The 126,476-nt window shown below is 38.8% G+C and overlaps 5 protein-coding genes and 2 long non-coding RNA genes across 22 annotated transcripts; 5 read left to right on the plus strand and 2 right to left on the minus strand.

Annotated features, from left to right (window-relative positions):
• The first annotated feature begins 404 nt into the window (after window positions 1–404).
• pth1b (parathyroid hormone 1b) lies at window positions 405–809 on the plus strand. The gene is made up of 2 exons (XM_034680304.1): window positions 405–490; window positions 644–809. Exons 1-2 carry the CDS (start codon window positions 405–407, stop codon window positions 807–809), a joined length of 252 nt encoding a protein of 83 aa, XP_034536195.1.
• Window positions 810–2,728: 1,919 nt separating this feature from the next.
• btbd10b (BTB (POZ) domain containing 10b) lies at window positions 2,729–10,761 on the plus strand. 7 transcript variants are annotated; one of them, XM_034680103.1, is made up of 10 exons: window positions 2,729–2,840; window positions 3,248–3,399; window positions 5,451–5,495; window positions 5,889–6,082; window positions 7,094–7,409; window positions 7,548–7,650; window positions 8,388–8,508; window positions 8,745–8,942; window positions 9,027–9,137; window positions 9,704–10,761. In XM_034680103.1, exons 2-10 carry the CDS (start codon window positions 3,299–3,301, stop codon window positions 10,033–10,035), a joined length of 1,521 nt encoding a protein of 506 aa, XP_034535994.1. In that variant the 5' UTR covers window positions 2,729–2,840; window positions 3,248–3,298; the 3' UTR covers window positions 10,036–10,761. The 7 variants fall into 7 exon arrangements, with proteins under 7 accessions (XP_034535994.1, XP_034535995.1, XP_034535996.1 ...); XM_034680104.1 differs by having other exon boundaries at window positions 5,456–5,495; XM_034680105.1 differs by lacking the exon at window positions 5,451–5,495 and having other exon boundaries at window positions 5,886–6,082.
• A 9,540-nt stretch (window positions 10,762–20,301) lies between these two features.
• Window positions 20,302–54,073, plus strand: LOC117810209. Its single transcript, XR_004630736.1, has 4 exons — window positions 20,302–20,608; window positions 49,059–49,252; window positions 53,682–53,808; window positions 53,894–54,073. It is a non-coding gene; the product is annotated as an uncharacterized LOC117810209 (long non-coding RNA).
• rassf10b (Ras association domain family member 10b) lies at window positions 35,971–38,480 on the minus strand. The gene has a single exon (XM_034679906.1). It carries the CDS (start codon window positions 38,248–38,250, stop codon window positions 36,907–36,909), a length of 1,344 nt encoding a protein of 447 aa, XP_034535797.1. The 5' UTR covers window positions 38,251–38,480; the 3' UTR covers window positions 35,971–36,906.
• Window positions 44,198–98,730, minus strand: tead1b (TEA domain family member 1b). Of its 10 annotated transcripts, XM_034679897.1 has the most exons (15): window positions 98,443–98,707; window positions 97,870–97,988; window positions 80,566–80,818; window positions 62,088–62,152; window positions 59,563–59,625; window positions 59,410–59,472; window positions 56,842–56,853; window positions 55,887–56,018; window positions 55,548–55,594; window positions 55,379–55,440; window positions 53,867–53,991; window positions 52,342–52,515; window positions 49,518–49,658; window positions 49,261–49,413; window positions 44,198–47,340 (listed from the first exon to the last, which is right to left on the minus strand). In XM_034679897.1, the coding sequence occupies exons 3-15, from the start codon at window positions 80,720–80,722 to the stop codon at window positions 47,227–47,229; spliced, it is 1,308 nt and encodes a 435-aa protein (XP_034535788.1). In that variant the 5' UTR covers window positions 80,723–80,818; window positions 97,870–97,988; window positions 98,443–98,707; the 3' UTR covers window positions 44,198–47,226. The 10 variants fall into 10 exon arrangements, with proteins under 10 accessions (XP_034535788.1, XP_034535786.1, XP_034535787.1 ...); XM_034679895.1 differs by having other exon boundaries at window positions 59,410–59,625; window positions 98,443–98,708; XM_034679896.1 differs by having other exon boundaries at window positions 59,410–59,625; window positions 98,340–98,708.
• Window positions 98,731–99,347: 617 nt separating this feature from the next.
• On the plus strand, window positions 99,348–105,594 carry LOC117810210. Its single transcript, XR_004630737.1, has 3 exons — window positions 99,348–99,385; window positions 102,153–102,235; window positions 105,444–105,594. It is a non-coding gene; the product is annotated as an uncharacterized LOC117810210 (long non-coding RNA).
• A 4,536-nt stretch (window positions 105,595–110,130) lies between these two features.
• LOC117810208 lies at window positions 110,131–118,482 on the plus strand. The gene is made up of 6 exons (XM_034679907.1): window positions 110,131–110,199; window positions 111,339–111,403; window positions 115,210–116,223; window positions 116,489–116,644; window positions 116,857–116,949; window positions 117,339–118,482. The coding sequence occupies exons 2-6, from the start codon at window positions 111,401–111,403 to the stop codon at window positions 117,651–117,653; spliced, it is 1,581 nt and encodes a 526-aa protein (XP_034535798.1). The 5' UTR covers window positions 110,131–110,199; window positions 111,339–111,400; the 3' UTR covers window positions 117,654–118,482.
• The last annotated feature ends 7,994 nt before the right edge of the window (window positions 118,483–126,476 follow it).

A 126,476-nucleotide genomic window follows, 5' to 3' on the forward strand; every position in this document is an offset into this window, starting at 1 on the left:
AGGTGTTGACAGAAGAGTTAGCAGTGAGTGGTGGTGGAGGTGGTGTCATGCAGATGCCTGGGCCCATCGATGCATTGAAAAGTGACATCAGCATCAACAGTGAAAAAGGCTCATCAATGACCAGGGGAGGGCTACGCCGTATATAAAGGAGAGGACCTTCCTCACACCAAAGACTGATCAACAAGTTTGACTTCTTTACCGGCTGTCACAGAACGTCCTTAACCTATTCTCCGAGACCTTTTCTTTGGATTTAAGGACAGACATAACCTGGTAAGGAGGGCATGGTCATGGGTTAGAATCGTAATGTATCATTGTACAATTTGATATGATTTAATAATTTAAATTATAGTTTGAAAAACAATGAGATCAATGTTGTCACCCCATTTTTCTTCCAGTTATCAAACATGTCTTCATTGAGGCACGTGGAAACACTGGTTCTGATACTATTACTTTTCCTCACCAATTTATACACTGAAGCTAAACCAATCAGGTAAATTGTGTTATTTTGAGTCTTGATGTTATAAAATGACATGCCTGGTGTGAAAATGAATAATTTATGATCAATTGAAGAACATTATCAGTCAGTGATTGTATCTTGTACCAGCTGTGGATCTGTCACAAACATTATCTTATAATTTGACAGAAAAAGAACCATCAGCGAGGTTCAGCTCATGCACAACGTCCGGGAACACAAACAAGTGGGAGACAGACAGGACTGGCTGCAGGGAAAGTTGAAGGACATCATTGTTGCCAGCGTCAAACCACAACAAGGACAATCAGGGAATTTTAAGACTCTATTTCCTATATAACGTTCTTGGATCAGAAGAAGAGAAGTTTAATACACTAATATGCTGTCCTTTATGTGACCAGAACTGAAGCCTCATTTGTAGCTGTTTTCATTTTTTTTTTACGTTTGTCATTTTTATAGTTTATTTGTTTATTTATTTATGTTTTTATAATTTTGTTTTCTCTTTAATGTTCTTTTTCATTGAAGTTATTTCTTTCTTATTGATTGAATATTTAAATAAATGTCATTAATTTATTCATTTTGCTGTATTGGGCGACATAATAAGGATTAACAGAAAATATATCCAACTATTGTATGGAGGGAGAGTAGACCTACATACGCAAGGTCTTAAAAAAATACATTATCACTTTTTACTTTATTCTGACTACAGGTATCAAAACTCTGTTTCAAGCTAATATTGTTTACTTTTATTTGATGAGAAAATAAGGACCAACCAAGCAGCTAGTCTTATACTGTATGTTTTGTTTTCTGTGGCATTCTTCTGAAGAATAATTAATAAGAACAGAGCTTTGTTTTGTATTCTAGTTTTGTTTTGCATGATCTTTACCGGGGCATGAGTCAGACTGCCGTCTTTTCCTCTGCTCGTGATCATTCTACAAAACTTCTTCTAAATAAATGTATGTTTTAAGACACTTACCTCTCTAAGTGTTGATTAACATGTCAAAGATTCACAGTTTTTGTGAACATTTTGTCTTTGTAAGGTTTTTTTTATTTGTGCTCATAAAGAGCTGGAACCTATGAAAACTTCTCAGCCATTTTTGACTGTAAACTCGATTACTTAAAATGGTTTCTTGGATTACATTTAAATTACTCTATCATTATAAGAAAAGTTAAGTATTCTCCTTTATCTCCTTTGTTTATCATATAGGTATATACTGTTTTTAGATTTCACTTGGTGTGACCTAACACAAAGCAATGGATAGGCCAAGTGGGGGGGGAGATGATACTGAGTATACTGAACCCCAATACTAAAACCCCAGAGCTAGAGGGACCCAAAATTATAAATAAAAAATTATCCTCAATGCAGGTAGGGACCTTTATGGCGCCCATATTTTTGTGCAATGCCCCATACCTGTCCCACTTTGCAATACTAAATAATATCTGTGTTACCTTATGGGCTATACAGAATTCATAATTTTCTTAGATTGCAGTCCTACAAGCTACATGAACTTCAGATAAGTCTTCTGAGAATAGAAAAAAATATTATCACAACCCCTCATAGATTATCTTCCCACTCATCTGGTTGGCTTACTGCAGAAAGGGTGCCCACACTATCTTCAAAAATACGTCATAGTCTTGTTTTTTCCATTTGACATGTAATTTAGATGGATAAGATGGTATCTGATATGATCTTTGTTATTATGACCCATGTATGTTATCATTGTTTTTATATGTTTATTTGTATTTCTTCAGTAATTTGACTATGTCTGTACTGTCTTGTTCTGTGTTTATGTGAAAAATTAATAAAGTATATATACAAAAAAAATTATCACTTTATTCGTGCATGACACTGTAAAGAGGTTATTTAAGTATGTAATGTATCATTCATATGTTTTCAGCATAGACTGTAAATAGCATATATACTATTCATCATTATCATTATCATTATCATTATTATTATTATTATAATTGTATGTTAATATATATTTATATACACTATGGTTTTCAGACGACGGTGGCTTTGAGAGGCTTTTGTGTGTGGCGTTTTACCGTTTAAAGTCAGCAAACAAAAGAGAAATTAAACTAAATTGCCATGTTTGGAATTACGATATCTTATTAAAATCGTCTTTGCTTCAATAGTTCATACTTTTGGAAAATACACTCATCAAATTAAAAAAACGTTTTTCAATGCAAGTCATTTTCATACGAGACAACATTTAAACTGGAACGTCAAACTGCGTGTTTACGTCAGCACGTCAACAATTAACGGTCGTTACGTGGTACGTCAGCTCAGTGAGTGTTTTGAAAGGAGATGGCTGGTTAGCCTGTGAGCGTCTGGGATTACACTACGGCTGAAAACGTTACTAACTGGGTAGCTATGTTATTTATGATACAATACATGCCTAGAATATGATAACCTTTATGTCAGTAGTGCTGTGAAGACTTTACCAGCCGGAGAGTTTTCTGGAAATATGAGGTTATAATAGGGTTGGATCTTCGTTAGCAGGGTCAGCTATTGGTAGCTAGCTTGGTAAGCTAGTACATTAAACCAGCATCGTAGGTTTGACTCAGTGTAGCCGCAACGGTGACCAGGATTTGTTACGAGGTGTGATTTGCTCTCAAAGCTATTTATTGCTGAAAACAACCGCGTTATATCACAACTGATATCACACGTGAATAACAGCGGCCATACATTGTGATAGCTCACAGCAGCGGCTAGCCCGTGGTTTGCTACAGGCTGTTAAGGGGATTGAACTGACTTGTTGATTTCGCCATTAGCCAGATTATGAACGGTGAAAGATCCAGACCGGACTCCCCCCTGTTCGGGTGATGGCAGATCGTCTGCAGTCATATGACAGTAACTCCAGTGACACCGAAAACTGGGATCGAGCAGCAACAAGCCGACCTCGCAAACTCTGCAAACATTCGAGGTGAGCCTCTGAACAGTCTGTCAGACGTGCTGAGACCAGACCACCAGCTTAGTGTCATTCAGTCACACATGTGGCTTTTTAAATGTGAAATGAGACTAAAAGGTATTAGGCAGATAGTTGTTATAGCTAATGTTCAGCTCTGACATACAGTATCTGTTAATATCAGATTATTTATGTCTGTGTTAGAGTACATCTGTGCTGTGCATGGCTCCTGTCTTGCATTAGGTGATACATACCTGTTAACCCTCCTGTTATGTTGCGGGTCAAAATGACCCATTTTAAAGTTCAAAAATCTAAAGAAATTGTTAAAAGTATTGTTTCGCATGTCACTGGATGAAAGGCTTGTGGCATTCAGAGATTCCTTCCATCTTAGGTAATATTTGCCCTCCAAACCAGCTAAATGCAGTATAAAAATCTGGGCAGCATGTGACAGAAGAGGTGTCCCATGTTAATTTATCACCATTACATGCGGAAAAAAAAAGTAAAATAAAAAAACAAAAATCTGTCATGTTAAACTATCATATTTAGAGCTTTTCAATCTACATTAAAAAAGTTTTAACGTGAATTTTCATTAAAAAAAAGGGCGAGTTATCCTCATTAAACTATGATCTGTGAGAATTAAAGAACACCATTGCACTAAATATTGATTTAAATGGTTAGTAATAGAGTTAATAATGAGATTTAAAAAATGTTTATTGGGATTTTTTGGGGTTCTGTCACTTTTGGATCAATAAATATGCCCTGGTCAAATTGACCCAGGAACATTATTGCTGTCCCTAAGAAACAAACATAACAGGAGGGTTAAGATGATACTGATCATAATCAGATTGAAGCAAAATATAAGAGATGGTTATGAATCTGTCAATAGTGAAACAGTTTACAAACAGGTTGATGCCAAGGCCATGTCAAAGCTGTTTATCTGCAAAATGTGATATTATTTATATTTGTTAATCCTTGGCAAGGTAATTGTTAACCTGAATTAACCAAATCTTGTTCATATTTTGTCATTTTATCATTTATGGTCAGTTTGACCCCAGGCTGTTTTAGCTGTATATAACATAAGAAATATCAACATTTTACTAACATTTGTTTGGGCTGTTTTGGATGATATTGAGGTCAGTATAACAAAGGAGCTGGGATCGAGCCGCCAACCTTTAGATTGAGATATGATATTTCCAGCCACCATGTCTCTAAAGACATTCAATGATGTGTTTTGATAACATAGAAACAAGGCAGGGCAGATGAGAGCATGACGAACTCACAGCAGTTTGATGTTCTGTTTTACAAAGAAAGTCCTTCTAAATGCTAGGTAGTCAACAAAGAAATGTAGTGTACCTGACACAAACCTGAGTAACAATCAGTTTCTGGAGGTTTAAAATGCTGGGGTCAAATTGACCCAAAGGATAAAAGATGTTAGTAAATTTGAGGGTAACAGGAGGATTAACAACATGTCATAGCATCTGTTGATGAAGGAAATGTTCTCCGGAAACAATTTGTAAAATTCCTCCAGGTGACCTAATTTGCTCTAGGTTATGTAAAGTATTACTCCCGACTGCTATTATCTGATTATGCTAGTGTAATTATGTATTACGCTTGTGGGATTTGTTCTCGTAGCCCTCCCTGTTGAGTATCCTTTCATGTTTTAGTAACAGTGACAGAAAGGATGGTAGAACAGAGCAGGCAGGGGGAGCTGAGACTGAGTGTTCAGCTTCAGGGCAAGGGTCTGTGATGTTTGACTGGTGGGTGGGCGGGTGGGTTTGTACTGACAACACCTTACCCTGCAGACATCACCTCTTAACTATTCTCTGTTGACTAAGTAAAAAAAAGAGATGTAGATTTTTCTTTTCTCTTAATCAAGTTTGACCTTTCTGATATAAATATTAAACAAGGAGCTGCTTAGCGTACAACTTAATGTCTTCTTGTTTTCAGTCTTTTGTACTCCACCTGACATGTATTATTATTATTGTTATTTACTGTTCTTAGGTTGTTTGATTATGTCACTTTAAAAGAACGTCAAAGCTCAGGCTTCTCTGATTTTGTTTGTGTGTTAGATCAGACATCACAGGTGACGACAACAAGACTTGGCTGCATTCTACGTATGTGTGTCATCCTTTTATAACATACTCACAGAATGCTGTAGGGCTGGTGGTTACATATTTTCTCAAGCCTCTAAAGGTTGTTGGATATGTAAATAAGTAATGATGTTTTACACTTTTAATGTCTTAGAGTAGTTAAAGGTTCACTACATGATAAAAACATTGTTCGAGTTGAAGGTGTTCTGTCTCTTTTAGACGGTTTTATTTAATGCCTGGATTTTGTTACACAATTACTTTGCTCAACTTCTGTAATGCGCTCAAGTCCACCCAGTAAGAACCAGTGAACCTGTGTGTCTGATACTGCAACCTTCAAACTATGATAAAAAAAAAGGAAATCCTGTGGTTTGGAGAAAGAGGGAGGAATGTTAAGTATGCTTTTGTTTTGAAAAGCAGCAGTCAGGCCCGAACATCTCGAGTGGAGGAAGAAGAGAGGAAGATGAGCCTGCATGGTGCCAGTGGAGGCTGCGACCGCTCACGTGACCGCCGCCGCTCCAGCGACCGCTCTAGGGACTCTTCACATGAGAGAGAGGGCCAGCTCACTCCCTGCATTCGCAACGTCACCTCACCCACCCGCCAACACAACAGTGGTGAGTGAGCACGGAGAGAATAGAGGGCTTATATGGAAGTTGTGTTAGAGGTCTGCAGCTCTTGGCAGCTGCTGCAGAGAACAGCTGACTGCCTTTATGAACTTTCCGCTCAGGCATGGTTTATATCTGTATTGGGTTTTTTTTTTCTATGAAAGAATAACGTGAGCACTCATACAATGGTTTGTCCAAACTTTAAGTTGGAGGCATTAAACACATGCCCTTTACATTGTGCTTTTGTTTTGGATCATATACTTCTGCTTAAGACCATTACTCAAATAGATGTCTTAGATGGCACCAGATCTGGTACCACATGTGTCTCATATTTACAAAAACCTCCAAATAACGACCAAATTCCACCAGATCCATGTCCGGTCCGTCTCCGATCCGTCAGGGCACCAGGTCTGATAGGTTTCTATTCTAGTCAATGTGTTAACTTCCACTGGATCCGCTCCGTTGCATTCCGGCTGCGTCTCTGATCCATTAGGTCGGAGCCCTCCGGATCAGATACACTTCTATTTCTGTTGGATGCCGGAGCACGATGCATCAATCTCAACAGAGCACATGGAGCGGGACAGGAAGTCAGGCACCAAAACAAAATGAAAACATCTGGTTAATTTTCAGAATAAAAGACTCTCTGTTATCACCAGATTGTATTTTGTTAACTACAACAACAAATCGTCATGATGAGCAGAGGCAGGCCTGGAGTCAACAGGTCAGAGGTTTTCAGAGGACCATAAAGACGACATGGATGAGGAGAGGAGGAGGAGAATCCTTGATTCAGTAATTACCTCGGTCACATGACTCCAGCTGTCCGGTGGTCCTGCTCCATGCTGCATTCTGAAAACGCAACTGTTGGGTGTTGAGAGACGAGAGGGCTCGGAGCCGGACTGCAGCAGATCGGAGACAGACTAGACATGGATCTGGTGGAAGTCCTGTGTAAAGCTCCAAACATATAAACAAGCTTTTACTAGGTAATAATGAGGTGTTATTATTCCTTCTGCCTGCGTGTAGACCGTGAACGAGATGGTGGCTCATCATCAAGGCCCAGCAGTCCTCGGCCTCAGAGGGTCTCTCCCAGCGGCTCCAGCAGCAGCGGGGTGATGAGCAGTCGCAATAGCAGCCTGTCCAGTACTGAAGGCACCTTCAAGAGTCTGGGAGTCGGAGAAATGGTTTTCGTCTACGAGAATCCAAAGGAAGGAGGGGCCGGTGCCACTGTGGGAAACCGGAACATTCGGACCTCAGAAAGAGTCACTCTGATTGTTGACAACACACGCTTTGTAGTAGATCCTTCCATCTTCACTGCACAACCCAATACCATGTTGGGCAGGTACAGTGTACTTTTTGCTTTTTCCTCATTTGTTTAAGGTTTTTTTAATAATCATTTAAGTTAAAGTTGTGTGCATGAATGTGAAAGTGCTCTTGAAATTTTGAGTTTCCAAAGCTAACCTTATCTTCTCCATTTCAGAATGTTTGGATCCGGAAGGGAACATAATTTCACACGGCCCAATGAGAAGGGGGAGTACGAGGTGGCCGAGGGCATCAGTTCAACAGTTTTCCGGGCGATTCTGGTCAGTGTTCCTCTATCATCCTCTGTATTTATATCAACAAAAGTAGACTGAAATAGAAATGCCTCACACACACTACACTCCAAAAGCTCCAGAGACCACAGCCTCAAACATGGTTGAAGCTGAAGCACCCCTCTGAGAAATCATGAACACAAACTGAACTGGATCACCTAAGTGAAGTGTGATTTGTGGAGCAGTTGTTTATTAACTAGTTGCATCCATGTAACAGATGACTGATGATGTAGATTTCAGGGATACAATGGGACTTAAACAGAGATAAATTTGTAAAATGTCAAAAAGCCAATTCACCAATGAAGCTGCTCTTTGTACTTCTTTGGATATTTAAAAGTATATGGTTTAATACTTCATCACCAGTAAAAGGATCTCAATAACAGACATAATATTCCAGATACTGACCTGCACTCCTTTTTAAAATTTTTACCTTGTGTTCATTCATGCAACACATCATCATCTTATAAAAGCAAACGGCCCCATGTCCTGTCTATCTGTGTGTTACCGTTGACCTAATTACAGCCCATCTTGTAAAAGTTTAACAGATTAAGTGATGAACCAGTAAAGTCCAACCTGTTGAACTGCCGTGTCAGACACCGTGACTGACCTACTCTTTATGTGAAATCTCTTGTGTGTTTGCCAAGTACATCCATTGACTTTCTTTATATATATATTTTATGAGTTAATGGATTAAGACAGTGTTTGATATGATATTCCTCTAATTGAAGGATTACTACAAATCTGGGATAATCCGCTGTCCTGATGGAATCTCCATCCCTGAGCTGCGGGAGGCGTGTGACTATCTATGCATCTCCTTCGACTACAGCACCATTAAATGCAGAGACCTCAGTGAGTATTTCCTCTGGACACTGAAGCTGTTTTTGCTCCACATTTAAAAACAGTTTTTCTCTCTTTCACCATCCACGGTTTTACACATGACAGAACTTTTAAACAGCATCATGACCTTTTCATTCTTTTGTTGGTAGAATTTAAAAAAATAAAGTGTAACAAAGACCTCTTAGTGAGCAGTCCTTAGACCCGCTGTGAACTGATTCTCTGATAATCTCTGTCTCCTTTGTGATCAGGTGCCCTGATGCATGAGCTGTCCAACGATGGAGCTCGGCGACAGTTTGAGTTTTACCTGGAGGAAATGGTTCTACCTTTGATGGTGGCCAGCGCCCAGAGCGGAGAGAGGGAGTGTCACATTGTTGTCCTTACTGATGACGATGTGGTGGACTGGGATGAAGAATACCCTCCACAAATGGGAGAAGAGTACTCGCAGAGTGAGTATCATAAAGAATGAAGACATGGAGGTATGTGTGCATACAAAGGACAAATGTTTGATATGTTGATTCTTCTTTTTGCAGTCATCTACAGCACAAAACTGTACAGATTTTTCAAGTACATTGAGAACAGAGATGTTGCCAAATCGGTCTTAAAGGAGAGAGGGTTAAAGAAAATCAGACTGGGCATTGAAGGTAAGTTCAACTCTGATAATAAGTAGTAGTAAAGTGTCTTTTCAGCAGAGCAGACAATGAAAATGTCTGTTCATATAAGGAAATTAGGTTGATGGTTTCATAAAAAGAAGATTTTAAAGGGTTTCTTTTAGAGGGGGGGCAATTTCATGCCTTAATTGAGAAATAGGATAGCGGAAAGAGTCAGAACAGTGAAGAGTGAGTAGAGACAGACATGAGACAGAGGGTGAGAGTCAAATCCAAGGCCACTTCTTTAAGGACTGTAACCTCTGTGCATGAGCTGTGTTATTAAATCACTGAGCTAAACAGGCACCATGTTGGATTTAGACAGAAAACCAACCAGCAGAGAAAATGTCTTTTTACTGAGAACAATGTCCAGTAGGTCACAAAACTTTAGAGAATGTTGTCCTACTAAATAATGGTGAGATAAAACTGATGGATGTACTGAAGGCATATAGTTTAAATATACTTTCATTGGTCTCGAGAAAATAGAATAATAGTTAGAGAAAGGGAAAATACTCTCAGTTAACACAACCAGAGCTAATGATTAAACACACTTCCTTCTTCAGGCTATCCAACATATAAGGAGAAAGTGAAAAAGAGACCAGGAGGTCGTCCAGAGGTCATTTACAACTACGTCCAGAGGCCCTTCATCCGCATGTCCTGGGAGAAGGAAGAGGGCAAAAGCCGTCATGTGGACTTCCAGTGTGTGAAGTCAAAGTCCATCACTAACCTGGCTGCAGCGGCAGCAGATATCCCCCAGGACCAGCTGGTGGTGATGCACCCTGGCCCCCAGGTGGATGAACTGGACATCCTACCCAATCACCCACCCAGTGGGAATCACTACAGCAACAACTACAGCAACGAGCCTGACCCTGATGCACCTTCACCTGCTGTCTGAGGACACGCCTGGTCCTCTCTCAATGCCTCTGCCCCTCTCCTCCTCCTCTAGTCCTCCTCCCAGCATGCTGCAGCATGGAGCGCCAGGGGCACCATAACCATATTGCCTTGACACCTCCTTTGCAGCCTTAGAGCCTCAAGAACCTGGGTGACTGTGGAGAAAGAATCATGAAGGACATGAGACTGGTTAAAGAAAGAGATCACTGTTATTTTCATTTTGTTCTTTACTTGACCAAAGGAATTTATTTTTCTGTTTGGGGGGGGAAAAAAATCAGTAAAACACTTATTGTTAACAATATTATTTACAATGTTATGTACTTTAATTTGATGGGTTTGGCTGAGCACTTTTCTGGAGTCACTGTTTTCTCACAGTTTTTTTTTCAAAGATAAATGATTTTAATCGTCTTCGGTGGCCTAACTACTAAATGTGCTTTGGGGGAAAAATACAAAAGTTGTTACAGAGAAAATGTGACTTTCTGCTCATGGACGAAATCAGCTATCACCACTTAGTGTCATGATCTCCAGTTGAACTCCTCCGATGTCTTTGAATCTTGTAATTGGATATGTATTCATTGGCTGGATCTGATATGTGATGTTATGCTCCTCCTACAGCCGAGATATTAAGCAGAGCACAGGCTGTTGTGGTCCGAATCTTTTTGTGCAAAGCTTGAAATTGTTGTTAAAAAATAAAAAATGAAAATCATCAAATAAAGACATCAAAACAAGATTTTCACACATTTGATTATTAATCCTAAATCATGACAGAACCAATTGTTGTGATCCCACTGACATGATTATAGAGGAAACAGTGATGAACTGTCAAGAAGGACATCTTATATCACTTCCATAATTCTTCTAATTCTCCTCATTTAACTATAAATAATTAATAATATAAATGTCTTATATCAAAGTTTTACAGGGCTACAAACCATTCTGACTTGATACCCTCAGCTTGACCTGAATTCTGAGGTTCAGAGCTCAGTGTTAATCTCTTGTGCTGTTTCCGGTTCTTCTAAAACCTCCCCTTCAGCCTGACCTGGGGCTTCCTCCTGTGATGTTAGAGGTCTTCATCACTTCTGACTGCAGACATCGCAGATTTAAAAGAAGGTGCTCAAACCAATCATGCTCATTTAACATGAGACTCTGAAGGCAGGGGGGGATTAAATCAAAGTTTCTATGTTGCCTTTAACCCTGAAGTCTCTCTCTTCAGGTAGCTACTACAGTGTTTAATCAGTGCTGTTTGACATCACATGACTTGTAAGTAGACCATGTGATTTGACCCCAATACAGTGCTGATCAAAATTTTAAGACCAGTTGAAAAATTGCTCAAATTTACATTTTGCACTGTTGGATCTTAAGAAGGTTCTAAGCAGAGCTTCAAAATGGAAAAAGAAGAAATGGGAGGGAGACAAAAAAATATTTTGTGTGAGCAATTTATTGAAAACAACAATTAAGCTGAAATAGGCTGTTCATCAGCAGATTGAAAGTTTACAACCAAAGCTCAAATAAACCAAAAATCCCCCAAAATAAAGATAAAAGTTAAAAAAAAAAAGGACTCAGTAATGAGTAGCTACACTGTTCTTGTTGATCACTTCAAAGATTCGTTTCGGCATGCTTGATGCGAGTGCTTCCAGGAGGCTAGTGGGAAGGTTGCTCCAAGTGGGGAAGATGGCTTCGCGGAGGGCACCCACTGTCTGGAACTGATGTCCATTTTTGTAAACTTCCGTTCCCTTGCAGATTTTGGCTTTTAAAGGCTTTGGTCATAAACTTTTGATCTGATGAGGAACAGCCTATTTCAGTTTAATTGTTGTTTTCAATAAATTGCTTACTAATTTTTTTTGTCTTCCTCCCATTTCTTCTTTTTGCATTTTGAAGCTCTACCTAGAACCTTCTTAAGATCCAACAGTGCAAAAATGTAAATTTGTGCAATTTTTCAACTGGTCTTAACATTTTGATCAGCACAGTATATCACCAGATATCAGATTTACAAAGAGTCCTAACCTTTAAAGGCCTCTCTCAATATAACTCCTGCTTTATTATGCTATATAATGGTAACTTTAAGTGAGTTTATAGTTTATCTCTGCATTTTTAACGACTTCTAGAGACACAGAAATACAGAAAATATTATATAAGGTTCAACTTGCTTAATAAATACAGTATTGATAGAGATGATGTACTCTTTGGTCCAAGGGTTCATGAAACTGAACCAGCAGCTTCTTATCGTGATGAATGAGTCGTCTCTGATTTTTGACTTGTTGCTGCTGGTATTGATCTTCTCTCTCATCTGAAGCACTTACAGCAGACAGCACAGAGGGTGCAGTGACACAGAATGGATTAACTGTCCACAGGTAGAATGAACCGCAACACTGTTGTCGCTGTTACCAGCAGAGCAGACCAAGACTGACACACACAAGCCAGTGTAATCACAGTACATGGATTGTAGTGTCATGTTACTCATGCAACAGATGTCTGCATTAAAAATTAATTGAGGGCTGAGTTGTCTTCTGTGTGAGATGCGTACTCTGCCTGTGACATCCTGCTGAATGATCGATATCATCTGCATGGAAGCATTCCCAAACGGAAGTTCCCTGGAGCTACTGAGATAAAAACAAATTTAAAAAATATAATTTCTTTATTTTTATAATTTGCTTTATCAAGTGGATCAGGCTTGAGTCATTCTGCAGGAAATTAAGACAAAATTCAAAAGATATGAGGATGCAAGATACAGCTAATAATAGGCAAAACAAATTTGCCAATACTGATATGCTTTTCAGTTTAAAATGCACACCTGTAACGTTGAATTAACTGCACCCTGAAGTAAAATTTAGAGCTCTCTCAATACATGATTTAACATTATAGATGTACTATACCAGACTATCGTTTAGAATCTTGTCTGCTGATGGGGGAAAGACTGTATTTTCCTGTATGAGAAAATGGACGTAGAGCCATCAGCTGTATGAGAACAGAGGCTAGACAGTGAGCTGCAAATGACCAAATCTAAACACCAAGCAGCGAGAACTACTAAGACACTGTTTGATCAAATTCATTCTCAAGCTTCTTATTGATGTCAGTGTTTTAGCACCAGCTGGGTAAGAAGAGTAGGTCAGAAACATTTCCTCTCAAACTTCCTATTCATTCTCTTAAAACAATTGCCTGGCCAGGAAATGTGATCCTTCCTGCATTTCCTCCCTCTGTTTATTACAGTCAGTCAGGCTTTGAACATTTCAAGTGTTCACAGATATCAGCGAAACAAAATGAACAGCTATGAATCGTGACAGAGAGATTTTGAGATTGTGCTTTAAAGCTCAACTCTCTTTTTACCTTTTCAGATTGTCATAAGCAGGATTACTCCTTACAGCAGCTTGAAGTCTCCTGATCCTTGTTTCCTTGCGAATGACTAAACCCAAATACTTTAAACAAGCATTAATGGATTTTTGGCAATTTGTGAGCAGTGCAAGAAACTGTTCACATATAGCAGCTGAAACTAGTTAGCATTAAATCTGAGTCCTGTTTGTTATGACCACCTGATGAATCTTAGTCCTTTATTCTCTCTCTGTTTAACTCTTCACCAGCTCCTAGAAGTCTCATCTCCTTTGTTGCCAAATTATCCTCTATGTCACTCAGCAACACTTGTGAGTTGTTTATTGTGCATCAGCAGATACCAACAGCTTGACTAAATTATCCATATGAAAGCTTGAGAGTGCACAAAAACTAAAGGTCTGATGAATCAAAACAGACTCAGAAAGATCCAGAGCTGTGGGGCAACGTAGAGTCAGGTGATAATCCTCAGCAGGTTCATCATGAGCAACACCTGTCACTCACACTACATTAATCCTGTACATATTGCATATTACATCAATGTGTTAAATGTTTAAAGTTTAAACTGTGATCTGTAATACAATGTAAAATATGACTATCTTTAATTTGTAATATTACCGTAAGGCTCCAAATGCTGTGTTAAGAATTGGCAACATTTGAACCTCAGATAATGAAGCATCTGTGAGGTTGTCATTCACATATCATGTGTGCATGTTCATGGCAGAGTAACACTTGAGACAAAATCTGCCACGCTTGCAGATTGCTACGGAAACTAATGTGAACAGTTTCTACAAATAAAACAATGAGCAGGAATCCTTCCAGAAGCTTGGCGAACAATGGAGGATTTATTTTCCAATCTTTTAAAATACAAATGAAAGAAACTTGTTTCAAATTATCCACTGACCTGTATTGGGTAAAGCTCTCACAGTTGGCAGTGATGTGGGTGTTCCCTTCTGCAGAGAGGTTTCTAAAGGTTTTAAATAACACAACTTTATTTGTATATATTTATGAATGTTATTAAAATTTCCTCTTTTAAAAGATATACACATTATGTTTTGACAATCTTCAGTAAAAGACCTTATGGATCAGCTGTGTATCAGCACCTTATCTGATAAAACACCGCTTTGTGGTCGACCTCTGAGTAAAAGTTTGCAGCAGCGCGTGCCTACGATGATAATCAGTGTAAATAAATAAATATCAATTCTCTTTGGTCTTTACTTTAGAAAAAAACAATCCTCTTTCACCTTGTAATGTCTTCATGAGTTGTACTGCCACACAACTGACTGACAGTTTGCCTAGAGTACACAGATTAATTTTTACATGATGTAGTTTTGCAGACTTGGCTTATCTGACTGTCTCCCCCTGTAACAAAACAATTCAGAGATCATTTTTGTTTTGTTGCATTTTTGGGCATGTTTTCTGAAGAGAGACAGGAAATATGGGGAGCAGAGATAGGAGAGGACAGGTAGCAAAATGTCAAGGCCAGGAGTCAAACTAGCAACCACTGTGACAAGGTCTAAAGCCTCTGTACATGGGGTGCTTAAACCACTAGACCAATGGTGCCCCTAGAGATCATTTAAATGTGTGCTTTTGTACAAATATGGTTCATGTGGAAAGAATCACTGCTCGTATAGCGTTCTTATTGCAGCCTTGCTCTCACTAGAGTCTCAGCAGAAATAAGATGGATTTATGAAGCATGCAGAAGTAGCATTTAGCTACTAAAGCACCATTTAAATCCTCCAGCCACACAAAACAAAGCAAAAAAACACAATCACCCAACACCATACAGGGCTGACATGAAAGCACACACACCCTTTACAGTCATTTATTAAACCAGTTACATGGTAAACAATGACATTGCAATACAGAGAATATGACCCATGTGTATCAAAAATATGTTAATTTAAAAGCTACTCCAACTCTGCTATCCTGCCTTTTGATGAGGCAGAGTTTATCAAAATCATATTGATCAAAGAAAAACTAATAACCCCGAGGAATGAGTCAGCTCCCTCATTCCACTTTCATCTGAGGCCAGGAAATTGCTTCATAAATGGTCTCTGGGGAAAAAAAATCAATCTCCCTATAAAGCAGCTGCCTATAAAACTTTGATAAAAGCAGTTATGCTGCAGTTTAATAGACCAACATGACAATGGGACTGACTGATTATTAGTGTTGCTACAGTAATAGCAACAGTTGTGGTTGTTGCAGTTCTGCTGCTCGTACTTGGTTGAGGGAAGAAGATGTAGACAAATATCCAGCACTCCTTTTTTTACTGTTTAAAAAGAAGTGAAAAAAATTAAATCGCATTTCTTGTCTGTCAGATTCATGAACCTTTGCAGTATGTCATCAGGAATGTATGGTTAATTTAAGCAGAGACTTTTGGAGCATTACCTCTTCTCACCACATGATGGCAGCAGAGTGCAACAAACAGATGAAAAGCCTCCTGATTTAGGTATAATAAAACTGATCAGGTGTAACATGAACCAGATCAACCATGTGGTCATTTTAAGCCAGATCTGGTGCAATATTTAACTCCCCAAAAAGGTCAGGTGCAGTATTTCACAAAGTAGCAGTATAAGCCAGTCATTTACATTGATACTGACTTGAAGGTAACATTACTGATGTGACTGGCAGGTATTTTTCTTCGTGTCCTCCTTGTTGTGCTTCTTGTTTTGTGTGTAATAGTCTGATGGATGTATGACCTGTCATTGCAGCCTTGGGTGGTGTGGTCCAAAACGAATGTTCCCCAGGGGACAATAAAGTTTTTCCTTATCCTCATGTCTGCTTTGGCATCTATCAATATCCCAGGTGACAGTCTTATTTTAGGTGTATACTTCATGATATATATAAAATGTTTGGTGTGTTCAGACCGACACCAACGTAAAGGGACAACTGAATATGCATAGAATCTTATCTACATAGGAAACATGTCAACAGATCCACCATGTTGTACAAAGAAGTGGGAATGGTCTGGATTGGAAAATCTGTCAAGTGATGGTAGTTTCAACTGAACAGTTCTTTGACAGCAAAGGTTTTTTTTATACTGTACACAGAAAAAGTAGTGATGAGTCAGACTCAATTTCACTGTATTTCAATCCTCTGATCCTGCATGCATCCTCCAAAGACACATCCCTGTCCTCCTCTTCATAGTGGTCACATCAAGAATGTTTTCTTTTTACTTTTAGCAGTGAGAGGCTAAATCATTTAACTTAAGATATTACACAAAAGTGTTAAAAGAGTGAAATATTGACGATTTGAACACTTGGTAGCCCTGATACCGATATCTGATCGACTACATTAATTATTTTAACGAGATAAAATGTTATGGCAAAAATTAAAGACTTAAATGTGACTTAAACTAAACTAAACTAAAATATTTGGATTTTTCGTCGACTAAAACTAGACTAAAACTATAAAGGGCTGAAGTAAATAAAATGTGTCTAAAACTAACAGGCATTTTTGTCTAAAGACTAAGAAATTGGGTTGAAATTATGTTTACATTCATTTAAAATTTGAAGTTATTTAACTTTTCTTGAGATTTTTATTTATTTATTTCAACAATCCAGCTGGTAAGGGACATTTTTGTTTCAAGAAGCAGAACATTTTTAAGGGGCCATTAAGATGTTCTTCTAAAGTGATCAAGAAACTGTATAGCCATGCAACTGAGTTGGTTAATTGTTAATATAGCAGCTGTGGCCAGGTGGATTTTTTTCAATAAAACTATGTTGTTTGAATTGAAACAATGCTTTTTTCCCCCCAGTGTCTGTGTAAACTACTCACTGTCTGGGGTCTATGTTAGCAGCAAATCCAAAGCAGAAATACATTAACATCATATACTTAAGTATTTGTTTATTTATTGAAAGTCATATCGTTTTCGCAATATTAAACAACGTTATCGCATATCGCATGTTTTCCTAATATCGTGCAGCCATAACTTTAACTTCTCCTTTGTTGTAATTTCTCACACTGTCCACTGGAGGTCTCTGATATGCTGATTGTTGTACCACAGTCACTCCATAACTTCAGATAAAAGAAGCTCTTGCTTGGCTCGAATGCTCAATGATAAAATCCTTAGACTGATTTAAAGTTTTAGAGACAGACTTAAGATGCACTAATGGCCCCCAGTTTTCACACAAAGGTCATCAAGTTCTGAGCAGGCAGGTTCATTTTTTTGAAATTTTCTTTCCCCAGTTCATTAAACCCTCTGAACTAGCCTTCATTCAGTATTTTTTTAAATAATTTTTGCAGTTTATACATAACATTTATTTGGATTTTTTTGTGCAATGTCACAATAGCTGCAAGCAGTCTCTAATATTAAAACCCTCACTTCATATCTGTTTCCCCAAACCCTCCCTCCTGTTCAGCCTCATAAGACACCTACAGTATGACCGCAGTGTTGAAGACAAAAAACATTAGAGCAAGCTTCTTTACATTAACTAAGTCAAGCATTATACAGCTCCTGAGTGAGTGTTTGAGTTAAGGGTGTGCAAAGAAACTATCATCTCCCTTTTCAGTAGTTTTTGTCTTCTCTGACAGCTGGGTGAGGACAGACTGTGGTATTTCCTAATCCAATTAAAATTCAGGCAGAGAGAAATTAACATGCTACATAACACCTTATCTAACTCAGACCTGATCCAGCCATCTGCTCTCTTTGTAGGATAGAGTGTCAGTGTATTACACATTGACATGTGGAAGATAAATGTAAAATGTGCAGTCTGGGTTGATGCAGCATTTCCAGAATCCTAAATTAAAGACTTCTCTGTAAATAATCTGAATCATGATGTTATTTTTAGTGTTTCCCACGTTAATAATAACCATTTCATAGTTTTTATTTCAAGATCAAAATGATAATTAGACCTGTACTTATATAGAACTTTTCTGACCACTCAAAGCACTTTTACACATAAACATAATATCCCTCTGCTTTATTTATCTGGATATGATATGATTAAAAAACAAACAATTTGTGAGTAGAGAGAATTTAGACTCAGAACAACACATTGCCTTGAAAGCACTCACTGTTAACCATATCTAAATCTACTAAATGAGATAGTAATCAATAATGAAAATCCAGGCACTGACTACTTGTGACACATGTGTGGGTTCAGCTTTTTGCTTGAGGCAACACATCCAATCACAATGACCCTCAAGCCTGTTAGAAAACAAAGAAATAACTATATTAAAGCTGTTTCGACCTTAAGTTCTTTTTATCGTTCCTGCTATCTAGTTTCCTGAAACTGAATACTTTAAGACATACTATGACCTCTTTGGATGAGCATCTTTGCACTTAAATCCAGCCCTATCAGATTGTGTTTTATCTTGTGTATCCCAAGGTCCAAATCAGGGGTCTTGTGACATATAAAGCTTTTGTTCAGTGTATTCAGATTTCCTGTCAGTCAGCTTTAACCAAAAAATGTCTAGAAGCAATTTGTACGCTTCCTAAAAAACAAAGGATGAAAGAAAACATCACAGCTCAGCATGGAACTAGAGATGCAGAAACAACACAAAGGTCAAATGTCTGAGTGAGACAAATGTAATCTGAGACTGAAATGTGCTAATGGGCTGGTACTTCACTGTGGAGGATAATCATGTTAGTGTGATTGTAATGGTGGGTTTTAACAGCATTGGGTGCATAATGTGTGTCTGATCGTTTTCTCTTCAGTCTCAGACAACATGGTGAGGATTTAGATAATGTTTTCACTTGATGATAAACAAAGCTAAGTATGTTGATGTGATTATGCACCAAGCAACAACAAAAAGTGAAGAAGGAAAAGCATAATGTGGTAGTTCTGTGTTTAGATTTGAGGTGTTTTGGCTAAGGTAAATCATGAACTCTGGTCTGAACTTCCACACCTGCTTTTTAGTATAATCCACTGCTGAACACCAGTGTAACCACATCATGTGTCAGGAGTGAGTCACAAGGCAATAAAGCGCACACTAAAGCTTTTGGCAATGTTTGGGTTTTGGGGGAAATTCTGCATTTGTGATCTGATGATGACTGAACTCTATTTCTGTGTGCTGTTGAAAAGAGTGTGGCTGTAAAATAAAAGAGAATGAATCACAAGGTTGATCTGATCAAACACCAGACAAAACTAAATTGTATGACTAATGTTTTTGTTGAGGGCTGAATGTCTTCTCACTCTTCTTTTAAAGTGTCTTACTTGACAAATTCAAGCATTCATTCTGAGTTTGACTGATTGAGTGTGAAGAATAATGTATTTAATGGATGAATATATAGCTTTAAGATACACTGAATTTCTACCATGTGCTCTCAGGATCTTTTTCTGTCACTCAGTAGACTGTTGTAGCTAGAAACAGCTGACACTAGACTGTAACCCCCAGTACTATCACCTGCACCCTATTAAATCACCTTTCACACCAGGAAAGTCCCTGCATCTTTCATCTAGCTGTTAGAAAGTCTGCCCATCATTTCTTATAAATCATTGTTTGTAATATACATGGATTTCACTGCTTCTAGCATATTTTGAGTGCACAGTTGAGCCCAAGAGGCCAACTAAGGACAAGCAAAGTCCCTATTAAAATGCAGGCATGCTACTTCTAGTCCACTTTGGATGCTGCAATATTTTTCTGCTATTATGCAATTTTTTTTTTTTATGTTTCAATTTATTTTGAATGATTTTTATAAAGGTCTACATGCTAAAGTAGAAAATAAAATGGAGATAAATAAATAGCAGAATACAAATTGAAAGTGTTGTTCTATTAATAATAGTTTATGATAAAATAGGGCTACATGATTTTCAGAGACAAACTTGAATTTTTAATTGAGTTTTTTTAGTGGTGTAGTTATTACTTAAGGAAATAATTTAAAAGTTTAAAAATATTTTAAAAGGCTACTTCTACTTATTTTCCCCCATTGACAATAGTATAATTTCCGGTTTACTACGTCATGCAGGTGAAGGTGAAAGGTGAAAGGTGAAAGTGATTAATCATTAGGCTTATTATCAAACAGGTGTCTGGCTGTGTTCATATCAAATTGGGAACTAGGAGGACTCTCAAGACTGTCAGATGAACCGTCGCAACGTCAATAAACTATTTATTATCATTATTAGTCATAATAATAATCATCATCATATTTAGCTACTGAAACAAACTAGCTTTTACCCACCGGTCCAATGCTAATGCTAATGCTATTCCCTTTGTTTTTGACTTGTGAGCCAAGAAAGATGGAGGGAGAACAACAGGTAACCTCTCAGGACTCTCTAGGAGGGAAGCGGCCTTTACAACAAATAAGCTCGGTGAGTTTGTTCTTGGTAATAATATGTGATATATATTCTCTTTTGCTCCATGTTTGTCCCCATATTTGGTCTCTGAATCCAGTGTATCATGGCTGTCAGCAGTAAAAGAGATGAGCTATGAAAAATATTGCATATATTTTAGTGGCTGGTGTGAAACAGGTGTGCTGTTTACTTGTGTGGATTTAGTATTATTCCAGCTCTTGTGTATGAGCTTTGATAGTTAACTATGATAGTGTAACTTTGAGGATATTATGTTAATGGTTTAATTCTTAGTTTCTAAAATGATTCCACTAGTAACTGGTTTCAGCTGATTTAGAGCTCTGAGGGTGTTGTTTTGTGATGATTCTTTATCATACATTTCTTAGGATAAATTAGTCACATGTGGAACAAACAAATGTATAAAAATATCTACTTCAATTTTATGTTGTTTGTTACCACTTTCAGGATCTTTATTGGTAAAGTGACACATTATCTTACAGCATTGTTTCTTTAGATCAGTTGTTCTCAAAGTGGGGTCCTGGGACTCCTGGGGGTCCACAAACCATAGCGTGGGGGTCCATGAAATAATTTGAATACATTTCTAATAAATTATAAAATTGTGCTGTGTCATTAAAAACAGCATATATACCATTGTTATGATACCATTTGGTGGCTCGAAGGGATATGTGAGTTTTGCTGCTGTTAATTTTCTGAAAGCGTTTAAGATCAATTACTTGAAAAGTATAAATGCTGTCATGTTGAGTAGACAAGGAATGAAATGACCCTCTGTTTTAAAGTATACAAGTGGTATTTACTTGATCCAAATTGAAGTGTTATCTGTTTATCACTATGGTACAGGGCTGAAGTATTTACATTGATACGTTTTACAATACAAATAGTTCCACGGGCAACTAGGAGTGCAAATGGTAGTAAGCATGTGCTTTAGTGATGGGAAGTTCGGCTCTTTTCAGAGAGCCGGCTCTTTTAATTCGGCTCCCAAAGAAGAGCCGTCTCTTTCGATTCCCAAACGGCTCATAATTTAGGATCTTTTGTTGCCGTATATTTTACCTTAACTTTACAAAAACTAATGGTTTGTGTGTTAAAAACCCTTTTAGTTTTTATGTGAAGCCTTACAATTGCCCAATTTTGTGCATTTATTCTGTTAAACAACCACAAGTATTTTAATCAAACTTTTTTATTGTACAATTTAACAAAAAACTGCAAACATATCCACAGAACAGAACCAGTAGTTGTGGTTAGGATTAGGGTTAGGGTTATGATTACAGTTAGGGTTGGGGAAAGGATTAGGGTTAGGGTTAGGATTAGGGTTAGGGTTAGGGTTAGGGTTAGGATTAGGGTTAGGGTTAGGGTTAGGATTAGGATTAGGGTTAGGGTTAGGCAAGCAAACAGAACCAGAACTAAACTTCAGCAACAGAACCAGAACCAAACTCAAGCTAACAGAACCAGAACCAAGCTCAAGCAAACAGAACCAGAACCATACTCAAGCAAAAAAATAGAACCGAACCAGAACCAAACAGAACCAAACAGAATCAGAACCTAACCAGAACCAAATAGTACCAGAACCAAACTCGAGCCAACCGAACCAGAACCGAACCAGAACCAAACCAGAACCAAACTCAAGCAAACAGAACCAGAACCGACCCTGATCCAAACTCAAGCAAAAGAACCAGAACCAAACCAGAACCAATCTCAAGCAAACAGAACCAGAACCAAACTCAAGCAACCAGAATCAGAACCAACTCAAGCGAACAGAACCAGAACCAGAACCAAACTCAAGCAAACAGAACCAGAACCAAACTAAAGCTAATAGAACCAGAACCAAGTCAAGCAACCAGAACCAGAACCAAACTCAAGCAACCAGAACCAGAACCAAGTCAAGCAAACAGAACCAGAACCAAACTCAAGCAAACAGAACCAGAACCAGAACCAAACTCAGGCAAACAGAACCTGAACCAAGCTCAAGTAAACAGAAACAAGAACCAAACTCAAGCAAACAGAACCAGATCCAAACTCGAGCAAACAGAACCAGAACCAAACTCAAGCAAAGATGAATTAATCTGAGTTCCAATTATGAGGGGGTCCTTGGACATTTTTCTCACCTGTAAGGGGTCCCTCCCTGGCTCCAAAAAGTTTGAGAACCCCTGCTTTAGATTACCTATTTGATTTCGTGATCTGAAGTCTATCTGATCAAAAGTCTTGCAGTGATTGTTGCTTGGACTCAAACTGAAATGAGGATAGACTGCATAACCCTATCTGAAGAAGACACCAAAAGCAGAGTTCAATATTTCTTCTAGTTGAGTTTCTCCTTTTGCTCTGGTTTAATTGTTTCCCACGGATGTCCAGATGGCTGGTTTCCACAACAACAATCCTTTTCACCTCACAGTACGCAGCACCTTTCATTGTATCAGGGAGGTTGGCACTTGAGTGTTAAGAGTGCTCTCCGGCCGGTTCATTTTCATCTGACAGAAATTCCTTATTTGGATCCTGAGAAGACTTTTTTTTGTAAGCGATGGAAATCTTCCAGCATTTCTTCAGATGATGTCCTTGAAAGAACAATCCTAGATGAAGCCTTGTTTTAGGTTGCATTGTTACTCTCTTTTTATCTTTTGGACAGTAGAGGAGCCGTCTTTATTTCTGTCTTCAAACTAAAAAGCTGACCACAGGAAAAGAGATAAACTGAGGGACGTGCAGCTGATCTATATTTACGGCACTATAGCAGGAGAGTCTTCATGGCAGAGTCAGGACATCTGATCTTTGATTGAGCCTCTTTGATCAGCTCTGCAGTTATTTGTTGAGTGTGTGACCTTAGTGACTGCAGCCACCTGGTACATATTTATACTTCTGTAGCTGGGAATGAGAGTGTGTGTGTGAGAGTTGAAGCTAGAGTAGTGCGGTCCATTTTCCCAAAAGGAAAATGGCTTTGAAAGGAATGAAAGAAAATTGCACTTTGAAGTGTAAGGCTCCGTCTCGTCTCTTCCAAATCCGGATGAACTTAAAGTTGTTGTGTAAGATTTTGGCTCTCAATGCCGCTGACAAAGAGTTGACTTTATTTTTCAGCTTTGATCTTTATTTACTGATATCATGTGATAGCTTTTCACTTATGGTGGTTTTCTGCCTTTTAAAAAGGGTCAGCAGGAGTTTGAGAGCATCACATGTAGGTCCAAAACACAAGTTAGTGGCACTTTAACCAAAAACAGCTCTGCATTTAAAAAAAAAATCAAGATGCTGAGAAGGGGTGACGTTCAAGAGAGAAACAGTGAATTGTGATACATAAAGTCCAGTTTGAATCAAGATTCCCTTGAGAATGACAAACAATGCTTCATGGTGTATTATCCTATTATACAAAATTACAAAAAAGCAGTCATGTTATATGAGAAATACAGCATTTATGTTTCAAAGTACTCTTTAGAGTGCAAATTGGGTTACATTAGGGCTGGGCGATATGGCCTAAAAATAAAATCAACAATTTTTCACAACAGTTTCGATTTATCATTTTAAAGACTCAAATGTGTGTTGTATTGTTGCTTTTATTACTGCACAAAGTACATTTTTGTGTTATTTTTATTACTTGAGTAATGTTACATATTAAGGTATAGAGTGCGCTATGGTGGATTTGGTATAACTCAGCAGCAAAATTGCACTGTAATACTTTGTAGGTATAGAAATAAGTAGAAAATCATTATTATTCACAATGATTATTTCACTTTTATTCACAGCACTTTAAGTATTATTTATTTTTGTATGTGTAGCATTTAAGTTGCTATTTTACACCCCCTTGTCTTGTTGTTAACATTGGTTCCTACCTGACAAGACTGCGGCATTGTGCCTCTTTTAGGAATAAACTCTTCATTAACACTGACAGCCATGTGGTGTGTGTGTCTCTTAGTAGGTAGTAAATGAGAGGGAGGGTGTCCAAGAGAAGTGGTGGACAAAGCTAAAGAGAAAATCTAGATTTTTATTTTTTAAAGTCATCCTTAAGCACAAATCCCATTTATCCATTTATCGCCCAGTCCTAGGTGACATTGTGTTCTAGCTAAACAGTTAAAACAAAACAAAGTGCAATATTCAGTCACTTCATCCAAGAGAATACGATCAAAAGGTTTATGACGAGACGTTGAGAATAGGCACAGTGAGTTAATTATTCTAAGACATAAGGAACAGGCCTACATCCTCCCATACATGCTCTACACTTTTAACATTTCACCCCAAATAACTCCCAGTTGTCTTCAAAAGGAGAGTGTTTGTGTGTGACTGAACTCTGTTGTAGGCTCCTGTCAGCTGTTTCTAAATGCTAACCAGCAGGACTTTTATTCAGGCTAACACCATCTGTATAGCACCACAAATTGCAGAATAATAATTATTGCTCCTTCTATGACTTTGCTGAGGTTGTGAGCAAAATAGAGGATTAAAATAGCTGAAGAAAAAGCTCAAGTTCATTACCATACAAGATAGAGGAGTAATTACCCTCTTTCACCATCTGTGTGAGAGCTCCTAGCCTCTCAGCAGGGTTTTAATTATGTAGACTGACATGTAGTCACGCTATTATTCAAAGTTAAGGTTTTAGTCATCCTGATCATTAATCTTATGTTTTAAATTTAACCTTGATCTTTTAAAAAAATGTATCACTTGTATGTGTGTATTCTGGTTTCACAACCAAGTGAATAAGCTTCATCCTCTTTGAGGTGTTAGAGTGTCCATAGTCGTAAACATACCTGTGCTCTGACCTGAGTGTAATCAATCAATCTTTATTTATATAGCACCAAATCACAACAAATGTTACCTCAAGACTCTTTACAAACAGAGCAGGTCTAGACCGTACTCTATGTTCTATTATTAACAAAGACCCAACACCAAGTCAGGATAAGATCCAGTCCCATCTTACAGACAGGACTCAGTCTGATCTCGTCTTAATCCACCATGAGCAGAGCACTTTGCAGGATTTAGCAGGTTACAGCAGCAAGGACAAACTTCCTTTAACAGGCAGAAACCTCCAGCAGGACCAGACTCATGTTAGACACACATCTGCCTCTAGCAGTGATAAAGCTAACAGTGACCAACCTCCACTGAAAAGGTTTTTATTGAGGTGTCTGATCATGTGATTGGTTTGTGTCGTGTTGTTTTTGCAACCCAACACAACCAATGAAAAAGCAGCATGTTGCAGTTTCTGTTGTCCTTTTACATCACTTTTAGAAGACAGGGTTGCTTCAGAAATGAAAACTTCCACAGCATATCTTTACTTTTTTGCTTATGTTTGGAGCAGTTGTACATTTTAACCATCTCCTGCTGTTATGGTGGTTGCTTATGGGAGTATTTTGTAAGGGCACCATACAATAAATGAGGATTGAGAATGTGAAATGAAACTATTTTTGGTCTGACTGTCACAGTCCTGTGATGACAAAGGACAACTTGAGTGCTCTGTGGTTCTTGCTCCTGGTCAGTAAGATGCAGAGCAACCAAAACATCACTTTGTTTTTGCATTAGAACAATGCAGACTGAGAACACTATAAATATGAACTGTTATGTTTACATTTGAGAAAACAAGAACAGTCAGCCTAACTGCTGTACATTTCAGACGTTATCAGTTTGGCACATGCTTTTCCTGTTAAGACGAAACAAAGTGCTTGTTTTGAAAAAGTAAGTGTAACAGGCGTTTTATGGATTATGTGCAGCGAGTTTTACAATGATTGCATTCGCAGCTTCAGGACTTTGTATTTATGTGTTTTTCATCAAAATATATATATTTTTACATATTTCCAAATCTTTTCTTAAATCCTTTGGTAACCCAAATCAACAGAAACTGTCAAGCTATGATATTTCCAGACATGTATGTACTCACTTTTATATAAAAAAAAAATATTAGAACTGTACTTGAATCCATTTTTGAAATATTATCAGTTAAGTTTTTAATAATGTTCAAACACTAGGTGAAAGTGGGCAGGGTTTACTTGGATTCCTGCACTTCAGCATCCGCTGCCCCGGGCATCACACGTTCCTGATGCCCCTGATGTGGCGACTACTTAGTAATAAAAGTAATAAATTACAAGTATGTTTTATCTCAGCACTCAGAGACCTTTTGAAATGAATAATTTTCAGTTGCTGGAGTTTTTCTGTCTTCAGATTCTGAGGCAGGCGGCTCAAACATGTAGGCTTCTCTGTGCTGCACCATGTTGAGCTGTGACTGTTGCCATGGTTTAGTTTGATTGACATATCAATCAAAAAGTTAGCCACGCCCACACAGTCCTGAGAAACGGTCTTAAGTGGAAATGAAGCTGTTTTTGAAGTGTTTTTTCATAGTTATGGATGTTCCACTCAGATTTTTGTTGATGCTTAATGACACATTACATTTTGGTATTATATTTAAATTTTAAATATTTTCTAAGTCACATTCCCAGAGGCTTTAAGATATTCTAAGGTCTTTATGGGAACTGAATCATCTTCTTTTCCAACCTTGTGCATAAACGAGTACACGTCATTTATAAAAATCCACCTCAGATGTTTACATCAACAGCTGCTCCTGTCATAACGTTAAATACTCTTTATACTGAACAGGTGCAACACAAACTAAAGGAGCCTTCCTAAGCTGTTTTGACTGTTTCAGTCTTCACTTCACACAGTCTGTACGTTTTGTAAGGAGAAATGGCGTGACCTACACAAATACTGCAACACAATCCATCCCTATTGTACGAGAAGCCAAACTCTCCCATAAAGTGATAAAGAGGAGGGTTACAGTGATTGTTCTGGAGAAAAGATCTCGTGATAAGTGCCTGAAGCAGAAACCATTCACTTTCTATGAAAAGGAAGATAATTCAGTGGATTTCAGAAACACCCAGACGTCTTAGTGAGATTCTCTGTAACTGATACATCCAGCACACCCATGAAGTCCTCTGTTCTGCATGGTAAGAGTATGTCTGAGTGTTGTTTAGGGAGATAACTGAGCCAACATGCTTCACTTCATACAGCCCTCTTTACTTTTATGGGTGTGGCACATTTTGAAACACTTCACCTGAATCTGAACACTTGTGAGATGTAGTTTAGCATTTTGCTCTTAACATCAGAACACTAAAATAAAGACTGAACATAGAGTCCAGAGAGAGGCTTTGAGTCGACTGTGAAGAGTTTCACTGAGGGACAGTGCAATGAGAGTATCTGCCGCCAACTGAATGCTGTTTAGCCGGACATCTCTGCATCTCCATGTTCTTAATATTTAAAGCTGCTTTATATTCGCCATGCTATCTCAGTTACTTTAGCCATACCATACTGGTTGGTTATTTGTTGGGGTGGTGCATCAGTTTACCCCCTGACTAAATACCCCTAATTGAGTGTATTCCAGTTTCTTAAGCCCTAAACTGGACAAATGAAGCCATTATCAAACAGTGAGCAGATTTTGGCAGAGGTATGTTTTTCCACCGTTTTGTTTTTTGAACACCTTCCTTGAGTCAAAAGAGCTCCAAATCAAAGAAATGTTTCTTTACCTCATTGTCCAATGATGTGAAGATAACTGCAGTATCATGACTTAACATATAGCAGCTGGTTTAGTGGTGAACCATAACAACTCAAAAGGTGCAAGTTAGGGGTTGACCAATATTGTTTTTTCTTTTTTTGAGCTGTTTATTTTGATTTTTCACAGCTTGACACATTTCCAAATTACTTACCAGCATATAATGAAGAGAAAAAAATATATAAATTATTAATCATTTGTATTAAAAATGAATAAATAAATAAAGTAGTATATATATAAAAAATAAATGAATAAAGTAATATATATATATATTAAAAAATAAATAAAACACAACCTAATGACAGGCATTTTCAACATTGTTCTTTCAGGGGACTATAGACTGTGAACAAATACTTGATATGCATTTACAGTAAAAATGAAAACAATTCTGTCATCTTAGAATATGGACCTACCATTAAAAAATACTAGGCTACTTCATTACTAACACTAAAGATGAATATGTACAACAGCTATGCAGCTGAGATTTTATGTATGAATAATGTTCATCTTTTACAGTTCATATAAAAAGTAGTTTATTTAATAGTTCATTAGGACGAGCGATCAGATTTCTCAGTTAAGTAAAAGAAGCAGTAATTAAGGTCAGCAGGACTTAAGGTGAGACAGAGTAGTGAGTGAAAACAGACCTAGAGGGAAAGGCATACCTGTAGCGGGGTCAAAGTAGCATTAGTAAATAAAACGCAGATATAGATAATGGTCCAAATGCCAAATATTGGCCACCAATAATCGTCCAGGCTGATAATCGGTTCACCCCTAGTGCAAGTTTCCATGAAAAAAAACAGGTTGATGTCTCACAAATTTTACAACCTTCAAAGGCACTCTGATTTATTCAGCACCTTTATTCACAGCATTTAACACCACTGTACACTAACAATCCTGCAGTGCAGTTCTCCATGTATAGAGGAGAGAGTACAGATGTGAATGACTCTAAATCTTGTAGTGTTGATACAACTGGTGTCAGTTTATTGCCCCCTAGTAGAAACTGTGAGGTTATTCTTGTCATATTGGAAATATTGGACAATGAAGTGATTTAAGACACAGCTAACATATCAGAAACACACATGGTGCAGTTTTGTAAAGTTTGATACGAGTAGCAAAAAGCCAGTTTGTCACTCCACTGGTTGTGGATTGAGCTTCTCTTAAGAAGGTTATTGGAGGGTAAAGACCCCATTGGTGACAGATCTGGGCTACGTCTGCTCCTACAGAAGGTGACAGGTCTTGAAACCCTCAGAGAGAGGTTGTACAGTATCCCACAGGCGAGGTCCTGGGGGTCAGCACCCGGCCTGACAGGATTAACACACCTGCCAGTGGCACAATAAGGTCTAATGAGTGCACACTGGCTGGCCCGGTCTGTTAGCAGCAGGCCAAGTGCTTTCTGAGCGGCTCACACCTCTGCGCTGGTATTGAAGTCCTGGCTCTCGAGTCAATACCTTCATTAGTGACTTCATGGCGGATCACTCTCTGAGGCCGAACAAAAGGCTCCCAGGAGCACGGAGTGACACATTCCAGGGATTAGTGAAGTCTGGCAGGTCATGCCATTAAGAGAGGGTCCGGTTTTATTTCTTGTGAGGAATTTGCTTTGACAACAGGAGAAATGACAGATTTCTGTTAGATTAATTGGACATGGTGAGTTTTTTTCCCCTCAACAGTTTGATGAAGTTTGAAGTCGTGTTGACATATTTCACAAGATCAGGGACGGTTTTGTGCCAACATCATTTGCGGCAGTCTCAGAAGTTGACTGGTCACATAAGACTGGCAGACGATCACCTTGAAGAGTTCAAATGTGACGATACACTCAACGCAGGATAAGACAGGATTCATGAAGCTGGTTTCCCAATACAATCGTTTATTTAGGGTGTAAGTAATCCAATTTATGTTCGAAAGTGATTTATTTTATGTTCCTTACTGCCAAGAGGACTTTTTTTGTTGTTTTGATAACTAAATGTGCTTTTGTTTAGAAAGGATGCTACAGGTAATCCCACTAGATTGCAAAGTTATGCCCATCCCTACAAAAGGCATACGCCCTCACGAACCTATTATTGACATTAGAGACATTTATTTGTGGTACGCCTGTTGATGTACATATAGAGAGATATTGTCCATTAGGTTATTGATAGATGGCAGTCTTACTTAGATTAAAAAACAGAAATGCAAAAATGGTCAGTAAACACACTAAAGCTGCCAACAGGTAATGTCTGTGTGTGGGAAAAACTGTCTGGACATCCCCAACTTCAAAATCTTCATCAGGTGTCATCACGTCTGTCTGCCTCTACTCTTTCCCAAACAGGACCTTGTGCTTAAGCTTGTCGTAGCTCAACTAACTGTGCAGTCCTTCACTTCCTCCCAGTCTTCCCAGTCCTCCCTGCAAGGTGAAACTCAAGCCAGTGGACTACCTTTCATGGTTGTCTTGCCCTTGCCACAAAGAATCCCTCCCTTTCAGTGCTGAATAGGCCCCTGAGCTCGCTGCTGTTCCCATACAGCTCAAAGCTGCACAAAGCTGCTGACCTTGAGCCGGAAGCCTTCCATTATGGGGACTTCATAAATACGGGGCCACAGGACTCTTTGGAGGATCAGGCCTTCCAGGATGGCGCTGATGGCCTTGATAGAGTGTGTGTCTTCCAAGCTGCAGTTGAATGCACTCACAAGATTTTTCAGTTGTTTCTCTGTGAGGAATGGGTTCTGATCTTCTCCAACTGGTACAAAACTAATGACTGACTTTCTAAATGTGAATCTCATGCATGCCTTTTGTAGGATCCACCTGGCTCGTAACAGTACTGTGTTACTCTATGAGATTGTCTGGAGAGGCCCTGATAGGCGTTGTATTCCTCCAGACTTACTGAGCATCATACTTTTTTTGCTAACTTGATCATTATGTTCATTACAAGCACAAAGAAGGTCACCATGATGGAGCAGATGCTGATTATCCAATCTTCCAGCTGCTGCTACCCAGGCCAGGCCAGACAAGACCCTCAGGCTGAACCAGCACTGCCTTAAATATCTTGTGGAGTAGCTTGTGAGCCATAGAAATAGCACTGCCACGTCCTTCTGTCTCCACTCTTGATGAACTGGATCAAAATAGGTATAGGAACCATTCTGAGCCCTGTTCTTATATTTTGTTCAACTGACATCCAAGACAATTCTGAGGGCCCTGATCACATGAGGACAATAGAACAGGCTTGTGTCAACACATTTAAACAGGACCTGTGACAAAACCTATTCAACGAGTTGAGCCTCAAACAGAGTGCTAAATCAATCATACATTAATGTTTAATAGTGTTTTTCTTTCGAATGAGTTTTAAAGAACATTAGTGTCTTTATTTGCGTTAGACCTGATTAGACAAAGACTTTTGTCTTGTAATACAACTCTTATGAAAAGTTTTATAAAACTGTTATCTTTAATTAAATCTATCATTCTCCCATTAAATAACTTTAATTATTGCTGATGTATTCTTCTAGTATTCTACGCTCTACCACTGTTAGAAAAAACATATTTGATTGTCGTCCTTATCAGGTTGAATTATCATAATTTGAATAAACACACCACCCTCTGATGAAAGAAAGCTCTCTCTGGAGAGAACACTCTTCAGGATGTCGTCTCACAGAAATAGTCTCACGCTCTTCATGAAGTTAAATCTGTGACATGATGATTTAGTGGCAGTGCAGAGACCTCTGGTCCCTCTAATACCCATACATCACTTAATAAAACCTGCAGCTCAATCTATGCAGAGACAGAGTTTGGGAGTCCTGCTGCTTAAAGCGTGCTTCCTCTATCGGCCTCTGCTCCCCTCCTGCTCACCTTTGTGACCCCCTCGGCAGAGAGAGTCAGATGGCTGCGATGCTTGAGTAACTTTAACCTCTGATAACGTGACCTGTGAACCCTGCCATGACCCCCAAACAAAGACTGTGAGATCTTCTTTGTTATGTTCTGGCATGTTTTGTTTGCATGCATGGGGATGTGAGTTGTGCATGTTTCTGTAAGTACCAAGAAGTTGTAATAAGAGACGGATTCTTTAATATAAGCTCCGTGATAACAACAAAGGCTGCAAGAAGCCTACCGCCTCTTGTTCAGAAAGAGAAATGCTCAAACTATGACTGACATTCCTCCAAACCTTTACTCTCTCTAACAAAACCAGTTCAAGGAACAGCTTTAGAGAAGAGACTCTTCAGATTCCTGAGTTTCCTCACGAGTGGCTCCAGAGCTCTGAGGATACTCCAAATAATACAAACTTGACATTTATGCAACCCAATTCAGGGGTGTGGGAAAGCCCTCCACACAGACTCCACCTCTGAAACAAAAGATGAGGAATGTGCTCGTGTTTTCCTCTGAGAATAATGTACATGGTTTTACATTTGCACTTGTGGCATGTGGGATAAAGGGTTTATTATGTCGGGTAAGGCTAATTTATGTTCCTCTGTGGCACAAAGTGGTAAATGAAAGGAGCGCCACATGAGAGAGGGTGTTAGGGGGCAGGAAGGCTGCCATTCACAGGGAGTGTAATACAGTACTTTTCCCTTGTTTGATAATGATGCTGCCCTCAATTCAAAGAACAAAGGCGCATAAGGTGGCCTCAAGGTGTGAGGATATTTCTGGACCAGATCAAATTCAGAACTTGGTGACATTTACAGGAATGTATCATCATGTGCATTGAATTACATTTAGAATATATGATTAAACTGCCTCAATTTCACATAAAATTGATGAAAACATGCGCATTTAATTTTTCCATATTTTTCCATTTTTTAAAGATAAGCTTTTTTGGGGAATTTTCACCATTATCGGATAGGACAGCTGAAGAGAGACAGGAAATGTGGAGAGCGGAGAGTGGGGGAGGACATGCAGTGAATGGTTGTGGCTGGAATCGAATCTACGACCTCTGCGACGAGGGCTGTAGCCTCTGTCTATGAGGCGTGCGTTTAGACCGTTTAGATCTGCTTGATGGGGCTCTGGTGGCCTAGCGGTCTAAGCGCCCCACATACAGAGGCTACAGTCCTCGTTGCAGGGGTTGCCGGTTCAATTCCCGGCTGGTCGACCATTTCCTGCATGTCTTCCCCCACTCTCTACTCCCCACATTTCCTGTCACTCTTCAGCTGTACGCTATAATAAAGTCAAAAAGGCCAAAAATATAACTAAAAAAAAAAAAAAAAGATCTGCTTGACAATTCAGTTCTGTCCAGCAAAAAAGAATCAGAGTGAAGTATATTTACATCTAAAAAACCACATCCCTCAATCTCTTCCCTGTAGGAGACGTCTTGTGTGCACTCAGCTAGAATTCCTCTTTCTCTAAAAGCTACAAGTCGACACAAAAACAGCTCACAGCACCGGGGCCAGCAGACTGGGTAGAAAGAGTGGTACTTGAGTATGGGGAGCCCTGATGTGAAAGGAGGGGGCCACAAAGGTAAAAAAAAAAAAGAAAAAAAAGAATGGCTGTCAATGTTGGTGGGGGTTCATAGAGGATGCCTTTGTACAGTGCCCACAACTTTGTGCAACACCCTTCCACAGTGCACAGACTCCCATAGCATTTGTTCTTTGTTTCACCACACACTAAGGATGTGAGTGTCATCTTACTTCTAATTTTTGATAAACTTGCACTACACTGTCCAGTCATCATTGAACAAGGAGGAGGAGACAACGCTCTTGGCTGCTCTTTAAAGATTGGGCGCTCAGTTTTTTCTCTCACCCATAACTTCTGAGAAGATTGTAAACTATTGGTGCAGCTGTTGTTTCTGTCTGACTGATTTATCTGTGACTCAGTCATTTCAGCACGTTTGCAACATGCCTGAACATCAAACATTGTAGACCAGAGAGATTTGAAAGCTAAAAGCATCTGGAAGAGGCACTTGTCTAAGGACTTGTATCATATTAAGCCTAATATTAAATATGATGTTAATCTAAGTTTGGGATTCGTTATGAATCTCTTTACATTTTCAATTTCAATAGTTTTAGCAGCATTATTTTAATGACTGCTTGTTGTGCTTAGATTCAGACCTTACTTTGCCCAAGTCACAAATTGTGTTCCTAGCTGTGTTTCCTTGTTCAAACTCTGAAACTGTGGAAGGATTGTGTTTTTTTTATGTCTATAACTTAAAAGAGGAACCTTAAACACATGTCTGAATAACTGCACATCTGGGAAATGACACCAGTTATTCCCATAGCATAGAGAAAATGTTATCGTGATATGAAACAATAGCAAACCCAATTCCCTGTAACGCAGTATACTTGAAACACTTGATGCTCTGACATTCACACCTATATCTGAGAGTTATGTATCGTATTCTTAGCCGTGGTGTCACTCCATCACTTTATCTGCAGAGAAAACACTTTCCTCTTCGTGTAGTCTTCCTGTGGTTGGAGATAATTCAATACAGCTATTAGTTGGAATCTAACTCCTGGGACTGGGCTTGTGTACACTATAGTGTTGTCTCGTGTGTCATCGTGTATTCAGTTATAAAGCAGCGAATGGGCAAGGCTGTTAAGCAGGGAAATTTAATACTGTGTCCCATGATTTTAATTATGATATTCAGAACCCGGCAATTTTGAAGATATTAAGATCACAAGTTTTCCATTACGAGAGACACAGCTTACTTAAAGGAACTGACTTGGAACACTGTAGCTGTTGGCAAGGAGGCTCAAAGCCCGCCACTTTACGTCACATTCGCTCGACAGCAGTTATGTTGAATTCAGCATTTCCAATATGGCTCCCACTGACGATTGGCTTCAAAACAGTGCTTCAGAAACAGATGGGTGACGTCACAGATACTACGTCTATTATTTATAGTCTATGATGAGGATGCATTGCATGTGCTGCATCAGCCTCCAGCTTAATCTGCTACAAGTTTCTGTACAAATAAAGACAAATAATGATTTGATTATGATGAGGCTAATACATACCCAGTACTTAAAACAATCAGGATATGAAGGTTCCAGCAGTGATTTGCTTTGACTACCAATCCACTTTTCCCTTTCCAATACATTGATTAAGTGTTCCTGCTAATATAATTATTAAACTCATAATCATTCTTTCCACATTTGAAGTCTTAGCTCAGCTGTGTAGGAATCGAGAATCATTTTCAGACAGTCATACAAGGTCAGAGATGACTGTGAAACTTCACATAGAGGTGGACTGTGACTGAATCAATGTAGGTGATAGTGGACAAAGTCAGACAAAGAATTAAAGCAGATCAGGCTCATTATCGCAGGTTGATGACCAGTATCAGCACTAGAGATGTTCTGCAGAGACTAATTTCCTAGTTAATGGGAATCTAAGTCCTGGCCGATGCACTTGTCGAAAAGTGTTGCTGAATGGGGCTAAAGATAGCAGAAGTAGCACCACCAGCCTTCAGCCCTCTTTGCAGGTAAACGTCCACATGCCTGTGCTTGTTACACATTACTCCAGTTGAGCGGCTATACCAATTTAATTTGACACAGCCCACATTCAGCTCTATCTCATTTTCTAGACCAAAATACTGCCAAACGCTGCAAGATGCTATCAGTTATCAGTGCTTGTTTACATCTGGGTAGTAGATCATCAAGGCATTATGGCGGGTGGCTGCACTGATAAGCTTAGACACAACATATGAGAAGCATTTCAGGCTTACAGTAAGGCGTGTGCATGGTGACAATGTTTAATCATTTAAACATGCACATCCATAACGAGCATCCTCACCAATCATCATACTGTCGTACTGAATCAGAGCACCCTTGGTTGGAAGGCCTGTGTTTCCTTCTGGGCTGTTAAACAGAATCAGTAATCCTGCTGAAAATGGTTGATAGTTGCACATCAGGGGATTGGCCAACTGAGGTGGACTAACAATAACTTAAAACACCATACATGTTTTGTTACAGAGTTTATTGCATTAAGGGGAATTTGAGAATTAAGGAAAATTAGATAAGTTCTTCCTGATCAAGCATAACTGCTTAGATTACATAAACATGTGTCTTAACAGAATAATTTTTCATGATATTCCCTTAATTTTCATTTTTAAAGCAGCTGGCCTTAAGAAGCTTACCTTAAACTTTTGAAGGACTCATATTTATACCCTGACCAGGTTCAGCACTTAGATGTCTGCACTAATCATTTGGGACATAAAGGACTCATTGTGTCTCTCTGATAAACCGTCACTATCATCTGTGACTGATTGTTTCTGTGCAGAATCACAGAGCTTCAGTTTGTCTCTGTTTTGACTTCTCGTCTTGTTTTGTCTGCAGAGGTTTTCTTCATCTCTCAGTGTCTGGGTCACAGTGAAAGCTGAGATGACGTTCTCCCTGATTCAGAGTATTATCTCACACACGTTACATCTTTGTGTTTTGTGTGCTGGAGCCGTGTGTTTAAGTGTAGCAGGGATTGTTGAGATTATCTGCTTTTTTACCACACAGTCATATTGCTGATGTGTTGATCTCACCTCATCTCTTAACCCTGCTCTCCTGACCTAAACATGGACGTTTATATCACTTCACAGTTTCTGGGTCAGTGTAAAGACAACGGGGAGCAAGTGAACTTAATCTTTGGAAGCAGTTTTATTTTTATGTCAAACTGCAACTTTCTTGGAGAGATTAACACTTATCACCCTACCAAAAAAGAACTGAAGCTCTAAAACCAGATTAAGAAGGATATAAAAAAAATATAGGAACATGTGGGGATTAACATGATGCCATACAAAGAAAATATCCCTTTGAATTCACCACTTGGGATTATAAAAGTGAATTTCATTGACTTTAGAGCATTATGATCCCTGAGGCTGAAGTTCATTTGCTAGTTAGAAAATGATAAATTGAATGTGAAAGTCTAAACCAAAGACTCCCACACTGGCTGGCTGTCTGAGTCTTGACTGTGCAGAGAACTTAAGCCAGTGTCTGAGTCGTCATCGTTCACGCTGTGAGCTTTTGACAGACCCCTGGCCTGCTCCACCCACTCACTCTTCTCCTCCAAAGTGCTCATCCTCCCCGTTTCATCATCTGTCCCGTGCTGACATCGCCCCTCTCTGTCTGTCCCATCCTCTATGTCCAAAGTGTTCACTTTCTCCAGTAAATCCCTCATTTCCTTCTCCCTCGCTGCGCAAATCTCCTCCGTCAGCACTAAATCGCTCCTAATAGCTTCCAAATCCGTGCTGAGGCGCAGACCGATGTATAAACTCGCATCTAACTGCGTCCTGACCCTCTCCTCTTTCAACAGGAGCTCGTTTTCTGACTCCGTGCCCGCCTCTGTGCAGATTAGGGACGCTGCGCGCTCTGCGTCTTGTCTCTTCAGCTCCTCTGTCCTCCGTTGCATCCAGCGCTGGTTCAGCTCCTCCTGCATCTGCAGCGTGATGATTTCTATAAGAGCCTCCTGCTCCCACAGCTCCTCTTGGAGTCGGAACACCTCATCACACTGCCGGACATACACCTCATACTTTTCAAGAGTCTCAGCTGAGCACAGCATGTCCCCGTCCTGTCTCGAGACTGAGGCAGCATCCTCTAAATACGTGTCCTGCACATAATTTACCCCATGTCTCTTCATTCTGTCAAAATGCACGTTTGCCTCACGCCTCTCGATCTCTGAATCCAGCTCAGTGATCCTTTGAACTTGCTGGCGGATTGTGTGATCCTGAGAAACCACGAGATGAACCAGAGTCTCCATCCTCTCCGCCGAGGACGCGTCCTTGTGTTCCTCACGCGTCCTCTTTTTGTTCATCTTCTCCAACTTCCTGAAAGCTTTCCTCACAATCCGACGCTGTTTCTCTGGGGAAATGCCAGCCATGGGAGAACGTGCAGTCCCCTTGATGGCACAGGGGCCGTGTTTGCTTGGCACAACGCGCGCCTCTGCGCTCCGAGCCCCGTGTTTCGCCAAAGACGCTTCGCTCTTTACCAACACAAACTTCACGTTCGCCTGCTCCTCTCCCCACGCGACCCATAGCCGTAAGATCTTTGTTTTGTTTGGTAAAATCCTCTCGAAGCCTCTCCATTTCTCCACGATGCAGTAAGCCGGTGCTCCCCCGGAGAGCGAGGCTGCAGAGAGGCCGTTCTGGGAGTCCTGGTCCTGCAGAAGCACTTTGACAACATCCGCGCAGGTTGTGCGCCTCGACAGTCCGAAGACGAGCTTCTCCTCCCGGCAGACCCACACTGAGATCTTACTCTCCTCCGGCTCCAACATCGCTGATGTCTGCTGAACTGTTCCTCACATTAAAGGGAAAGAGAAGAAGCTGTGTGTGGAGTAAAGCGCCGCTGAGTCCAAACTTCTTTCTCCTGCTCCTTGTGTGCGCGCGCTGCCCTGCAGACCAATCTGTGAAGTTACTCCAGCTTTGGCGGTCCATGTGTCCCTCTGTGCACCCTCTTGTAGACAGGAGAACCCTTCTGTGCGTCAATGCTGCGCCCTCACGTGACCAGAACTGGCATGTGTCACTATAAGACTTCATGAGGTGTGACTTTTGGTTAAAGGGGATGTTTTCTGCACAGCTTTTATCAGCTGCTGCTGCTGCTGCTTTATGAGGCATGATGGAGGGTTTTTGCGTCATGATAGTCACTAATCAGAAATTAAGTGAAACAGTTCTGTGTTTTTTGTGTTTTTAATAGCCACCCTGCTCATACCCAGACTTCACTATGAAGAAATATTTTTGATCCGTTTTATTTTTTTAAATTAACCAGAATAAGATGATCAATGAGGCTTTAGACTCTTGAAGGCTTTTCTCTCCACTGTTGGATCCTGGATTTCTCAGCCTGTAGTTAAAGATGGAAATCCAAATGAAGAGTGTTGACACTTTGGCTCAGTTTATATCAATAATAATCAAAGTAATCTAACAATCTACTTATTTCCTTGTTAACTCAATATCTTACGTCTCTGGAACTGACTTTAAGAACCATGTTGCTGCTACCTGGGTCATAAATCTTTATTTTGTTGGGGATATTATTGAAGAACCCACATCATTAGTGTCCTCCGCAAACAAAGATATGATGCTGGGCTTGAATCATCAAAGACTCCACGTATCAGACTCCATGTAGTTTGCTTGATCACTCTCTAAGCCGTCTGCAAAGCTGGAGATCAACAGATCCAGGTCCCCTCCTTGATCAGTCTCATGTAATTCTTTCATGATGCATCAGATGAGCTCTGTGGGTTGTGACCTCTGCCACCACCAGAAGCCTGCAGGTCCTGGATAAACTAAAGAAAAGGGATGTGACTTTTGGTTACAGGGGATGTTTTCTGTGCAGCTTTCATCAGCTGCTGATGCTTTATGAGGCATGATGGAGGGAGTTTGCATCATGATGGTCACTAATCAGAAATTAAGTGAAACAGTTATGTGTTTTTTTGTGTTTTTAATAGCCACCCTGCTCATACCCAGACTTCACTATGAAGAAATATTTTTGATCCCTTTTTTTTTTTTTTTTTAATTAACCAGAATGAGATGATCACTAAAGTCAGTACTATTTTGTCAGTAACCATTCCAGTAGACTCCAAGATGATCTTGTTACACATATAGCTGAGTGGTCTTAATTTGCGAACCAAGCAATGCAAGTTTATTGATTTTGCTGTACTGCAAGCAAAACGAACATTGGCCTTTAACTGGAAGAAAACTGAAGCACCTACAATCGGTGCTTGGAGTAGAAATATGGCACAATGTATGTCAATGGAGAGAATAACATATACCTTGAAGAACAAATTAACAGTTTATGAGGGAATCTGGAAACCATTAAATGATTAGATTAAGAGTGGAGATATAGGAGGGCTTTTACAGGCTGAAAACCAAGACTGAGATATTTATATGGACTTGTGGTAGATCCCAGAAAAAAAAGAAGACACTGAGAACCTGTGTAACTTACATTTTTGTATATGTGAATGTATTTTTTACTTTATTCAAGGTACCTTTAAATGTAATAGAGATTCTGTCTTGTGTGTTTAACAGACTTTGAGAGAGAGATGAATGTGGGTGGGACGGGGTGTTTTGTTTGTTTGGGAGAAAATAACAAAAAATGACTTTTGCATTGTACAAAATGTTAAAGTAGTATTTATGTCTGTATAATGCACATTGTACATGGAAAAGTCAATAAAGATATTGTTAAAAAAAATTAACCAGAATGGCAGAGCACGATTACAAATTCAAAAATAAATACAATAATAAGAATATAGCTCTTTACAACATGAAATAACAGTGACATTCTTTGAAATAATATCAGAACTTGTTTATTTAGACAGAGGAGTGGAAGCAGTTTATTTAAGGGAAGACAGAGACATTGATCCACTCTCCCTGTGGTAATGAAAGCTGAGTGGCAAAGATGTAAAGACAGTTAAAATCCAGCAGCTCATTAGCAGGTGAAAAGAGATGACCTCTAACTCTGTTGAATTACAACAGAGTATGAAATTAATTATGTAAAGAGTAGATTGCGCTTATTTTGATCACTTTGTTCTTGGTACTCATAATCAGATTTCATCTTTTGTAAATCTTGAAGTCATTAGCTTTGATGGACTCCATGTGCACTGGAGCTGCTGCCTGTGATTTTGATGTCCAGCACACTACCACAATCAGGCTCCAGTTTCTTTCCTGAGAAGTTGGCTGCACATCTAACAGACCTCTTAATGGCGGACCATGTAACCACGACAGCCCAGGAACCTTCACATCCCCTTCAACGTGGCATGAGATCGGCCCTCAGACAGCTGGTTCTTCAGTGGTTTTTAACACTTTTATAAACCATCGTTTTGATGCTCATCTGCAAGCTGGCCATCTTCATCAGATCACTGACCTGACTGCATTTGACCTTGTGGTCAAAGACTTAGTGGACTAAAAGCTGATCTTTGATGGCTTTAGACTCTTGAAGACTTTTCTCTCCACTGTTGGATCCTGGATTTCTCAGACAGTAGTGAAACATGACAATCAACATGAAGAGTGTTGACACTTTGGCTCAGTATATCAATAAATAATCAAAGTAATCTAACAATCTACTTATTTTCTTGTTTACTCAATATCTTATGTCTCTGGAACTGACTTTAAGAACCATATTTTACCAGGAACTAGCCGCTACCTGGGTCATAGATCTTTTTTTTTTGGTGGGGATATTATTGAAGAACCCACATCATTAGTGTCCTCCGCAAACAAAGATATGATGCTGGGCTTGAATCATCAAAGACTCCACGTATCAGACTCCTTGTAGTTTGCTTGATCACTCTCTAAGCCGTCTGCAAAGCTGGAGATCAACAGATCCAGGTCCCCTCCTCGCTCAGTCTCATGTAATTCTTTCATGATGAATCAACTGAGCTCTTTGGGTCGTGACCTCTGCCACCTCCAGAAGCTTGCAGGTCCTGGATAAACTAAAGAAAAGGGATGGATGGACTCTGTAAGCTCTCTCTCATTAAGTCTGTCAAGGGTAGGATGAAGCTTGGTGACAGTTCAATCAGTAAGACTGACTGTCTTGATGCTCATTCATTATTTACAGTCTGTGAGTGTTTCAACCTCACACGTTGTAAAGATCTTATCCCTGTCAGAGTTTAAAACAGTCTCTCTCTGCTGCTGTCATCTTTGTAGTGACATGTTGGGATCTTCCTCCACAGGGTTTACCTTCAGTTTCAATCATACTCAGGATAGTTTCACCATGCTCATCTGAAGTCCTGCTCCACATCACATCCATCTAATAACAGAGGCTGCCAACAACTCAATACAACCTGTTCTTGTTAAACATTATGTCAATGTTACATTGATATGAAATGTTTTCTATCTTCTCCACGATATTCCTCCTAGTAAACACAGACACAGAAATATTCATATCCCCCATCTGTCATAGCTTTGTACAGTTAGAAATATAAATTAAAGTATCAAGTTGTTCAGACTCATTACCATCCAGTTGTGGCCAATTAAACTAATCAGCTCTATTATAATGCATTATATTATCAGCTATTATCTTGTTACAATGACACCTTTCAATGGAAGGGTGGCAGCAAAAGTAGATGTGTTGGAAGCAGAAAAGATAGGTGGGTGTAAGGAGAGGAGCATCTTTCTGTGGTGGCTGCCATCAGCCAATCTGTATGCCCCTGCTGTCCTTTAAGACCATCTGGTGGCCTTGAGGAACACAACAAGTTCAAAGCGTTGACTTGGCCTCCAAATTCCCCAAATCATAATCCAATCCAGCATATGTGGGATGTGCTGAACAACCAAGTCCAGTCCATTGAAGCCTCACCTTGCATTTTTCAGGACTTGAAGGATCTGCTGCTTGCGTCTTGGTGCCAGATCATAGACTGTATAAATAAAGGACGTAGTATCCGTGACGTCACCCATCTGTTTCTGAAGCGCTGTTTTGAAGCCAATCGTCGGCGGGAGCCATATTGGAAATGTACAACTCAACATAACTGCTGTCGAGCAAGTGTGATGTACAGATGCGGGCTTTGAGCCTCCTCGCTAACAACTACAGTGTTCACGTCTGTCAATCAAGTCAGCTGTGCCTCTCGTAATGGAAAACTTGTAATCTTAATATCATCAAAATTGCAGCGTTCTGACAAAATTCACCCCCCTCACAGTGTTTGCTGTTCGAGAAATGAGCTATCCAGACTACACTTGTTTTTTGTACCAGGCTGTAGACATGTTTATTTCTGCGGTAAAGATCGGCTTTTTTGAATTGGTGTGTATGTGGTTTCTGGTTCTTCCGGAGCCAGCCTTTAGCGGATCCTTGATGAACTGCAGTTTTTAACACTTCCGCACTGGCCTCAGTTCTCGCCGGAGGTTGTCATTTGAAGTCAGTTGGAGTCCATGTCTCATCAGGTCAGGACCTAAACAGCCCTTACCCAACAAGAAGTAGGGCCTTACACAACACAGGTGGTCATAATGTTTATGGCTGATCAGTGTAAATGAAATATGTTAGGTTTAAGCCAACTCTTGATAAACACCTTAAAAATGTATCTGATTGGGGCACTGTTGGCCTAGAAGTTTAAACACATGCTCCATATACAGAGGCTATAGTCCTCATTGCATTGATCACCGGTTCAATTTCTGGCCTTGACCATTTGCTGCATGTCTTGTCCCACTCTCAGCTCCCCACATTTCTTGTCTCTCTTCAGCTGTCCTATCAAATAAAGGCAAAAATAGAACTTCAACAAAAAACTGTGACCATTCAGTCGAGCACGCATGCACCAAGCGGCAACGTCTGGTCTCAAAATATGAAGCCCATGCGGAAGTGTTATAAACTGCAATTCATCGAGAATCCGCTTGGGGCTGGCTGCAGAAACACCGGAAACCACATAGACACCACTTCAAAAAAGACGATCTTTGCAGCAGAAATAAACATGTTTACAGCCTTACACCCAAATAAGGACATGACTGACTTGACTGACAGGCTGGAACACATAGCTGTTGGCTAGGAAGCTCAAACCCCACCTCTTTACGTCACACTCTTTTGGATGAGTTCAGCATTTCCAATATTGCTCCCGCCGACAATTGGCTTCAAAACAGCGCTCAGGAACAGATAGGTGATGTCACGGATACTACGTCCATTATTTATACGGTCTATGGTCTGCACATGACAGATGGATTGTTCCACAGAATCCAGGATCAGCTGACCTTTAACAGACCTCATTTGTCCAAGCAGTTTGGTTTAAGAGGCATGTTCAAGTAATCTCTGTTATGAGTAATTAATGTTGCCTGAACTCATGTTGACAACTTTTACTGCCTCTAAATGAAAACATCAAAATTTCACCACCAAAATGAAAACCACAGCAAAATCTGCTTTCAGTAACAATTAATTTAAAAAAGTAATAATTTCTAATATTGTACAAGACTGCATTGAAATAAGGGGGATTATATTGGTGAACTGATGCCTCAATTTTAGGTTTTAAAACAGTTATTTGGTTTGATTTTAATTATGCAATGTCTCCCCCTGGTGTTGTATTCTGTCGCTGCAGTTGTGTAAAACTACCCTTCACCATCCAGTCTATGCCCCCCTTACATGTGAAACAGAGCTGGTCACTCTAAATCATGTGACAGGCTCCACCTACTGTTGGTCTCAGGATGTTACAATCAGAGAATCACAAGCATGCGTCCCTGTGAGGTGAGTTACAACACACTGTGCTGATTGTTTCTGCACAAAAATGATTCTGCATGTTTAAATGAAGCAACAAGAAAAAGAGGCAATATTTTCAGATTTATTTAACTTCAATATTGCATACATACAAAGTGTCTAGAAAGCTACAAAATATCTACTATTATCAAGAAGGCATCATAATGTTACGGAGCAAAGACAAGACCATATGCAGAACACAGAAACATTGCAGAGCTTCTTTACTCTCCTGACGCTCCAACTCTTTACTTTATCATGGATACGAAAAGATATCACACATCTGTACCAAGAAAAGCTAGGATATAATTTTGTACAAAGCACCTTTTTACAAAAAACGAGTCTGCACACAAAACTCAAATGTGTGTGTGTTTGATAACTATATGTGAGCCGTGTGAAAAATCACTTTAAAGCCGCCATCTGAGAAAGGGTCATAAAACAAAACAAGGTACCAGTACCTACTCTTAAACAGAATAACAACAAACAAGAGCTAAACTGCTGATCTGTTTGCAGCATGATTCCTCACCCTGGATGAGTCATTGATTTTTTTTTTTTTTGTAAAACATGTCCACTGTCTCTTCAAACAGTCCACCAGACATTCATGTCATTAAACGCATCAGTCCTGCTGTTTTAGTGTTTTCACCATATGTCCAAATGTACCAGCAGTGCAGCAGAAACACCTTCCCCATCTCAGTGGGCTTTAACAAACAGACAACCTCATCACAAAACCAAGTACGATTGTATACAAGTACAATAAGAAAACAGGAACAACACTAAGTAATCATTAAATGTGAACAGATACACAGCGTAAACAAAAAAAGTCTATAACTCTCCACGGTGTCCACAGGACTGTGGCGAAATACTGAATGATGGAACTTTTTCTGCATCCAGAGACATTGTCCGCAACTATTAAGAGCTTTTTCCATTAAAATACTCCAGATGATTATATTTTTCTAAGAAACAGGAGAAGTTTGAGTAGTAATAGTGTTTACAGTGGAAATATTAACCTTGACGGCCTCGTCCACGCTAGGAAATATGAGGAATTTCAGATTGGAGCGCATTAAAACAGTCCAAGAGAATCCAGGTCTGAACCTGTTTTTAAAGGTCACTAATAAATAAACTTCTCTGACAGACGGATAATACAAGCTTGTCACTCCCTGCTTTGTTAACACACAGTCTGCATCATCAAAAGGTATTGTGGCGTTATAGTGAAGTTTCACATCGTGTGGTTTGTGGAGTATAGAAATCATAATGTTCCTAAAGTCAGTGACACTTGAACCTGCAAGTGTGCACGAAGCAGAGGCTGCAGTGTTTTCTAAGCGAGTCAGCGGCTGTGTCCTGTATCAGCAGGTCTCTCACTCTTTGACCTCAAAAGCAAAGAAATTCATCAACTACATCATTTGTGAAAGCACTTTACAAATTTTGAATATATCTGTCATCTAGCAGGAAATCACTCTCCCTTTCCGTCATAATAATCCTTCAAGAAAAAGGCAATGTGGTGATTGGTTTCGCTTTTGTCTCTTTTTTTTTGGTCTTGCAATGTTTGATTTTTAATTTCTGTCAGATTTTTTTTGTTTGAGCTGGAAATTTGTAACCAAAGGCACTTCCTTGCTACCATGCAGGACTTGACAAAAGAGTGGTGTTATCTGTTTTTGGTCTTCTACAACTGGAAAGGCAGTCAGTCTGTGTTTGTGGTACAAAAAGGCTGATGTTTCAGGAGCGTGTGAGTGTCACAGAAAAATAGAACCTGTGTTTTCCTATTTCTGAACATGTTCAAACTTAAAAAGTGTGCTGCCTCTGAGCAACAACACAAACTGTGTTTCTAGGAGTGTACCAGGTAAAAGAAACAAGATGTCTCAGATGCAAGGGTGTTCCAGGTAATAAACGGTACAGTGTTTTCCGTGTTTTGACCACAAACTTAATTTCAAACCAAAGCAAAGGGATCATGTTAGAGCGTATTTTAAGGCACTGTACATCTACACTTTGGCAGATAGTATTGTGAATTTCTTACACAACAAATAGAGTCTTCCCCGCGTAGAGATCACAGCTTTAGTGGCATCTTTTGGAGTTCACACAGCTTTAACATGTTTTAAGGCTGGGCGTCGGCGTAGGCCACAGAAACATGTGAACATGAAGGCAGCAACACTCTGACTTAGAGTCATTACACAACAACTCCAGAGGGGGGCGATATTCTCAGAGTCTTTAAAGGGGCCACAGCAAACTGAACAAACCTTCTTTTTATAAGGGATTTGTGATTATTCATACTGTTGATTAAAAGCACAGATCTAACAGGGGGGAGAAAAACTCAGTCCAGGACCAGGAGAAGGGACAAAGTGCTTTTAGAGTGATTTTTAGGCCTGACTATAACCTAAACATTCCCCTATCAGCGGCCACAGAGATATTTGCAGTAAAGGAAAGAGTAGCAGGTGGTTTTTATGGAGCAGAAGCAGTCGTAATGATTGTTTCACAGTGCATTCATTCGATTAACGTCTAAGACTTGGAGTGCTTTAACAGGAATAAATAAAGCAATGACGGCTAGAGTCTTTAAGAAAACTAGTTGTGCACCTACTGCCTCTGAAGTAATGTCAGTTTTGTTCTTTGGAAACTCAATCGGCTGTGGGTGCTTGTCTGTATATCCACAGTATGTATGCTCACAATATTATGAATGAACAAAAAAACACTCAAACATATTACACAGACCACATCAGGCCGCTGATAGAAAAGGCCAACATCCTTTTTTTCTTACTCTACAGAACAAAGCAGAAGAAGACGACACACATTTCCATTGACCAAATGAATCGAGTAAATTCTTTAAAGAACGGCCACACGTATACCCAACAGAGAACAACTCAACATATTTAAAGGAGAATTCCCATATTCAAACATAAAACAACTGTACCGCAATTCACAGCTGCAGTCGAATAACAAACTCATTATATTAACACAAATTTAAAACAACTGACTTCACCCGATACCATGACCAGAAAGCATTGTGGGTGTGACTTTCAGGTAGAGGCACTGCCACTTTTCTTGAGTTTGGTAAGTCTATGAAAAGAGGGGGGGGGGGTTGAAGGCTTGGGTGTGGGTAGGTGTGGGTCCTCTCTCATTCCTTTACCAGTCTGTAGATATGATGCTGGGCACCGTGCTCGCTGTTTGAAACCTCAAACACACACGCCATACATAGCAGCGTCTCCTGCGTGTCCCTGTTTGTCACCACCTGAAAGACAACACACACTTTTCACTCTCCAGCAGGGGAACACTTTGTGTTACTGACATGTATGGAAAGAGATTCTGCAAAGTAGAAACATCAGGAAGAAGGTAAAGAGACTGTGGGGCTGTTTTTTAATCAGAAATATTAGAAGTCGAGCGTTTTAGAGTGTTTGTTTTCATGGTTATTCCTCCTCTCCTCGGTAAAGAAGAGAGCACAGAATACACAATTATGCATCTAAACTAAATTAATCTCCACAAGGTCATCCTGTGCATTAACATACCCGAAAGTATTCGGTTGTAAAGGATGAGATTGAGTTCTTGATAATCTTCATATTATAATATAGCTTAAAGCTCCTGGGAGGAACATTGAGTTGATTTTGGTGCCCCCTGTTGACAAAGTGTTACCTCCTTTGAGTTTGCTGATCCTGTTCTGGACATGCTAAGTAGTGATATCTGACAACAAATGTCAACATGCCCTTTTTAAACAGTCTAATGTATAAATATTCAACAGGAATATTTGTGGCGGAAAGAGGGGAGGGGGGAAGTCTTCTTTATTGTGCTGTAAATCGCCTCCTCTGACATCGCCCCCTTGTGGCACTTACCAGCATTAAAAACTCTGATTAAGACAATGGCTGTTTTCGAAACGGCCTGCTACATACTACCTACAAATGTAGTAGAAGGTAATATGTAGTATGACTGTTCTTTTCGATCTGTTATGCAGCATGCTGAGTCAGACATCACTGGATTTCTGGTTTCAGAAAGCGGAAGTAAACAACTGCCAAGCTGATAGAGAAACTGTTTCTTAAGCATCACTTATGATTTAAAAAGTTAAGAAGTGGTTTATATGTAACTGAATAGTTTTCATAGCACTTAAAAACGTAGCTGTCCCCGTCAAAAAAAGAAAAAGCAGAACGAGCGCTGTGTAAACAGCCATTGTCAGTCTTTTTGCTAACTGTCTTCTTTCCTTTGTAAATTTTGTCTCTTTCATAACCAGTTACACGCCCCTCACAGGAGCTTTAAGTCAACGACAGTTAAGTGATTTATCAGCTGATTAGGACATCACTCTTACTTACACTTACAGCCTATTGTCAAGCACTGATGTTATAAATTCATGCACATGCCTGTCATCATTCCTGTGTTAGAGCTCCAAGAGCAAAAAAGCGAACACTAGTTTTAAAGTAGAAGTTATGAAAGTGTCAGAAAAGAGGCATTGATTAATATTTCTGGGAATTTGTCAAACATATATTAAAAGTAACACAGGAAGACTCTCAGCTTTGAAACTCTCACAATTATTGTTTAGTTCTAAATATCTTTATCATTTCTAATTGCAACAAATGAACAAGTTTTAAGATTTCCCGTTTGATTTTATTTTCCTTTCTTCTATTTAAACCCTTTCCTTCCAACATTGCTCAGCAGAGGGCATCAGCAGTCATGATTAAAGCTCATGTATTATCTTTTTGTTCTCAGAGTTCAGAGCTTCTTAAAACTCCTCTACAAAGAAATTAAAATAGCATCTTCAAGCGTGAGTCTTATTGGAAAAATAACTTACGGGCTCTAAAAGGTTAGAAAGATGGGTTTCATGATGATCTTAGTCTAAACTTCTTTAATGCCTGTCTCTTTACTTGTTTTCTGCTTCCTCATGAGTGCTGACTGACACTTTAAGACCCCATGTGATGCTAATAACAGGGGCTCCTGCCCCCTCTTATCCTCCCTTTCCCCCTGCAGATAATGAGGCTCCTCACACTGTGTTTCATCCCCTGAGGAATGACAGAAATGTGGGACCAGCCAGAGAACTCATCTGAAGGCCCAGTCAACCTCCCACTCCTGTGTTTCTTTATAAAGCCACCAACACACGCCGACAGCAGAGAGAAGAAGAATGAGAGTCCTGGAGAGGGAGGTTACCCACTCAGGTCACTGAGGTGATTACCAATAAGATCGTGAAATTCTCCAGAACACTGTTCATCATGTATTTCTCTGGCAGGTGTTTTAGCTTATGGATGAAGTTGATCATGTATTCACACATGGGAGATCGGCTTATCCGGTAGACAAAGCGTCCATTCTCAAAGCGTGCGTATTCAGTCTGAGTGAGAGAGAAAACAACAATAAGGAAACAAGACTTAGAGTAATCATTTCAGCTTCAAGACTTTCTTCCTGTTCACCGTACACAAAGATTTGAGTTCATACCTCAACTTTCTCCACCACCTGCTTGCCAAAGGAGCAGACTTTTGTTGAACATGTGATGGTCATGTTCTCCGAGCTCTCGTACTGACTTGTGACTCCGTAGAAAGATCCAGAATCATCCTGAACATTGCAGTTTAAGTCAGCCTGTGAGAAACAAGAGGACAAACAGGTATTGAACAGGGGGCTGGGTGTAGAGGAATAAAAGACACAAACAACATTCTTTACATTTCATTCAACAGAAGGAGGCTGAAGGAAATGCATGACTCTGAAATGTTTTGATGTAGTTAGCTTTGTTAGCACCTGTTGTTCAAAATACTCTCTAAGGTCCTATTATAAAGAAGGATGAAATGTTATTCTCTGACAAAGTAATTGATTTTTTTGTGATCAATTTTTGTATTGTTATCAAAGATATGCAACATATAAAGACAGCGGCTGTATGGAATAGGCCAAGGCATTTCATAAAGTAAAACAAAGCAAAAGAAAGATGGCGACAAAGTAATTGATGATCACAGAGAGGAGGATCATAGAAAGAGAAAACAACTGGAAGAAGGACAAGGTGACGAACAAGATGTGAACATTTTATTATGCTGAGTTAGCATTTATTTTGTATCTTTAATTTTCCTCAAGTAATTCTTCAAACTCTGGGAACATCTTTACTCCTGCATGCCTGCAGACTACGGTACAATGCTATCTTTTTGTTCTTTTTGAACAAATCTTTTTCTTGTTTTTTTTCACAGAGCGCTGCACAGATATTGTGAGATACTGAACACAAACTCAGCATCACCTCCCTGTAGTGGAATAGTGTCATTTAATTGTCGATGACACTTAAGATTTTTTCATACAAGTTAGAAAAAAAAAAATCATTCATCAACATTATGTAACAGTTAAGTGCTTGTGAACACTACACTCATGTTTTGGAATGCACAGAGGACGCTGGAATAGAGCGGCTGAAAAGAGAGGAAAGTAATAATGAACGCTTGTGAGAAAAAATCCGGTCACAATCAGTTCAACCTGCAGCAAGAGAAATGATTATAACAAACAGGTGATTAAATTCACATCCGTCTGTTACAGAGTGACATCACTATTAAACTGTTGCCTTGTTTTGGCCTCTTAATAAATACAACAGTGATGAGTACTCTCCTTAAGCTCTGCTATTAGCCTTGGTCGACTCATGAGATAAATAACCGACTCTGTAACGTGGATGGGTATTAGATAAGCTGAAGTGTATGAAGCTGAAGAGAGCAGCAGTGTGGGTCTGTCACTTTGACATCACATATTATTTTTATCTGACACCAGATAATAATAATAATAATAATAATAATAATAATAATAATAATAATAATAATAATAATAAACTTTATTTATATAGCACTTTTCTAAACAAGGCTACAAAGTGCTTCCCAACAAAAAAAGCTGAGAAATTACAAAGCATAAAAAAACGGTGCAAACGGGGGAGAAAAAAGACAGAAGCAAAACAAGACATCTGAATGCAGAGCAAATTCAAGAATTAGGGGTGGAGAAATGCCTTCTTATATAAAAATGTTTTTAGTGAGGATTTAAAAGCAGTTAAGGTTGTGGACTGTCTAATTGTCAGTGGCAGGGAGTTCCACAAACGTGGAGCTCTGATTGAAAAGGCCCGGTCACCTTTTGTTTTAAGGCGGGATCTTGGCACAACCAGCAGAGATGCATCCACAGACCTGAGGGGCCGCTCAGGCACATAGGGGGTTAAAAGATTGCTTAAATAGTTTGGGGCCTGTCCATTTAAAATTTTAAAAGTAATCAATAAGATCTTAAAATCGACACATCTGAGATGATCTCATAACATCAAAAATTAATTCAGTACCTTTTTAAATTTCAAATACTGATTAGAATTGTTTTGTAGCCATCATTATGATGTGTCTTTTCCAGTGAGTATAAAACATTTAATCGTGTTGATTATAGCAGAAACTGTTTACATTATAAAACTGAGACAATAATAATTATAAAATCTAAAATTAGAATTCGATTAAAATATATTTTAACTGTTCCATTAAGCCCAGCATTTAAACATCTATGTTAATAATATCTGATAGGGAGGTTTAAATCTGTTCATCGAATATCAAACTGGAAAAATCTTGGCCACATCTGAATAAGCATGTTAATGTGTCCACATTGGAAACTGGATTCTAAAGAGGATGAAATGAAGTTGCGTTAAAAGACTGATTTACAAGGTTGAGCGGGGTCCGCTCCTGGAGGGCAGCCTTTCTATGCCCTGAACATCCTGTTCATTATGGATACAAAAAGACGAGACATCCTCCTACAGCATTCTCCTCCTTCATTAAGCAAAGCAGTTATACTTTCATTATTGTGCAGATTCTGTCTTTCATTTGAAATTTAGATTGGCCAGTCACTTCAAAAGGAATTTGAGGGGACTTGGTCCAAGTGCATACGGACCTACTTTGTTGCCTGCCGCTAGTTAGCATTTTGCATCAGGGAGGAAATACATGCAATGTTTAAACAGCCATTAGGATTGCAACCAGGTCACTCCATTGTTTGGAGATATTACATTGAATTAGTGAGTGCTTTGATCAAAAGCTCTCCTGCTATGCAAGTCCAAATACAGCCGAGTGCATTCTGCAAACATTAAGAGAGCAATCTTCTCTGTGTAGAATAATTACAGCCAATCACCAAAGAACAACCTGAACAGACAGGACGGGATCCTGCTTCCATGTTCACAAGGTTACAATCATCTTTAGACGCGTGTGTTTTAAACATAATCAAGCTGTAACAGGGACGTTTCGCTCCATGCTCATCAATCTTATCAATGCCACTGACGAATGACACTCACCCAGAATTTAATGAGGAAAAATGAGTTCTGGGGACCTTTTCCATACAGCTCCTTCAGTCCTCCCTTCTTTTCTGGGAATTTGTCGTAAATCTGACGGATGTCCACCGACTCCAGCAGGGCGTCACTGTAGGAATGATTTGTCTGTCCGATGTGTACAAAGAGGTGCTTGTTGTACTGAAAGAGTAAAGAAACAGAATCAGATGAATGAATACGGTGCTGCTCCATTTTGATTTTTGAAGTGAAACCAAAGTCTATCCAGTCTGAATTTCAATATAATTACCTCACAGAGAACAAAGAAATGATCTAAAGCAGTATTAGATATCATTATGTAGAGAGAGGGAGGTTCACTGAGACAAACAAGGCAATTCTGACAAATAAGCACAACAGATGCATGTGGAAGCTGGATTACACTGACAGAAATACCCTCTGATGATGAGGAATTACCCTCTGCAACGTTGCTTTTTATTTGGCTGTCTGCACGGTTTTAGGTATCTGATTTTTATTGTATGATGTACAAATTAGATAATATTATTCTCCTTCACTGAAACCACAGACCAGCTGATCCCCTGATTTGTATTAAATCAGGCTGAAATCCTAGACTGCTTCACCGAACTTCTAAAGCAAGTCTGAACAAATGTTATTCATCATCAAATTTCCTCAGTAAAGGATGCTATGCAACAAAAAAATTATCAACATACTTCTATTTTAAGCATCATATTTTAAAAACCTCCAGTACATACTGTTTTTGTGCATGTGACAGAAATACCTCTGCTTCAAAATGAATGCATCAGTCTAAACTCCCTAAAAGGAATGAAATGTGTTTTGCTAAAAAAAAAAAAAAAAAAAGGTTAGTTTGCTGCATTTTTTCTACTTTAACTAAGAAAGCTTCAACTTGCATTTAAAACCTGTGAACAAATCATTTTTTAAATCTAAAGTCCATGATGCATAGCAAAAAGCAGAGAACACTGGATTCTCAGAGTTTGGTGTTCCTTGTTGAGACGGTTTGAAACCCTGTCATGTGGTGTTGCACACTGTAAGTCTACAAGCTCAAAGATTGGCCTCTCCAGCACGTAGCCTTAAGGGCAAATACAACAATTTCAACCATTAAACTGAATGTAAGACTAATGGCTGTTGTCACAAAGTATTTATACCGAAGGGAAGTGCAAAGGAAATGTGGACAAACATGTAAGAATAGCTAAAGCAAACAAGACGTGTGGGACTTGATTGAACTCCCATTCACTGAGTCTGTGGATTGTATTAGCCGCAGTCTGAAGCATAAATCTACTTTGGCATGCATTTTAAGAAAGTGATAAATAAATAGTCCTTCATTATTTCTGCAGGTTTTCATGCTGTGTCTCTACAGGCCAGTCCTCTCTCTCTCAGCTTGTTTTGGCCTCCTCTCAGCTGACTCTCTGCCTGGGAAAATGTCCCAGTGTGTTCACACAGGAAAGGACCAGATGATAAGAGGTGGGAATGAACACATGAGATAGTAATTTTTCATGCTTTGGTTAAATGCTCTGCTCACTGAGTCGGGGTCTCTCTGTTGCTCTAGGAAGGCGGAGAACTCCACCAGTCGGAGTTTGGATGTACCGATGGAGCGGCCCTGCCATGCTGGTGCTGTGGGAGCTGCAGCTGCTGTGGGCTCGTAACCTGCAGGGAAACGCATACATTTTACCATACAGCATAAATATGTTTCAGGACATCATAACAAATAAATCCTGATGTCATTCAAGAACATTTAAAGGTTTCATTTAAGGTTTTTGAATGACATATTTCTGTGCAGATAGCCCCCCAAAATACATTTTTAAGTCATAGCACTGCAGCAGGTTGGACACCATCCAGAAAACGTGTGTGCACAGATGTTCCCTTAGCTTGAGCACTTGTGGGAATACTTTTTGAGTAAATTGAACAGTCTTCAATAGCATTAGTGTTCTAGAATAATACAGAAATAATCAGATGGCAACATCATTCAACGTGGCATCACATGACGTGACAAATGTGTCATCTCAGTCATGTCTGTATGAACGGCATGAAGATGTTTGAGTTTCTCTTTCAGGTATTTTCAGGTATTTTACTTCCTCCATTTACTCCATCAGTGTATTTGTTCTAGAGGGAGATAATCTGCTTTCACCAACAGTTTAATACTATGATTGTTCAATTGAAATTTAAGGAGGTTTTGGATTGCTTTTAGGGATGTCAACAATTAATCGAGTATTGTTAAGAACTTACTCAAACATATTTTTTTGTTTTGATTTTCTATCACATGGAACAAACATCATGTGGTCTCATATTTCGTTCAGCTATCAAGGAGGTGTTTTAAGTTTAAAGCATGTTTCGATGTGAATCAGCTGATTGAGGGGGCTGCAGCTGAGTGACAGGTCTCCACGAGTGCTTTTTTTTCTCCCCCGCGGACTGATTATGACCCAGTTGCGCTCCCGGTTGACACCTGACCACGTACAGATGCAAATTTTTCTCAATAAGAACAAGTCGACTAAAAACTGGACACTGTGAGTCTGAAATATGTTTCTGTTCAGTTCTCATGTTGAAGTCTGAGCCGTCACTTTTATGACTGTGTCCACGGAGATTATGAGCCTGCTCCACATGTTAATATTCAGAGTGTTCAATGTTTTGTACACCTCAATACGATCCGTAGCTATTGAATACTGTCAGTTATATACATTGTGTTGTGAAGGAAACTTTGATTCAGGGGAAAAAACATAGTTGGCAGTGTTTCTGACATGGAAAACGTTTTTTTTTTTTTTTATTATTTAATTGATAATTGATCATTAACATTTCCAAATATCGATCACAGAAAATACTTTTTTTTACATCCCTAACTGCTTTACATGAGGAAGGGAACCACGTGTGGAGATGGATAAGGCCTAAATAGTAGGCACATTTATATTGTTGTGCACATTATTGGATGTTGGGGTGGAGATCTTACAAATAAGCTGCATTATAGCTTCTTTGGATTCATCAAACTGCCGTAGAAAGCAGTGTACATCTCCATACAGTTTTTAATTGGGTAAAGACTCACTTGAAATGGCCGTTGTGACTGCTGGCTGGATGGGATAGGCTTGCTGGGTGAAAGGCTTAATACTGGAACAGAGAATCAAAGAACCATCAGTTAACACCTCCTCAGCACAGTGTGGTGAATGTTCTGAGTTAAAGTGTTGTTTTTTTTATAACATCAGTGTGGTACCTACTCTTGTGAAGATCCTGGCTGACCAGCTGATATCATACCCTGCCATAACTGCGGAGAATTAGATGTATAAGAAGACAACAAAGAAACAAACGACAAACAGCATCCAACTGTGAGCAGCTGTTAGCAACAAGATCAAACTGGCTCTTAGCTCCATGTTCGGTGCATGTAGTTATCTTGACTACCACTCCTTTTGATTGTGTGCTTATCTGATAGGGACAGTTGTGCAAAGCTGTGGTGTGTAATGTGATTTGGCCCGGGTGCCGGCGTTGTTGGCCCCGTGGGTGCCCTGGGTGAAGCTGGACAGGAGGGATCAATAGCGGGGTGTCGACGAGGGTCTTACCCCTGCTCCAGGGAAGGCTGGGCGCGGGATGCCTGGCAGTCCCAGCTTGTTGTGAATAGCCGTGGCAGAGACGATCTGAGCCGAGGACATGGAGGCCATGCTCTGGAGGGCTTTGTCCTTCACTGCCTGGTCCTTTAACAACAGTCACAAAAGGCTTAGCGCTCACACAGAAGGGGGAGGTGGGCTATGTTGCAGAGGCAGCAACAAGCACACTCCAAACAACATGCTGAAAGCAACCACTGACCTCTCTCACAACAGTAAACAGCAAGCAGGTTAAAAGAAGATGCATCTCTACTTTGCTTCTTAAGTGTGGGCTTTTTTTAAAGGAATGTGCCAAACAATCACAACTGGATTCCAACATACAGCGCTTAGCAGAGGTATGCACTTAGGAAAGTTTGTGTGTTGACTTCTACCACTAACGTACTTTTTAGAAAACTAATTCAGCAACACTTTTACCAAGGCTGCATTTCTCTGCATGTCAAAACACATCTAAACATTGTAAAGAATTTCTCAAGAAAATCTAAAGGACACTAAAAACCACTCGCTTAAGTGTTCTTTGCAGCTCGAGATGCTTTCTTTTAACGATTGGGAAGATGTTTGGTGAAAGGGGAAGCTTAATTATTGGAATTTTCATAGGAAATCGGAGCAGCACCGCACACTGTATGCTGGTTTGGACATTTTTCTTTAAGTACTGTGACAGAGTGCACACTAGCAAACCCATGCAGACTGACTGGTGGCAGAGTCTAAATGTAAGCATGCTGGCAGCAGATGCCGGTGAAGCAGAGTGAAGCTACAGTATGATAACGGTGTGATGGTACAAAGAGACATGGTTAGACTGTGAAAACAGGACAGCAGCTATTGTGTTAGTATGGCAGGAGGACATATGCACAACTAGCAGCTGAAGGACAGGCAGCCAAGAAAACAAACAAACAAGCAGAAACACAAAACAACTTACCATACTTGTGACCTAAATGCAAACAAACATGGTTTTATTGTAAATGTGTACATTTTTTGAGTGTTAGTTAGAACAGTAAAGGTCTGAGCTATACATCACAGAAGTCATTTTGTTACAGCTCAAAATGTCAATAAGAAACTTTCATGGTTTATCCTTATTCAGCCCCTAACACAGTACAACACAGGAGTAATGAGGGTTCAATAAACAGGATTATGAATGTTTTTTCTTTCAAGTTGTCTTTGCTCTCTCTGGGGATGTCTTGCTCTCTATAATTTTCACAATCTGATCAAAAGTCATTACTACAGAACGGTGCTGTAATGACTGTTATTTCACTAAAATGCCACAGACAAGACCAGTAACAGCAGGTTTTCATTGATACCCCTTTAGATGAAGGGCACACTCGTATTTCTCTTTGCCAATGAACTCTAATTTGCTTAAAATGAGAAAAGACAGGGATTCATACAAAAGCTGTCTGTTTTTCTTCAGGCAGCTGCCTTATCCTTTGAAAAAAACAGGCATTCATGTGGCTGGCTGCTTGTTTGACTTTCAGTTTCTCAGCACACACTCACACATAGAATAATGAGGGGTCATTAATTTACATTGAACACTGGGAGTGGAGCAAAATGTGAATGTCAAAATGTATAGTGGACTCTCCAAGAAAAGAGGGAAATGGTACATGAATGGTGAGCTCTTTCTTTGACATACAGATATTACATCAGAAAATACCTTCAATTACAGGTCAACATTATTCAAGATAACTTCTTTCCCAGTCTCCCGTTTTAATCTGCCGTTCTGAAAAGCTTTCTGTGATTTTAACAGATTTCAGTGTTGCTGAAATAACCGACAGGAACGCTCTGAAATGATGATATCTGACCTGGGAGGGAAGAAGGAAAGCGGCTGACAGTTACAGCTTTGAGAGAGTCTGGAGTTATCAACAGGTTGAGGGGAAACGGAGGGACTTCTAGAAAACAGCCAGCCAACATCGCACTGATATCCTCGGACCTTCAGCTTTCAGCCGCTCACACCAACAGCCAATGCCAACATGCTTCCCCACATCTGCACACTTTGGTTTGCTCTCACTGAATTAGTCAATGTTTTCATAATAGTGCATTTTATATTTGGTTTAAGCTCCTGTGAGGAACTTCATGTCCTGTGGAAGAAGTGGTACATCTTGGTCTGATTGGCTTTTGGAGGCATCAATATTAGTTTTCCACCAGCTAAAAACTCCATATAGGAGCATTAATGTAAACATGTGAGCATGCTGATGTAAGCACGTAGCTTGAAAAAAAATAAATAAATAAATAAATAATAATAATAATAATACTGATGATGATTATATTAATAATACGAATAATAATATTATTATTATTAATAATAATAATAATAGTAGTAGTAATCATAATTATAATAAAAATAATAATAATAGCAATAATTATAATAATAATAATAGTAATAATAACAATAATAATAATACAGATATTTATAATATTAATAATAATAGTAGTAATTATAATTATAATAATTCTAAAAAAATAATAATAATAGCAATAATTATAATAATAATAATGATAATAATAATAGTAATAATAATAATAATAATACAGATATTTATAATATTAATAATAATAGTAGTAATTAGAATTATAATAATTCTAAAAAAATAACAATAATAGCAATAATTATAATATAACAATAATTATAATAATAATAGTAATAATTACAGTAATAGTAATGATACTGAGAATAATAATAATAATAATAATAATAATTATAAAAAAATAATAATTGTAATAATTATAGTAATAAAATAATATTAACTTCATTCATAAAGTGCCTTTAAAAAGAAATTACAAAGCACTTTACAAACAACTTTTAAAAAGCAGTAGGCAGTAATTAGGAAGATATTATCCAACAGAAGTATTAAAACAATCATCAAAGCAATAAACTATAAAATCAATAAACAGCAATTCTAAAATAGTGATTTTTTAAAAATACGACATAGCAATAGCCTCACATAGCTGCTAGCATTGTTATAAATTTAGGGAATGTACCTTGGACGCAACTGGGCAATAAAAAATAATTTAATGGATGCTTGTAACAGCATTAAAGGTCTGTTGTGTTTTTTCTTAGGCCAGGATATGGTGAGTAGGTTTAACCCAAAGTGTCAGCCTGAAAACTCCAGTATTAATGAACACAGACTATCATTATCATTTGCCTTCATGTTTTTAGTAAGAAATTATCGTACTATTTTTGTCGGTGTAAATAAAAATGTCCTCACTAACTCTAATATTTGCTGTAACCAGCTGTTTTAAAAGCAAAGGCTGTTAGTACGTGATGAAAAGAAGAAGAAACAAAGTCTACAGGACAGGGTCAGTATGTCAGGGGACGGAGGAGAGATGAACGGAGATGATGGAGGGGGAGGTTAGAGAACAGGAAGAGACTACAGTCAACAGAGGATTTTTTTGGTTAGGGGGAAATCAGAGCAACAGGCATTCACTCTGTAACCACGGGAAACAGGAAGTTAAGACGCACAGCAACCAACAAGCCCACAAGCAGAGAAGCGCATACCTTTAGCTTGGAATGAAACTCACGAGATTTCCTTCTGGCAAGAACCTGAATGTGACTAGACACCTGCGGGGTAGGGGAGGGGAGGAAAACAAAGGAAGAGCCTGTAACCATGGCAATGAAAAGCCCCCTGCAACTGGGCAAAGCCAGACGTACCTTAATGGCAGCTTGGATTTCTCGAACTTTCTTTCTTGCTAAGACCTGTATGTGACTAGACACCTCCATTAAAAAGAAGAGAAAATGGAAAATAAAAAACAAGTACAACCAAGAGAAGAAGAAGACACATTTCTGTTTAACATAAAAACACCTGAATGTGACGCGGTCCATAACAAAGGCATCTTTAAACCACACACCTAGCTAACAGCTGATAATGCTGGGTGCTGTCGTCACTTAAGTGAGCTGATTAAGGAGGATGCAGGCCCCTTTAGCTCACATTAGGAGCACCCAGATGTGATCAGCTGTGTGTGGAATAACAATCGGCTGCTATAGTATCCTCCTGAGAGCCAGGTGAAGCATTTCACCAGCCATCTTTACTCCTGCCAGTCTCACCGTTTAAAGTTATTTCATGATGAAACACAACAGTGCAAGTGTCCGTTTGAGAAAGACTGATATATGTTGATGGCACGTTCAAGGGCGGTATTTTGGTTTTAATGAGCATGAGGAGGTTTATTAGACAAATCTAGTGTTACCTCTGTGGGTCACTAATGGCTTTTAACCCATCATGAAAGTTGAGTGGTCTCTGACTGTTCTTTTATTGGATGTTTATTTGCTCTTACGGTGTTTTCTTTTTTTTTTTTTTATTATTTATTTTATTTTTGTGTGGGTTTTTATTTTATTCTTATCATTTATTTTATTTTTGTGTGTTTTTTGTGTGTTTTTTGTGTTTTTTATTTATTTGTTTTATTTTTGTGTGTTTTTATTCAATTTTTTTATATTTATTTTATTTTTTAATTTATTTTTAATTTATTTTTTGTGTGTTTTTATTTCATTTTTTATTATTTATTTTATTTCTGTGTGTTTTTATTGTATTTTCTGTTATATAATTTATTTTTGGTTTATTTTTTATTATTTATTTTAATTGTGTGTGCTTTAATTTCATTATTTGTTTTATTTTGTGTTTTTTAACTATTTTTAAAAAGTTTTTAATGTATTTTATTATGATTATTTTATTCTATTTTATTCTCTGACAGTGTTTTATGTTCTGTGTGTTTTATTATTTTACCTCTCTTAGCAGCACTTTACTAAACTTGATGTTTTCTAAAAATGTGCTATATAAAAAAAGTGGATTTGATTAATGAGAGAATTAAATGTTTTCTTGCATCTTAAGTTGATACATAAACTACAGATGAAACAATGATTTGATTCAGTTGATTCATATAAAACCAATCAGATAATTTCAAGCAATCGATTGATTTAATTGTGTCTTAAAGGAAAAATGCTGGACAAATCAAGACACGTTGTGGTTCAGGGTTATCAAATTTTAAAGTAAGTTCAACAATTTTGTTTTTTGGGCTGTTGAAAAAAACAAAACATTTAAAGGTGTTTCTTTTGGCTAAACCTAGCATTTACTGTGAAATTAGTTTTAGGATATTGAAGTACACTACAAGTCAAGAGTTTGGAAACCCCTTCTCAATCAAGGGTTTGTATTTATTTTAATTATTTAAAACACTGTAGATTTATACTGAAGACATCAAAACTATGAAATAACATACATGGAATTATTTAATTAACAAAAAAGTGTTAAACAAACCAGAATATGTTTTATATTTTAGATTCTGTAAAGTAGCCCCCTTTTTCCTTCATGACAGCTTTGCACACTCAGTATTCTCTCAGTCTGCTTCATGAAGTGGTCTCCTGGAATGGTTTCTAATTAAAATGAGCCTTGTAGAGAGTTCATTTGTATCTGTCATGAGAAGTATAGATGAGTAAATGTCTTCGTCTGTGATTTAGTTTCCCCCAAAAAAGATCCTCCCTGCTCACATCCCCATGAACATAAACATTAAATGCACCGACAGTAATGGATGTGAGGAACTAATAGTAAACACGTCTCTCATTCTGATTCTGTTAGAGAGAAACCACACTGTCGTTCTTATCAATTCCCTCACTGATCAGAGGTTACTGTGTGTTTATCATGGTCATTGAGTCAGTGGTCATACAGGGAAGTTCCTGTTTAGGAGCGTGGTCAGTCAGGGGGGAACTGAAGCACCATCAGAGCTTTGATTTGACTTCAGTAATCAACACTATCCTTTGATTTCTTTTAGCACTTTAAGTCCTGAGACGCACATATTTAATATATATTATTTTCATTAAATGTATGACATTTTAACAGCACTGACTAATAACTGCATCACTGACTTTGATCAGAGATGGTACCTATTGACTAAGGCGTCCACTTTCTTTATTAATAAAGGCCTCAGAACTGACCGAGTGGACAACCTCAATGATTTACCTATCAGAGGGATTCTGTTGTTCATATTGTATGTTTGCGTTTTTCAAGGAGGGAAAGTGTCTACATTTTTTTATTTAATTTTGCACAAATTTACTTCAACTGTAGCTCCAATTTCTAATCTTCATTTTTTGTCTTTTTTTGTTTGTCTCTTGCAAGATAAATGCAACAGTCTGCACACATTTGCATCTGCTGCCACATGACACTCATGCAGCTGAGGTGTCTCTCATCTTACCTGCTTACGAGTCCTCGTCTTCCCGGTCCGCAGCTTGATGTATCTTGCTATCAGCTCATTCCGACCTGCCAGAAAGAGAAAAGGAGAAACGTGTTTAAAATATCTACAGAATAAATTCAGAAGTAGAGTCCTAATGTCAGGAGAGGAGTTACAATTTTGTAGGAAATGTTTTAAGGATTTAAAAACACTCATGGCATCGGGTTTGAAGCTGTTTGACCTTAACAGTTAACTGAGTGTGTAAAAGTATTCGTGATTATTCAGCGTCAACACTGACTCAAGAGCTTTTGTGCACACTTTGCTTGATAGTTTGTTTTCAAGTGATGAACAAAACACTCAGAGTTTAGATCAAAAAACAAAAACTAGGATAACCACCAAAAAGGAAGGAAGTAAAAAGGTGAATTCTGCTGAAAGAGAAGTGTTTCTCACTTTAATCTAATCTGAAGACTTCCTGTAAGAGGTTGGACTGAGTGCATAAAGTGGGAGGTATTCATTAACGACTGCTGTTCATTTTAATGAATAGGTAGATCATGGAGATAATATAAGAAGGAGGAATTATACGTAATAGTTAATGATTTTGATGTTCAATTAAAAATTTTGAGCTGATTTTAATGATATGACGATTTAATGAATACCTCTGAAAATAAATTACTGAATCAAAGATATTCTAAACCTCGCTCACTCCTGCATCTTGCACTATGTTGCAGTTGTCTTTGTATTTTTCGTACATTAGTTTAAGAAGCTTTCCAGGAAGTAGTCATGAATTCACCTTCAAAGGTATGAACTATAAGCTTTATTATCATATTTAAAGTGCATGCAAATCTGAAGATATGTGTATGCCTCCTAAACAAACCCGGCCCACTGTGCTTGTGAAAACACCACGTTACATTAGCATGAAAAAAACTCACTGCAGCACAGCCTTTCAAATTAATCTAATTCAATCTCATTCTCTTCAAAGCCTGTCGCTGTGAAAGGAAACAGACCTAGCTGTTCATACTATTACAGAAAATAATGGCAACTGAATATATTGGGCTTAAAACAGTGCAGCTCTGACTAAATTATAATTAAAGCATAGCTTTGTACAGGTTTCCAATTAACAACGGCTCCAAACATTCTTCTGCCCTCAGCTCTGCTCTAATTGCTGTAGCAATGCACATGACCCCTGCTTAGCCCTTTCATATGGTAATAACATGCCGCCAAGCAAAACTATTACACAAATTATAGGTAAAGAGGCACTCTAATTATGTGTCCAGCTGTAGCCAACCAACACCATGGATCTGCTCTGCTCCATAAAATGCACCGAACCTCTCAATACAATGAAACATTTTTCTACATTCACCTCATTATCAATTAAAGGCCCACTCGTGTGATGACACAATTGGACCGCAGCAAGCCGCCCGTGTGCTAATAAGCCGTATCTTAGGGAATCAGAAGAAAATGCATTTTCTATGAATGGGAGAACGTCAAGGGTCACAGAATGTGACAGAGAACGAAGACACGTGAATCTATAGACCAGAGAAAACTGAGAGGTTCGGTCCGTCTCTGGTTGTTTATATTGTGCAAACAGGAGAGTCGGTTCAAAGAGTCTTCCATGAATATTCAGTGCTCTTATGTAGCTCAGCTGTAATGAACAAGGGGGTTTGTAAGGGTATAGATAATTGAATTATAATCCCCAAAAGTAATCATCTCTGAATAAGAAATACTTAAACTTACAACTAATACATGTTTCATTTTTAGGCCAAAAAGTAGCAGAAAATACAAAGATTTTTCAGAGTCCTTTATCACTGAAATGACGTTTCATTTCTCAATTGACAACCAAAAGCTCCAGATTTTACTGATCCATCATCAAAAACTGCTTTTAATGCCAATTTAAGGCAATAAAGTTACACCAATGATTAACCCTCCTGTTATGTTCGTTTCTCTGGAACACCAGTGTTCCTGGGTCAATTTGACCTGGGGCATATTCAATTTTTCAAAAGTGTCAGAACCCCAAAAAATCCCAATACACATTTTTTTTTAATCAAATTTTTAACTCCATTACTAACCACTAAAATCAAGATTTAGTCCATTGGTATTCTTTAATTCTCACAGATCATGGTTCAATGAAGATAACTCACTTGTTTTTCATTAAAATTCATGTTAAAAACTTTCTTTAATGTACATTGGAAAGCCCTAAATATAAATACATCAGTTTTACATGACATAGATTTTTGTTTATTCTATTTTAAATTTTGAATATTTTATTTTTTATGAAGTGATGTTGATAAATTAACTCGACTCCTCTTCTGTCACATGCTGCCCAGATTTTTATGCTGCATTTAGCTGGTTTGGAAGACATATATTGCCTAAAATAGAATTTAAAAAGGGTCAATTTGACCCGCAACAGAACAGGAGGGTTAAAGGGTTAAAGTTATTGCAATCATCTAGGTTTGTTTTGTTAATTGAATGGATATGAAAGATGTTTGAATTCCTGTAACAAAGGTTTTTGTTTTTTATTGTAGAAACTGTCCTGAGAAAAGTGAAACAAGTCAGGTTTTTAGTTGAGTTAAAGGTTAGTGAAGTATTTTATTGTCTCATTACTATTACAGTTCAAAGGTAAGACTGAAGTGTTCATCAAAGCTCTCTAAGTCTAAACAAACACACGTCCTATAAACTTGTCAACAACAGGAGATCTTTGATACCTGCAGCACCTGGCCTCACGCCACACCTGCACTCTTTGTTGTTCCTTTAAAAGAAAAGGGAGGAGGGCCGGGCTCTGACACCGAGCTGTAGTTTGTTAAAGGTTGACCCCGCAACTCTTTTCACACCGAACAACTGGGGCAAGGCCAGCCTGAGTGAACACGGTCACATGACCTCGCAGGACAAATAAACAACAGCTGGGGATTTACAACTCCAGCCTGCGTGTGCAGTGTGTGTCTGCAGTGTAAACTTTACTGCATGAAGCAGGGAGTAGCCCCATTTTCAATAATTCACACACTGTGGAAACATAACATGACAATACAGGCATTCATGCAAACTCCTGATTCCCAGATCAAAGCACACAAACGGCCAGCTGAAAGCTTGCTTACTGTTGAATTATTCATTCTTTACACCAGGCTGGAAAAAAAAAGAGCTCTGTGGGTCCTGGAAAGCCTGCAATCTTTTCTCCCTGCCCATGTTTCCACTGCAAAACAACAATTGGTGACAAAAATGTGTCAGTCCACATTCAGAACTGAAAATGCTTTACATCTCAGCTTTTACCACCTGAAATTCAAAAGGTGGAACATTTTCCATGCACTAAAAGCAAAGTTCTCCTTCACATGTAACACTGGAGAGAGTCTCAATGAGTCTTTGTGGCTAAAAAAAATTTCTAAAGGCTTTTATCAGACCACCTGTAGTTTCAGAATTTATAGATGGGCATTATTGTTTAAAGCTGGGGTTGGTAATCAGATTTAGATACACTTTTTGTTATACTGGTTAAAATGATCTTTATGTCCCATGGTAATCAATGCATAATGTCTTCTTAAAAAAGAGTGAAAAAAAGCTTCTATCTACAGCCGGAGTAAACCTGGGAAAACACCAACCAATCCCTGACATCAGGACCCAAATTATGAAACCAATCAAATCTGTCCTGCCGTTCTGCCCGCCTCCTGCGCGTACATTTCATGTTTGTTTGTGATTTTAACTTTCACTATGATAATGTTTTGGTGTTTCCTTACCGCTGAGTGAGACATGAGTTGACGTAGTGAGCTCCGAGGAGAGGGGGGGGGGGGGGGGGGGGGGGGGGTAGACCGAGTCCTGAGGAAATGCTAGATTCCTCAGGACTCGCGTTGAGTTTTAGGATCTCTTTTACATCAGACATTGTTTCATTTAAATCTGCAGTGAGTTTACTTGTGAGAAGAAATGAAGAAAATGTAATATAAATCTCATTTTGCATCACAAACAACACATTGACTACTGTAGAGTCTTAGCTATGATAATGCTGCTGGAAAGTCTACAAACACTGCTGACATTAGAGAAATACTCATCATCTTTAAAGATGTTTTTGGGGTGAGTGTGTGGGGGATTCCGATGTCTTCTTAACATTGAAATCAAGAGTTTCTGATGTAATGACAGTGAATTCTGGCCTCATTAGAAAGAGTTGTACATTTGATGAAAAAAGCGTTTTAGCAACCTTGTAGAAAGTATTGGATAACAACATAGAGCGTCTGATATTTAAAAAATGAGCAAAAATTGAAGTCCTTCAAAAATACATAACAGAAAGACAACAGTCAAAGAAAACATAGGTTAGGTAGATCTTAATTAGGTTCATTATAAAAGATCTGCTTGTGGGCAATTTGATTATTAGTCCCTCAGTTGACCCGAAAACACAAATACTTCTTTGTTTTTTTCTACATATGAAATTTTGGTCAGTGTTTTAGCCTTTAATGGATCGGACATCTGGAGAGAGAGTTTCAGGAAAAGTGGAGAGAGAATGGAGGAAGACATGCACCAGATTATGTCAGGATTGGGAATCAATCCTATGACTAGTGTGATAAGGAGTGTTACCTCTAAACATGCCGCGCCTGCTCCACCAACTGAGCTAGACCAACGCCCCCTCAGAGATTTCTTTGATTTGTGTTATGCTCGATTGACTGTCGCTCAAATAATACTAGCAATGTGTGGAAGTATAAGGTGATACCACATTTACAGAAACATTTTGACTTGACTTCATTAAAATGTCCAGAGATTTTCAATATAAGACTTGCCTTGACTTAAACGTACATTAAAAATTTGACCTTCAGAGCATCTCTGTCTGTCTATGCACACATGTTAAATAAGATTTACAGGAAGAAAAAAGAGCAATGTTGAAGGCCTAAACTTATGTGAAGTAAATCTGACTGAAAATCCTTCTCTTATTTTCTTTACATCCTTTTCTAAAAAGCATTTATTCTTTATTAAAAATGTTTCCTTCTCAAAGATTTCTTGTTAATCACTGCTGCAGCTGAGTCTGTGTCCAAAGCTAACTAAAGCCCTGCAGATGTAACCAGGCCTGGAGCAGGCTCAGAAAATTAACTCTTTACGGGGTGTTCCTGTCACTCAAAGCAGCAGGAAAAGGATTAAATATTTATAGTGTGACCCCTGAGCAGATTTGTGCTGTTACGCAGCTGGAGGAGTTCTCCACCTGGTCACAGAGAACTCTCCTCTGAATCTCAATGACTCTGGAGGATCTGGGACATATGAATGGCACTCCAGCAGCAGCCCCACAAAGACACGGTGGCTCGACTTTCTCTGGACCTTCCCTGAGTAGATTCCTCATTCAGTCAGAAATCCAATTTGGCCCTCAGCACCCTTTCTCCAAGGAACCTGGGACAGGCTGCCTCTATGTGAATAACAATGGAGTGTATTGTCACAGTGCAGCATGGACCAACCTCAGAGATACCACACCCAGAAAAAACTTCCCATGGCTTCCCTCTCATAAGACCTTCATTCAAAATCAACTTTTCATGTAACTGACTCGACAAAACAACAGGAGTGGAGAGGAGATGTGCTAAAATAAGTTTATCATCTTAAAGCCATCAGAGAAGGAAAACTTCCTCCAGTCTGAATCTTGTTTCTTCAGTAAACTGATCAATGAGCTCTTTAACAGAAGTAAACCCACTGTTTCATTCATGCATGAAAAATCAATAGAGAGCAAACTGGAGGGGATAACACAGGAAATCCATACCAGAGATGAATTTTACATGTTTCTTTTTCTTTCTAAATTTACATGATAATTGAACAGTGGTAATCCTAATTAAAGCAGCGTTGCATGCAAACACAAAAGCCTGCCAGTGAATTCACTCGCAGCTTTATGCACCTGTGTAACCTAAACACTGAGGCTCATTTAAGTAATGGCATATTAAACTGTTTAACTGGCTTGCTTACGTTCTTTGAAAAGGCAAGAACAATACTTTCCTGCTATGCTCCAGCCTTTCTTTTTTCCTCTTTTTAAAAGCATCCATTTCCTGTAACAGCACTTTTTCTAATGCAGGCACAACCACAGTCACATCTGGTCCAGCACTCTGCCATGAGACGGCGCTGGGCCTGGCCAAGAATCAGTCGGCAGATTGCCTGCATGTGTGTGTCTGTGCGTCTGTGCAGGCCCTGAGAGGGCAGCCTCACAGAACACAGAGTACACATGTGGCGCAGCCCGGACTGTCAGGACACATCTATCATTAACCCTTCGCTCAGCTCAATTTTTTTTATCAAAACTTATTGCAACTTCCTTTCTTTGCTTTAATCTCTGGACAGCTTGTATCCTACGTCATTTTTTTCCTGTCTGTTTTTGTTTGATGCTTCATGACCTTTTTGAAATAAAGTAAAGCATTCTTTGATCGTAGTGGAGTCGAGTCACGAAACCTTGAGTCAAGTCAAGTCTCAAGTCCTCAGTTTACGAGTCTAAGTCAAGTCCAAGTCACCAAAGAAGAATCTAAGTTAGGTTCCCCTAACCAGAGTCTGAGTCCTAGCTGAGTACTTATTTTTAATATCATTTATTGTAAGGACACATTTCATTCATCAACATTCGACTCTTACTGATCCTGTGGGCTTGTCTGGAGGTTTAAATTATCAATGAAGTATCAGCGCTGTGTGTCGTGTGTAAACATGCACCACACCTGTTTTCTGGTGAGATGCACCCATCACTTTGGCTGCAGTTGGATCATGCAGGTGTCTAATAAACTCAAAAGGTTGAGTCACTTTAGTTGCTAACATAACGACAATCAACAGGCCAAGTTAGCAGACTTTAACATCTTGCTTACTTTCCTGAGTGCATCAGGTAGTACTGTTAATTTTGAGATTGCCCCCATCTTCTAATAGATGGTTCTGTTACATATTGGACATTTGCTGTAAAGCTTGACAGCAAAAATTGCTGAGTAAGACTGCAGGTGAACATGTGTTAACCCTTGCTCAAAATACGAATTAATCATTAGAGCCATGCACAAAAAAAGTCTCAAAAATATGACAGTCTTTATCAATAAATCAGTCTGATTCCTCTTCTTCAATATCTGAGTCCTCATGAAGTCAACGCACGAGTCCCAGCCAAAGCCTAAGCTCAAGAAGGGTCACAAGGAGGTCTACAGTCCTGGACTCGAGTACTAGAGATATATTTTGACAATCATTAATCTTGAAAGGTATTTTTAATCTTGATTGCAAAATATTTCTTGGTTCCAGCTGGTAAAATGTTCGAGCCTTGCACTGTCCCACCCTTTAGTACTATTTAAGCTGCATGTTTTGGAGTTATGGACTGTTTGTCAGACAAACAAGGCATTTGATTATTTCATCTTGGGCTTCAAGATGTTGTATTTTCAAGGTTTTTAGACACTTCATCGACCAAGTGACTCCTTTAGGGAAAAATTGGCATATCAATCCAGGATGTATTCATCAACGGAATACTTCTCTAATTCATTCCAAAAACATTCAATTGATTGAACAGTAGTATAAGTAAGAGAAGTACTAAATTGGGTGTGCTGATGGATTATTTTGTCGGTATTCTCTCTTTTACACCATGCAGGTTCAGAATTGTTGAGTTTTGGACTTTTGGTGAAATAAAGGAGCAATTTAAAGACGTTACTGTCAATCATCATTTCTATTTTCACTTCTTTTAATATTATGTATTGAACATGTATCAATCTGTTTTACAAAAGATGACAGCTAAATTGATAGTTAGTGTCAGCCATAATTGAATCACTTCCAACCGTAAAATGTGACTTAAGAAATGTGTCTCCAACAGCTTGATAAATATTTGTTCTTGTGTTGTACAAGCTACTCTTTTTGTGTCCTCTCTTTAGTTATGTGTTTTTAAGTTATGTAGACAGCAGCACAGTATGTGTTTGGTTTCCCGTGCATGTGTGTGTGTGTGTGTGTTTGTGTGTTTGGTGGACCAACACAATGGCCCCAGCTTTCCTGTCATCCGTGATAGATGACTCAAGGGTCTGAGGCAGACATTAGCATCACAATGGGGCTAAACCAACAATATGAAGGCATTCGGCCCAGGTTTTGGGAATAGCAGGCAAGGGCAGGAAGCCTTTATACTTGTGATATCAATGGGAGAGCACCGCCTGCCAAGTGGAGGAGAACCTGTGACTTGTGGCTTGGAAGAAAATTGACAGTGCTCCTTTTGGGAGGGAAAAAACGCTGTGCTATCAGTTTAGCATTATGTTAGCTCTTGCTGAGAGGCCAAAGACCACGCTGATGACTAGCTTCCTTTGTAGTAGTAAATTCAAAAGAACAAATTATGCAGAAGTACTGTGGTGAGGATACAATGTAAGTTATGTAAGCTTCAACAATTACACAAAGTATAAAAACTTCTTCAGCTGGTCGGACCCTGCAGGTGTTTCCGGCGGCATAGCACCATTATCTCTGGAATTTTTGTACTTTTTTAAAATCTCTTTTCAGCTACTAAGCGTGCCCCGGCCCTCTCAGCATTGAAACCCTGTGTGGAAGTCAAAGGATAATGTCTGCTGTTCTTAACATCTGACTCCAGCCCACCATCTGCTTGTTAAAAAAATACTTTAACATCCTGTATTGTTGGAGCTTTGCACTCAAAGCGTGAGTCCATAAAAAAGGCTTCAAGGCCAGACGTGATGCCACGGTGATCACACACACTACAGCCATTCTCTAAGACACAATAGAAATCCCTCCCACCTTAACTTACACAAACACACACACACACACACACACACACACACACACACACACACACACACACACACACACACACACACACACACACAAACACACAAACACACATACACACAAACACACACAAACACCCATGGATCATACACCCAGTGTCTGCAGCCTTTAACAGAAAAGTTAAAAATATATACATCCTCTTTTAACAGGCTTTGCATGTATGCACCATATTTTTGTTCCAGCCTTAATGAATAACCATGAGGTATCATGTAATATATGTGTGTATGTACAGTATATATATATATATAACTGTATTATATTTAAGCACATGTGGTGACGTATATTTGAAGTATGTGGCCTCTAACGTTGCAAAATTACCCTACTTTGGTTTAGTGGCAGGGTATTATTATGGTAATCTTGTAACAGACTCTAATGCACTCTTTTTAATGTCTCATAAAATTCTCACAGGCTCTCCAGTACAGGCCTCACATGTACAAGGGTGTTCCTCCCTCACTCACAGGAAACAACTCCATCCACTCCTCATTCAGACAAGAAAAGCAGCACATAAAGTTGGCAGGCCTGCATTTAGGAGCGGTTTAATCATTTCAAAAGCCTGAGAACTTCAGAGCTGAGAATGGATAAAGGAGGGCGATGCTGCACATTGGGATTTTAAGACCTATATTTAATTGAGGATAACTTAGCTTTTTAACTTCTTTATATTAACGTCTTAATTTAATAATTTTGTGGTGAAGAAAGCAGAAGTACATCTTTTGGGGGAAAAGAAAGAGGCTGTTTATTTATTCATTTCATCAGCATTAGCTGTAAAAAATATAAAACAGGGGGAAAATGTGTTCTCCTAGAAAGCTAAATCACCAAGTTGTTTTGTTTTCCTGACCAATTTTCAATGAAACATTTCAAAATAAAACTTACTATATACATCCTTGCAGAAATAAAATGTTAAAGGAAAATTTAAAAATGTTCCCACCTCAAGGTTATAAAAAGGATGTGTAACACTTGATGATATGACATTGCCATTTGTATCATGTTTTTTTGGAAGACTGGCAAAGTCTCTGATAGTTTCATACAAAACAATTTTGAAACTTTTGGGGTCAAAGGACACATTAATGAACATTGATGTCACATCCTTCATGGGAGTTATTGGCTCCATCCTTGTTGTCAAATACCCCTTTTCGACCGAGGCCGTTTCAAAACCGTTTCAAAGCCGGCGCTCAATTGAAAACGTTTTTTTCTTGTTTTAACTGGGGGTGACCCGGCTCCCGGCTGGGAACATCGGTTCCAGAGCGGCTCCAACTCTTGGCTGGTCTAGGGCCGCAAACCGCTTACGTCAGGGGCAAGAGGCGAGGGACGGGGTTGCTGTGACCAAAAACACATACCGAACGTGTTTCCGTCATTGTCCTGCAGCGAATTTTTTTTAAAAGATTAATGGATTCCAAGGCAAAGCAGTGGTCGGCCGAGCAGAAAAACTGCTGTTGTCCGCCATCGTTGTTGTTGTTGTGAGGGAAAGTTCGCGCTAGCACTGCTTGGAAAAGCAGTCACGTAAATCTGACGTCATGACTGAGGTAGAAAAACAAACGGGTGCCTTGTTGGTTCGTGAGTTCAACCAGCTCTGAACCAGTGCGAACACCAGCCCGTAAATATAACCTGGTTCACGTTGGTCAAAAAGAGGTAAAACTACCCTTGCTTAAGCACTTTTCCATCCCGGCAAAATGCATGACCTTTCAGAAATCTTTCATATTTTTCCACATTTTGTTTCTACTTTAGCATTCACAAAAAATATGATCTTAATGGTTTGAACTTATCCCAATAAATAAATTAATCACTTTAGAAAAGCAATATTTTCTCCCTCAGCAGGAGCACACTTTACCTTTTGGATGGAGACCTTGGTATGATGGCCATGCTTTCCCTCCATTCAATGTAGCAAGATGAAGCACAAGCTAGCAATCAACTACCCTAAGATTAAGGCATGCTAATTTAGCGGTAAAGAAACATGCTTTATAGATTTATTTAGGATTGAGCAGGGATATGTTGCACAGTTGTAAACACATGTATTGTGCAGAGCTGCAGATGGACATAAAAGCTGTAACAGCTAATACTCTTAAATGCACTTCATATTGATATTACAACACTGAATGATGCCATCACTAGCCGATGTTTCTCCGTATCATGCAGGCCCATTCTACTCTGTTTTGTTTTGGTCATTTGAAGCTCAGCTAAAAGGTGCGCATGAGAACAGGTAGAGTGAAGCTCACTTAATGTGACGAGGAGCCCGGGCTTTAAAAGTCCAGCCACAGCAAAATTAAGTTCTCTATATAATGCAGTGTGCAGCTGTAATTAACAGCTCTTTAAAAATCCATTTTTTCTCCGGACACCAAGGAAATCAATACTTAACTTGAAATGACCTTATTGAGCTGGATAAAAGGCTTTATTGCAGGGGCTGGGTCAGGAGCGGTTGAGCTAATGTGTTAGTTGAACAGTGGGGGATTAAAGGTGAGGTGTTCTCTGAAAATCTTACAAGACATCACAAAGCAGCAGGTCACTAACCTGAGCCTTCCTGGAGACACTGAGAGGATTACAGCAGCCAACCTCTGCTGAACTGTGCCTTGTATTCAGACGGGGCTGAAGGAGGCAAAGACAGCCTCTTTATCACTCAGCAGGTCCAGCCTTTTCTATTTCCTCTCTCTCCGCTTGAACGAGACCAGAGCTGAAACCCGCGAGTCCCAACTCTGTGCAGTAAACTCACAGGGGACCAATTTGCACAGGCAGCCCTTGTCTGAATCACTCTATCAATTAGGAGCCACTGTGTTTATCATCACATACATTATTGTAGAGGCCGGCCTGGTCATTGTGCTGAGGTGTGCCTCTCAGGAGAGGGGAAAGGATGGAATAAACGACCAGGGAGTGGAGCCACAGTTGGACAGGCTTCTGGACTAATCTGAAAGGACAGCTGTAATTATGAGTCTCCCGAGGAACTGGCTGTGTGGCAAGTCCAATGTGTGAACATGGCGCTAACAGTCAGGAAGGTGCACCCCCCCCACACACACACCTTCTATGACAAAGTAAGACGCTGAGTCAAATCAATATTTTCAATCTCTGGGGATCAATTCAGCATGTGGATACAAAGAAAGACATGCTGGATATGACAAATATGAATAAATGAAAAGTTAAACTTTGCAGTTATGGGGGGCTTCTTCTGACTCGTGTTCCTTGTAAAGATGAGCTCAGAGAGGCTTCATGGAAAGTAGAAATCAAACCTAACAGTGAGAAGAAGAACGGTTCTGAAGGATTGATAAATGAGTTATGGGACATCATTTGGCATATTCTAACTCTGGTTTTGAAAGGCGCATTATAAATAAAATGTATTATTTATCATTAAAATAAAGGGATGGGTACCACAGGGAAACTCATAGGGATATAACACCCCCTGAAGACAAAATGCTCCTACAAAATAAAGTGCAGGATTAATGTCATTAATGCCACCATGAGGGCTGTATCATTCTTGGATTAGAGTACCAATATTTGGGTGCAGATTTAGAATAATGGTATAGTTGATTCCAGCCTGCAGCCCCCTTCCCCCATGTCATTCCCCCACTCTCTCCCCATTTCCTGCTCTATCCACTGTCCTCTGCTCTATACATTAAAGCTGTAAAAGCCCCAAAAATATCACTTTAAAAATATATATAAATACTGTGTATATTTGGTGCCAGCAATACATTGATTGCACCACAAGTCAGGACTATGATATATTGCAGTTTCTCCATTTTGGCTCACCCCAATACCAATATGGCATATCAGGAAGTGCAACACATGCCACTCAATACTAGGGATGAGTTAGTTGTATAGTCTTTAATTTATAAAATCAAATAGTTCATTTGACTATTTTCCTGCCCTTCAAAATACATTTCATTATATTATATTCATTATCATCTTTACTAGGGCCTGGATTTAATGCTGTACAACAGGCACAAAGTGACTGTAGCCCACATTAGAGCTGTTTGCTAACTGCTGATTAAAAACAAAAGAAGAAGAAAGAGAAAATTGCAGTGGCTGTCAGCCGTTAAAAAGTTCTGTGAAGAAATTATCTGAAATAATAAACAGAACCAAGGTCAAGTGCAAACTTTGCTGGGCCAAACTAACAGAACACAAGTTTAAAACAACTCTGCACAGAGAGCAAGGCTCCCAGCAGATGGGGCAGTGACTATTTGATTAATCGTTGAATAGTTCCCTGTGACTATGGAATAATATTAATGTTTGAAATGGTCATCTCAAGCCAATGCAAAGATCAGATTCCAAAGTCTACCAGGTTAACCTACCAGATCTAGGTAAGCTAGCGTGTTACATTAACAACAACATGTGATGCTAGCAGAAAGAAGCAAAATATCAGCAATCAATGTCTTTCTTCTTTCAAGTATTCTACATATGTTTTAATCACACACGCATCTGTGTGTTTTCATATCAGCCAATACTTCAGTCAAGGCATCATGATCAGTGTTTGTAAGGAAAAAATGCATTGAATTATCTCTAATTACAAAGAAACTAATAGGATTGGTCACATATGATAACAGGGTCAGACCATGACACAACATTAAGTATGATAATTTGTATGTTTGTGAAAACAGTCTCCCTTTGTTTCCAGTGTTGCTGTTCAGTGTTGAGAGACCTTTCTCTGTTTCACAAACAGCAGAGGAAGAGATGAGCGTCTCTGCTAGCAGTGGAGTGCAGTGGGGGAATAACACTGGCATTCAGATTCCATTCATATGTTGATTACACAAAATGGTCCCATCAGTGTGAGATGATCTCATCAGAATAAAAGTGTTTCATCAATAGAATATGATGTAATCAGCACCAAACAGATGATTTCTTGAAGAGAGCATGAAAGTGACACTGCATCTTTAAGACGCCCGGAGTGTCGCCGCTGTTTTTTAGTCAAACAAAAGCAGCCAATTGGGAATGTGCAACCTGAAACCAGAAGCCCGCCTCAGAGGGCCTCACACAGACCTCAGAGCAGGGACACACCCCGAGTGCTCCTGATTCAGGCAGGCAGAGAGCCACAGTCTGCTATCCAACCAGTCAGTGCAAACACTTCCAAACAGAGACAGGAAATCACACTGAGCATTTTCTCTGTGGCTGCTGGAAAAACGTGCTGTAAAAAACAACAAGAGTGCACATAAAACATCATGTTCATTTGGGTACACACTAACAACCAGCACCATATTAAAGATGTTAAAGTGTATTAATAATTTCCCATTTTTTCTTCAATTTAATTCCACACAAAAATCACTCTCTTGTGCTTTCCAACCTTTTCCCTTTGACATCTCATGTTGTCTGCAACAGTCCTGCTAACACCTCCATCACCACTCTCCATGGTTAGCAGCCCTGTGAGGCATAAAACCCCCCCAAAAAAACCCACATGAGGCTGTGAGCAGTAAACTGGAATCTCACGAGTCACAACACAACATGCTATGCTTGGTCACCACAACGTGCGCACGAGCTTGAGCTGAAATCTGCCCCTAACCAGAGTGCCATGCAATAATATGCACTTCAAAATCAATTCTGCTGCTCAGCAACAGGGGAGCTCCAAATGTGGATCCATTTTGGGGCTGATTTTCATTAATTCCACATTTTCAGAGCCACAGAAACTCACGCACACACACGGGTCATCGTGAGCGTAGGACCTTGAATGTATGGTGCAGGGGGTTATACAGAAATCAGACTACATTATAAGCTACACATGAATACTGTATTGAGCAAAATTCCTGTCCTTAAGAGAAACACCTGTTGACTAGAGCAGCATCTGACATGTGTTCTTACAAGAGCTACAAAAACTAGGTTGATTAGTACTTGTTGACCTGCTCACATTTGATCCCTTCGCGAAGCAAGGCTGAGTACATTGTAAAAGACATCTCCATAGCGACCCACAACGACAAAATAACCAGTTTGTCACAACCCTAAAATCTTCAGTGCTAATTCAAAATGACTTCGTCCTTCCCTACTCATACCTGCATCAACACAATTTACACTTTAACACTTACTCCTTTTGAGAAAGACATAAAATAATTGGACTTTTTCACTACCATGTGTGTGAAAACACCGTAGTCTTACACCGACAATGGCAGGGGAACAAATGAGGGATTATTCTGGAGGTGTGTGATGCCCCTCCTGCATTGAAGTTCCTCACACTCCATTCTGAGTGAATGTAGGTGACTCGGGGAGCCTGAGCTGATCCCAGAATTCCTCATTATCTGCCCAGCAGGGAGGATCAGGTCCGCTCGCTCCGTCTCAGAGCATGCTCGGCCCGGTGAGATGAGCCCCAGAGGAGCACAGCGCTGGGCCATCGGGGGCAAGCCAGGTCTGCTCATTATATCTAACTCATCCTTGGCATCTCTGCAAACCAAGTGCCACTTAGTTCCCGCAGGAGGGGTCTGAGCTGGATCACTGACGAGATGGCAGAGCAAACAGCAGTGCGTTAATGGGCAAAGCTTTACATCAAACGACAAATGTAGTCGGAGGTATGGTTTTAGCAGCAGATGAATATCACAACATACGGGGATGTTTCACAGTTTTTAACAGCAGATCTTATCTTTGTGAAAAAAACTTCTGCAGATAAGAGCATGATTGCCATGTATCTGAATCAAATATATACATAAGAAGCAATGACACAGGTGATAAAGAACTTATGAAATATGAAAACGTCCCTGCCATATGTGTTTGAAAGACACCTGGTGGCCTTGTGTCTCTGCAACAGTAACAAGCCAGCAGCATGGTTGTGGTATAGCCTCCAAATAGAGCATGCATTATAATATTATTTGTGAGAAGATGGAATAAAAATCAGTTCTTCCTCTTTTTCTTTTTTTGAAAAATAAGTGAGAAAAATTCACCAATGTCATTTAGCTTGCGGGGCAGTGCAAATACATAACCCAATGAATAAACATACAATTTGGGTGAAGCGTGTTGTTTCATTTATCAACTCTATTTCTGGGATAAATGAATGCAGCCTTGCACAGCAGGTGAATTATGCAAGTGTAGAGTCTTCGGCCTTTGGCTGGGGGCCAGTGGCCTCCATTTCACTTTATTTTTAAAATATTCTCCTAAGTAAACTCCGGGGCCGGGGAAGGTGCCGGGCGATGCAGTCTATGCAGATGTGGTGTCTTCCATTGCCTGGAAGGATGGGCACGACGCCAGTCAACACTGGTCTCAGCACATCCGAAACACTTCAGGTAAACACCACAATAAGCTAAGAAGCAGAAATTAGAAATTGTTTTGTACTGCAACACAGTTGCTATAGAGACTGTTGCTAATTAACTGCACTCTACCCTAGTATAACAAAGGGCTTAAGGGCACTCAGGGCAGCTCCTCTTGTGTTGAGCTCTGTGGATGGAACACTATGCCATCCCCAGGGTCTCTCAACCACAAAATACCTGTCCTCCTTGTAGCCAACTTTCATCTCAGATGCCACAAGAGGTTTTGTGCTGTGTCTGTCTGCGGCTGTTAGAAACCCTATGGACCTGGATTACAGCGCTGTATCAGCCTCCACATGCTTAGCTGAACCCTTCCCCTCTTAAAAGACAAATCGCTGGTTGTTTCAGACAAATCAATCCCTTGAAGCAGCATGGAGGACCACTTTATTTGTTACTTCTCATCCTGATGGCATTTGTAGTACAGATCTCTAAAAAATAAAGCTGTCTTTTATCTATAGATGATGGGGTTTCATTTCTTACAATTATATTTTTGTTCACCTGTCAGACAAGGTTGCTTAGATGAAGCAAAATGATTGAATCTACTGCTTTTAACATTGAAAACAACACCATGAATACAATCTATGTACATACAAGTATCGGATTGAAAGTTAAAGATTTTACTGCCTTTACAAAATATCATCCTGCAGAAAGCAGATGTAATAATGCTAATTTAAACACATAAGAGGAATTATTATTTACATTTTGTTAGCTCACACTGAGGTTATCAACCAAGACTCTTATCTTATGTGCATTGTCTTACAATGTCATTCTGGTACCTGGTATTTTTGTGCTTAAATGACCAAGTATGTGCACATTGTATGAAGCCATGACACTGATGTCTTCTTGGCTTTAGAGGACTGTAACAGTAAGTGACATGATTGGTGCAGGGATATAACATCAGTTGCAGGGCTAAACAAAGAACTCCATAAAACAATCTTACCTCCACTAAACAGTCCTGATAAACTTTGATATGTTAAGAAAGAGGGCTGTATCTATAATCCTACCTTTTTATCAAAAATAGAGAAAAATACTGAGCCTGTCTTTCTGCTGCTCTTTCAACAGCCAGCAGTATTGTCATCATATTTCTACGTGTATCAGTTTTGCTAACCGAATCTTTTCAGTTTGCATAACTGAAGATGAATGAAAATCCTTTTAACCATTGTGTCTAACAGTTGTGTCTCAGTGCTGGTAGGAGAGACAGCTCAGTGATTCTGCTGCTGCTGCTGAGACAATGTGTAACCAGATACAGAGCACATCTGGCAGGATTAAGCTCCGTTCAACACCACATTTGTCTCTTCAGCAGATTTTAAGGTTGATTCAACACCAGAAAACTAAAGCCCTCTTCTGGTTTGTTTCTGAGGTTTCTATCAGCAGTGCTTTCGGAGCTTAGGGAAAAAACAGTTTGAGTAACAACATTTTTTCAGTGTGTGGATAAAATCTTTTCTTCTTCTATATGATGGAGATGTAGTTAGGTCTTCTACTACAGCACTCCTATGTGAGTGTGCACCTACAACCTGCATTAAGAGTCTTAGGGCATGATGGTTTTTGATGTAATATATATAATAAAGAAGTCTTCCTGTATTCTGACTTCAAAAAGGATATTTCACATTGTATTGTTGTAGTCTAGCTGAACATTAGTATCATATTACGAATGCCCGTAACATGAAGGCCTGCACTAAGCTCTGCTCATTTATAACTCCAGCAAAACCAAATTGTCATGCTTTAATCCACAGCAGAGGGACAGCTTCTCTGGCAGCCTCACTCTGTATTTGGAGAGGGGGGGGGGATTGGAGGAAGAGACAGTAGGGAGGGTCCTGTTGTCTGAGCCCACATCTTTGTAGTGGCAGCTGAGGGGTTTCACTGCAACTCCTAGAATTTACATTTTGTTTGGCCGGAGGGGTCACATGACAGCTGCAGGCGAATGCTCTGAGGGGCTTTCTGCTTTCACTTGACACTGACAGGCTGCGAGACGGTCCAACACCACAGAGAAAAAAAAAAATTCCCTCTTTCCATGACATCACCCAGCCAGGAATTGGGGGGGGATGGGGTGGGTGGGGGGGGGGGGGGGGGGGGCACAGCTGGTGGCAGCCGCAGTACCATCTGCTACTGACTAATAGTTCATGCTGCTTTACTTACAAACTTGCACTACTTTGAACCAGAGTAGGGGCTGCACAGACAGACCCAGAGAGTGCTTTTTTTAATTTCATAATACTCAACAGAACCATGTATGGATGCATCATTTTCATGTGTATCCACTTCTTTTAATTACAATACAACAATACAGCCAGTGGTGAATGAAACAGCCAATTAAAGAATATAAGATATGCTGTCTCGTCTATTTCTTGGCCAGTTGCAGTCACTTCCTGGAGGCCAGAAAAAGTCCCTCATACAACCCCCAAATAAAACACTGGTGACTTAGAATGTTAGTTAGTGCTGGGAGGAAGACTTTCTAACCTTTGCACCGAGCCAGGCTAGATAGCTCCTCCTGCTATGACTGTTAATGCTAAGTTATGCTAACCAGCTGCCGGCGGATGCTAAATATTTAAAGGAAGACAGTTATTGCTTAAACACACACACACATCTGTACTCACCATACATCTTCCCCTCATCAGACAGGATGATCTTCCTGCGTCCACAAGGAGGGTAGATGGCCAGGGCCTCCTGGAAGCTCTGCTCAATATCAGGACTCCAGACCCCCTCTGCATCATTGTCCATGGGCTTGTCTGCCGAATCGCTCATCCTCTCCATGTCCTCGGCAGGGCTTTCGCTGCCGCTCCAGCTGCTGGGATCAATGATGGCGGTTGGGCTCTCCAAGCTGAAGCCTGGAGCAGACTAGGGAGAGACCTGGAATTCCCAAATAAACAAACACAACCAAACGGTCACTCTCCACGGCAGAACAGCCGACATCTGCGTCCAAAACAACAACATGGTACACAGTCTTATTTGAGAGCACAATATGGAGCAGGAGCAGCCAAACAAGCTCGGACAGTGCCAAGAATGTTGTTGACTTGATTTACAATGGATGTTATGGGGTTTAACAATTGCACAGTTTTCCTCGTGGACTTGTTGCGCTTCCTTCTTGTTAAATGACAGAACATGGGATAGCCGGGTTCATTTGAATGTTGTTTAAAGCTCAGCAGGGTGAGTTAGATTCTGATGTTACTGGTGCTCTACGCCTGAAAGATGAGGCAAATCCACAAAACACTACAGACTCCTCTACCATCATGAAGCCCCAGACGTATGTCACTGGCTATGTAATGAAACATCAGAATTGTCACATTTAAGTTGCTCATTTTACTGCTGGCCGAAGACGAAGTACTTGCTACAAAGGGTAGCTTCAAGGTGTCACTGTGTGTCACTCTGTCATGTGGACAACGGGTGAAATAAAAACACTACGGTTACTCTACCAAACAGAAACATTTCAGGAGGAGATTAACTACCCCAGAACTAAATTTAGGCCCTGGTTCCTGTGGTCGAAAACCACATGGTTCCTGGGAGAGCCCCTAGTTCTGGGGTAAAGTCCCTGCTGTCAAAATGCTCCTATTGTGGTGCAAGACCAGTCTCAAATAGGTAAATATAATAATTCATGAATCCTGAATTATCCCTTATTATCCATACACCTGAAATCCTCAGTCAACCAGTCGTCACGCCAGAACAGCATCTAAAAGCAGACAGAAACTCAAAGACGAGTCCGTAGACCTGAAGGCATCACAGGGAGGCTTGAGTTTGCAGACTATGAGACGATCTAAGAAGCAGTTCCTTTTGTGAGTTTTACCAAAGTGTTCAAACAGCTGGAGGAAGTCTCACCTCACCTGCAACTGGAACCAAATCTCTCCTGGCAGAATCTGCGGCTACTCAACAGAGGACTGGATCATTTTGAGGTAGAAACAGAGCCGAGCAGAATGCGCTGAATGTAACCAGAATATAAAACGAGCCCACATATTAAAGGAAACTATTATTACAAACCAAAGCTGCTTAAAGCTACAGATGTGGCTCATTGTGGCAGTTTACTGGGCAAAAACAAGGCATGTGATGAAATGATTTTCAGTGAAGCAGCCTTCATGAATGGAGAGCAGGAACAACGGAGGACTAGAAGACACTTTGAAAGAGTTTACAAAGGGGACTAAGTAACATAAGGAAGGGGAAAAATTATGTTCAACAAGAAGACTAAGAAATGATAATTCAGATTGGCTCAGGTCATACCGGGATATACTTAAGAAGTCTTGAAAGTCTCTTAACATATTCTTGTATATGCTGGTTTGGTTGTCTTTCTGTGAAAGACAAGAAGTGTCTGAATGGCATCATCAGATTGTGCTCCAAAATCCCTGGAGTCCAGCTTTAGGACCTCTGCTCCCTTTGGACAATGCGGGTGGTCCAGAAAGCAAACAGAATTTTAACCCAACCTGATCACATACTTGGCAGTGAATTTGCAATCATGCCCTCAGGTTGGCGGTATTATGTGCCGGTGCGGAAAACAAACCGCTATGCAAATTATTTTATTCCTTCTGCCATAAGGCTGTTAAATGCACAAAAGGCAGAATAAACCGAGAATCACTCTGCATCAGGCTCTGCTGTACGGTCACTGGTTGAGGTTGTTGTCGATGTCACGATGTGTTATTTATTTCCTTTACTTTATATTTTGTACTATGGACGAGTTGACGGTAAAACTGAATTGCCCTTCTGGGACTAATAAAGTATTCTGAATCTGAATCTGAATCTGAATCTGAATTAAGTATTGGTTGATGTTGTAGGTCTGCATCTGCACATTTGCAAATAATGGTTCCATGCACCTCAGTCAGTAGCCGGTATTTATCTGTTGTGTCGAACCAATTTGATGCTGGGGAGCTAGTTTACATCACTACTGGTAAAGAGAAGAGGGTTTCATTGGGCAGGATGAAGCACATGTTGTCTCGGAGAAAGTTCAGAGACATGCAGTTTGTACGACTTGATCCTGAGACATTTCAAAGGAGAGACTACTAGCATCAATTTAAATACATCATAGTTCATCTGAAGAATTACAAAGGATTAATGCATAAAATGTTGGTATTGGAATCAACTATTGACTAAATTGTTATCTCAAAAGTTGGTATTGGAATCGTGCATCTCTGCAGCTCAAATCTCACACAGCTTTTCTTCCAAACTCTGGCAACAGGTTAATGCTTTGAATGTTTCCAGGCTTGAAAAAAGGACAGCTCAAGCAGACGGCTTCAATCAAAGCATGTAAGACTACACTGTCTTAATTATGGCTAAAAATTTATTTCTGCAGAGCGGTGAGTGTTTTAAAAAGCAGGCTCTGCCATGCAATATGAAAGAATAAAGCAGAGATACATATGTTAAAAGGTATATAAGTAGATAATACAAGGTATTATATATTATATACAAGGATGCACGATATCAGTATCGTCACATGAAAGCTTTATAAAGTTAATTATCCATATCAGATGTAAAAATGTACACTGATATGCATCTGATAAGGTGACGCATTATTTATGTGTGCAATGACAGCTCACTCCTGCCAACATCAAGCTTCAACATGTCTGATGTGTGGAAGGATTCTGAGGGCTCAGACACAGATAGTATACATTTTTGCAATGCTTGTAATTTTTTATTTAACCTTTATTTAAGCAGGAGACAAAACACTGAGATTACAATTTTTTTTTCAAGTGTCCAGGCCAAGATAGGCAGATCAACAAATGTACAAAAATAGTACCAAACATAAACCTATAAAGCATTCGAACCAAGCGGCAACCTCCGGTCTCAAAATATGAAGCCCATGCAGAAGTGTTATAAACTGCAATTCATCGAGAATCCGCTTGAGGCTGGCTGCAGAAACACCGGAAACCACATAGACCCCAATTCAATAAAGATGATCTTTGGAGCATTAATAAACATGTTTACAGCCTGGTTCAAAAAACGTCTTGGCTCTACGTAGCTAATGTCTCTATCACACTGTACGGGGGGTGAATTTTTTACTAACGCGATAGTTCAGAAGATATTAAGATTACGAGTTTTTGACCAAATAAGGACATGACTGACAGGCAGGAACACAGCTGTTGGCTAGGAGGCTCAAACTCCGCCTCTTCACGTCACACTATGCCTGGATGAGTTCCGCATTTCCAATATGGCTGCCGCCGCCGATTGGCTTCAAAACAGCGCTCAGGAACAGAAAAGTCTATGATTCAAACACGACGTGAAAGAATAAAACAAGAAAACTTTTGTCCAAATCAAACACAATTATTAGAGCATCAAACAGAACACCTACAGCCGGAAAATTGAAACGTGAATCCCAAGAAGGATCTTTCTGAACAACACCGAGAGCTTCTGAAACGTAAGAAGTAAAACTTGGCAACAAGCTTCAACTTCCGTCAGTCAACAAAGCTAAGACATGTAGCAGGGACCACCTAAAGGTGAAGGAGCATTACAAGAAAATCATTGTTCACAATAACCAGTTACCATATAGGTGGTAGATGCGGCCAAAAATAGCTTGAAACCATCAGTATATCAGATATTGGCAAAATCTAATATTGTGCATCCCTAAAATAAACACTTACTTAGCTATACATTAATTTGAGCTGCATTTATGTACAGCTAACTTTACTGTAAGGGCTCCTGTTTGACTCATACTGTGTGTTAGCTGTTATATTCTCAGCCTAACATAGTGAGTACATGACACCATGCTGGGATCATGTCAAATGTTTCTGAATACAGCTACTGTAGTGTGTCCACATGAATCACACTGACAGAGGACGTGGAATCTAAGTCCCTTTCACATTCAGTGACACGTCCACTGTGGATGTTTGACAGATTGGACGGTTACTGTCTTTAGCCTTAATCCACTTGTATGTTTTTCTTCCTTCCCTAACATTCAGTGAGGTTTTTTTTTTCTAACTCTCTGCACTCTTTCCAGACAACTGCTTCCTCCCTGAGCAAGATCCCATTCAAGCAGCACAAGCTGTCAGGAAGTGGGAATAGCAGCATATGTTTCTTCCTGCATGTCAGTTCGTGAGGGGGAAAGGGGGGGATGGGAGCAAGCTGTTGGGGGAAAAAAAAAACTCCCAGAGAGCAAAGAGAGAGAGAGAGCTTTTACTGAATTCTGTTTTTGTGTGCTGACTGCTGACTCTGCAGAACGAACTCACAAACTGATGAGGGAGGGGGAAAAATTTCCATTTCAACCACTAAAAGGCCCGGGACTCTTTGGAGATGTGCTTCTCTCATCCCAACCAAACGATGAACTGGGCTCATAATCACTTCCAGCTTTGATTCTCATGGCAAGACGGAGGAGGAAGAAATGATTTGTTTCCATCTTCATCAAGTCCAAAGCGGATTTTAAGTTGTATATGTAAAAGCTTAGGAGCTAGTTTATTTCTTTAACTAGAGCTGCCTCGAGTTTGATGCAATAAAGATCTTAAAAGTATCAAACTTTTAAAAAGAATAAACTTATTCCCGCACTTCTTCACAGATAAAGAGCATCTGGTGCTGCTTTATTTGGGAGTAGACGCACTTCTTTTTAGGTGTGTGTTTAAGGCCCTCTTTTGGTCTGTTTTGTTAACATTGAGCAAGTTAGCATGAGTGTGTAGCTTTGTCCATCACACTACATCAATTGTTACACACTGGTATTCCCCTCCTCTGAAGGTGCTTTCCTCCAACATCACACTGGGAAAAACACACTGTTACAGTAGTGTTACAATAGCACCCAATAAATTATTAAACCTGACCTCTGTCTACTGTCCTCTCTGACAACCAGTCACACAAGAAGAAACAAAACCTAACAAATACTATGCTGCCTGATACATCACCACTGTATATTATAAACATTTGTCCCATGTTGAAATGCAGATGAAAGTACGAGTGACAGAGTGAAATATCTACACTCTTACATGCTCAAAATCATTGACTATTTCTGCAAAAGCTCCCCTGTATACATCGCTTCTCCATAAGGCCTTCCTCTAACGTGAGATCAAGTGAGTCTGTGGCTTGCTGAGATCATCTGAAGGCAAATAAAAGTCAGTTCATGCAAATAACACAGAAACCAACAGCTTTGGATGTATTGACTGTCAGCTTCCACCTAAGTATTTTTAGCCAATGCTTGTTTTAAATGTCTCTTCAACCATGTTATTTCCTAATGCATCGTATTGATCTCTGACACAGTGAAGGCCATGGTGGGTCAAGTGCTCCAGTTAGCAGGGCAGCGATCCCTAAGGTCCTTCTTCCTCTGGAGGTTATCTTTTTTACGGGTGAAGTTGAAGTTGAATGTAAAAGTAAAGTATTTCATGTTTTACCTACAAGTCACAAAGAGGGCCTGAGACAAGGACTTACATTTCGCCTGAGAGTGACTCTGCTGAGAGAGGGATAATTAACAGAAAAATCAATTACCAATCGTTTCCTGTATCATCATCCTGATCCTTTTAAAATACTTTGGCACAAAGTCTCTCTACAAACTGAAAAACTGATGCATACAACAGATGTGTGGAGAACGTGCAGACTGATCAGTCATATGAACATGAATAAAACATGGATCAGACTAATGCATCAATCCAGCATTGATGAATTATTTATTCAAAGATTTGAGCATTACTTTGTAACAAAAACTGTCATCAATTATGCATTATTGGTAACAAATTTTAAACTTTTATGGCCTCCTATAACCGGTTACATGCAGCCATGTGGTTACATTTGATGCCGTTCAAATTATATATTTCTTTTGGACGTTGAAAATTGACACTTCACCTGCCAGAATACACTACCAGTCAAAAATTTGGAAACTCCTTCTCATTCAAGGGTTTGTATTTATTTAAATTATTTGAAACAATGTAGATTAATACTGAATGCATCAAAACTATGAAAGAACATATATGGAATTATTTAATGAACAAAAAAATGTTAAACAAACCAGAGTGTTTTATATTTTAGATTCTGTAAAGTAGCCCCCTTTTTCCTTCATGACAGCTTTGCACACTCTTGGTATTCTCTCAGTCTGCTTCATGAAGTGGTCTCCTGGAATGGTTTCTAATTAACATGAGCCTTGTCAAGAGTTCATTTGTAGAATGACTTGCCTTCTTAATGTGTTTGAGACCATCAGTTGTGTTGTTCAGAGGTAGGGTTAGTACACAATGGATAGCCCTATTTGACTACTGTTGTAATCCATATTATGGCAAACCCAGATTATTTCATAGTTTTGATGTCTTCAGTATTAATCTACAATGTTGAAAATATTTCAAATAAATAAAAACCATTGAATGAGAAGGTGTGTCCAAACTTTTGACTGGTATATATTTGGTGAATGTCAGTCCAAGATTCAAGTCTGGAAGATAAATGGATAATTCTTCAGAGTTTCATTCATCCAACCCTTGTTCTTAGAATCAGCTCTGTGAAAACTACAATTCAGTTTATAAAATGTCATATTATTACCGATATGATGTGTGTTGTGGTGGATTGACGTAAAGGAATTGAGTGCTTGACAGAGGAAGAGGATGTGGGGAAGGGTTACCCATGAGCACAGATAACAGGGAGGGAGTGCTTATTTTTTCTTTTACATATCAGAAGCAGTAAACAGAGGAGCATCTTTAATATTGATCTATTTATTTGATAAGCTTATATTTTCTTCTGAAGATGGTTTGTTTATGACTCATCCTCATAAAACCAGTTAACTGACACAGGATCAGATTCATCCCCCTCCTCTGTAGAAAGTTTCTCTGCAGCCTGTGACATCTTTTGGATGCTTTTGCCGCATGCAACAGATGAATAACCCGGCGGGGGTTGTCAATGAAGACAATCTCTTAGCGCCTCAGAATCTGCGGACTAATTATGTCTGTCAAAGAAAGGTATGAATGTCACCCGTAGAAACACTTGTTGCTCACAGATAAGTGCATACTTCTGTCTATGCAGGCTTTGCTCCATAGAAATGGTCTTATTTTTGAGATGCAGTGTGAGAATAGCCTGCAATGCAATTAGTGAATGTGGTAGCTAAGCAGAGTAGTAGCTGTGACATGGCATTATGGGAAATCACACTTACCGTGAGATTACATAAACCACTCACCAAGCTGGAATTCAGCTCCTTAAATTAAGAGAACCCATTTCACCCATCAGACAGAGCAAGGTAATGAAATAGCAGATGAGAGGTCTCAAATGTAATTTTCCATGTGGAGTTCTTTTGTGCCGTTATCTCAGAGGGTGCAATAATGATTCCGTGAATGACTTTTGTGCACCCCATAATGGCCCACAGTAGTTAAGGCCACAGTGTGTAAAACTATAATTACCATGTGATTTCAAAACTCAACATTTTCAGCCTGTTGTAAAGACACATTCTGGCCTTTGCATAATTACAACAGCAATGTCAGAAGTATTCCATTCTGAGCAACATGTAACCAACGGAGAACATTCACAATGACACACGATGCTGAAATTCCATTTAGTTTCTGTCACTAAAACAAATTAATCACCTTGGAAGAGCATGTTTATGGAATGAAGTGTTTGACAGCAGGTCTTTGAGGACCTTGAGAGGCAGTTGCCAGCAAAATACAATTAAACAAAAGAAAATCTGGAATGGAAATACTTCTGAAATTAATTTATGAAGAAGAAAAAAATTAACACTCAAGGTAAAGTTGGGGAATGCAGCCAGTGTTTAGAATAAATGAAAAACAACTAAACAGGTGCGGCCATGAATACAACTCCTGGACTCAAATAGAAATATCTTTTTGGATCTCACTTTTATAGACTGCCGTTTCATTTAGAGAGGAAGAAAAGGGATGAAAGGGAAGGGAACATTTTAATTACCACAGTCACTTTCAAGCAGACTCCATGCAGTAAGTCACTATTAAACTACAGCAGAATGTCAGGACAAAACTATTGATTGTGTATTGGATTTCCCTTTAGGTTTCATGACTAAATATGGTGTACAGATGAATGAATAAACAAGGTTTTCAATACCAATTTCCGAAGGTCTACTGCAGAGGCTAGAAATCTCACTTATGCCGTCTCTGTTATTGGCAAAGGTCTCGTGTTTATTTCATGCCTCTTTGAACCGGCAGGCTTAGGTGCTGTGAATCTGTCTGATATCATCCCACTCAAACGTGAGGCCTGGATCCCAGCGTCCAGTAACCATCAGACCACAGTGGGATCAATCTTTGTTTGCCAGAGAATGGGATTGATTTACAAGTTCTGTCAAAGCAGCCCTCTCCACCTGCAGCAGACTGAGAAACAGGTAGCAACAACATGACCTGGACAACATCAGATATGTGGGCAGCTCAGACAGATGCATGTCTAAGAGGTATTCCACGCTGAGCAACAAGAAGGGAAGATTAACTGTGTCTCTAAGCGACAAAAATGCACCCGTGTCCTGCTAGCGATACCAAATTAAATAAATAAAACACTTTACAATTCAAACATGAAATGTAATGAAAGCTCAGAAGACATTTGCCTATCAAAAATGTGCGGTACATTCCAGACAGCGAGCTCGTGTCACAGTGGTGTGGAGAGTGAGCGGAACACATAAAGCTCAGGAAATTAAAGCTGTAAATAAAGGTCCGTCAGATAAAGGATCTCCTGACAGTTATGAGAGCAGCGCAGGCCGAGGGCTGGCCGCTGGCTCATTCAGGACGCGTGCGGATGGGCATGAAAAAACAAATCACAGTGATGAGGATGAAGGCCACCATTTGCATTTGGCTCTGCCAATTCACACTGACGCTCACCTCTTTTCATCTTCCTCTTTTGCCATTTTTATCCCCTCATGTACTTCAGTTTTTCTTGTCCCTGCTTTCTTCTTTTCTTAGAAACGCTGCATTTCACAGCAGACTCCTCTGTTTTAAATAAAGCAGGCTTGAAAGGAGAGATTCACTGATTCATTGATTGGGCTGATTAATTGGACTGATTAATGGCTTTTTGAAATAACAGGCATTAGTCGACGTCTGTGCTCATGAGGCTGATTAAAAAAATAAGCAAACAATGTCTGCAGACACTGCAGGCAGCAACGTCTGTGTTGTTGCTGACAAGCAATGTTAACATCCCCTGAATGATTCATGTGTTTTCCCATCCTAAATTACAGCATGTCAAATCTAAACATTTACTGGATTGTGTTTAATATCAATTCTGTTATGATGTACAGAGTAATGCCATTTAGTATCTAGTATTTAGCTTCTGGCACAAATATCAGTCATGTTCTAACATCTATAGCATCATGTATTTTTCTATTTAATGAATTTAACTTATTTAACGATTACCTACATATACTTTTTTAATGTAAAACTACCTCTGCGCTACTTACCACTGCACTATTATGATATTATTTTTAGCCTTTACATATTAGTCATGCCTATTTGTTGTTCTTTTGTGTTTATAGTTGATGTTATTATTATTATATTTTTATATGTATGCCTTATTCTTATGCCTTTGTACAAATAGAGCACAGTTTACCAAGACAAATTCCTAGTATGTTCAAGCATACCTGGCCAATAAAGCTGATTCTGATTCTAAATGAATCTAAAAATCCATCTGAAACATGTTACCGGCTAAGATAACCATACATATTAGATTACAATTTGCATAGAATAAAGGATGTTATTAATATTAAATTGTGGTAGTTTATCAAATACAAAAAACAACAACAATGTGATATCAGCATTATATAATCGACCATCAGACAACATGTTCTCTAATTATCGGCATGTTGAAAAACCGATATCAGTCGTCCACTACTTGAAAGAGCTTGTTCTGCAGCCTGGTGAAAATGCAAAATCAATTGTGGCTTTTTGTACCAATTATGTATGATGAGGCTTTATATTCTAAGGAGGAATGTAAGTGCATTAACAAAACATTTACACAAACATTTTACAGATATCATCATTACTAACCTCAAACACTATCATCGAGCTCATTCATCTGTTAATCAGCTCCTCAGAGGCAGACAGGAAGAGAAAGGGATGTTTTACTTGAATTATAAAGATATTACTTGAGGAACTATTTGTTGAATCTGCCTAAAGGGAAACTTTAATATAGAAATTAAAAGATAAGCTTAGTTATCATTACAAGATTTTACCAGAACAACTAATTTAAAACAACTACAAGGTTTCCATCGAGACTGATAAAATAATCGGTCACTTAGGTTTGAAACATCAACTCAGGTGGAATTTTCCAAACTAAAAACCTTGAGATTATATATAATTATTTTCTTATTGTAAAGAAATCCTAATGAAAGTTTGAACCAACAAAATAACCTGTGGTTCCTACATGAGTTGAAACACTGAGCCATGGAGCTCCACTGCTGATCAAAAGCTGTGAAGACATCAGTGAGCCTCACTGTTACACTGAGTGACATGTTGCTTCATTATGATGGATATGAGGGCTGTAATTTTGAATTGGTCCCACAAGCACAATCCTGCTGCTTAAAATACTCTGGAGTGCACTAAATGTGTGTTTAACAGGCACTGAAAATAATCCCCAGAAAATGCTTTACTTTTGATTCACAACATTTGTGAAAAGCAACACTGTTGATAATAATAAATAATTGAACCTTTTTTTAAATGAAAACTTCATTATAGGCCCATTTTTCTATATTCTACTATTCTACTATGTGCTTAAATGGGCGGGTATACTCCTGTATGCAGCAACGCCACTTCTAAGCATAACTCCTTGGCGTATGAACTTTATCGTCATACTGGGACTTCTAGCCAGCTGCCAGTATCCTTTCCTGTCCTCCATAATGACACCTAACATTCATTACCAATAATGCACTATGCAACACTTGTCATTTTGTGGGCGTCACATGACAAGAGTAATGTCAAACATCAACTGCAGACATTTAAAACATGGTACTTTTCATTTACTGATGCTAACTGTATGATACACATGCCAACAAGTGATTAAAGGGAGTTCCTGCACTTATTTTTTTTTTCACTTAAAGCACTGTATGTCAGGCCTTTAGTATGAGCAGGAGCACTAGACTGGGCTATATATGCCACCGACAGGAAGCCACCATTGCCTCCTCTCCAGTCTACCTGGTATTATTTTCTATCACCACAAGGTTCCCAGCAAATTAAACCAATATGGAGGTAAATAGAGAAGACCACTGATCGGTCACATTTGAGGTGGACACCCTGCACAATCCAGTTTTAGCATGAAGTTCCTGCCTGTGTTTGCCCTCTGTAGTTGGTAGGGTTGGGCAATGGTTTTGGAATATTCTAACTTTGTAAACTTCGAAGAGTTACTTTGAATATTTTCTCATTTTAAAAGTAAAATTTTGTATCGTATTTACCGGTGCCTGCTTGTACTACAGTATTCCGGCCAGACGGGGCTATAGAGCGTCTTAAAGCTGTTTGCTAACCACATTAAATAACAGAAGAAGAAGAATGCTAACTGCCATTTCTGAATCTCACACTACTACACATGTTTCCAGAGACTGAGCATGGCTGTAAAATGTAAACAAACACGCCACGCCTCGTCACAGAAACACAGTCATAAAGGTCGAGACAGAGGCTGTCAGTGCCCGATACTAGCAGTAGTTGGGTTGAGAGGTCTGTCACTTGGACATTTTGAAGAGTGAAGCTGTATTCACATATGCACAAAACTAATGAAAACTTCAAAAAAATGTTTTAGTAACGTTGCATCTGTGAAAGCAAACAGACCAAACTTTCATCCTGACTTCATCTGGAATGTTTCCTGCTAGTTCCTTTGTGAAATTTCTGCACTAAGGGGAGACATGTTTGGGAAAATTCCCTCTGCGCGAGTGGGTGATGACGGTTATATCATGTGACCAGCGCAAACCTGGAAGCGAGACACATAACAGAATTAACAAAAACATCCGGGGTTGAAACGAGAGTTATCTTTAAGATCAGAACAACAATGATGTCTGCACATCCATCCATTCACACAGTAGCATTGATACAAATGCTAAAAGTTGCACAGCATACTGTAGGCCTCTGTTGGTTTCTGTAAATATTAAACTGTAGCTGTCGCAGCATGCTTTTGATGTCATTTCCTGCCTCCGACCCACAGCCACGCTTGTCCAACAGGGAAGACTTCACACTGTGAGGGATATTTTTTGAAAACTTTCAGGTGCAGAGTTCCTGAAAATGTCTAAACAATTCAAAAATTGCATATCTGAAAGAGCCTTGACCATGGTTTGCAAGAAATGTTCAGAGCTAACCAAATAGTTGCTGCTTATGTTAGCTGAGAAACTTACATTACATAACCTGCCCACCACTGGTCACTTGGTTGAGCAGTAACTGTGACTTTAATGACTAAAAGTTTGCAGCTACTAAATGTTTGCAGCTAAAGTTCATTGAGAGACATCAAAGAAATGCTGAATATCTGAATGGAACATCTGAATTTGACTACATAAACTCCAAAAACTGGGATGATAAAAGACGTATTGTTTGTTGACACATCGCTAACCCATGCTGATGATTTAATTACAAACCAACAAGACTCCTTATTGAAGATGTACTATTTGGGTCCATTAAACAGACTAAACAGAGACAAAAACAGTCTGGACAATACTCCATTGCTGTGTCCCGGGGTCGGATTCCAAACTAATTTAGCGGGCACAGCCTGCATATTAATGTTGGGAGCTTACCCTCCAGTCTATCTGTGCCTCCACTGAATCCAGGGCACCTTCAGGGCAGAGAGAGCCTGCCCGATCTGTGTCCGCCATGATAACAATACAGGGACCATTGATGAAAGGTCTTGTGGGAATTTATTACAAGCAACGACTGGAGAACACGGTGCCAGAGAGACTGAATAACCAGCATCTGAATACAAGCCACAAATTATACACAGTTTCAGTAAATGAAGTGACTGTGTGCCTTTTGTTCCATGGCTTTCCTTTCACTAGTGGGAAGCTGAACACCACTACCACTACTATGGCCAGGCAGCTCTGAGAGAGGAAGTTGTTGAAGCCGAGATTTCCTGCTTTCATTGTGGTTTAGAACTCAAAATGTTTATAGTGGTTTCAGAAACTGACTCATCAAATGATTCATGGTGTACATATTGCTTTTCATGTGTGTGTTCACAAGCAGCTCATTCATTTGTCTTTTTGATTCAAATAAGAGGAGGAAGAAAAAGTGCACGTCCCAGGAATAACTTCTGAGGCAGTGTATGTCAATAACGAGTGGCTCCGGCATTATGCTGTTGGAATACTTTTTTTTCTATTGCACATGACTACCATATGGTAAAAATTACAAGGCTGCGATATTAAAGCAGGAAGACTTCAAGGGGTCAGAGAAGATCAATCACTTGCCGCTTTAAATAAAAGTAAGAAAGTTCAAGCATGACTTCTTACTTGTGAATGAAAACATGGACTACTTCTCCTCAGCACAATGGGACTAGACTTGAACTCAGCTTGTCTTCCATAAGTATGCACAAGGAGAAAAAAATAAATGTGTTGCTCTTACGAAGGTGGTTGACAGGGCCAAAGTGCATTCGGTAGCTGGCAGTCATTTTATGGCTGCAGCACTGAAGCAGATTTACTTAGATGACGTCAGTGGCTTTGAGCCAGCTTTTCCTTTTTGGTGGCACTCTCGGCTGGCCTCAGTGGGCCCTGCTCAAACTGCTGAGCAGCAGCGCATACTCTAAAATTCCCTTTCTAGACCAGGGTTTACCTCAGGGCACACACAGTCTGGAAGCCTGCAGGAGTGTCCTCTTTTTTAAAGCGGGCTTTGACCGAGGAGAACACTGATGTTTTGATGTGATTCTCCCCCTGCCACACATCACATCTAATTACACGATTAATGACTCTGCGGCCAGATTCAATTACAGATCACAGATCTGTTGCTAGCCCAGGATTTTCATAACAAAAAATATCATTGTGTATTATCATTTCAATTAAAACACAGGACACGTAATGTGTTCACATTCCCATGAGGAATTTCACAGGCCGTCACTACAAATAGAAAACATTCCTTGTAACATGCGTGTGATGCATTTGCTTTATTTTAGGCAGCTAAAGCTTTTAACATCAATTTTCTGGTAATCCATATATGTTTGGATTACTGTCATAAAACAATATAAAAGACACCACAGCTTTTAACTACAAGTAAAACTCAAGCTCTGAAAACATCTCATCAAAGATCTACAAACTAATCGAACAGTTAACAAAGGCTTATTAAGGAATCAGCTGATTTTTCCCTTTGAATGTGAATGTCTCTTTATCAATCAAAGAGCTTTTACTTTGAAAAGCATGTATAGAAAATGTCTTCTCAAACATGCAAGATATTTCAGAATTCAGAATAAAATGTCAGAATAAAATCTCATAATTCATGCAGCACATTTTTCAATAAAAACTAAATTTGAAGTCATGATTTCTTATGTTTTTTATCAGTACTACAATAGAAATGGACAATACATACAAATAATAAATACAAGTGGATTTAAACGCTGTTTCTTTAAACAAGATGCTTCCAGAGAAAATGAATTCATCACTGCTCCATAGCACCTGTTGCAGCGGCACACACACACACACACACACCACACAGGTGCCTCTCCCCAGCAGTCTGTTATGACTCACACACACACACACACAGCACCTCTCCATGTCCTTTGATGAAATTTGTATGGAAGTATCTACGGTTATTTTTTAATTTAAGCTATAGTGATGATGATTAAAAAACTAAAGAATACAGTTTGGATTCCCTCATTGATAAAAAGAAAATATGTATTGTAGATTCATGCCAAGCTCAACACAGGAGAAAAAGAAAGCATTAATTTTCAAACAGGGAGAATCAATATCTGCCGCGTTCACTTGCATAGCGTAAAACGAGCGAAGACATTGACGGATATTTCTCCCAAAACAAGTCTCCTGAGAGTCGATAACCCTTGAGGACCATCCAGCGTGGACAACCGAAGAAAAGAAGAGTCACTTCGCTCCAAAAAGTAACACGGTCCACTCTGTGCTTCACAAAAGCACATTATTCTTTCCACACTTCACAACAGATAGACTGCACTCTCTGTAGTGCTGCCCTCGGACCTCAACAAGGGATAGGATTTGAAGCAACAATGCATTAAAGTTTAGACTTTGATGCAATATATCCACAGGGGCACTGGCCTTTCTACTCAGATATGATCAGCATCAGCTTTCTTTTCAATCAGTCTCTTTTGCTTTACTCATTTATTAAATATCAAGACTTATCATTATATAAAGAAAGAAACAGTATGCCAAGTATCAACCTTACTACTATGAATGCCTATAATGCAGTTTCTCTGATTTGCTATAATGCTTAAAGCACTGCATTATACAAACTCTAACAGCCTGCAGAGTCTGGGACTCCTAATTTCAGAGGTAAAGTCTCAGTCAGTCAAACAAAGACAACATCCTATTCTTGCACAAATGTTGTGCAGGCTCTCCTCCAACAGGTCCACTGGTTGTATAAGCTGGAAACAAAGAATCTATTACAACCCCAATTTTGTTGTTGTTGTTGTTTATTCCAAGCAAGCTGATTTACTATGTGACTTGTCTGGAGTTGCGCCTGAATGCATGCAAACTGTTTCCTGGAAATGATAACAGTCCTTTTCATGTGACCTAAAAACAACATTTTATGCATCTACATGCTACAGAGGAAGTAGCTTAACTGTTAGATAAAGCATATTTGAGAAGTCTATGTAACCAGTTGCTTTTCGTATTAAATATAAAAAAATCTGCAGCCAGAAATTTGTAGGGACAGAAAATGGATTTTTGCTGAACCTCCTTTCAAAGCGTGCGCAGGTCTATGAAGCACTCAGTTAAGTCAAGCCTATGCTAAGCTGATTACAATACAGCAACTCTCACATTTTCATTTTTAAGACCAGAGGCAAACTACTTTACTTTTCAAAATGACTTGTAAAATGACATGACACCATGCGATGTCAACATCAGTGTGAGACTACACAGCTGACTTGCAGAGCTTGTGAGGTTAAATCAAGATTTGTTTTGTGATTCTCTGCTGAATTAGTCAAGTATAAGGACACCTTGATTGAATCACAGCAGCATATCTGAGCTGTGTAAACTGTGCCCTGATGACCTGACTGGGCTGTTTGTTCAGAGCAAACCAAATATAACAATTTACAGTAGCAAATATTCAATCAGGTATAATAAGAGGGAGCAACAAATACAGAGATCTTTCGTATACCTCAATATCCATGTGCAATGTTGTAAATTATTCCATAACATATCTTATTATTATTATTATATTCATCTACTACATGTGCACTCTGGCTTAGGCTAATTTAACTTAGTTCATGTATTTAAAGGTACTTATTTACCTTTCTTTGTACAGATAATATTTTTATTTTTATTTAGAATTTGGGGATTTGTGTTTAGGTTTATATATTTATTGCCCTTACTGTCTTGTTGTGTCCTTACTGTCTTGTTGTTAAGTACCAGTGTTTCATTCACCACATCAAATTCCTTGTGTGTGCAAGCTCACTTGGCAATAAAGCTTTCTTGAATCTTGAATATTTCTGTGTTTGGTGCAAAAGTCTGAACACACACTATTTAAAAAAAAATACTTTACACCCTTTTATTCTTCACAAGAAGCTTCTGGCCTTTTCTTTATAAAAGTTATGTGAATTAAACCACTGCAAGGAGTAAAAGTTTGTGACACACTCACACACACAGCTGGTCTACAGGCAGTTCAGTTTTAGCTGAGCATGCATTTTCCAAAGTAGATGAAGGTACAGGAAAACAATAACATCAAAACACACGTTTAAAATAACTTTATCAAAGACGTCAGGTTGGATTGAGTCACGTTGGATCAGCTTTAAAGCCCAGAGGAAGTTAAAACGCTCCTGAGTGCTTTAATTTGGACTTTGGGAGGGACACAGAGGAGCTCCGGTGTGATGAGTTCGGGTCTAACCTTTCCCTCCGGTTCAGCCTTTAGTTACAGTAACAACATGGAGAACACAGAGAAACATTAAAAAAAACATTTACTTACACTAAACTTCGGTGGCGTTTTCGACAAAGCACCGTCAAACGCGTTGAAGCAACAAGTCTCTCCACGGTGTTTCCTTCGAGGTGGTCCGAATAAGGTCCAACAACTCCCGGCTGAGCCAACTACGGAGAGCAAAACAGCAGCAACGTTTTCAACCGTCATCTTGTCCAAAAAACGTTATTCGTGATATTGTTAGTTCCCCCCGAAGCACACCGGGAGTTTCTGGGGATCTAACACGGGGGCAAAACGGCATCTGAGGCTTCTCATAGGGGCGTAGGATCGGGCTTCTTTTCAAAAAATGTGAAAAATGTCAAAGATTTTCGCTGCTATGTCAAAGCCATAGGCTACAACAGTGAGTGTTCAAAGTGAGCACCCTGTTGCAACAGCGACCAGAATCGGCCATCTATCTCAGCGGTGGAAACATACGACCTAACGTTACTGGATAAAGAGTAAAAACATTTAAATTAGCTCACATTTTTTAATAATTCGTCCAATTTTTCCAAAAGATGTCCACCTAACCCCGTGAACAGAAGTCTACAACCAGTTTGGATACCTGCAACTACCATGGAAACTTACCTCGTTATTGATATCTCATATAAAAATGTCCCTTTCTTTAGATAAGGGGATGTTACGGGGTAATTTTAATACTATGTCAAGTTATTCTGGTGTTTCTGGGCCAGCCAGGAAAGGTGTAGGTGAATCGCTTCGCGCACTGACAGAGATGCGAAGAATGCTCGGAATGAGAAGAGGAATGAAATGAACGCAAAGAGCGAGTTTGCGCCGGGGCGGAGCGAGAGGTGGCGTCATCCCGAGCCCCGAGCAGTCAGCCTGGGCAGCAGGCAGCAGGAGGGGCAGGGAGGGTACAAAACATCCCGAGGACCGGCGACGCCTTCAAGGACCGCACGAAAGTGGGAGATTACAGCTCCTGGGGCCCATGAAGGCAACTCGAACTCAATGCAGCAACAATTAACATGTAAGTGTGTCTCAGATCAACACAAACAAAAACAATTTATTAATTTTAACATTTTATTTTTCTTACGCACGATTTTAAGCTAAGCCTACTTGGTTTCCTTCTTGTTCTTGTCACAGCTCTCACAGTTCTCCCACTTAGAAAGATGAGAGAGGTCAGTAATTTTCATCAGAGGTACACTTCAACTATGAGAGACAAAATGAGAAAAAAAAATCCAGGAAATCACTTTGTAGGATTTTAAAAGAATTTATTTTTAAATTATGGTGGAAAATAAGTATTTGGTCACCCACAAACATGGTCTGTGAGAGCCAGAAATCTTGCTAGCAGGGAAAACTTATTTTAAGCAATATTTTACCAGTATTTTAAAGCTTAATGTTCAAAATATGCCAGGAACGCTAACAATTAGTATTTTTTCACTCAAAAAAAAAAAAGATTTTTGCACTATACATTTCATGTCAACTTCTTCATTTGAGATATCTTCACCTTAATTTGAGGCAATTATAGCTGCCCTTGAAGGCAACTCGAACTCAATGCAGCAACAATTAACATGTAAGTGTGTCTCAGATCAACACAAACAAAAACAATTTATTCATTTTAACATTTTATTTTTCTTACGTACGATTTTAAGCTAAGCCTTCTTTGTTTCCTTCTTGTTCTTGTCACAGCTCTTCATCTCAACCACATGTCAAGAAAACATGGGTTGCTAGATACCTTTGTTGGCAACTTGTCCCCTTCCTTCGCAATGATACAAGTGTCTTAGTGTTCTACTTTAATTCAAATTTTGAAGCTCAGGTATTTCATTTGTAGCATTATGTAGGTTACTTCTTAAACATTTCAGTATTGTAACTATATAAAGTGGGGCAAAAAAGTATTTAGTCAGCCACTGATTTTGCAAGTTCTCCCACTTAGAAAGATGAGAGAAGTCAGTAATTTTCATCAGAGGTACACTTCAACTATGAGAGACAAAATGAGAAAAAAAAATCCAGGAAATCACATTGTAGGATTTTAAAAGAATTTATTTGTAAATTATGGTGGAAAATAAGTATTTGGTCACCCACAAACTTGGTCTTTGAGAGCCAGAAATCTTGCTAGCAGGGAAAACTTATTTTAAGCAATATTTTACCAGTATTTTAAAGCTTAATGTTGAAAATATGCCAGGAATGCTAACAATTAGTATTTTTTCACTCAAAAAAAAAAGATTTTTGCACTATTCATTTAATGTCAACTTCTTCATTTGAGAAATCTTCACCTTAATTTGAGCCAATTATAGCTGCCCTTGAAGGCAACTCGAACTCAATGCAGCAACAGTTAACATGTAAGTGTGTCTCAGATCAACACAAACAAAAACAAGTTATTAAATTTAACATTTTCTTTTTCTTACGTACAATTTTAAGCTAAGCCTACCTTTATTTCCTTCTTTTTCTTGCCACAGCTCTTCATCTCAACCACATTTCAAGAAAACATGGGTTGCTAGATACTTTTGTTGGCAACTTGTCCCTTTCCTTCGCAATGATACAAGTGTCTTAGTGTTTAAAAGCTACTTTAATTCAGAATTTGAAGCTCAGGTCTCTCATTTGTACCATTATATAGGCTAATTCGTAAACATTTCAGTATTGTAACAATATAACGTAAAGTAATGGGGAACTACCTATTTTATACAGTCTATGGGAACAACCCATGAACCACCTCGACCTCTGAGGTCATCAGGTACTGGTCTGCTTTCAGTCCCTGGAGTCAGAATGAAACATGGTGAAGCAGCATTTAGTCATTATGCACCACATATCTGGAACACACTCCCTGAAAGCTGTAGGTCTGCTCCAACTCTCACCTCTTTTAAATTAAAGACTAAGACTTTTTTATTTGCCACTGCCTTCCTATCTTAGCTTATTTTAACTCACTTTAACCTAATTTTATTTTTAATATATTTCTAATTTTCCTTTTCTTTTCTGTTTTATTATATTTGTCATTTTATTTGTGCTCTTTTATGCTTGTCTGAATGTTTCCAGTGCTTTTAATGTTTTAATGTAAAGCACATTGAGTTGCCCTTGTGTTTGAAATGCGCTATACAAATAAAGTTGCCTTGCCTTGCCTTGCCTTACAAACTCATCCAGTAAATCTGTATTTGATTGTTTAAGTGTTCATTATTAAATTTGATGTTTGGTGAAAAGATAAGGTGATAACCAACTGGTTAGCCGTCTGGTTTAGTGGTAGATTATGTTGTGAAAGGTAGGCAGGTATTATAAGTTTTTCTTCTTCCTGCTCCTGTTTGTTCGTGGACAGTGAATACTCTATTTTGTGAAGATGTGTATCAAATATGTTGTGTTGTCAAACACTGAAGTGAGCAAATACAATTCTTATGAATTAATGAATATATGCCAGGCAGCTAACATTACTTCCTCCCCACTTAATTTTTTTGTCTGCTTTGGTTAGTCTGCAAAAGTAGTTCTCAAACATCAACAATGTAGCTTACTTAAAGTAATGTTTTAGGCAAGTACCCCCTGAACAGTGCATGATAGTTTTAGTAGACAAAAAGGCCTTAATAAAAAGATACAGTACAGCAAAAATGTGTCTTTGCATATGCTTACAAGTAATCAATTTTTAAACTTTAATCCATCATCCAATATCCACATCTTTTCTTTTCTCTTTTGTATGAGTACATTAGTATCTCCGAACATCTTCAATCACTGAACAACCACTCACCTGTATAAGATATCTCTAGAAAAACCCTTTTCAACCTCATACCTTTCACAACAGTATTTGATAAATATATTTATATGACCGGCATATACACCTGTACAGACACACAGTGCAATCAATAATATAAACAGTGCAATTACTTTGATTTTTCTTAGCTAATTTAATCTTGGTTTTATTTCTATTGTCATGTTGTGTTATTTTAAATGTTAAATTCTTACCATGCTGCTATTGTGAAGACTGCCTTTTATTGTTTCACAACAATGACAATAAAGATCTATTCATTCTATTCATTCATGTATTTCAAAGTACAAAGTCTATGCATTACGTGTTTAACTTTAATTAACCTGAATAATGAGTTAAGATTCATCCATGTTCATAGCTTAACAGACGCTTCTTATTTATGTGGAGCCAACTCAGACATACATAGTGAGGAGGGATGACAGCTGTGTTTTATACCTCAATGTTGGGAAGAAAACATTCTAGATAAAAACATGTCATGTGCACTTCACTGCTAGATTGTTGCTCCACAAGGTGTGTAGTCAACTCTCCTTTTGACTCAAATGACCAATATTTAGATTTGTTTTTTACATGAAATTAAGGGCTGTTATATTTCTTACAGGCTGACTTCACTGGAACTCAACAGGAGAGAAGAGAGGAGTACTGAGAGCAGGCTGTCATGAAGATTGTGCAAACTTTGTAAAGGTAAAAACAAAAAGTAGACTTCAAATATCTCAGCAATGATGTAGCCTGTTTATAACAAACCTTACCGATTGAAGGCACATTTGAGCTTACATGGCATCCTCAAAATCTAATCTAATCCGAAAATGAAACTTAACACAATATTTGGTCAAATGTTCAGAAAAAAAGGTATCTTTCAAACACGTCCACAAACCTACTATTTGATTTTTAGAGAGGCTTTGTTGGCCATGTTTAGAATGTCTGGCGTGAGTTCAAACATTTCCAGACTGAAACCCAAGTGAAAGACACAACTGTGGTCTTGTCTGAACAAGCCATCCATTAAAAGCCAGTGTTTTGACACCAATCCCTCAAAAGAAAAGGATCCATAAAGATGAACGACTGCCCCTCCGAGGCCATCCATCAACACCTTTTAACACCTGTCTGTGCACGTTCAGCAGAGGGAGAAACATGGGAGAGAGTGTGTGATTTAAATGTTACAGGGCCGTCTTTCAGTGTATCTTCCTGTTTTATTTTTATAATCTGATGAAAATGCGCTTCATGACAGAAGTGGACACTCAAAAACAGCTGCTAGCAGGCATATCATTGTCACACTTGTCTTTCTGCTCCCTTAATAGCCAGCTGTATGTAGGGCTTCTTAAATGAGAAACCCCTTGATTTTTTTTTTTCAAAGATGAATACAGCACCCATGTATTACTCCTGGAGCCTGGATATAACAGTTGTAATTCATCAGCTGCCAATGTTTGAAAGCAACATGTTAAAAATAATCTTGTCACGTGTGTCAGAACTAAAAAAAAACAGAACAGAAAAAAGGCTCTCATATGTGAAGTCTTCAGTGTGAGTGCTCACAGCAGAAGAGACTGCATTTTGTAGGTTACTGAGCCACATGATTACAGTTAAATTATTGATATTTGAATTGCTGGCATTCTTTTCTCTGTGCTCACTCTACGCTTACTGTATTTCATCATTCCTGAGTGTGACAGAGGTGAGAAAGTAAAAAACCCTGTTTGTACCAGAACAAAAAGCCCACCGTGCGATAAGTGTTCGAGCACAGCTGCTCAGCTGTTGTGTAACAGGGTGTGGCCCTGTGAGCGGTGCGAGGGTAAAAGCTGTACAGGTGTAAAATGAGACAAGGCAGACAAATGTGTCAGAGAGAGCGGGAGAGTCTCGTGCAAAGCATGTTGCTCTCATTAGAGAGGTAAGATTCACACCTCTGCAAACTTGCACACTTCTTTAACACAGAGCAGGAACTCTGGTACTCTGGTCTTCTTCTACACAACTTACATCAGCAGTTTAAGATACATTTTTAAGATCCAAGGATTAACATGTGTTGCTTTTATTTAAACTCCTGCAAGACCTTTGTATGAGTTTGATGATGGCATCTAACAATAGAAAAAAGAATTACTGCTGGGTAATAAACTGTATCTTTTCTTTTGTTTATGAAAACGCACCATGTGATCAGGAAAACACAATCATGGCATCCCTAGCAGGGGTTGCATTTGAGAGATCTGTAGCGTAGTTGTACTACATTCTTCCAGCTTTATCCAGAGGTGCTTATCATTTTAGCTGATACCATGCTTAAAGCTCATGTGAGGAGTTTTTAGCTGGTTATGAAATTAATACTGATGTCTCTATAGACCTACAAAAGCAAAGTAAAAAACATCTGTGAGAAGATTGATTCTTTTTTCATACTTCTCTTAATATCTGTAAACACTAGCACAGTGGTGTTGCATAAAGCAAGACAGCCAAAACAGCCTTTATTTACATTTCCAAGACAAATATTCATGATGAGTGATGTGTTTGATTGTTACATGAATAAAAAAACAACTCACGGGGGGCATCAGTGGCCTAGCGGTCTAAGCGCGCACCCCTTATACAGAGTCTATAGTTCCCATTGAAGCGGTTGCAGGTTTCGACTCCTGGCATCTACCATTTTCTGCATGTCTTCCCCCACTCTCTGCTCCCAACACTTCCAGCTTTCCTATCCAATAAAAGGAATAGTGCCAAAAAACATAACTAGAAAAAGAACCTCACATGTACAGGACAAGGTTGGCAAAGAAATCAGAGGTGCCACCAAAATCGTCACAAACCAAAAGTTCCCCACAGTAGCTTTAGACACTGAATGTTCCTTTTGAGTTTTTGTTTTTAAATCAGCTTTTAAAAGAAGCACAGTGTACTTTTAGCTTTCAGGACCTTGATGCATTTATCCACTTTGGCCAGCTAATAATAATCCGACTTTGAGCAGACTGACCATAAAACATCCGCTAAATGTTGTTCGGACTTTCTTTATCAAGTTTACAGTACAAAGAAGATACAAGTAAAGTTTAGATTCTTCATAAAAAGAGAAAGTATTAATTATTCTGTGTCACTCGTGTTGCTTGTTGTGCTCATGGGGCTGCAGACAGGGTTGGTGTCATGGCCCCCTCCACATTGTAAAAAGTAAAGCCTGGGCCATGCACACTGAGATTACTCGTGCATTACCTGGATACACTCTACTGTTCTGCACTCACACTTCACTGTGTGTTCTCCTTTCCTACAAATGGTCACATTTCTCCCCAAACGGAACAAAAACAGGCTAATGGAACTCACCCTGTCCTGAAACATCCTCACTGTCATACAGGAACAACCACTTTCTGTCCACACAACATGCTGCTGTTCTTCATATCTATTTAATATCCCTGTACTTTTCAATCATATCTTTCGGTCTCTCACAATGAACCTTTAAAAGGTGATTTTATTTTCATATTTTGTTAAATGTGTAAACAGCATTACATTCCATAGCAAGTAAAGAATTTTGATGTGGCTTCATTTGAGTTGCAGTTTCCAGCTCTGTTGATCAGAATAAATGCACCTGCACAAAGAAGACCTGTGAATCAAATAACATGTGGATCAGTATATGTCATGCACTGCCCCCTATATATGTAGTCTGCATGTAGCCTCTCAGATTTAAACAAGATTAAGATTAAACAGATTTTTATATTTTCCTGGAGATGTGACATGAAGCAGCATTTCTAGTCTCTGCATGCTTCATGTCTATAATATACGGTCCATTATGTTTTGATCTTGATTGTGTGTCATATTTTTCTATATACTGAAAACAGATAAAAGCAGAACGAATGCAAAGCCCATTTGTAATCTTGATGTTTGTGTTTGTGCGCACTATTCCCACACTAATGCCTTCACTCCGCTGTGTCCCTCTTCATTCTATTTTCAGCTGAGATAAAATATGTCCGAGGAGGAGGACTCTTTTTCATAAGCCAATTTGGGAGCTTGGGGACGTCGCAGATAATAACAGCTTAATCATTAAAAGCATGCTTCAGGGAACACCAATCAGCTGTTCTGAACCAGTGAAGCTCCAGCTTCTCCTCTGCAGACCTCATTCCTGACTCTTGGGTTGATAAGGTGGGTGTGTGTGTTGTAGCATTGTCTTGGACCTGCTGCTTTAAGCCTCAGAGGTAGTTCATGGTGCAATAGAATTAGCCTGTTTTAGTTCATTTTTACTGCAGGTCTGCAGCGCTGCCTGGCCTGGTCTGGTTCAGTCTGGCCTGTAACCTTCTCTAATCAGATAGCTGTGTAAGGCCAGGTGCTCTCCTGGCTCTGTGCTCTGACTGCACTGATTCACTTTATTCAGAGATAAGAGCAGGACTAGTGAGGGCCACTTACTGCCTAACTGAAAGGGAAGGGGGGAGCCCACATCCCAATCAGCAGAGCTTCTGATTATTCCATACACCAGATTAGTGTTTCACAGCATGTATTTGTCTGTCCCTTTAAATATACATTTTATGTAAGTAAAAGATAACACCTATTCTGAACAATGACATAAATAAACATATCAAACTCTTCAGCTTGTTACTGTAAGATTTACAGCTGGAGGAATTTCTTTTCATGTACTGAAGGAGTAGATATGAAAGCTGTTTGAACAATTATACAGCAGAGCACAGAGGTTCCTTTTTATGAATAATTAAAGACCAATTTGCAAAATTCAATTAAATGTTGCTTTCAAGATTTACTGATGAAAGTCTTTCAGCTGAGAAGGCTGAAAACGCCCCCTTGTGGCAAGTCAGAAACTTTGTTTTGGTTGGTTGGTTGTTTTACTTTAAAGCTCAGTGTGCAACCTGCAATTTTTAAAATAAAGACTTTAGAGAGGAGAGTTATGGGCAATGTGTTTCCTATTTAGAATTCATATATGCATTTAGAATAATATGTAAAGTATAATATGATGTAAATTATTTGAGCCATTACTTATTCTATTTACACAAGTTTTTATTAATTTCAATGAAAACTTTTTCTTATTTTAGTTGATTAACATATATTTTACGAGGAATATTCACATATTACAAAGTGGTAATATTGCATGATATTACAAAGTTTCACATAGAGAACAAGACACAACAATGTACAATAACGTTGAACTATTACGTCAAGTAATAAATTAGCACTTTTGAGCAGTATTATCTATGATTTAATGTTTCTAGTACAAGAATTCAGAGTATTTAAATCTCTATTTGAACGTATTTGCCTAACTCCTAATGAAAAATAAAATAACAAAAACTGACCCACAGAAACATCTTTAGTTCAATAATTGGACACAACGGATGAAAATGAATGATATCTAAAGTTATTAATAAACAAAGTTGATCAGCTGTGTCTCTGGAGTAGAGTAAAAATGATTGAGTATTTGCTATCAAATATGTTAGCAGTGGTTAAAAGGTCTTCAAACAGACCACATGTTACACATTTAATCTGCTGTCTCTACCTGGGTCATGTTCAGCTCAATAGACACTATTGCCTTTATCTTTTCTATGTATTCTTCTCATATACTGAGCCTATATGTGCACACAGCAGACTGTATAACACAATAGAACCTCACTTGTATGAGCCAAAATATCACAACACAGCTTGTTACAGTGGAGAGAAGATGAACATGCAACTGAGCAGTATTGTTGTTTACTCGTGAAGCAGCAGCTGTTACCGGAGCGTTACTTAAGCAACAAGTGCTACTTTGGCCTTGGCTGCACAGTGTCAGTGTGTAAAACCCTTTTTGATGTTTTCTTATTTGTTTAACAGAGGTCTGTTTCTCTCTGTCTCTGGGACATATTATGCATACAGTTATGATTTCATGCCCTCTTGATTTGGTTTTGAAAAGAGTTACTGTTCACAAAGCCCCCCTAATCATGCCTGCCAAGAACAGCTCTGTTATACTAAGATTATACTGCACTGGATGGAATTCAGGGCTACTATTGATTGTATGTTGAGTCTCTGATATTTTTAAAGAGAGCTTTGTACAAATTTAATTATACACTGCATCAAGCTGAGTAATTATTTTAATTTGAAGTTTTTCTAAAGCAGATTTAGAGTCTGTCACCACAGTTGTCTTTCGGACATTTGATATTTATTCAAAATGTAAGCCTAAATCTAAATCCTATTGAACTTTTCTGACATGTTAGGAGCCGTGCATTAACAGATTTCTTTTTATCTGAACCAATTCAATTAATTGCTCCAGAGCAGGTTAGCCACTCATCTTAAAAAAGGGGTAGAAAATTACATTTAGATGTTGCATTCTTTGAAATTCTCTTTACAATCCAAAAGACATACATAAATGAGATGTCGTCTCAGTATTGGCTCTTGATTGTATCCATGGAAGAAGAAAAGTACAGGGTGTGTTTTATTTTTTCAGGGATTTTATATTACGTGCAGTCACAGCTACTGCACATTAGTTGATGGATTTAGGATTTCAAAAGTGCACTGTGAAACACTCGCTAGATATGTAGTGAGGCTGAAGTGTGAGCTACAAACAAGCAAATGCAGAACTTTTCTGACATGTTGGGAGCCGTGCATTAACAGATTTTTATCTGAACCAATCCAATTAATTGCTGTAGAGCAGGTTAGCCACTCATCTTCAAGGAGGGGTAGAAAATTACATTCAGATGCACTTGTCATTGCATTCTTTGAAATTCTCTTTACGTTCCAAACAAAATAAAGAAAAAAGAAAAAAGTCTCAGGATTGGCTCCTGCTTGTGTGCATGGAAGAAGGAAAGTACTTAGTGTTTTGATTATGTGGAATCACAGCCACTGCACATCAGTGGATGGGTTAAGTATTTCAAAATTGCACCACTGAAACACTCACTAGATCTGGAGCAAGGCTGGAGTGTGAGCTACCAACAAGTAAATGCTGTTTCAATCGTTAGTGACACTCTATTTTAATATTAGCACCAATATTAGTACTCTATTCCATAATCCTACCACACAACACAAGCAGACATTAATCAAATGTAATGATAGGAAAATTCTGCACGTACTATTAAACGCGTCACCATTCACATACATTTCATTCACAGCCCAAAAGTTCTGGATTTCATGATAATAAAGGACTACATGTGAGAAAAAGTCACTCAATGAAATTAAGTTCCAACAAATCTGTCACAGTAGCAGTTTCCAATGTTTCATTATGCTGCTGCAGCCGTATGTTTATATTTTATTACAGTTTTAAACAGTTTGCATACCTGCTAGTGGCTTACTAATCTCTTTATCTCTGCCTCAGCTCGGTGTCTATTCAATAGAAGGCTCTGCCAGCAGGGCACAGACATTAAAGACAGATTATTGCATAACCAATGTTTAAAATGTGATTATGAACCAGATGTGCACGCAGATTGTATCTGAGGCCGAGGATTTTGTGGTATCACACAGATGCATGCTTTTAGAACAGAGTTTTATGTTCTGCCATCAAAAAGAATCAGTGCGCCATCGTAATATCAGCCATCTGGCAAAAAATAGTTGGACCTAATGTAGCGTACTAGCATTTTTTAGATGGACTGATTCCTGCAGAACTTAAAGCATATGTTTATTATGAAGACGTATGGCTTTAAAGATTTAAGGATTGGGATTTCTGGCTCACAGTCTCAGGAGTGATTTCTAAAAAGAAGACATTTAGGAGCTGATGTGCATGTTCAAACGCAGAAAGAGTGGAGAATATAGTAGATAAGATTTGATAGATTCTCCTTTACTGAAGCACAAATCAATGGCAAACACACACGAGTTCTTGAACCTCTAATAGTCATAAACTACTCCTCCGCAGTGTCTGTTCTGCCAGGCTTACCTTTTTCTGGGTGTTTTTCTTAACTGCTGCCAAAACTGCTGTTGTCCTGCATAAAAGCCAGACAGGGATGGTGTCTTAGCATGTGCAGAGAGGCTTATTTGATATGAATACAGAGGTATATAAAAGCAGATACAGGAGTGTAATTACACCTAATGGCTGGAAATGCTCCTGTTCAAGACATCTTGCTGTATGCTGCCTGATTATGGGTGATCATTTTCTGCTTTTTGGTGAAAAAGCAGAAAGCTCCATGGTCCTGGGCTTTACTGATGATAGTGGTTCAGAACAATGGGCTATTGAAATACATTGTCACTATCCCAGCTTAAATGTCAGGGGATAAAGCTGGCAAGAAATCCAGGGCTCAATTTATAAAAGCATCCTCAGCCAAAAGTAAGAGCAGCTGGAATGATGCAATGACCTGGAACAACCTGTGAGGAGGATAGCACTCTTCTATCCAACATTAAGTTTATATATTATGTATATGTATACACCATAAATTATATCCCTTCTTTTCATGACACCATCTTAATAAGATTAATATTGCTGATTTTTTTAAACTACACTCAAAAAACTCAACTAGGGCATGTGTTTGATTAGCAAACTAGACATGTGTTAGTATTAAATGAATATGTTGTGTTTGTGTTCATTAAATAATTCGTTCGTGTTTGTTGGACGTGACTCAAAGGAAATTCGGTTTAATTCATGTCATTAATGTCAATCCAATGAGAATGAGGTACTTCCAAACAACACTCTGATACGGTTAACTACTGCGCATGCTCCACGCCCACCTGATGCGGAAACAGTTTGAATTGCGCGCAATTAGAAGCCGACATTTTACATCCTCCCACCGAATCGTTGGTCATCCTCGCTAATAAGGGTAAGTAATTCAAATATATCTACATTAATGTATTTAGTGATATGGTATCAGTGATAAATAATACTGTAGTTATTAGATATTTATGAGAGATTTCTCCGTTATGTTTTGTCACTCATGTTTCTCGCAGTTAGCTAACGCTTGGTCAACTTCAGGAGAAAGTTAGCTAGGTTTTCTTCATTTACATCCCGGTTAACGTTACTATCGTTAATATCTCTCAAAAAAGCTTTTTTGTGCACGTAAAAACTTCAGTCACTGAGCCGCTGTGCGGAAAAAAAAACGTCTCTGCAATGAGAGAGAGACACGGTGAGTGAGGGAAATTCCGGCAGACCTCCGTGATTTTACTCTGCTGTATGGGGCCGACACTTATGTTTAAAAAGCGCCCGTCGTCCTGTTGATAACAGCTGTGAGGGTTTATTTTTGTATTTATATAACAGCATGCAGGGTGTGCAACCCTCTCTCCAGCCTGTCAGCACACCTGAAGCACTCGCGCACCTGCAGCCAGGATGATGCAACACAAAACCCGCTAAACGGCACCTTCCGCAGGGCTGCGTGGAGATGTATGTGTGTGTGTGTGTGTGTGTGTGTGTGTGTGTGTGTGTGTGTTTTTATTTGTGCTTAACAAAGTAAGTAACGTAAAACAATCAGAAAAGAAAGTTTTATTCCTCAGTTTAATTTGTCCTGTCTAGCGCGACTAACCCTCCAGTCACTCTGTAACGTTACCTCGCTCGACCATGTCTCTCTCCCTCAGTGAAACCGGAGAGGAGGGTCCGACATTGAATGCTGTGTGTTTACAAACACCAAGCGACAAGACGACAGACTCTACATTTAAATTAAAAACGTAAAGTGAGCGGTGTTAACTTTAACTTCAGACAGTGCACAGAAATAAGGGTCTTTACACAGACACGTCGCTGTGTGTTTGTGAGAGAGGGAAAAAAGAGAGAGAGTATCAGTGCGCTGCAAACAGCCCTGTATGGTAGTTAATCTATTACGGATGGCGTCATTCTTTCAAACGGATAAAATAAAAAAATGGGTGGCAAAATATACTTTGGCAGCTGTTACTAAACCTGGGGGATGTTTTTTATTAACAATAGAAATATGACATCCATTGTAACTTTTTTCCTTTTTTTTCTCTTTACCAGAAATACATCTGAAGAAGCAGTGTCCCCATGCTCTCATATTTGTGTGTGGCCCTAGACAATTTATGGTGAGTTTATATTTTTTGTTATATTGTTTATCTGTTACCATATATAGACCTAATTACACAGCTGAGGTTTAATGGTTTTGCTCAAATGCGGTGTGTTTTTACTATACATGGCTAATGGCTTTTATCGTTGGCTAATGCATTTATTCTTCTTTTTTTTCAGTGACGTGTATGTGGCAGTGCAGTCAATGTGTCGCTAGAGAGAGCAGTAGGTACAAGTTACTTAAACATTATAAACTACATCATCATTATGGAAGAGGCCAACATTATTCGTGCATATATGTAAATTGTCCATGCACATTCAAGACATGGGGTGGACTCTACTCCCATGTCCATAAAGGTCATTCATCTCAGTTTACACAGACAGCTACCAGTTCAGTAACTTTTAGATGTGAGTTATGTGAATGCAGTGACCTCTCCACAGAGAAAGATTTTTTTGTTCATATTGGAACACATCTGCGAAGTAACGAGACTGTTAGTTGTGTATTTCTTGGTTGCCCTTTCAAAACAAATATTAAAAATACATTTTATACACATAAAAAGAGGAAGCATCATCCACACACACTGAAAGATTTTAAAGCTGGTCTAGTTGCATATGTGAAACCACTGCATGTGTCAGATACCTCTGATAATGTGACAGCTAGCTGTTCTTCTGATGTATCATATGTTGACGTTGAAACAGAGTCAGTGACAGAAAGTGATGACAGAGCTGTTGTAAATCTACCAGAATTAATTGAGCGGAAAATAGCTGTAATATTGTTGAAATTGGAACATATATTTCATATTCCAGCAACAGCAGTAGATGAGTTATTAGAAGAGTTGCATTTTTTGGTAAGTTCAGCTTGTGAGCCAGTCACAAAGTGTATAGTTACCGAAATTTTCAAAAGCCATAACCTACATATTGGTCAGGCTATTATTGAAGAGCTCTCCAATTCCGTGTGTGTCTCTAACCCTGTGGCTAACATTTTGAGAAAGTGTGGGCCTCTTGCCACTTCTTTTAAAAGGAAAAAATACTACAAGCTACATTTTAGGGTTGTAGAGCCTGTTGAGTATATTTTATCTAAAGAACAAAGAAGGTCATTTCAGTACATCCCTTTATTACAGTTATTGCAGGAAATACTGAGTCACAATAAATTACTGGATAAAGTGGTTGAAGAACAAATAGCTCAAAGAAAAAGAGAGGTTTTGTATGGTGGCCAGAGGGTTTACAGGTCTTTTCGAGATGGTGAGCATTATAAAACAAATGGCTTTCTAGCTGTTGAGGAGTTGAGAATTTCCATAAAACTATATATTGATGATTTCGAAGTTTGCAATCCTCTTGGGACCTCACGCAAAAAGCATAAGCTTTGTGGTGTATATTGGGTCTTGGACAATTTACCTCCTGGCTCCCATTCTGCTCTGTCATCCATTTATTTGGCTGTTCTTTGTAAAAGTGAAGATTTGAGGACATTTGGGTTTGAAAAAGTGTTGGATCCACTTTTGAAAGATCTGGTAATCTTAGAGCAACGTGGTGTGTTCATTAGTCAGTTGAATGAGTGTATCAAAGGCACTGTGAATTCTGTGATAGCTGACAACCTAGGAGCCCATGGGCTGGCAGGTTTCATAGAAAGTTTTTCTGCCGAATACATCTGTAGATTCTGCATAGCTAAGAAAGCGGAAATTCAGTCACTGACTGCTGGTGTTTTTGAGTGTAGAACGCGGGCACTCCATGAAGGCCATTTGAAGTGTGCTCTGGAAACAGCAAGTGTGTGCTGTGGAGTTAAAAGGGGTTGTGCTTTGAGTAAGAATCTCACCCATTTTCATGTCACTGCAGGCTACCCTCCAGATGTAGCACATGATCTGTTTGAGGGCATAATACCTGTTGAGCTTGCTCATTGTTTTTGTCTTTTGATCTCTAAAAAGTATTTCACCTTAGAAAAACTTAACAACTTGATCCAAAATTTTGAGTACAAATGGGGAGATAAAACCAATCAGCCTCACACAATACCAAAAACATTCTCAATAAAAAAAAATATTGGGGGAAATGCACATGAAAATTGGTGTCTGCTCCGATTGTTGCCTCTGATTATTGGTCCACTTGTTCCAGAGGATGAACCTACTTGGCATGTTATTTTGGATCTCAAGGACATAGTGGATCTTGTTGTAGCCCCTGTCCATTCTGATGAGTCAATTGCATATCTTGAATGCAAAATCAGTGAACATCGCCAGAGATACCAAGAGCTTTTCCCAAACAACCGTGTTCTCCCTAAACATCATTATTTAGAGCATTACCCTGCACTGATTCGCCTCTTTGGGCCTCTTGTCCATAAATGGACAATAAGATTTGAAGCGAAACATAGTTTCTTTAAACAGATTGTTCGCCATACCAACTGTTTTAAAAACATTCCTCTCACACTTGCAAGAAAGCATCAGCTCATGATTGCTTCTGACCTGCACTCTTCTGACCATAGGACATCTTTGGTGGTAACTAGTGTCTCATCAGTACCAGTTGACGTTTTGCAAAGTGACATTGCAATTTCTATTAAGCAAAGATTACCAGATGAGACTGATGTCCATATTACAAAAAGTGTGTCATACAATGGTATGAACTACAGCAAAGGAATGATTGTTGTCCATGGACAATTATTTGGTCTGCCACAGTTTGCTGAAATTCTGCAGATCTGTATTTTACAAAGCAAGATACATTTTATTGTGAAGAAGCTCTCTGCTTGGTATAGAGAACACTTTAGAGCTTTTGAACTTGACATGTCACATGTGAGAGAGGTGGCTCTGATTGAGCATGGGGACTTACTTGATGACTACCCGTTAGCTTCCTATTCACTGGGAGGCCTGCGTCTGGTTACTCTGAAGAGACACATTAACTTACAGGAAAAATGAGAGTAATGTTTGTAAGTATGTCCCCCTCACATCATATGGCACAATAAGTCGTAAAATTATGCTTCGTAGCAGGGCTGCAATTTATGATCATTTTTTGTCAATGTATTCATTATTTTTTAATTCATGAAATTACAAAATGCAAGACAATAATTAAAAGACAGGAGATCATACAATTTGAGAAGCTAGGACCAGAGAATGTTCAAAATTTTGCTTGATAATTTAATTGAATGATTTAAAACATTTAAAATATTTATTTTACGTTTGATTAAAATTCATAAATCCCAGCACTAAATAGAATCTACTGTAATTTCTAGTTTATTATATACTAGAAATTACACTAGATTCTCTTTAGTGCTGATATTCTTAAAAACAAAGTACGCACACACACACACACACGGGGATGTCACGAGAACCGATACTTCGGTACCAAGTTGATGCCATTAGCTGTTAGCAGCCAGTGGTAGCAGTCCTGCTTGGCTTTAAAATGGAGCTTACAGCTAAGATTAACAGAGGTTGCATTGAGTTACATTATTATGAGTTCAAGCAGTAAAAATTAGTATTGGGCGAAGGTAAATGATAACATCATGATGTGTTAAAATGTAATCTTTTGTTCTTTTTCGGAGATAAATTTGAATAAATACAGTTATTTGAAGGAGATGTTTTCAAAGTAATATAAAGTGGCTGTTAGATTTTCAATTCATGTTAAGTTACATTAACAAAGTATCCAAAGTGTTTATTGTTTTGATGTTTACCGAGGTATTGAATTGGGTATCAAGTATTGTTGAATTTCACTGATATTGGTATCAACTACTAAATTTTGTGACATCCCTGATATAGACTTGTCTAATTATAAATTAGTATGTGCTTCTTAAGTGCTCCTGAGTTTTTTTTGTTGTGAAATATTCAACTAGTGTTCTTTTTCTTTTATTAAGGTCTGGACAATGACGCAGCCCATAAGACTGAGAATCATCCTTGGTGAAAATGATGCGAGGAAGCTTATTCTGCCAGCAGGGATACCAGACTCCATAGAGGAATTGTGCCAGACAATAAAGACGAGTTTTGGATTGCAACAAGATTTTCGGCTTCAGTATCAGGATGCTGATTTTGGAAATGAGTTCATCAACCTTTCCGTGATCTCCGAAGTAGTTGACAAAGCAACCATTAAGGTGATCCTTTTGCAAAGTTTTACTGAAGATGATGCAGTGATAGGTCAAGCAGCCCAGGGCCTAACATATTCCTCATCAGTCTCCTCGGTTGACACAGATGAGACAGAGCCTGTTTCTTCAGATTCGTCCTCATCTTCAAGGCAGTGGGTTTGGCCAAGTGTTTTCCCAGTCCCTTCTTTCAGCTATGATGCTGAACTGCAACTTGAAAAGGCCAATGCTGAGTACAATGCCAGTGGAATCCGCTTGAGCCCCTCACCAAAACTGAAGTCTGCCATTTTGCAAAGACTGTCAGAAGAAATTATTAAATTCAAAGCCTACCCAACTGACCTTGATCTAAATGATGTTGCAGAAGCCCTTGTGAAAAAGCATCCTTGCCTGTGGGAGCAGGGATCCTTTAATGGCTGTTATGGGTGGAAGATTAGCCTTAAGTATAAAATGGCCAACTTCCGGACAACTCTAAGAGGCCTCGGATGTGCTGAGGTGACAATAAATTCTCTGAAGAACAAGCCCAAAGACAGATGTGTTCCAGCAATGAATGTGAAAAAGCCCAGAAGGGCAGAAGTCAATTATTGTCCACCGCATCCAAAAGGAGAAACTGATGAGAGTCTGGAAAAGGAGAGAATTTCCCTGCTTTCAGAGATTACAAAGAGAAACAATGACCATATAGTGACTGAGAAAATGGACACGACTTTCTCATACCGAAGGCAAGAGGTTCTTCAAGGACAGCCCTTGGTTGCAGACTTCAAAAGCAGATGGCCAGCTCTGTTCAGTGGGAAAGAGGTGCGTGTCCCATATGTGCTGACGTTTTTTGTATGCCCCTAGAGTGTGCACACATACAAGAACAGGAAGATAACGACAAATCAAATATAGAAGTGTTGACTCAATACAAAGATATGGTTATGGTGATATTTAGTAGAACTTTTCTCCACACTGTTATTGCTAATGCAGTGATCAAACGGCTAGTAATTAATTTTTGTCCTACCTGTGTATATTGTTGTGATGTTCTAATAAGCTGAGTAACAAGTGCATTGTTACATTTTTCCAGATTGATAAGGAGTTCCTGCGCATCTCAACTGTACCTCTAATATCTACATTCTTTGCTGAGCTGGACCAGTACTCGCCACGCTTGATGGCGATCTTTCAAAAAAAAGGTGGGGTGGCTGGAAGAAAAATAAGACAGATCATGGTGGCCATCTCAAAGGTTGGTATTAAAATGTTTGTGTGTCATATTGTGTCAGATTTTGTTGAGATTTCGAACAGATGTTGAGTACTTGCATTTTGGGTTCCTGAGACTAAAGTATTGTCTGCCACACAATAACTATACTCAACACTTAGGATTAATCAAACTTGCATTCAAGACTATCTTTTGTCAAACGGAATAGTCAGAATGTTTTTTGTTGTCGTTTGTTTCAGGATGACACGATACATACAAGACGAGCATGCATCCTCAAGTCCTTGTGCATCTACTTGAACGAAGACCACGAGAAACTTGTGAAGGAGTACTTGGTGAGTTACTTTTGAAATACAGTCACAAACATATTTATTTGCTTAAAGGGAAAATAGTACTTGGGTGGAATGAACCTTTAAAACTATAAATCATTAGACAGAAAGTAGTGTTTGGGCGGAATGAACCTTTTAAAACTATGAATCATTAGACGGAAAATAGTATTTGGGCGGAATGAACCTTTAAAACTGTAAGCAACAGAGAATCTGTGGTTATTTTATTTTAATATTGACACATTTATACCAGATAAAAAAAAAAAATCAAATACACAAATCATTTGTGTGGGAGCTGTGCAGTTTGATATTGGAATATTTTCAGAGAGAGAGAGAGACACTTTATTTCTTCATATTATACTGTCAATTGTAAACTATTGTTATATTTTACTTCATAGGCCACAGACAACGAGGCCAAAACTACCATGGAGCAAACAGTGATGGGAGTCTACGTCATTGAGAAGGAGGGTGCTGAACCTGGAGATGACCCAGAGGATGTTGGTGTACTGGTTGAAGGTGTGGAGGTCCTCCATGGCTTGGGGAGCATTGCAATGGCTTGTGCACTCTTATTTGGACTCATATACTGTTTGAACCTGAGCTACCCACCAGAGCTCAAGTGCACGTTTGAGGTCCTGCAGAAGATTCTGCTGAAGCTAGATGGCCAGAGGTTGTCCTCAAAGGCACAATTTCTGAAAAACAAGCTTCTGGAGTGATTCAAGGCTGAGAAAGTCGTAAAAAGACAGAAGGAATGCACATATCTTGATTTAATGCAGATTATTTTAGTTGCAAGTTCATTCTACATGCTTCTTTGTTAAAACATTTTGAATGTGCACCGGGACAATTTTATTTACAAATATTTTTTATTTTTATCAAAACATAGTGAAAAGATTGTGAGAAATATTACAGTAATCTTTCACTACTTCTGATTTATTTTGCTGCAATGCACAAGCAGATTTTCTTTGGTTTTAACTCTAATAATTCACTGTTTAAAAGTGTTGAAAAAACAGCAGTTTTTTAGCAGTCCTGCTTGGCTTTAAAATGGAGCTAACTGCTAACATTAACAGAGGTTGCATTGAGTTACATTATTATGCGTTCAAGTAGTAAAAATGAGTATTGGGCGAAGGTAAATGATAACATCAAGATGTGTTAAAATGTAATCTTTTATTCATTTTTGTAGAGAAATTTGAATACATACAACTCAGTTGTTGCACTCATGCTAGTTATAGTCAGGCACCTTCTTTTGTAAGGCTGCTGACAAGCATTTTGCTCTTTGCTCAACGCATTATGTTTCCGGGCAAAATTGTGACGTATGTTGAGTTTTACTTTAATCACTGCTGCTTGTTGCTACGTCATCTACAGCTTTCATCTCATTGGTTGCGCTTCAAAAGGTCAGCGGAAACGGGGTCAAAGCTGAAATAATTTGAACTTTGAGCGCAGCGCTCAGTGGTGATCATGTGAAAGCAGCTGAAAATGTGTTTTTAATGTAACATATTGTTGTTCCAAAGTCTGTTTCATTGGACTTAGAATAAAATGTTAAAATTGTTTTTGTGTTGTCATTTATTATGTAGGTCTGTGGAACTTTGGTAATTTGATTTAAATGAATGCTAACTAGTACTATCAATGAAACAACTCTAATTGGAACAGTAAGATTGATATTAGTAAAACTATTAAAAAACATATTAGTTAATTCAACAACACTGACATTAATAAAACAGACAAAACTGGTACTAGTTCATCCAACAAGGCTGAATGTTGTTGCACTAAACTGTCTGGCACATGTTCACTTAACTTAATTGAATTTGACTAGACTAACTAAGGACAAACATTTTAATTCAGTGAAAGGGAAGTAAATTGAATTGAGATATTCACATGACGTTTCACACACTAATCTACACAGTGTTCAAATAACACAATCAAGATAGTCTGATTTAACTTTATTTGTTTAGATGGAATTTTAGTGGCATAATGCAATTAAGTTCATCCAATGTTTTATTATTTTGAGTGTACAACTGAAGTCCCTTTAATGACTTGAGTGAGTGGTACATAGCCAAAAACCAGTATGGTAAGATTTGTTGAAACCTCACAAGCAGAAACATACATATTAAAAGGAAGTACGGTATTGTAAGTTAAATACAGTTAAATACAGTCTGCAGTTCATAACCATACCTACAGCAGCAGGGGAAGAAATATTCAGATACTTGAACCTGCATTTATTTACATTTTTATTTTGCCTAGCAACATATGTTTTTTTGACCCAGCAACTACACTCAAAAAAATAATTTGTTTGGGGAACATAATAAAATTATGGAATGAATTTCCACCTAATTAGCGAGACACAATTTTGTTGAACCAACTAATTGTAAATATGTTGAGTGAACATAAAGTATTGACGTTACCATTACTTATTTCAAATGTCTGGGTCCAACTTAATTTGTAAAGGTTGTTTCAACACATTTACTAAGGTAGGATCTGACTTAATTGTCTTGAGTCACAATAACTTGTATAATATGATTATGGATAGCTTTTTTTATTATTTCTTTTTTTTGTAAGTTATATTTTTGGCCTTTTCGCCTTTATTGACAGCACTGCTGAAGAGAGACAGGAAACGTGGGGAGTGAAGAGGTCAATCGGCCGGGAGTCGAACCGGCGACCTCTGCGACAAGGGACTATAGCCTCAATATGTGGGGCCCTTAGACCGCTAGGCCACCAGCGCCCCGATTGCAGTCAGTCACAGGCGATCTCTCCCAACTCCCCGTAATGTCTCTTCTTTGCCAGTAGGGATTCCTACCTAAACCCATTAGGTTGTGTTGACATAAAGCAATCTTGTAGTTTTAGGGATTTTGCATGTCATGTTAAAACTACATGATTTAAAAATGTTTAACCACTAAACATGAATTAATATAATAGAAGCTACATTTTATACTTATGTTGATAAACAGACACCCATGTTGCTTTTTTTGAGTGTACCAAATATTACCTTTTTGCAAACAGTCAATCACACAATCAATAAAACTATTAACAGAAATACATTATCGTGGATCTAGAGTCAGACTTCAGCCACTTGGTAAGTATAATTCAAATGTTTTTTGGCTCAGTTTTGGTCTCCACCACCTCCTAAGAAACATCTTTGCAATATTGTACAGATCTTTTTGAGTGTGTTATTTTGGCCTGAAAAGCTGTGTGTTTGGCTTCTCTCACCTACCGATGTGAAGTAGAAAAATGCCTGGTTTTAAGTGCTCCACGATGTTGACCAGTTAGTCACTGTGTCTGCATGTTGTTTTGTGGTTTGTGGGTTGTTATATCTCTGCTGCCCAAAGCTGCTTAGTTGTCTATCTTCAGTCTTCAGTCCTGAAATAAGTGTAGAGAGTGTTTCTCTCTTAGTGCAACACTTTGAATGCCTTTTGAGGAGAGACTGTTTAAATTGTGCACCATTATCCCATTTGAACAATTCCTCACTGTGAGACTGTTAAAGCTAAAAACGGGTTGGTGTTGGGAGAAGAAAGCTTTACACTCCACCAAAACTGTTGAAAAATAGCCTTACTCTTGGTCAGACAACTTGACATTTCACAAGATGATTTGAAACAAACTGAATCATCAACAGGTGGAGGTCAGGAGAAAACACAGGAGGCCAGACTGTAGAGGTAACAAGCTGTTTGAATGGTTAGGAAGATGGACTCAAGACACATTAACACTGGTGGTTAATGGTTTGTAAAGAAAAAGGCTCCAGCAGGCGATCATTTAGAGGCTGTTGGTGTGCTGAAAAAGGAAACTGAGACACTACTAGCAGGAAATTTGCCAGGAAAAGTTTCATACTTCCTCAAATCAAGATGTGATATGAGAAGGGAGTGATTGGGAGAAGGCCGGAGATTTTATTTTGAGGAAAGTTCATCTTGTGTTGATTTTGGTGACCCCTGTGGACAAAAAAGGTTCTGCTATGATAATTCTTGAGCATGGGCTTTTGATTTTGAGGCGAGCAAAATAAATCACTACACCTCCTCTCAAAACTTTTTTAACAATGACAATTTTTTAAATGTAATATTAAAAACTTACATATGAAGAAGTTAAAACCTTGTTAAATTTGATTACATGTTTTAATTGAATGGGTTGAGCCCAGAGATAGCAGATTTGGTCGCTCCAAAAATCAGTTGTCCCAAACATTTTTAGTAATGCTATGCCTTAAAATGGTTAGTCATCATAGAGATATGCTGGGCTGTGAGATCTGGCATCACCCTGTCAATATTTTGTATTGCATCGGGGTCTAACCACCCACTCATTATACTTCAAAGACAGTATAGGTTTAGTAAAACTATCCATCCTTTTTGAAGTCTTTCCTTTTGCCTACCTTTTGGACAAAGTGTTTTAAACATTAATAGCAGCCGTTTAAAGGTTACTTATATGTTGTTCTTGTTTTCATTTGTATGCATCATCAGTTTGTTTACGCTGTTTATCCAAATCTCTTTATGGTTCTAGCTGGTAAAGTACTCAACGAATGAAATTATTATCATTAAACTTTCTTGATGATTACTGCTGATCCACTTGAATTAATGTTGAGTATTGAAATATCCTCAACTAAAGATGCACCTTCTGTGCTGTATTATATTTACGTATGTCTTTTGATCTAGAAGTGCTTTCATTTTTCTGAATGGTGCTTTTTATCCTTGGTAAACCATCCTTAATAGGTGATATTTGCTAGTAAGGTAGACAACAGTGACCCTGTTTACCTCTGGAGCAGTCAGACATGAGCACTGAGGTTTGGAAAGGTGGATCCACAGCAGCTCTATCTTCTTGTTTCGTCTTTTTGGTCGGCCCAGCTCAGGGAGAGGCATGCTTATACAGCTGTGCAGCAGCCTCCAAACACAAATCCTACCCTGCTCTTATCTGCTGAGCTGATTAGCTTTCCTATGCTGTTCTAACAGAGCTAGCTTTATTAGCCTAAAATCCCTATTTTAAAGCCAGTAACCTTTTACTGAAGTGATAGTATGGCTACATCTAGTTGAGTGGTGGACGGCATGTTTCTTTTTTAAAATCCTGTTTGTAAAATCATAAAAGACAAACAAAAATGTTGGTATTAACTGCAGTGTGCTCTTTAATATCAAACCAGTCATTGTATCTAGTGAAGAAAAACTTTGCCTCAAATTGGAAAAAAAAAGCCCCAAAGATCAGAAGAGATGACGCTGCTGAAGGCATCTTCAGACTGGTAGTTGATGGTTTATAAATTCAATGCAGAAAATAAACAGCATGTTTTTTTTGTGCAGAAGAACTATTCTCTTTCATTTTACCTAAATTGCCTGTATTTGGAATGCTATTAAAGTAATAGTCTTTGACATTTTTTTCTAAATTGATTCCTGTTTCTTTATTTCCAATTGATTTACCAAAATAGTGCTTTAAGCTCTGCCCATTTCATCAGAGCTTTCAGATGTGATTGTGTTTCATAGCTGCTCTATACAGACGGAGCCGGTTCCAGGAAGAAATCCTCAGAATGGATGAGTTTAACTGAAAATAACAATGTCATGCGTGTAACAAGAAGGCTGTTTTCATGATTTCTGCGTCACAGGTTTTTGCTTTTGTAGGTTTGAATCATTCGCCTTTTTCTGGCAGTGATTTTCTTTCCTCTTTTTATTCTCTGGTTTCTTTTATTTCCAGATATTTCAAATACTCAAACACCAGAGCTACATTCACAGTGGATTACTTCATGATGTCTGACAGAGGTCTGGCTCATCTCACTGTCACTATGAGATATGTGAATGAAATTATCTGTATGAACTGGACCAATGAGAATGGCATGCTTTGTTTTCCTGTAAGAGGGCCGGTTCACTGAAATCACAGGAAATACTTCAAATTTATACTCATCTATCATGGCAAAAGTCAGAGCCTGTTTCTTTTTTAAAGTTTTAGACACACCATAATTAAAATATTGTAAAAATAAAACATAATTATACAGAATATAAATAATTAAAACATCAAAATGCCTGATCTATAAAAAATAATGGCACAAAAATGAAACCTGTAGCTGACGAGGCAACGTCAAAGCCTCATATAGCCTCACATTAATGAATGAGCTGCAGAGACTCGATTAGAGTGGGCTGATGGAATTTTTGGGATTCATATAAAAGCAGAATCTGAAGGATTTTGCTCGCATTGAAAGCCTTTCTGTTTGGCTTTTAAAAAATGCTATTACAAGTGTTTGTATTATGCTCAGAGCACCAGTTAAATTCAGAAAGGCAGCGCACAATTTGTTCAAGGATCTTCAACAACATTTTTCCAGTTAATAAAAACGTACACAGCTGGTTTAAGAAATAATAACTGAATACCTTGCAGCATATCTGCAAATTTAAAGGGATGAAGCTGAATAGCTGCTGAATAGAAAGAATTCCAATACAGTGTGGAGGTATGGAGCAACAAAGCTGACAAAAGGTTGCACATGATTATCAGACAAGCCAAAAACCCAACACCAGCATGTGACAGAGTGAGGTTAGAATCTATTTTCTCTTCCATTTCACTTTTTCACTCAAAACATTTTCCATTTTTATTAAACCCAAATGCTCCTAAAGAGGCTATTCCTATTAAAACATAAAGATTTGTTTAATATGTTGTGGAACAAACTTTTGAAACCTTCAAGTGATCGTTCTGTGTTAAAAATACTTCTTTAGAGAAGAACTACAAGCACATTGTTATTTGAGCTGCATTGACTATAAGTAGCATTTCACTATTTAAGTTGGTCGAGGATGTGCTCACCTAAGCTTCTTTAAGTTTGTGGAATATATAGTAAGTCGGCATATTTTATGAAGTCATTGTCTATGAAAATCAAATCATATCTGCAAAATGAATAAAAGCTGAGATTCAAATTAAGTTGAAGAGAAAGTAAAATATTTTCCTCTGATAAGGGATGATGTAGAATTATAAGTCGCTATAATGTGGAAAAACTACAGTAGTAGATGTTACAACGTCTAAATCAGTGTTTTTCAACCTTTTTTGAGCCAAGGCACATTTCTTACATTCAAAAAAATCCAGAGTCACACCACCAACCAAAAGTGTTACAAAATGACACATTTAGTCTCTCAATTTATGAATCTGTTTATCTGGGGAGGATCTTTGGCCACTCCTTTAACTGTGTCAGGGTGAAGCATCTTATTTACAATAGCTTTTGCAGGTAGTATTAATGTCTCTGCAACAGTGTGTCGCTTTTTTTGATTTGGCCACGAGTTCAGCTACTAAGTAGCTAGCTTTGAGAGCTCTCATAGAGTCCAGGGCACTGTTTGGAATTTTCATTTTTCATTTTTGAGTATTTATCCATCGCTGTTGTACGCCTATTTCTTGTCACATACACCTCTCACGTGCATCATTAATTCTATTGTCTTAAATTGACAAGGTCAGTATGATGAGTATTGAACTACTCCGCCAGTCAGTACAGTGCAGGTACAGACGCACTACATGGCAAATTATTTGCAGTATATGAATAATATTTTTTGGGACTAGTTAAGTGAAATTGGAAAATGTCCCACGGCACACCTGACGATCTTTCATGGCACACTAGTGTTCCACTGCACAGTGGTTGAAAATCACTGGTCTAAATGATACAATACATGTTTATCAGTGGTAACTGAAAGTGTCATTTCTGCATGTACAGTCTTGTGATGGTGATTTAAAAAGTCCCACTGTGTTTCCCTTTCTGATTTGTTTGCACAGGGATGCTCTCACTGAACAATTATTTGCAGAACAGGACTTTTCCATCCCTGATCATATGGTTAAATGCATTTTTAAAAACACTCTCTGTCATGGCACGGAGGTGAACTAGACTGAAACAAGCATGTGACACGAACAGAGAGGAGACTCACTGACAGGCAGAAACACAAAAAAATACTTTTCACTCCCTTATCCTTGAATGTATTTGTCTGTTTGATTATTTTTGTCTGATAGTTAGATATAGTATTTAGAGTGTTTGATTTATGATGCTGAGAAGTTATAGTATCACATATACTGCTGCAAGTATTTTTCATTTATCACTCAGAGCATCAGTTCCTTTGAGGTTATCTGCAGTGAGTGGGTCTGTCTCTGCCAACATTCTGCTTTTGTGTCACAGAGGCTTGTTCTTTGTGTACATCCTATTTTCAAATACTACACTAAACTGCCAACCTCAAACCAAGACTGCAACGTATTTCAAGTGTACACAAAGCGTGAACTCAAATGAGAGCTGTTTATGTGTTTTCTCTTATTGTGTGAAGAGGTGATGTTTCCACTTAAAGGAAATGTAAATTAAATATAATTTTTCCTTCAACAGACGGGGAGTGGGACCCGTCATGTGGAGATTTGTTTTCCACTGTTTTACAGGATGATTTGCTTGCGAGTGCTAAAATAATGACATGATATTTTTAGATTAACCTTGTTCCAGCTTTTTATTTTTTTCATAAATTTTCACAGCTTCTGTAATTTCAATGCAATTTCAGGCTCTGATTGCTCTGTTGCATGAATGCTAATCATTGAGCTGTATAACTTGTTTTCTATTCCCGTCCGTAAGAAAAGGTCATTTAAAAAAAAGAAAAGAGATTAAAGTAACGAGAGGTTAGTGAGCAGGTGGAACTCCACGAGAGATGCACACACAACACCGTGCAGGGACTTCTGCTTCTGTGTGTTCGCTCACGTTGCTGCACCACAGGTCTGTCGAGCAAAACTCCAATCACTTTTTCTTTGAATGTATTCTTTGCCTTCATGAGCAGGAACATCTCAATCAATCAATCAATCAATCAATCAATCAATCAATCAATCAATCAATCAATCAATCAATCAATCAATCAATCAATCAATCAATCAATCAATCAATCAAGATTTATTTATAGATCACCTTCCATACAAATCAAATGAAATTCAGTGCTTTAAAGAGGTTTTAAAATTTTTAAATCAAATATTTAATGACTAAGCATAAAACAGAAATTGATTTAGAAGTAGAGACTCATGTAAAAATAAAAGCACCAGAAATAGCAATACGAACAATAAGAAGAAGAAGAAGAAGAAGAAGAAGAAGAAGAAGAAGAAGAAGAAGAAGAAACTTTATTTATATAGCACTTTTCTTAACAAGGTTACAAAGTGCTTCACAACAAAAAAGCAGAGAATTACAAAGCATAAAAAACGGTGCAAACGGGGGAAGAAAAAAGACAGAAGTAAAACAAGACATCTGAATGCAGAGCAAATTCAAGAATTAGGCGTGTATAAATGCCTTCTTATATAAAGATGTTTTTAGTGAGGATTTCAAAGCAGTTAAGGTTGTGGAAAGTCTAATTTTCAGTGGCAGGGAGTTCCACAAACTTGGAGCTCTGATTGAAAAAGCCTGGTCACCTTTTGTTTTAAGGCGGGATCTTGGCACAACCAGCAGAGCTGCATCCACAGACCTGAGGGGCTGCCCAGGCACATAAGGAGTTAAAAGGTCGCTTAAATAGTTCTGGGCCTGTCCATTTAAAATGTTAAAAGTAATCAATAAGATCTTAAAATCGACACAATAAAAAACTGGCAGCCAATGTAAGCTGGCGAGGACAGGAGTGATG

The sequence above is a fragment of the Notolabrus celidotus genome, chromosome 3, assembly GCF_009762535.1.
Source record: "Notolabrus celidotus isolate fNotCel1 chromosome 3, fNotCel1.pri, whole genome shotgun sequence".
Taxonomy (NCBI): Eukaryota; Metazoa; Chordata; class Actinopteri; order Labriformes; family Labridae; genus Notolabrus; species Notolabrus celidotus.

What these genes read in the sequence shown, in the direction of transcription:
- LOC117810208 (XM_034679907.1), top strand. An exon ending in CTCTGTTCAGTGGGAAAGAG is followed by an intron (nt 116,224 to 116,488) that starts GTGCGTGTCCCA and finishes ACATTTTTCCAG; the next exon opens with ATTGATAAGGAGTTCCTGCG. An exon ending in AACTTGTGAAGGAGTACTTG is followed by an intron (nt 116,950 to 117,338) that starts GTGAGTTACTTT and finishes TTTACTTCATAG; the next exon opens with GCCACAGACAACGAGGCCAA.
- tead1b (XM_034679895.1), bottom strand. Translation starts at nt 80,722, where the DNA reads ATGGAGAGGATGAGCGATTCGGCAGACAAGCCCATGGACAATGATGCA. An exon ending in AACAGAGAGACCCCGACTCA is followed by an intron (nt 52,516 to 53,866) that starts GTGAGCAGAGCA and finishes TTACTCTTTCAG; the next exon opens with TACAACAAGCACCTCTTTGT. An exon ending in TTTTCCTCATTAAATTCTGG is followed by an intron (nt 49,659 to 52,341) that starts GTGAGTGTCATT and finishes TGTTTCTCACAG; the next exon opens with GCTGACTTAAACTGCAATGT.
- pth1b (XM_034680304.1), top strand. Translation starts at nt 405, where the DNA reads ATGTCTTCATTGAGGCACGTGGAAACACTGGTTCTGATACTATTACTT. An exon ending in ACTGAAGCTAAACCAATCAG is followed by an intron (nt 491 to 643) that starts GTAAATTGTGTT and finishes ATAATTTGACAG; the next exon opens with AAAAAGAACCATCAGCGAGG.
- btbd10b (XM_034680103.1), top strand. Translation starts at nt 3,299, where the DNA reads ATGGCAGATCGTCTGCAGTCATATGACAGTAACTCCAGTGACACCGAA. An exon ending in CATTAAATGCAGAGACCTCA is followed by an intron (nt 8,509 to 8,744) that starts GTGAGTATTTCC and finishes CTTTGTGATCAG; the next exon opens with GTGCCCTGATGCATGAGCTG. An exon ending in GGGAGAAGAGTACTCGCAGA is followed by an intron (nt 8,943 to 9,026) that starts GTGAGTATCATA and finishes TTCTTTTTGCAG; the next exon opens with TCATCTACAGCACAAAACTG.
- rassf10b (XM_034679906.1), bottom strand. Translation starts at nt 38,250, where the DNA reads ATGTTGGAGCCGGAGGAGAGTAAGATCTCAGTGTGGGTCTGCCGGGAG.